Source organism: Bos indicus x Bos taurus, chromosome 16 (genome assembly GCF_003369695.1).
Source record: "Bos indicus x Bos taurus breed Angus x Brahman F1 hybrid chromosome 16, Bos_hybrid_MaternalHap_v2.0, whole genome shotgun sequence".
Taxonomy (NCBI): domain Eukaryota; kingdom Metazoa; phylum Chordata; class Mammalia; order Artiodactyla; family Bovidae; genus Bos; species Bos indicus x Bos taurus.
The window spans coordinates 51,615,562-51,759,740 of NC_040091.1; the positions used below are offsets into that span (position 1 = coordinate 51,615,562).

At 48.0% G+C, this 144,179-nt stretch overlaps 2 protein-coding genes across 5 annotated transcripts in view; both read right to left on the reverse strand.

Moving 5' to 3' along the window:
- Positions 1-666: 666 nt before the first annotated feature.
- TMEM51 (transmembrane protein 51) lies at positions 667-59,835 on the reverse strand. The gene is made up of 4 exons (XM_027565339.1): positions 59,624-59,835; positions 10,417-10,480; positions 4,925-5,447; positions 667-1,810 (listed from the first exon to the last, which is right to left on the reverse strand). The coding sequence occupies exons 3-4, from the start codon at positions 5,260-5,262 to the stop codon at positions 1,402-1,404; spliced, it is 747 nt and encodes a 248-aa protein (XP_027421140.1). The 5' UTR covers positions 5,263-5,447; positions 10,417-10,480; positions 59,624-59,835; the 3' UTR covers positions 667-1,401.
- Positions 59,836-102,756: 42,921 nt separating this feature from the next.
- Positions 102,757-144,179, reverse strand: part of KAZN (kazrin, periplakin interacting protein) — a 1,334,539-nt gene continuing 1,293,116 nt past the window's right edge. For all 4 annotated transcript variants that reach the window (XM_027565341.1, XM_027565343.1, XM_027565342.1 and 1 more), the window contains 7 exons: positions 130,906-131,111; positions 130,412-130,530; positions 119,964-120,195; positions 118,442-118,543; positions 117,766-117,932; positions 108,094-108,208; positions 102,757-106,268 (listed from right to left, as the gene is read on the reverse strand). In XM_027565341.1, the coding sequence (XP_027421142.1) occupies positions 106,104-106,268; positions 108,094-108,208; positions 117,766-117,932; positions 118,442-118,543; positions 119,964-120,195; positions 130,412-130,530; positions 130,906-131,111 (1,106 nt within the window). In that variant the 3' untranslated portion in view covers positions 102,757-106,103. The remainder of the gene's footprint in view (positions 106,269-108,093; positions 108,209-117,765; positions 117,933-118,441; positions 118,544-119,963; positions 120,196-130,411; positions 130,531-130,905; positions 131,112-144,179) is intronic.

Sequence of the window (144,179 nt, forward strand, 5' to 3'; positions counted from 1 at the left end):
GACTTAACCACGTCCCAGAAAGGGAACTTTGGACTTGCTGTCTAAATATCCAGAATTTTCTGTTGGGCATGTCGGTTGACAGGGACACTCTCAGCACTTGGGACACACAAGTCCTCATTTAAAGTCTGAAAGAGCCCTTTCCACTGAGTGGCACAGTAGACTGTGGAAGAACTAAGGCCCTGGGGCCTAGGTTCAAATCCCAGCTCTGCCACTTATTAGTGGTGTGACATGGGGCCCCTTAATTAACCTGATTCTCCATGAACTAACCCACAGTAGGAATACCTGGCTTGTGTGGGTGTGTGCTCTGTTGTGTTCGGCCCCATGGATTGTACCCTGCCAGACTCCTCTTTCCATGAAAGTTTCCAGTCAAGAATATTGGAATAGGTTGCCATTTCCTACTCCAGGGGATCTTCTCGACCCAGAGACTGAAGAATCTCTTGCGTCTCCTGCAGTGGCAGGCAGATTCTTTACCACTAGCACCACCTGGGAAGCCCAATACCTGGCCTGGGCACAGCTGAACAGGGATAAATATGTGAAGTGCTTAGCATAGCACCTGGCAGATACTAAGTGTTCAGGATATATTAGCTAGCATTGTTCTCATTGGTGAGATTTCTCCCTAAGCAAGTCAGTGTTGGAAGAGCTGTTAAGGTAATCTAGCACCAAATGTACGACATATAAAATATTTTATTACAAAAAGCTCATTTTAGAAGGAACAGAACATCTCAGATGGCTTTCTTTTTTTTTTTTTTTTTTGCCAATACATAGGAGAGACTAGGAAAAGTCTACCAATGAGACTAGGATCTTATGCATCCTCAGGTCTTGAGGCCTCAAAACAACCGATGGCATCAGGGTTCTGAGAACCCCACCTGGGTCTCACCCCCATGTAATCATCCAGCCTCTTGTTCAGCTTAATTCATGATATGGGTGTGTCCTTTCTGTAGAGCCGGTCATCTTTCCTACCCACAGTGCAGGACTCCAGGGAGAAAGTGAAGACATAACTTATTTTCTTTGGGAAACAAAACAGTCCTAGTGGAAGCAAAACAAAGCCATGATCTAAGCCAGTTGCTACGTATCCTTTCCTAATCAGAAGGAGGAGTATTGTCCCCAGCAATTCAATGTCAAGGAAGGACAAAGGGGAAGATGCCGGCACTGCTTCCCTGGATGGGGTCACAGCTTCTCAAGATCCGGGGCAGCAGCTCTTTCCAATGTACCTGCGACCGGAGGTCCTGGGGACCCCAGAGTCACTCCCCAGTCCTAGAACGCCCTCAGCTCCTGGCCCCATCCAAATAGCTAAGTACACACCTGGCCCCTCCGCTTCTCAACTGTGGCTGAAGTGGCTTCATTTGGGGTCTGTTGGTGCAGAGGACGAGAAACAGGAGGGAATCCGCCCAGAAGGGGCCATCAGTCAGGGGGCCGGGCATCAGGGGCCTTCTCCTGGACCTCATCGTACTGTGGGGGGGGTGTCAAAGGCTCGATGGAGGGAGGAGGCACGTTTTTGTCTGGCAGGTTGATCCTAAAGTCTTTGAGGTGAAGCTTTTCGGATTTTATCCTTCTCACTTTCAGCGGCTTCAGGCGTTTGGACAACTTGGAGTTCTGCCTGTCGGGGGGGTTCCCTGGGCTGGTCTCCACGTCGGCCCTGGTTGTGGTGGGGCTCGTCTCATCCAGCCCTGTCAAAGACTCGTAGGAGGGGAGAGAGATGCTCATCCGGGGGTTCTGGTCCTCGTCCCTCCCTTCTGCGTAGTTTGTGTTCATCACTTCCTCGTAGCTGGGGACGTAGTACCGTGAGGAGGCCTCCTCCTCCTCCTCCTGGCTGCAAGATAGCAACACAGACATGGGATGGTTAGCATGTGCTCGAGTCACTTACGATCACAAAGAGATGGATCCCAGACCACATGTTGCCACTGGGACCCTGGATACCAGCCTTGTTAATAACAGGTGTATCCAAGGAGGAATAAGAGCTATCACTTCACCTATTGGCTACAAGCCAGACACTGTTCTAAGTACATATAAACTAATGTCATCTTCCTAAAGACACTATGAGTTAGGTTCTATTGGGTTGGCCAGAAAGTTTGTTTGGGCTTTTCCCCTGGATAATATGGAAAACCCAAATGAACTTTTTGGCCAGCCCAATATTGGTATACCCATTTTATGGATGGGAAATTACAGAATAATTTGAGATACATGTAAATTTTATATTCCAGATATTCTTTCTCTACCCAGGAACAACCATTTTGCTTCAAATTGGCACCTGTTTCATGTATGTTTATGTTGTCTATGGTCAAAGGACGCCCATCTGGGCATCAGAATAGCCCACCTGGTATGCTGTTACATTTGGGCTAAAAAGCAGGGGAGGTTAACACTTTTCATTTTATGGATGGGAAAACAGATACATTGAGGTCAAGGGACTTGGTCATACCTTTAATGATGGGTGACTAGTTTTCCTTCTTTGCTCTTTTTTGTATTTCCCAAGTTTTCTAGAATATGCCTGATTATCTTTTACTTTCAGAAAATTTGTTTAATTTTTCCAAAATAAAAACATCTCCCATTCCACTAGAAAGATAAGACATTCTTACTGAAAATTCAAACACTACAGAAAAATTTAATAAAGAATATAAAAATACTTAGATTGCCAGGAGAAATATCAACAACCTCAGATATGCAGATGATACCTAAAGGCAGAAAGTGAAGAGGGACTAATGAGCCTCTTGATGAGAGTGAAAAAGGATAGTGAAAAAGCTGGCTTAAAACTCAACATTCAAAAAACTAAGATCATAGTATCTGGTCCTATCACTTCATGGCAAATAGATGGAGAAAAAGTGGAAACAGTGACAGGTTTTATTTTCTTGGACTCCAAAATCACTGTGGATGATGATTGCAGCCACAAAATTAAGATACTTGCTCCTTGAAAGAAAAGCTATGACAAACCTAGACAGCATATTAAGAAGCAGAGACATCACTTTGCCAACAAAGGTCCATATAGTCAAAGCTATGATCTTTCCATTAGTCATGTATGGATGTGAGAGTTGGACCATAAAGAAGGCTGAGCACTGAAGAATTGATGCTTCTGAGTTGTGGTATTGAAGAAGACTCTTGAGAATCCCTTGGACTGCAAAGAAATCAAACCAGTCAATCCTATAGGAAATCAGTCCTGAATATTCATTGGAAGGACTGATGTTGAAGCTGAAGCTTCAATACTTTGGCCACCTGATGGGAAGAGCCAACTCATTGGAAAAGACCCTGATGCTGGGAAAGAATGAAGGCAGGAGAAGGGGGTAACAGAAGACGAGATGGTTGGTGGCATTACTGACTCAATGGACTTGAGTTTAAGCAAGTTCTGGGAGATAGTGAAGGACAGGGAAGCCTGGTGTGCTTCAGTTCACGGGATTGCAAAGAGTTGGATACAATTTAGTGGCTGAACAATAACAACATTCTGCTATACACCTTTCCAGATCCTTCTCTAGTCCCATAGCCACAATGTCTGATGTGATGAAGACCTTAACATGCTGTGTTATAAACCTTTTCTCAGAGATACAGATTCACATTAACAAATATAGTTTGGCAGTGGCTGCAGAGAATTCTAGTGAATGGGCATGTTATAATTTAGCTCGACTGATGGATATTTAGTAGTCACATCTGTCTATGCTATTTTCAGCAATGCTCTGATAAATCTATGAGTACAGACCCCTTTGCACTTGTGTGACTGTGTCCCAAAGATAAGCTCTTAGGAAGGTAACTGATAGGCGCACACATCTTTAAAACGCCCGTTACAGTGAATTCCCCTTCAGTAAGGCTATGTCAACCAGCCCCTCATTAGCAACCCACTTCCTGACAAATCTTAACCCGGAGTACAGTCTATGTTGGCCAGCAGATAGGCAAAGAATTACAATGCCTTTTGTTGGTTGTTTGTATTTCCTGACTAATGAGACTGAACAACTATCATTTGAATGTCTGTGAAATGCTTGTTCGTGTTCTTGGTCCATTTTCCAACCGTGTGTTCTTTAACATTCATTTGTAAGGCATCTTAAAAAAAATTTTTTTTATTGTGATAAAAATCACATAATATAAAGCATACTATTTTAACCGTATTTTAACTGTGTATTTCAGTGGCACTAGTCCATTCACAGTGTTGTGCATGTCTCACCATCATCCATTTCCCAAATTTTTCACCTCTCTAAACTGAAACTCTCCCCATTAAACACTAAGTCTCCATTCCCCATCCCTACCCCTACCCGCTACCTCCCCAACCTCTGGGCCCTGGCATCTATCAATGTACTTTCTAACTCTATGAATGTGAGGTACTACTCTAGGTGCCTTGTATAAGTGGAATCAAACAGTATTTGCATCTGTTGTATATTGGAATGCATTTTTAAGGTTAACTTAATATCTGTCCTACAAACAGACTGTGCCTTCTTCCCCCCACCCCACCCCATGCTATACAGTAGGTTCTCATCAGTTATCTATTTTATACAAGTAGTGCTCTTTTTACACTTGGGGTATCAACTTTTATCTTATGCCCCCAATTCAGCACTTGCTTTTTAAATGTGTCTGTAGCATTTTTTTTTTGTCAAATAGAACCTTGCTTCCCAACCTTTCAACTCAAAGCATAAACATCCAGGACACTGGGGGTAAATGGACTAGCTTCCAGGGGACAGGCTCTGGCCACCCCAGCTGCCATGCAGATCCCCTGGAGGGTGTGTCAGAATCTTGACACAACTGTAATCATTCATTCAAACCATATTATTTGGGAAACTCTGGGATCAAAAGATAAAGTCATTTGTAAAACGATAAACTGTTTCACAGAAGCGGTCATGGGAGACAGCCCCTTAGATTAAAATGTTCTCACCATTGTTGAGTCCTGAGCCTGTGGGTATGCATGTGGGTGTGCGTGTCCATCCCCAGTCCGGGTCCGGTCGGCCATCCTCACCTGTCCTCCTCATGGGCGTGCGGTTCGACCCCTGGGTGCTGGATGTGTGCCAGCTCCTCGCCCTGCCGCTGCTTCCTCTTGTCCCGGATGCTCAGGCAGATTGAGAGCAGGAGCAGCATCACGCCGGCCCCAACCAGCACGTAGGCCACAGAGAAGGTCTTGCTCTTAAGGATGCCACTTCCTACCTCCGTCTTGTTCCCCTGAGCAGCCGGCTTTTCTGCGTTGCTGAACCCAGGGACCAGGTTCCACATGGCCATGATGATCCCAAGGACCAGCATCCCCAGGCCGATGGCAGTCAGCGCATAGTGCGAGCCGTTGGCTTTGGACTGGGCCATCATGCCAGCAGGAGCGGGGCAAGGTCCAGGTTCAAAGAGAGAAAATAAATAAATAAAAAGCAGCAGCTGCAACAAAACGTCCTGAACGAAAGCCCTAGGGCCACACTAAAAAAACGGCGGCTGGACTCTCGAGGGATGGTTGCAAGCCAACACAAGGCATTCTGTGTAGACGGCTGCGTCCGGGAGGTCTGCGAGGAAAGCAGAGAGGAGAGAGCAAAGTCATTTCTGATTCAAGGCGCTCTGCTGAATGCGGTGGCTGTGCTCCTGACTAGGGACGGGGTCGGGGCGGGGTTGAGGGGTAGGGGGAGGCAGGACTGAGTCATGGCCAGGGCTGGGCTTGCCTCTGATGCGTTCCAGACGTCTTACGTGCCCTGCTCCTTCTGTGATCTGCCTCCCCAACCTGAAAAGGAGAAGCCAGACCTTTCCCTGCGGGAAGCCAGAAAGGTCAGAGCTGCTGGTCATCCAGATAGTTTGTGGGATTTAGTGAAGTGCAGTACAATCTCAGCCTCTCACCAGCTACGGCGAGAGTGAACCATGGCTTCCTGAGCCATGTCAATATTGCCTGGCTAACCGGCATCAGTCATGATGTGACCCAGTGGAAGTAGCTTCCCACTGTCTGCAGCACAAAATCCAGGCTCCTTGGAATCCTGCTCATGGCGGGCTCAACCTGACCCTGCCTCTCCCACTCATCTTGCACTTCACTCCCCATCGCAAACTCCCTCCAGGGTTTCTGCCCTTCTTTGATCAGCCCTGCTCAGCTGCCCTTCTGTGTCTCCCACAAGCCCCCAGGATCTTCTGTGGCAAATCTCTTTCTTTCTGTGACCACTTCTTTTCCACTTTGCTCCTGGAACATAGCAGCACCCTCCCTCCCCCAATGCCTGCTGAATCAAATGAATGAAATAGCCAGATGAAGCTGTCCTGCAAGGCATGCTTCTTTTCAGCCACATGGAGTTTTACCTTTTTTTTTTCCTTCTCTCTTAAAGGGTGCTTTTCCATTTATTTTTGGCTGGCACGGCATGTGTGGCATGCGGGATCTTAGTTCCCCAACCAAGGAATGGAATCTGTGCCCCCTGTATGCGGAGCAGGGAGTCTTAACCACTGCACTGCCAGGGAAGTTCTGAGTTTTGCTTTTCTTAAAGGGGCAGAAACCTGCACATCCATCATCTTAGCTGTTGTGCCCAGCTGGATGAAAAACCCTATCTTGTGAAGCAGCTCCGAGACCTTGTGCTCATGGGATCAATCAGCTGGGAGTCTGTAACAATTTGCTGGCAGGGAAAGGGAGCCTGATAAGCCAGTGACTTGAAGGTTTGAGATTGGAACACTTTCAGGGGGCTGGAGGACCAGCGAGTAAGGCTCCTGGCTAATTACTCCTCAATACATTATCCCTGCCACAGCAATCTTTGCAGAACAGTAAAACTTTACAGCTGTTTAGATGGGCAAGGCCCTATTTGCCATTCCACATTCTTTCCGCTCCTTGCAAAAAGATGGCTAACCAGGCCATGTGAAATCTGATGCTGCCGAGATATTTTCTCATCAAGCACTGGGCTCCGTCTGAAACTGGCCACTTTGTTCAAAAATACTCTAAAAATAATTGGGATAACATCTTCTACTGGCTTGAAGTCCATTCCTTCTTTTTTTTTCTCCCACTCAACAAATATTTCACATGTACCTGCTAAGCAGTGTTCAGTACTAGAGAAATACTGATGAACAAATTAAGGATTAGCGGGGAGGTTTCAGGCCAGCAGGAGAACAGTCCACAGGGAATAACAATAAAGTAGGGGGAGAGAGAGAGAAAAAATAAGGCATAATCTGTTTTTAGGACATATATTAAGTTAAATATAACTTAATGCCTTCTTAAGAAGGCATTCCAATTACATTGGGTGCTAAGTTGTTTCAGTCATGTCCGAGTCTTTGGGACCCCATGGACTATAGCCCACCAAGCTCCTCTGTCCATGGGATTCTCCAGGCAAGAATACTAGAGTGCGTTGCCATGCCCTCCTCCAGGGGATCAAACCCACATCTCTTACATCTCTGCGTTGGCAGGCAGATTCTTTACCACTAGCGCCACCTGACTCCACTTATATAAGGTACCTACAATAGTCAAATTTATAGAGTCAGAAAGTACATTGGTAGATGCCAGGGGCCAAGGGGTGGAGGTGGAGAGGGGGAATGGGGACTTAAGTGTTTAATGGGGACAGGGTTTCAGTTTTGGAAGATGAAAAATTCGGGAGATGGATGATGGTGCTGATGGTGAGAGTTGCACAACAATGTGAATGTACTTAGTGCCACTGAACTGCATAGTTAAATATGGTTACAATAGTATGCGTTATGTGATTTTTATCACAATAAAAATATTAAAAAGGGCTTCCCTGGTGGCTCAGTGGTCAAGAATCCGCCTGCCAATGCCAGAGACCTTGGTTCAAGCCCTGATCCAGGAAGATCCCACATGTCACGGGGCAACTAAACCCGTGGGCCACAAGTCCTGAGCCTGTGCTCTAGAGCCCAGGAGCCACAACTACTGAGCCCATGTGCCCTACAGCCTGGCTCTGCAACAAGAGAAGCTACTGCAGTGAGAAGCCTGCCACATTAACTAGAGTAGCCCCCTCTCACTGCAACTGAAGTCCCCGCGGCAACGAAGACCCACAAAATAAAACCAATGAAGACCCACAGCCAAAAATAAAGTAATAAAATTTTTAAAAATTAAAAAAATAATGAGAAGAAAGTACAGGAACTGTGGCACTAGGCAGCCGGGGGTCCTAACTCAGGCTGGAGGGCATATGGAGAATCTTGTGAAAGAAGCCCCACTTCACATATGAGGGTCTGCCTCCTGAATGTGCTATACTATATGGGTGGGTACAAGTGTGTACATACATGCACACGCATGCCCGTGTGCTGGTATATGACCATGCTCGTGTGTGCATGCAGAACACTGAACAAAAATCCTGTCGGAGACACTTGCAGTGAGGCCAGCTGCTAATCGCCTACTGTATACACAAGGCGGTGTGCTTCTCACATCACTCATGGCCAGCGAAGGGAAGGATGAGGGGTTTCGCAGCCCTAGCAATGCCTCGGTTCTGCCAAATGGATTGGAGACAAAGGTCAGAACTAGGGGGCTCAGTGGTAGAGAGATGCAGCCTGAGCCTTGTGCTGGAAGCAGGAGAGAAGAAGAAACTATTCACTGAGCACCTGCTCAGGGCTGGACAGCCAGGCCTCTTACCGGGGAGGCTGACAACCTGTTTATTAACTCAGTGATGTGGCCACATTACCCTAACTGGCTCCTCGCTCTCATTCATTCTCAATTCAAGTTTTGCTTTGTGGTGTCACATGAGTAAAACAGGCCCCTGATGAGGGACATGGGCAGAGATGAAAAAGTCAGAACGAACACATTCTTGGCCTGTTGTCAATGACTGAAAACCGGCAGTAATACTCAGTGTGGGTGAGGGTGTTGGGATGGGCAATTTCATACAGTTTTTCTGGGTGGCAAGTTTTGGCATTTAGGGATCAAAAGTTTCAAAAATGTTTATACCCTCAAGCTCTGTCATTCCAACTTCTAAGAATTATGTACAGGGCAAGGATATTCATCCTAACTTGATAGCAGTGGGAAACTAGAAACTACTTCAACAGCCACTAGTCTGGATCTGGTTAAATAAAATACGCACTTACTGAATTATGGTCTCAAAGCAGCTGATGATAGATTTTAAAATCAAATAAGAGTATGTTCAGTGTGATCCTAATTTTTATAAAGCTCTGTACATGGGCATGTATTATTCATATGAATATATAGGGGAAAAGGCTGAATGATTTTACTTATGTTAAAATAAAGAGGCAATATATTTCATATATGTAAACATATATGTAAAATCCCAGATGAGAGACACATTCCAAACTTGTGCCAAAGATTGTTTCTGGGGATGAAGGGGGCTTAGGAAGTGTAACTTTTACTCTATTTCTGTATTTTTTAGAGACAAAAGACCTACATACTCTATTTCTGTAGTCTGAGTTTTTTACAGTTAGAATGTATTGTCTTAAGGCAACACAGCTTGGTGGTTAAGTGTGAGCTGTGGAACCAGGCTGCCTGGGCTCTCTGCACCTTCCCAGCTGAGTGACCTTGGACAAATGACTTAACCTCCCTGTGCCTCAGTTTCTACAACTGTTAAGATGCAGATAAAAGCTCTCTAGGACTCAACCTCATAGGAAAGGTATGATAAGTCAACAAGTAAATGTACATAAAGTACCCAGAACAGTATGTGACCAGCACACAGTGAGTTCCTACAGGAAGGTTTGTTATTTAGTATTATTTAAAGCCTGCATTCTCCATGGGGTGAGCTCACCCACAAGGGGGGAAAATTGGCTCTTGGGGATGGTGTAAAATAATCTTAATTGTTACAAAGTTTGTGGCCCTCCATGGTACATAGATACTCAGCCTATCTGGTATTAAAGTTTTATGGAGTGGCGGGGTGGGGGAGCACTAGAAAAAGAACATCTAAAAAGAAAGAAGGATAGTGGGGAATAAAGGCTTGGGAGAGACACCACTGAATGTGTTACATTAAATTTCAAAACACTCAAATGATACAAGCCACAACGTTTATAGTTATTTTCTCTGGGTGTTGGGATCAGAATGGTTTTTATTTTCGTTTTCTCCTTGGGAGGGTAATAACTAGAAAACACAGAAATGTGTTGTTTTTCAAATAAGAAAACAAAATGAAGGCACTTGTTTTTTGGGTTTGCGGCAGGGTTTTGTGTCCAACGGTAGCTTCAGACCCTTTGCTGGTTCCTCCCACCCTCTGGAAACCAAGACCTCGAAGGTTCACTGTGGGGCATGGAGACCCAGCTCCCCAACGTGCAGCTGGTGGCTATTTATCTTGTTTCTGGCTTGTTGACCCACGTTATATTTAGCATGTTGTTCTTTCCCTTTCAAAAATAATGGAAAGAAGCTAATTTTGTGCTTAGAGGATTTGGGTCACATAGTTTCCAAGATGTCCTTAAAACAGAGCAGCCTTGGTGAGCAGCCTGAGGTCCCAGCTGGCCCAGACTCACCTTGGGACCCAGGAATTGGGTCCATCACAACTCAGGTTCGAGGCAGCCCTAAGAGATGAACGAATGATCCTGTATTTAGGTTTTCAAGAAAGCTGTGAACCAGTTAAGAGAGGCACCTACCTGTGGTTAGCTGGGGAGGCAGTTGACAACTCTTCATGCTAAAAATCTTGTGTTAAGGACCCACCTGTAAAAAACCAGAAAAGCAGCTTTCTAAGTACGCTGTGACCATGTCAAGTTGAGGTACTCATGCGGGAGGCATGTGTTTTCTTTGTTTTCTTTGCTTTTGGGGGAGAAGGCACATGCAAGAAAAGTTATATCAAAAGAAGCCAAGACTCTAACAAGAACAGGGCTGCAAAAGGATGATGACATGGCAGTCACACTGATGAAATCTTTCCATGGGTTTCTCCAACCTATACAAGTGCTCTGGAGAGTACAAGGAGAAACACTCCCCAGGTCACTTTATAGGGAATGTGCAATCTTGACCCCAAAAGCAACAAGGCAGGAAAGGAAAATGACAGGTGAAGCTGATCTGCCAGTGCAGAAACAAAAATCCTAAACAAAATATCAGCAAATGGAATCCAACCACATTTTTCAAAAAGGTTTATCCCAATAATGCATAGTTGATTCAACATTAGAAAATCGAATAATGTCATGTCCCAGGAGAAAAGATAAACCCTGACAGTAGCTGACTATGCAGTTATGGTCCACTGGAGTATGATGCAGCAGAGAAAAGGAATAAACCGCAGCTCCATGCACCAGCACAGACCATTCTGACAACATGTGAGGCTGAACAGGAAAGCATATTGCAGAAGAACACACGTAGCATGATTCTATTTATATGCAGTTCAAAACCAGGCAATGTATTGCTTTATCTCTGTAATTATTAGGAAGAAAGGCAAAATTATTAATTAAAATTGAGGACAACAGGTATCTCCCTGGAGGAGTGAGAAATGGTGTCGAGGAGGAATAGTGAAGGGTTGCCTGGGTGTTCATTAAATTATTCATTAAACATATATATATATACCTATATATACTCTTTTGATTGGCTGGAATATTTTACAGTAGGAGATTCTGAGAGTTGATACCTTTCCATTGTTCTTAGCATAAAATTCGAACTCCTTTGCTGTGGCCTTCAAATCCCACCAGATTGGACTGGGCTCTTGCCTCTTATCTCTTGACTCACCAACCCTCAGGGGGCTTCCTGTCTGTTTCTAGTCGCATTAAGCACATCCTGCTGCAGGGCCTTTGCACTTACTGTTCCCAATGCCTGAAACTCTTCTGTCTTTTTTTTTCTGGATTTGAGCATGATGTATTTATTTTTCTAGTCTTCCTTTTATAAACTTCCTCCCCCACCCTTTTTTAAAATCTCTTAAAAATTTTTTTTTATTGCAAGATATTTGTTTTATAATATTGTGCTGCTTTCTGCCATACATCAACATGAATCAGCCACAGGTATACATATGTCTCCTCCCTCTTGAACCTCCCTCCCATCTACCTGTCTTTTTTGTTTATCCATTTCCTTACCGCTTCTGTCTTTTAGCTCAAATGCCACCTCCTCAGCGAGGATTTCTTTGATCACACTACACTATCCTCTCCCTTACCCAGCTACTCTCAAGCCCCATGCTTTGGTACTTATGACATTCCTTCCTATGGATGGATGATGTTACCTCAGTCTACAACAGCCTTGCTTTGCTTTCCTATTGTCTCCCCACTGGAGTGTAAACGCCTTGACAGAAAAGTCCCATTCGCCTTGTTCATTTCTGTATACCCAGCACTCAGCACCTTGTGTCAAGACTGTAGCACAGTCTTGCTATTAACAGACTTAGTTATTAACTCTTAGTTAACAGGTGCTTAATAACTATTGTAGAATGAATGAACGACTATCTAGCAAGTTAAAAAGTTTAACTGATATCCTGTATCCATTAGGGAAAATGCCTAGTCCAAGGTTGGCATCGAGGGGGACAGGATTAGATAGAGCTAATTTTCAGGATATCCAAGTCTCATGTCCTTATGCAAATGATTTCCCAACAACACGGGAAAGTCACCCAGGCTAAATGCGACTTCCATTCTGACCCAAGACATTGACTCTGTCAGTATTTCCTGGTGGGGTTTGAGGTTTCACCTGGCCCCTGGTCTTCCTAGCAGGTAGGTGAGCACCCTGAGCTTTGCTCCTCCAACCTGGGCATCTGCTGTCTTTATTCCCACACACATCCTTGGCTAACCAGCTACAGCCAGGTCAAGGGATTTCTCTGGAGAGTTGAGGGGAAGAGAGGGCTGAGCCCCACCACGGCTCTAACATCTGAGTGCTCACCTGGCTGAGACCCAAGTTGTGGAGGGGGGTGGATACTTATCACCAGTTCACACTTAGGATCTCTTTCTATACAGACGCGGGCTTCCCTGGTGGCTCAGCTGGTAAAGAATCTGCCTGCAATGTGGGAGACCTGAGTTTGATCCCTAGTTTGGGAAGATCCCCTGGAGAAGGAAAATGCTACCCACTCCAGTATTCTGGCCTGGAGAATTCCATGGACTGTATAGTTCATGGGGTCGCAAAAAGCCGGACAGGACTGAGCGACTTTCACTTTCACTTTTCAGTATATAGACAGAGACTGTATGTGGTGGTGCTGTAGCTGCTAAGTCGTGTCTGACTCTTGTGAACCCGTGGACCTGCCAGACTCCTGCATCCATGGGATTTTCCCAGGCAAGAATACTGGAGTGGGTTGCCATTTTCCTTCTCCAGGGAATCTTCCTGACCTAGGGATTGAACCTGGGTCTCCTGATTGCAAGAGGTCTGCTGCATTCTTTACCAGCTGAGCCACCAGGGAAGCCCTAGAGACAGTATAGAGATAACAATTTAAATAAAATCGAACAACAGAAGACAGCACTGCTCTGGCTGAAACAGCACAGTGTCCCAAGTGTTGATGGGCAAGCCTTCCCTTGCCCCTCTCCCGCTGAATCCCAGCAATTCTCTGGAACACAGTTTAGAAACCTAGGCTGTGCTCTGGACCCTCATGTGGCCTCTGAGTTCTGTTCTCTGGCCCTGGAAGGCACAGTTCCAGAAGTGTCCAGCCCACCCGGGGGAGGAGATCTCAGCAGTCGGAGGTGTCTGGCAGCATAACCAGCCCCCATGACAAAGAGGCTCCTTGACCATTCTCCCTGCGCCCCAACCTCTCTCTGCCAAGCTGCATAATTGGGAAAGGGATCCCCGGCTCCATTCGCAGGGACCAGGCTGTGCTACATTTCCGTCACAAAGGAGGAATTCAGTGAGGCCCTTTCTGCCAAGTTTCAGCTCACAATCACTTTTGTCACCGAGCTCCAGTCCCCTGCCGTGGGGAGGGGGTGCGGGCTGGAAGAAAGGCTCTGAGCAACCTCTGCCGCAGCCCCGTCCCTCCTGGGAGTTTCAGGCCATCTCCCCTGAGGTCAGAGAGTGTCAGGTTCCTGTTCTTTTAGGACAGGTTCTTGTAGACTGTGCACTCGGGAAAAAATGAAGAGCACTGTGCAAATGAGTCATAAAGTCAGAGGAGCGGGGAGGGCTGCCTGAGCCAGAGAGCTGATAGGATAATGAAAAAGAAAGGGTACTGAGTGAATTGAGAGACAGAGTAAGGATAATAATAGGAACAGTTCAAGAAGGAGACAAGTACCCTTTCTAAAGGTATCCAAGCCTCAGAGGTGCCCTTCAAAGAGGATTAGCCCCAGGACCTCTGAGTCTCAGAGAGGTTAAGCATTTTGCCCTGGGCCACACAGCTGAAAGCTGCAGAGTCAAGATGCACAATCAAATCTGACTCTGAAGACCACTTCTTTCCCCTTATATAACATCAGTTCCCACAAGGCCTAGTCCCTGTGGGCCACTCCCAGCGAGGGGGGAGGGGGCGCACATAGGCCGGAAATGGGCGATGTACGGATGACCGCTGGAGATGCTTCATCACCAAAGCATCAGGGGTAACAAGTGTGCGTTTCTTTTAAACTGGCTTTTTAAAGAATCTAGCCCCAACAACTCATGGGTCCCTACTGTGCGCCTGGGGCTTTGGAGGATGCACAGATGGGTGAGACTACTTTCACAGTCCAGCAGAAAGACGGGTTACTCTTCTTCTTAGAAGGGAAGTCAGCACCAGGTGAGAGATGTTGAATGTCATGTGTTGAATGCCGACTCTGTGCTAGGCCCTCTGTTGAGATCTTTCCGTGCCCAATCATTTAATAGTTATTAGTTCCATTTACGGAGAAGGCAATGGCACCCGACTCCAGTACTCTTGCCTGGAAAATCCCATGGACGGAGGAGCCTGGAAGGCTGCAGTCCATGGGGTCGCCGAGGGTCAGACATGACTGACTTCATTTTCACTTTCCACTTTCATGCATTGGAGAAGGAAATGGCAACTCACTCCAGTGTTCTTGCCTGGAGAATCCCAGGGACGGGGCATCCTGGTGGGCTGCTATCTATGGGGTCGCACAGAGTCGGACACTACTGAAGTGACTCAGCAGCAGCAGCAGTTCCATTTAGGACAGTCAAGTTCAGAGAGGGAACATAACTGGTCAGACGCCACACAGCTAGTACAAGGCAGGAGTAGGTTATGTCTGATTCTAAAGCCCATGCTTTTCATCACTACCCAGCACTGCTAAAACAGGGCGTATCCAAAGAGCCTGTAGAAAGAGCAACCAATTCACTTTGAAGGGGGCTGGAAGGAGGAGGATAAAGCAGCAGCTCTGCAGGGCCTGGAGGCATCTGTAAACTTCACTGGGGCAAAGTCTGGGGACAGGAGGAGATAAAGTGTCCTGTGGGAAGGGCTGAGTCTGGAAAACTGCACAGAGATGGGGGAGGAGATGGGCTTTCCTGGTGGCTCAGATGGTAAAGAATCCACCTGCAATGCAGGAGACCGGAGTTCAATCCCTGGGTCAGGAAGATCCCCTAGGGAAGAGAATGGCTACTCACTCCCATATTCTTGCCTGGAGAATCCCATGGAGGAGGAGCTTGGCAGGCTACAGTTCATGGGGTCACAAAGAGTTGGTCATGAATGAGCAACAAAGCATACATATATATGGGAGCAGATATATATAAAGGGGAGCAGACACCTCCCAGGATGCACCACTTCTTGAAGAGAAAAGAGGCAGCTTCCCCTCACCCACATAAGACATCAGTAATTTTTATAAGGTCTGATGTCCTCAGTCTCGTTGCTAATCCACTAAGTGTTGCTGAAATTAAGGAAGACTAACTTACTCTGAAGACTCCGGGAGCCATAAACAGAAGGAGCAAGTTAACAAACCGGGTATCTTTTCTTCAGGACCTTGACTCAGTGTCAAGAAACTAAGTTTTTGTCTAAGTTTCTCAAGAAACTTAGAGAAACTAAGCAGGCAGCTGGAATGTGACCCTACTTACAGGGCTGGCACCAGGACCTGATATCCAGGGCTCCCGCCACACTCAATATTTCTCGGGAAATGTGACATCTCTGTGTGTTTCCCTGCCAGGATGGAGTCTGAGAGCTCTTGTCACCATCAAAGTGAGCCTGACTCTTTCTCCAGGCTCTGGGAATGCACCAACAATGGCCTCCTGCTCTGGCAAGCAGGGCTGAACACAGGCACTGACCACCCTACCTGGCCTCCCCGACTTCAGCCCCAGCCCACCATCAGCAACTATGAAATACCTGCTGCTGCTTCCTGGACACTGACTGCATGCCAGGCTCACACTAAGCGTTCTGCACAAGTGAGCTCATTTATCCTGCCCCATGACTAGACAAGGTGGTCCCCATCTTTGTCCACATCATCACTGAATACACTGAGGCACAGAGAGGTTGAGGAACTTGTCCCAGGCCTCACAGCTTACAGGTGGTGGCCCTGAGCCCAGCTGTTTGTTCAGGTCTTCCTCATCTGTGGGGTGATGGAAAAGCAGCCTTTCAGCCAAGCCCGATGAGCTCCTCTCAAGGCAGGGCAGCAGCTATTATTAAGGGCTGGGTCTATGGTCCCACCACTGAGGCTATCCTCTGGGCACGAGGAGCAAATGAAGTGAGACATCACAGCTGACCTTCTGGGGACCAGAAGTGCAGGCATCTGACGTGCAGCTCCGAGTCTGGGAAGGCGGGAGGACTAGGGGGATAGACGAGAGCCTGGAGCACATCTCACCTCACTGTCCCCCACCCCCAGCTGCCAGACAGGCTCGTGTGAACCTGGGCACAGTCTGGACACACTGTTTGTCCTTGAGTAGCAGGCTGTTTTGGACACCAGCTTGAGTCCTTTGGTTCTTCCTTCTCAAGAGTCATTTTGCAGCACATAGTAGAGGAGGGCAGAGGTGACAACTTCTAAAATCAGGGACTATGGACGGCGACTGCAAGGGTCAACTCCACCCTCCACATGGTGGGATTCCCAGAGTGGGTTCCGGGCCAAAGATGCATTTGCATCTCAGCTCTGCTACTGAATCATTACCTAGAAAGGTGAATTCTCACCCCTCTCCTCCTGTTGCCTCATCTGTCAGAGGGGACGGGTGGCTCAGAAGTAAGGTATCCCCTTGTAATGCAGGAACCTGCAATGCAGTATATGCAGTTTCGATCCCTGGGTCAGGAAGATCCCCTGAAGAAAGAATGGCAGCCCACTGCAGTATTCTTGCCTGGAAAATCCTATGGACAGAGGAGCCTGACGGGCCACAGTCCATGGGGTTGCAAGAGTCAGACACGACTTAGCGACCGAACTACCAACACCACCACCCCGCTGGGATCTACCTCCCTGGGCTGTTACAGTGGGAAAGACAAGGACTGGGATTCTCCCCCGAGCCTCCAGAAGCAACTAGCCCCTCTGACTTTAGCCCATGAACCTGACTGCAAGAGAATAAATCTGCGTTGTTTTCCATCCCCAAGTTTGAGGTGGTAGTTCCTTATAGCAGCCACAGGAAATGAATACAAGCAGCATTCGTGTTCTGTGGCACCTGCCAACACTCAGGCTGTTTACTTACCTAACAGTTGGTTTAATCAGGTACAGTTCCTTACTCTTGACCAAACCAATCACTTGGTGAATTTTGCACCCATTCCTTCTGGGACTGGGCTGGAGGGAGGCTGGGCATCCTGGCACTCTTTGACCTGGTTTACAGGTTAACCCACGATTCTGCTCGTGAGCCAAGTCAGCACCTGTTCTAACTTTGCTTGGACAGAAAGTGTGATAAAAGGCAAACACTCTCAGGCTTGTATCAGCAGGCTCTCCTGGTGGCTCAAAGCTAAAGTTCCTAAACTGTGAGGCCAAAGCAAGGCAGATGTTTATTTTATGTAGTCTTTCTATGAGGGGGTTTTAACAACCAAACAGAGGTGTGTGGAGGAGACAGACCTCTGAGGGCCGATGAATCCTGTAGATCCAAACCCTCCCTGTTCCCAGGCCTTTATCAGACTGGCTCTGATTCTGGAGATTAGGACACAGTTTGAGAAAGTTTATCCTGCCCATATCTGGACATTTTCTTTTTTAGCTACAGCAATGTTGCCTCCATAGAAGTGGTTCCCAAACCTTCTGCCAAGAGCCCTTTGGGAACACAGTTGAGCCGCCCAACCCCCTCCCTACTCCCTCCTCTCCACTTTCCACCAGTGATTCCCACTGGAAGCATTTTAGCCAGAGCTGCCATCTCCAGCTCCCTCTCTCTACCTGCTTCTGATTTTTTAGGAAATCACCTGACATATTCAATTCTTTCTCCAGCAGTTACATTTTGGAATTGTAGCAACACCCTTAAATATTTCCTAAGCACTTACCAAGTGCCCAGTAGCTCAGCTGGTAAGAATCTGCCTGCAATGAAGACGACCCTGGTTCAATTCCTGGGTCGGGAAGATCCCCTGGAGAAGGGATAGGCTGCTGCTGCTGCTGCTAAGTCACTTCAGTCGTGTCCGACTCTGTGCGACCCCATAGACGGCAGCCCACCAGGCTCCCCCATCCCTGGGATTCTCTAGGCAAGAACACTGGAGTGGGTTGCCATTTCCTTCTCCAATGCATGAAAATGAAAAGTGAAAGTGAAGTCGCTCAGTTGTGTCCGACTCTTTGCGACCCCACGGACTGCAGCCTATCAGGCTCCTCTGTCCATGGGATTTTCCAGGCAAGAGTACTGGAGTGGGCTACCACCCCACTATTCTTGGGCTTCCCTGGTGGCTCAGACAGTAAAGAATCCACTCGCAATGTGAGAGACCTGGGTTCAATCCCTGGGTTTGGAAGTTCCCCTGGAGGCGGGCATGGCAACCCAGTGCAGTACTGAAAGGTTGTTGCTGACCCAGGAAAAGATGCCGGGATTCTTGGCCTCCAGAAGAGAAGAATGTAATCCGGGGCCAGTGACGAGGCTTGATCGCTCAGAGGTTTTGTGGAATAAGGTTTTATTAAAATATAAAAGGGATAGAGAAAGCTTCTGACATAGACATCAGAAGGGGGCAGAAAGAGTACCCCCTTGCTAGTGTTAGCAATGGAGTTATATACCTTTTAATTAGTTATTACAGTGAATCAAAAGAATGTCTCAAGTTTGTGAAAATTTTACCAGACCTACTCCAGCAATTTACATTTTAGGATAACAAAATTAGAATTTAACAATAGAAAGATCCTCCAGACCCACTCCTGTAATATACATTCTAAGATATCAGAATTAGAAGGTTTTCAGGAAGGAGAAACTGTCCTCCAGCCAGATACATTGTTGTTGTATCATCCCTAGTACAGAGTTTAAACTGAGTTGTGTAATTGACTAAGACTAAGGAATGCAGCACTGACTCGATGGACGTGAGTCTCAGTGAACTCCGGGAGTTGGTGATGGACAGGGAGGCCTGGCATGCTGCGATTCATGGGGTCGCAAAGAGTCGGACACAACTGAGCCACTGATCTGATCTGAAGGAATGCAGAGGAAAAAAATGTTTGTCCTTTTCTCCTCCTTAAGAATTTCAGACCCCCAATCTCCATTTCAAGAGCCCCAGACCCCTTTCTCCTCCTTGGGGACCCTGAACTTCTTATCAATCTGCCTAGGAATCGACTCCTCAGTATTCTTGCCTGGAAAATCCCATGGACAGAGGAGCCTGGCAGGCTACAGTTCATGGGGTCGCAGAGTCAGATAGGACTGAGCGACCAGCATGCACACACACACCAAGCGCCAGACACTGTGCCGGCTGCTCTCCGTGCATTTATTACTACTATGATTAATTCCATGTTGGGCTTCCCTGGTGGCTCAGTGGTAAAGAATCAACCTGCAATGCAGGAGACGCAGTTTCGATCCCTGGGTTGGGAAGATCCCCTGGAGAAGGAAGTGGCAACCCACTCCAGCCTTCTTGCCTGAGAAATCCCATGGACAGAGGAGCCTGGCGGGCTACAGTCCATGGAGTCGCAAAAGAGTCAGACATGTCTTAGTGACTCAACAGCAACAACAAATTAATTTCGTGTAATATTTTATTTATAAAATTTAGAATATTTTACATTAATATTGATAATTTATCATTGCTATTTAATATAACTACATTTTAATTTATTATTTACTATCTTGCTTTTTCCCCCCAAACTCTAATGAGAAAGTATCTAGAATAATCTCCATTTCACAGATGAAGAAACTGAAGTTCAGAGAAGTTAAGGTACCTACTCTAAGACACACAGCGAATGGCACAGTAATGATTCAGACTGGTTATGTCTGACTCCAGAGCTAGCATGCCCCACTACCCATCGTCTCTCAGTCCCCACACTCCAACAGAGAGCCCCGTCCCTATACCCCATCCACCGGAAGCCCTGCCTAGGCCGACCTCAGCCTCTGCAGTCAGGAAGTAGAATTTCTTGTTTTCCTTCCTCTCATTTCCCCTCCATAAGAACTAACTTCCCCCGTGTGAGTCACTCAGTCCCCTGGAACCCTGATACTCATCTGGACAGACTGTAAATAATTGACACCGATGTTTAATCATAAAACTGGAATAGAGGTTAAAACAGGGCAGCCTGCAGGAGAGGGGAAGGACAAAAACTGCCTGGGGAAGGGGGCTTGCTTTGAGGGCCTTGACACCTCTTCCACGATGGGAGACAAAACAAGAACTACCCCTGGCCTAGAGCTTAGTACCTTCACGACATAGCTCATTCATGCTTTCCAATGTCTTCTCCCTGTGAGGGCTGGGCTGCTTCCCTGACTCTGCAGAGAGGTCAAGGCATAATCAGTGCAAGGGTCAGAGTGAGAGCCGTCTCTTTCTAGAGGTGATCAGAACAGACAGAATTAACCTCACGGGGTTGAGGAGTGACCGTCTCATTCATGTTAAGTGTACTATGCTGGGTACACAGTAAGTGTCAAGACATGGTGCAGAGAGGGAGGGATGACATTTGGATTTCCCCAGCCTGTTACTAGCCCACACTCACCGCCACCCACTCCCCCAGGCTTTTTATTTCTTTCTGGCTGTGCTGGGCCTTCATGGCTGAGCAGGCTTTCTCTAGTTGCTGTGAGCGGGGGCTACTCTTTGCTGCCGTGTGCAGGCTTCTCACTGGAGTGGCTTCTCTCATTGTGGAGCATGGGCTCTAGGGTACACGGGCTTCAGTAGGTGTGGCGCGTGCGCTCAGTAGTTGAGGCTTCAGGGCTCTAGAGCACAGGCTTCATAGTTGTGGCACACGGGCTTCGTTGCTTGGCGGCATGTGGGATCCTCCTGGATCAGGGATCGAACCTGTGTCTCCTGCATTTGGCAGGTGGATTCTTTACCACTGAGCCACCAGGAAAGCCCCTGCCCCGCCCCAGGTTTTAAAGTCTCCTAGGAACTGAAAAGATCATCCCAGGAACTGAAAAAGACTCATCTGCTTCTTCTGCAGTCAACAGGTGATCCTGCAGAGGCCCAGTCATCTACTGTAGAGGGCTCCTCATCTACAGAGAAGCCCCAGTGAAACTGCTGAGATGCAAAACGATTTCTTGGGGGCCTCAGAGTGTGCAGCTCAGCTGTCTTTCCTCTCTGCCCTCTGATCTGTAAGTGCCAATCAGGACCCAGCTCAGGGTGGGAAAAGGGGCCGGGCTTTTCAGGGATGCGCCAGACTCAGATGGCTGAGGTGAGATGTCACCCGTAGGGCATAGCTCACCTCTAAGCATAGGTCACCTCCTGAGAGCAGGTGACAACTCACCAGCCTGATACTCAGTAGGACGGTTTTGTTTTGCCTGCTCATGGCTCCCAATATCCACTCTTCCCTTCCTCCACTGTTAAGAAAACTCCCGATGGTCAGTTTCCCATGCTTTCCCAGAGTAAAGACAGCATTATCCGGCCTCTTGGCAGCTAGCTGTGCCATATGACCAAGGTCTGGCCAGTGGGTTATAACATCAGTGCCATGGCTCCTGCTGCTGGAATCGGAGCCCGTTTCTCTGTCCAGACAGGCAGCAGCATCTTGGAGATGAGGCCCCGAGCCAGTGTCAGCTGCTACTGAGGACCGGGGGAGGCATGCTCTGTGGGCACCTGTAATGGCTGTGACTGAGGAACCCCTGGGGCTTCCCCAGTGGCTCAGGTGGTAAAAGAATCTTTATGCAATGAGGCAGACCTGGGTTGGGAAGATTCCCCTGGAGAAGGGAATGGCTACCTACTCTAGTATCATTGCCTAGAGAATTCTATGGGCAGGGGAACCTGGCGGGCTACAGACCATGGGGTCTCAAAGAGTTGGGCATGACTGAGGCACTAACACATTCTATGGGGCTTCTCAGAGGCCTTTCCAGAGATTAAATCAGTGATGAAAAATATACCTGCATTTCAGATATGCTCATGAGATCATGGACGCCCAAGGATGGGGTGAGGAGGCTGCAGTAACACCCAGCAGGGGGCTCCCAGAGCAAGGTGAGATGCTGGGGACCAGTGACTGTTCATCACCTGACTGTCAACATAGTCTGAAAAGCTGATAAACACCTATGTGCTAACCCACCACACCCCAACCCTGAGAAGGGCTATTCATCTCCTGTTGCTGCTATAATAAATTACCATAAATATAGTGGCTTAAAAGCAACACAAATTCATTCTCTTACAGTTCTGGAGGTCAGAAGTCTAAAATCAAGGTGTCAGCAGGGTTTTTATTGCTTCTGGAGGGTTCAGGAGAGAATCTGTCCCTTGCCTGCTCAGCTTCTAGAGGCCGCCAGCATTCCTTGGCTCCTGGTCCCTCCTCCCATCTTCCAACCGTTGTCACATCTCTTTCTCACTCTGGCCGTCCTGCTTCCCACTCACAAGGATTCTTGTGACTACATCATGACCATCTGGATAAGGTGAATACGCAGAGGCCCTATAACCATATAAGGCAACACACTCACAGGCTCTGGAATTAGCAAGTGGACATCTTTAGGATCACTGTTCACTCATATTTTCATTATTCAGCATACCATAAGGGCACCTAGGCACTCTCCTATACAATTTCAGGGGTTCACTGGCCTTTCACCAATGCTTTGCCAGAAAAAGCATCCTGAGTCAGGTATCAGGAGCACCTGAATATAGACAAGGTGTGTCATTACAAATGGGGGGAGGTTTTACACGTTTTACAAGAAGGCCTTTTGATTCAGAAGCTTGCATCTTTCCATCATGATAAGAACAGCTAACATGCATTGAACGTTTACTCTGACCCTGGATTATCTCATTTAATCTTCCTAAACACGCTGCCATCATCCCTGCATTACAGATGCCCAGAGAGGTTACGTGATTTGCCCAAAGCCTCACGTTAATAAGTAGCAGAGCAAGGCTGTGAATCAGACAGTCTGAGTCCAGAGTCCCCCTAAAATCCTTCCTCTCACCTGCTCTCAAGCCATGCTCTAAAGAGTGAGTTTTTAAACGTCTACATGCTGCTTCCATGAATATAGCAGTCCTTTGTCCAACATCAGAATCAGAGATTTGATGGACAGTTGGGATGGGCGTGTCCAGGACGACTCAGTGACAGACGCAAGTCAGTGTCTTAAGTAACCTGCCTAGAAGCTAAGGGTCCAGGCTGACTGCTGACCCTGCACCCCTCCCCACCTTGCTCAGCCCCTGGGACTCAGGGCTCATGGGCAGCTTGAAGCCATGTCTCACGTGCAAGGATTCTGTCCCTCTCTGACCTGCCACAGCACCGTGTTAAGGGTTGTGACCCAACATCCACGCTCAGTCTCTTTCCTGGGTCCGGGGAACTGAACTGGACACTGTCACATATCATCTTTGTAACCCAAATCACCAGCATGCTCCATGGCTGCTCTCTCATTCCTCACTGTAAGAGGAGGGAAGAGGGCCGAGCGTGGTGGCCAATCAGAGAGTCTGGCTCTGGGGTTTCAGGGATTGCCCTGGTGGTCCAGTGGTTAAGACTCTGAGTTCCCAATGCAGGGGGCCCAGGTTTGATCCCTGGTCAGGGAACTAGATCCCACATGCTGCAATTAAGACTGAAAATTAATCCCAGGTGCCTCAACTAAGAGGCACCAAATTAAAAACAAAACAAAACTGGGTTTCAGAGATTCTGGCTCTGACCAGATCCAAACCTGGATCATCCACCCAGCAGCCTCACAGTGGGTGTCACAGTCTCCAGCACATCTGTGGGTGTTCCAGTCATGTCCCCTTTCCCCTTAGGCCAGGGGCTATGACATGTTGTCCCTGCCTCACAAGGGGCCTGGACACCACAGGGGTTTATTAAGTATCTGCCAGGTCTAGCCCTTTGACCACCCTGTAGGGTGTTTAGATCTGAGGATCAGCTAAGGAATCGTGACGCCATGCATTCTGGCACAAAACGTTATCCCTGAAGCAAAGGTAGGCAGAGCAGGTGAGGGTGATCAAGACTGCTGTCTGAGATGCACGGGCACACACTGCTGTATTTAAAATGGATAACCGACAAGGACCTTCTTACAGCACAGGGAACGCTGTTCAGTGTAATGTGGCAGCCTGGATGGGAGGGGAGTTTGGAGGAGAACAGATACACATAGATGTATGGCTGAGTCCCTTTGTTGTTCATCTGAAACTATCACAACATTGTTCATTGGCTACACCCCAATAGAAAATAAAGTGTTTTTTTTAAAACAAAACAAAATAAAAGATTGCTCCCAGAGTTGGGAGATACTTCTAGGCTGAACAAAAACAATGGCCATGCAGTCACAGAGACATTAATTTGCCGACAAAGGTCCGTCTAGTCAAAGTTAAGGTTTTTCCAGTAGTCATGCATGGATGTGAGAGTTGACTATAAAGAAAGCTGAGCACAGAAGAATTTATGCTTTTGAATTGTAGTGCCGGGGAAGACTCTTGAGAGTCCCTTGAACTGCAAGGAGATCAAACCAGTCAATCCTAAAGGAAATCAGTATTGAATGTTCATTGGAAGGACTGGTGCTGAAGCCAAAGCTCCAATACTTTGGCCACCAGATGTGAAGAACTGGCACATGGAAAAGACCCTGATGCTGGGAAAGACTGAAGGAAGGAGGAGAACGGGACGGCAGAGGATGAGATGGTTGGATGGTATTACTGACTTGATGGACATGAGTTTGAGCAACTTCCGGGAGCTGGTGATGGACAGGGAAGCCTGGTGTGCTGTAGTCCATGGGGTCGCAAAGAGTCGGATATGACTGAGTGACTGAACTGATGCAGTCACAAGAGTAACCACCACCACCAATAATTATAATGATGATAAAATAGCTGAGTGGCTCTGAAAGCTGGGCAGGGATGGAGGGATGGTGCTGCCCGGTGAGGGTGGGCCCTGAGGGGCAGGAGCAAGGCCTGTGGTCCCCCTCCAGCCACTGATTCTGCAAACACTAACTGCACACCCAGAGCCCACCCGGCAGTAGTCCAGGTGCATGGGGACACGGCAACAGGCATACCAGAGAAACCAGCCAGTGACAGGCATCGCACAGGGATGCCCTGTCTTTATAAAACTCCAGTATCAATTAGGAAAATCCTAAACAGGTAACATGAGTGGTGCCTATTATTCCAGAAGTCTCTACAGGGACCCTTCGAATAGTGATCCAGAGCCTGTTGCATTGGTCACTCCCAAAGAGGGTCATTGGAGGTCCAGAGGAAGGACCACACTGGACTGGGGGAACCAGGCTGCCCAGTAACACCTGCTGCTGCTGCTGCTAAGTCACTTTAGTCGTATCCAACTCTGTGTGACCCCGTAGACAGCAGCCCACCAGGCTCCCCCATCCCTGGGATCCTCCAGGCAATAACACTGGAATGGGTTGCCATTTCCTAGAGGGGTGCACAATGCTGAGTGTCCAACCCCCTTCTCCTGGCTCTAAGAATAGGTGTGACCAGGTCTGGCCAATCAGATCTTCCTATTTGCCAATGGGTGGGGCCTCAACCCAGATAGAACCAATAAGACTCAGATCTCCGCTGTTCAGGAACTACTGGTTGGGGGAGTCCTGTCCTCTCCTGAGGGGCCCTCCCCTGTCGGGTATGCTGGAAGGACAAGGTGTAGCTTCCTTGTTGGTGGCCATCTGGTCCTCCTAGGGGAGAGGTTGCTCAAGGAGGGGCCCAGCATGGAGGAAAGGAGACCTGTGACGCAGAGTGAGCAAGACTTGAACCCATGAATCCCTTCCTTATCTAGGACCGAGTACCACCCACTCCTCTTCTTCCTCCTTTTCAGTTTCCACTGCCCTTCCAGGGTGAGCCCTCATACCTCCCTACCAATGTTTCTGCTACATGAACCAATGCATACCCTTTTCACCTGATAAAAAAAATTTTTTTAAAATAAATACTGACTAAAAAATAAAATTAGCGAGTGGCCCCCAACCTTTCCGTTTTCCCAGGCAAGCTGGTGCTGACAGAGCCACCCACCCCTTGGCATCCCCCACCCACATCCCCCCAGACAGCAGTGTCAGGCCACAAGTGCGAGTTCTGGAGCTTGCAGGGAGAGACAAGGCCTGATTCCAGGGTTACTGGGTCTGTTTCCTTGGCTGGAATGTTTTGATGATGCTTGTCAGAGTCAGTCTCTAAGAGAGGCCTGTGACTGTGGGTGTGACCAAGGAAGGACACCATCACAGGGGTGAAAAGTTGACAAATCTGTCCCTGGGACACAGCCGTAGAACATGCTACCGGGTAGATACTGTCATAAATCACTGGGCTGGGAATGCCTCTAGGTAGTCAGCAGGAAATAGAGGGCAGGAAAACCAAGCCTGCCTTGAAAATGTCACTGCCAAGGTTATAAGGTCCATCTTGCAAACAGATAAACACACGGGAGAAAAGGAAGGAGGAAGGGAATGCACTGCGAGGCCATGTGGGGACAGGGAACAGGCCGCCATGCCCGAGGGGACACCATTTGTGCCCTGTGTGCCAGGCACACAGCACTGTGCTGGGCACTGAGATAGCCATCAGCAGCAAGAGGAGGCAAAAGAGAAGAAAAACTAGGAGAGCTGACACCCTGGGGAGGGAGACAGGAAGGAACAAAGAGGCATTAATAATCCAAAGGGAGAGAAGTGAGCAAAAATGACTGTGCACACCGTGAAAGCACAGGAAGAGAGAGACGAGAGAGGAGAGGCAGCAGAAATGTAGATCGGGTCCCCAGTGAAACAAGTGGCGGGGAGACTGCTGGGGGCTGAGGCAGGATGGGGAGCTGGGAGGTGGGCCGGGGGGAAGTTCTTTGGAAGGAAAGTTAGATCTGGTGCTGGGCCCCATGTTCCCACGAGGCAGCTGCTGCCTCTCTGGTCAAACAGCCAGGCCTCTGCTGTCCTGGCAACTGTCGCAGGGGCCGGCCCAGGGCGTGGTTTGTGTGCACAGACACGGTGACCGAGAGCCCTAGAGTGGGGTCGCCGGGACCCATGCCTGCCACCCTCCATTCATCACGCTGGTTGCCTGTGCACAAAGGGGACAGAAAGCAAGCTGGGTCCTGGGGTGGGGGTGGCCATGTTCCAGGAGGGCCCATCACCTCCCGCTTGGCCCAGGCCGACCTCACACCTCACCTGACAACTGGCCACAGAGGCTTCCTGCACAGTCTCCCTGCCGCCCAGCCTGCCCTCTCTCCATTGCTCTCAGGGGCTGGTTCCCAAAGGCAAATATGATCATATCACTGGCTGTCAAGAGCCTTCCATGGACCCCCATGGCCCTGCTCACAGCTCCCTGGCACCTGTCTGCTGCTCCCCTGCGGCCTGGGTGGTTTCCAGGCACAGTTTCACTGCATACCCGTCTCCCCGCCCCCCGCCCGACTCCATGACCCGATCTCTGCAGATGATGTTACTGGGCTGGGAGAGGCTCTGTGACCTCTGCGGTCTCCCCCACTGGCAAACCCACCATCTTCCCCATCAGCGTTGGAAACCCTGTTCATCCAGGACTAGGGCTCTCCCTCATCCCGGCCTGAGTTCCACCCTCTCCTCTGCTTCCTCCTTTTCGGCTTCCACTGCTGCCACTCCAGAGGCAGCTCTCACACTGGCCTGTGCCCACCTGGCTTCCTGTCCCAACCCCGCTTCCAATCAAATTCCTGGAATTGGCTGCTGCCATTTTGAGCTCCAGGAAACAGCCTTTTTTATTCTGTTTCTCGCCTGCTCAGAAGCTTCAGGGGCTCCCCAGTGCCAAAGAGTCTAAGCCAAACCCCTTAGCTTGGAGTTCAGGCTCCTCTCCACCTGAGGGATCTGGGAAAACAGGTATGGAGGATGCCCAGGGAGTCTTCTTAATGAGGCCCCTCCTCACTAAGGTTCCCATCTCTCTCACTAGCCAGTTGCTGTTCAGTTGCTCAGTCATGTCCAACTCTGTGACCCCATGGACCGCAGCACACCAGACGCCTCTGTCCTCCACTATCTCCCGGAGTTTACTCTAATTCATGCCCACTGAGTCGGTGATGCCATCCAACCATCTCATCCTCTGCTGCCCCTTCTCCTTTTGCCTTCCATCTTTCCCAGCATCAGTCTTTTCCAATGAGTCAGCTCTTCCCATCAGGTGGCCAAAGTACTGGAGCATCAGCTTCAGCAACAGTCCTTCCAATGAATATTCAGGTTAATTTCATTTAGGATTGACTGCTTTGACCTCCTTACTGTCCAAAAGACTCTCAAGAGTCTTCTCTAGCACCACACTTTGAAAGCATCAATTCTTCAGTGCTCAGCCTTCTTTATGGTTGAACTCTCACATCCAGGCTTTCCTCACAACTCAGTTGGTAAAGAATCTGCCTGCAATGCGGGAGATCTGGGTTCCATCCCTGGGTTGGGAAGATCCTCTGGAGAATGGAAAGGCTACCCACTCCAGTATTCGGGCCTGGAGAATTTCATGGACTATATAGTTAATGGGGTTGCAAAGAGATGGACACGACTGAGCGACTTTCACTTCACTTCTCACAGCCACATACGACTACTGGAAAGACCGCAGCTTTGACTATATGGATCTGTGTCAGCAAAGTGATGTCTCTGCTTTTTAATACACTGTCTAGGCGTGTCATCACTTTTCTTGCAAGGAGTCAGCCAGGCAGGGGCTCACGTCCTTTGGGGAGGGGGGCGGGAGAGGGCTGGGTGATGGAGACCACAGTGGATTCCAGGCGCGGGTGCCCCCTCTGCTGCCAGAGCTGGCCTCCGAGGTCCTCGCTTGGAGCCCTGCATGGGCGGGGATCATGCTTTCCACTTAGGGGCTCCTTGCAGCCTCGTAAAGGACAGGAGCTTGGTTATGGGAGGATGACCCCTGGGGGGAACACGCCATACCTGAGACTGCATTAAAACCGACCTCCCCAAAGTTGTGAGGCTCCTCAGTGGGTGTTGGAAAATGACAGCAAGCCCTGCCCTCAATTCAGCCAGTAAAGGGATTAAACCAGTACTTCCTAGACCTTGGGAGTTCACAGACCAGTAAAATCCCTCCTGCTCTTTCAAGAAGACTGCCATTGGTTTGCAACCTTTCTTTTCCACCTTTTAAGGGCACCGAAACCAAACAAATCTGAACAGAAAAACTCCTCTCCTTTGCTATGGCCATCCTTTAAAAGCAGAGAGGGACTTTCCTGGTGATCCAGCAGTAAAGAATCCACGCTCCTGATACTGGAGGCATGGGTATGAACCCTGGCTGGGGAGCTAATACCTTGCATGCCACATGGCACAGTCAAAAAAAAAAAAGGTAGGAGATAATTTTGGAGTATAGGACACACTCAAAAATAAATCTGATTTCAGGGAAATTTAATACACTGTTGTTCAGTCACTAAGTTTGTGTCCAACTCTTTGTAACCCCATGGACTGTGGCATGCCAGGCTCCTCTATCCTTCACTGTCTCCCAGAACTTGCTCAAATTCATGTCCATTGAGTTGGTGATGCCATCCAACCATTTCATCCCCTGCTGCCCCCTTCTCTTTTTGTCTTCAGTCTTTCCCAGCATTAGGGTCTTTTCCAACGAGTTGGCTCTTTGAATCAGGAGGCCAAAGCCATTGAAGCTTCAGCTTCAGCATCAGTTCTTCCAATAAATATTCAGGGTTGATTTCCTTTAGGACTGCCTAGTTCGATCTCTTTGTCAGAACTTCTCACTGTGGCCCATCCATCTTGGGTGGCCCTGCACCGCATGGCTCATAGCTTCACTGAGTTATGCAAGCCCCTTTGCCATGACAAGGCTGTGATCCATGAAGGGGACACTGTCCTTAGCTTTCCAAGTTTGCTAAACTACATCCCCTTTGTCAGCCACTGTAACCAACCTCACATACGGACATTTCCAAGAAAAAACATCAGGAACATAAGCTATCACTGTGCATTACAGTGGAAGCCTGAAATTAAAGTCCCAGTAAATGAAGCAGAGACTGATAAGAGGATTTTTCTATTTACAAAAAGTCCTGGGCCTCAGTTTTCCCATCTGTGAAATAAGAAGTTGGGTGGGACTAGATTATTTCAGCGTGTCATTCTGTGCTGAAATCCTGGACTTTATGAGTTAGTCCCAGTTAAAGAGGTTGCCTGCATTACAACGTGCAGTTTTCAGAGTGCTCTTTGGAGAAAAGAAAGAGTATCACAGTTTATAAAGGTATAGCCGCTAAGTCACTTCAGTCGTGTCCGACTCTGTGCGACCCCACAGACAGCAGCCCACCAGTCTCTGCTGTCCCTGGGATTCTCCAGGCAAGAACACTGGAGTGGGTTGCCATTTCCTTCTCCAATGCATGAAAGTGAAAAGTGAAAGTAAAGTTGCTCAGTCATGTCTGACTCTTAGCGACCCCATGGACTGAAGCCTACCAGGCTCCTCCTTCCATGGGATTTTCCAGGCAAGAGTACTGGAGTGGGTTGCCATTGCCTTCTCCTATAGAGGTATAAGGCTTTAGGAATTCCAGCTGAGCTATTTCAAATCCTAAAAGATGATGCTGTGAAAGTGCTGCACTCAATATGCCAGCAAATCTGGAAAACTCAGCAGTGGGCACAGGACTGGAAAAGGTCAGTTTTCATCCCAATCCCAAAGAAAGGCAATGCCAAAGAACGCTCAAACTACTGCACAATTGCACTCATCTCACACGCTAGCAAAGTAATGCTCAAAATTCTCCAAGCCAGGCTTCAACAATACGTGAACTGTGAACTTCCAGATGTCCAATCTGGTTTTAGAAAAGACAGAGGAACCAGAGATCAAATTGCCAACATCCGTTGGACCATAGAAAAGGCAAGAGAATTCCAGAAAAATATCTGTTTCTGCTTTATTGACTATGCCAAAGCCTTTGACTGTGTGGGTCACAACAAACTATGGAAAATTCTTCAAGAGATAGGAATCCCAGACCACATGACCTGCCTCCCGAGAAATCTGTATGGAGGTCAAGAAGCAACAGTTAGAATTGGACATGGGACAACAGACTGGTTCCAAATCAGGAAAGGAGTACATCAAGGCTGTATACTGTCACCCTGCTTATTTAACTTATATGCAGAGCACATCATGAGAAATGCTGGACTGGATGAAGCACAAGCTGGAATCAAGATTGCTGGGAGAAATATCAATAACCTCAGATATGCAAATGACACCACCCTTACGGCAGAAAGTAAAGAGGAACTAAAGAGCCTCTTGATGAAAGTGAAAGAGGAGAGTGAAAAAGTTGGCTTAAAACTCAACATTCAGAAAACTAAGATCATGGCATCTGGTCCCATCACTTCATGGCAAATAGATGGGGAAGCAGTGGAAACAGTGACAGACTTTATTTTGGAGGGCTCCAAAATCACTGCAGATGGTGACTGCAGCCATGAAATTAAAAGACGCTTGCTCCTTAGAGGAAAAGCCATGACCAACTTAGCAGATTAAAAAGCAGAGACATTACTTTGCCAACAAAGATCCGTGTAGTCAAAGCTATGGTTTTTCCAGTAGTCATGTATGGATGTGAGAGTTGGATTATAAAGAAAGCTGAGCACCAAAGAATTGATGCTTTTGAACTGTGGTGTTGGAGAAAACTGTTGAGAGTCCCTTGGGCAGCAAGGAGATCCAACCAGTCCATCCTAAAGGAAATCAGTCCTGAATATTCATTGGAAGGACTGATGCTGAAGCTGAAACTCCAATACTTTGGCCACCTGATTGAAGAACTGACTCACTGGAAAAAACCCTGATACTGGGAAAGATTGAAGGCGGGAGAAGGGAACGACAGAGGATGAGATGGTTGGATGGCATCACTGACTTAATGGACATGAGTTTGAGTAAACTGGGAGTTGGTGATGGACAGGGAGGCCTGGCGTGCTGCAGTCCACGGGGTTGCAGAGAGTTGGACACGATTGAGCGACTGAACTGACTGACTGACTAAGGCTTTCGTTCACTTCCCCACCCCTCCCCTGGCTGGTGTGACCTTCGGTGTGTGAGAACAGAATAGATTTAGCAAAACAAACAGACGCCATCCTCCGTGCCCATCTCAGCGCCCTTGGGTTCTAAGCATTTCCCCAGCATCCCTTCTGGGGTGAGACCATTTACAGGAACTCTGGGTACTGTGTATGCACAGAATACTGCCTGGGCAGTTGTGCAGCAAACTGGTACCAGTGGTTCTCTTTGGGGTGCGGGGCTGGGGTGAGAGAAGGGGGCTGTGCACGTCTGATTTTGTATGCCTTTACATTAGGGTTTCCCCCTCAGCACCATCGACATGTTGGATCCAATAATTCTTTGCCGGGGTGCTGTCCTGTGCATCGTAGGCTATTTAGCAGCATCTCTGGTCTCCACCCACTAGATAGCAGGAGCATCTTTTTAAAAAAATATTTATCTTTATTTATTTACTTGGCTGCACCAGGTCTTACTTGTGGCACGAGGGATCTTTAGTTGCAGCGTGCAGGCTTTTAAGTTGCGGCACGTGGTACGGGATCTAGTTCCTTGACCATGGATCGAACCCGACCCCCTGCTTTGGGAGCCTTAACTGCTGGACTGCCAAGGAAGTCCTGCAAAAAGCACCTGATCCCAGCTGGGACATTGCCAAATGTTCCTTGATTAGGGGTGGGGGGAGGGTGGCAGAACACCCTTGGCTGAGAACCACTGCTCTAGACTACTGATGTAAAATATTTAAAAATGAAGCACAGATGAATAATATTTATTAAGATTATTAAGGAAAAAAAGATTATTAAGGATATCTATACTCAACACTGAATATAGAATGAATATCTGTATTCATTCAAGTGTTGTCAGTCTACTTGTCCAAAGTACTCAAATAAACCTACTTCCTGCCTCTTCTGATGCAGCCTGAGAGTGACTGTATCACCTCCTGCCGGGTCTCCCTGCCACCCTGACTGCAGCAAGTCTTCTCCACACAGCAGCCAAAATGAGCTTCTGGAAGTGTCCTTCAGCCATGTCACTCTCCTGCCCGCCTTCCTACTGTCTTCGGGAATGAAATCCAAGCTCCCCACTGGCCTTCCGGGTGCTCTGCCACCTGGATCCTGGCTCCCTCTGTCTTGCGGTCCTGGCCACAGTGTGGTCCATGGACCGGCAGTCTTGGAGGCCCTGTAGTTGGTTAGCGAAGCTGAACCTCAGGTCCGTCTGGGCCCGCTGGAGCAGCACCTGCATGTCTACAGGTGGTGCAAGGTGCATCTCAAGTCTGTGAAGAGCTGCTCCAGGCTGCCCCTTGCCCCCACCCCATGTTCCAACCACCCTGCCCCTCAACCCTGGCTCCTTCTCATCTGTCACTTAAACATCGCTATCACCCCAAGGTGTTCAAAGTCGAATGTGTGCAAGTCGTCGCCCTACGTGATCCTGCCTCTTAGCTTCCTGCTGGTGTGGGAAATAGCTATGATGGCAACCTGAATTCACCTTGTTTGTTTAGGTTATGTTTTGCCTGACTTTTCCCTCCACCTGAACCATATCCCACACCCTAGAATAAGCTCCACGAGGCCAGACACAGGGCAGAGAGCACCAGGCACATAGAAGATGCTCTGTAAATATTTTTGGAATTAGTAATAGCCAGAAGTATTGTGCCCCTACTATGTGGCATTAACTTTTCTTCACATGGGTTATCTGGTTTATTTCTCCTGAAACTGATGAGGTGAAATAGGTATTATTTATGATAATCCCCACCTTGCAGATGAGGAAGCAGATGTACATGACACATGGTCTCATGGGTGGTAACAGGCAGCGTAGGGGTTCCACCTGGGGAATCTGACCCTGTGACTATACCTGCTACCACTGCACAATCCTGCCCTCTTATTCATAAATCAAACCACGTTTTACATGCACGAGAGGCGCTTGACATGGAGAAGAGTTTCCTTGAGTGCTTCTATAGAGAATTCTGCTTTTGGGGAATCCTAATCCCTTCATGTGCTTTTTGGGTAAATGACATCTTTGTATTCAGAATCCATGTAAGCAAGTTCTGTCTATCCATATGTTCCCAAAGACTGCTGCTATAAAACATTTTACTTCTAGACATGAGTCCAGAAACAAGCCCAACACAGAAGACCCAGTGGCCACACAAGCTAAGGAGTGGTGGCTATTTCTGTGCCCGCTGTCGTCTGGCACTCCTTTGCCCCTCACCACCACCTGGTAAGTAACTGATGTTCATCCCTGGAGATTAGTGTTTTTCTCAGGCCCTTTGCGGTGGCCTCTCCCTCACTCTAAGAAGCACCAACCAAGTTCCTTCTCACTTGGGGCTGGACCAGGCACCCCAGCATCACTGGGGGATGCTTATGACTTTGTTCATAAGTCAAGGCCATGTACCCCCAGCTCGCATGGTAAGCACAATCACTTGAATATCCTAAGGACAGTGCCAGGCTGCCTCTAGGAGTTATCTTCCTTAATTTAGTCCTCAGGACAAGCTTTTACACAGGTATCATGGGGTCTCACTTTTGCTAAGAATCTGAAGTTCAGAGAGGTGAAGTAATTAGCCCAAGGTCACACAGCCAGTTGGTGAGATATCCAGAACTTGAACAGTTCAACCCAGAGTGGCGCTGGCAAATCGATAATCCCTTTGGCTCATGCTTGTTGAGTCTGTACTATGTGCCAGGCACTGTGCTAAGACCTTGACAGCCTGATCTCACAGCAGCCCCAGGACGTGGGTGCCACAACTGTACCCATTTAATAGATGAGGAAACTGAGGCTCTGAGAGGCAGACTGGCTCCTCCTCAGGCCAGGAAGAGCACAGGGGTTAGAATTCAGAAGTGACACACCACGCTGTGTGGCCCCTCTGCTCTCAGCTTAGTGAGGTCACACATTTTTTAATATAAACCAGTCCTCTCGGAGTCTCGCGCAGGCATCAGGATGTTCCGGTTTGATGGTCTGCCTTTTATTTTGTTTTCAACCCAAAGGAAACAGAACAGCTTAAGAAACCCACACTGTGGTTCCCAGATGCAGGCAAAAAAAAAAAAAAATCCACAAAGTCAATGAACAAAAGGGTTGTCTGTTCACCTTGAGCTCAGTCCTGTCCAGCACCTGCTACCACCCAATCCCCCAATCTGAGAACCAGCGTCAGTGAGGCGAGAAGCCTGTCACCATCCATTTAGATGTGACGGTGACTGTCAGCCCTGAATCTCTTCCAGTGGAGTAAACATGATGGTTAGGACCCTGGGACAAGGCTGGGAACAAGGCTTTGAGTATTTAAAATGAGAGAATCCACGAGAGGGTTCAACCACAGAACCTCAGATTCCCTGCACGTGGCTCAAAAGGCTTTTGACTCCTCCTGTTGCCACAGGCCGCCCTGGAGAGATGTGCGTGCTCTCACAGGGGCGGTAAATAAAGCTGACAGGCTGACCATGTGCAGGGTGCCATTCTGGGTGACACACACAACTGACTCATTCCATCCTCACAGCAGCCTTTTAAGGCCAGGATTAGCACTCCCATTCTAGAGACGAGGAAACCGAGGCGGTTAAGCAGCCTGCCCAGCATTCCACAGCTGCTCGAGCCACGATGTGAACCCCCTTTCAGAACCAGTACACACAGCCTTCCTGAAGGAGGACACATCTCTTGTTTAACCAGTGATGGATTCTCATTCCAGGATGGGGGAGTGGGGATGCTTCTGCACCGATCCCCACAAGTCTGATGGCAGACTGACTTGAGCTCTCTAAGCCTCAGTTTTGGCTTTGTAAAATGGGCATACGAATAGCACCTATAACCACAGGTTATTATAAGCATTAAGTTAGGTAATAATAGTTGTAACAGTCAACATTTACTGTGCTGCCCTGCCCAAGGCACCATGAAGCACTGCCATCTTCTTCATTTCACAGATGAGGAGCAGAGAAGAGTTAAGTCACTTGCACAAAGACATAGGTAACTGTGGAGATGTGGGACCTAAGCCCACATCTGAGCTGAGGCACCTAAGAAACATCCTAAGAGCATCCTCTTACAAAATTCAACGAGTACACGAACAGTATAACACAACAGCTCCTCAACACACAGCCAAAGTCATGATTTTTCCCGCAGGCAGGGAGACAGAACCCAGAGAGGGCCTGTCTAGTTCTGCCTGCTGTCCAGCACCAGGCAGACGTCTGCAGCCCTGTGCAGGAGTCCTGCCCTCTTGCCCCCACATGGCAGACCCTGTGATGCCTGGCACACAGCCACGATCAGTCCGGCGACTGAGGGTGCTTTGTGCATGGCTTAGAGCAGGTCTTGCCAACTATCAGGAGTCTGTCCCAGGACCAGACTTTGACCCAAGTTAGGTTTATGCTTACAAACAGACCAACAGTAAAATGCTAAACATCTTCTAAGACTCAACTGTCCTGGCCGGAAGAGACTTCAGCAATGAGAGTCCAGGGTGCCCACCCAGGGCTGAGGCTGTCTGTGGCAGGTACCCCAGACCCCACCCAAGACTGCTGACTCTGAGTTGCCAGAGCCGGGGTGGAGGCATCTGCTCATTTACTTGATTACTTAAAGTGTAACTTGCATCTCGTAGATGGCATAGGTCTTAGTGTACAGTTTGATAAGTTTTAACAACATCTGTCCATGTAACTACCACTGGGATCAAGACACAAGCCATTCCCAGAAAGTTCCCTGTGTGCGCTTTCCTCCAGTCAACCCCTGGCCCAGGTAATCACTGATTTGCATTCTGTCACTACAGGTTAGTTCTGCCTGCATGAGAAATGTACATAAATGAACCAAGAGAGTGTGTGCTCTGTCTGCTGCTCTTGTTCATCCACAGTGTTGTCCCTGTCTGTAGTTCATTTGGTTCCTTTGTTTGGCTCAGAAGTCCATCGTGCGGTTGCTGTTGTTTAGTTGCTAAGTCGTGTCCAGCTTTTTTACGACCCCATGGACTGTAGCCGGCCAGGCTCCTCTGTCCATAGGATTTCCCAGGCAAGAGTCCTGGCAAGGGTTGCCATTTCCTTCTCCAGGGGATCTTTCTGACCCAGGGATTGAACCCGGGGCTCCTGCATTGCAGGCAGATTCTTTACTGTCTGAGCCACCAGGGAAGCTCAAAGTCATAAAAGGGGAATAATGAAAAGTGTGTCTGTCTACTGGAGCTGCCAGAGGAAGTCATGAGCTCAAGTGTGTAGGGCTTTTACCACCATCAGTTGGTACTGATGCAGCACTAGGACTTCATCTTGCTTCTGTCTTAGGTTCAGGGATGCAGTGGGCGGCTGCTGACAGCTGAGAACTACTCCCCAGCGCACAGAACGTGGGCACAGAACACAAGGCTGTCTTGTGCACCTGGCTGTTCCTTCCAAGTATTTTCTCCCTCCACTGGATCTCAGCTTGAATCCACCTTGTCCACAATGCTCCTAATAATCCATGTGCTTAGCTCTCTAGAGCTAAACAGTGAGGTCTCCTGAGAGTCAGGGGTTCTGCAACCCAGGGAGGGAGGGGAGCAAGCTACTTAACTGAGTCTCAGTTTACTCATCTGTGAAGTGGGCATCATCATAGAACAAGCCTTAGTGTATTGTCGTGGGACTTAAGTATCCACTCAGTTCAGTTCAGTTGCTCAGTCGTGTCCAATTCTTTGTGAACCCATAGACTGCAGCACACCAGGCTTCCCTGCCCACAACAGGAACAACTCCCAGAGCTTCCTCAAGCTCATGTCCATCAAGGGGGTGATGCCATCCAACCATCTCATCCTCTGTTGTCCCCTTCTCCTCCTGCCTTCAATCCTTCCCGGCATCAGGGTCTTTTCCAATGAGTCAGTTCCTCATATCTGGTGGCCAAAGTATCAGAGCCTCAGCTTCAGCATCAGTCCTTTCAATGAATATTCAGGACTGATTTCCTTTAGGATTGACTGGTTTGATCTCCTTCGAGAGTCTTCTCCAACAAAAGTTGGAGAAGTTCAAAAGTATCCACTACCTTCTGCCATTTTCCAGGCAACTTCACAATTCCATCTTTCCAAAGCTTTCTTTTTGAACAAAGAACTGTTCCAGGTGCCTTTTACAGTCTTCCAAGGAATTAAAATTTTTTTCCAGTAAGAGAATTTTGTAAAGACCACAATAAATGGAAATCCGAAAGTGCAATGTCTGGTGAATTTCAGTGTGATGAATCAGAACTTCCCAGTCAAGCTGTAAGTGTTCGCCTGGTTATCAAAGAAACATGTGGTTTTGCGTTATCCTGGTGGAGGATTATATGTTTTCTGTTGACTAATTCCAGATGCTTTTCATTAAGTTCTGCTTTCAGTTGGTCTAATTGGAAGCAGTACTTGTTTGAATTAAACATTTGGTTTCCTGGAAGGAGCTCATAATAGAGGACTCCCAGTCCCACCTATATACAAGATCATCTCCTCTGGAAGAAGACCGACCTTTGGTGTGGATGGGGGTTCATATCACTTACCCCTCGATCTCTTCCTTTCCACATTATTGTACAGTATCCACTTTTCATTGCCTGTCAAAATTCGTCTGAAAATGGAACATCTTTGGTACATTATTAATAAGTAGAGAACTGCATGTGGAAATATGGTCAAAAAGGGTTTTTTCATTTAACTTACGTGGAACTCAAACATCAAATTGATTAATATAACTAAGCTTGGTGCAAATGATTTTCAAGGCTTGCTTTGGACATTTTGAGTATTTCAGCTATTTCCTATGTGGTGTAACATTGATTGTTCTCAGTTAATGTCTCAATTTGATTGCCATCAACTTCATCTGGTCTATCCAACCATGGAACATCATCTAGTGAGAAATCGCCAACATGAAACTTCACAAACCACTTTTGACGTGTTCAATCCGTCACAGCAACTTCTCCATACATTGCACAAAAACTTTCTTTGCTTTTCAGTTTTGTTTTGACCTTTTCTGAAATAATAAAGCAAAGTATGCCAAAAATGTTGCTACCCCTGCCCATTTTCAATATTAAAACAACTAAGCAAACAGTCACCAGTTTTGATAAGTTTTTTTTTAATGCACGCTGACATGAGAGTGGTCACAATGCAATCTAACAATCGTTTCGAATGAAGTCAAAGACAACTAAACGCTGCTAGAGCCATGTTCCAGAAAAAAAGCAAACGAACCTTTTGGCCAACTCAGTAAGTACTCAATAAATGTTACCACAAACGCTGTCGTCTGGTGATAGTCCTCAGTAGCCTGTGGCACCTTCCATCCTGCCAGAGGCTAGAAGCTGCATGAAGACAGGGCCCTTGTCACACAAAACTACCCAGAATTGGTGTCCACAGCCTCAGGATGTTCTCCGGCTGCCCTGAACCAGGAGGAGGCCACTCACTGCTCCTCAGGACCCCTCCCGGGGGGCTGAGTCCCCAGCAGTGAAGGGAGTTTCTTCCGGATGTTGAGGGTGTGCCATGGCTCTAGGTGGCAGCCCCAGTGGGGGAGGAGGGAATTCATGAGGCCCAGACAGGATGAAGGGAACCAGGAAGGACCCTGTGTGCACCCCATGCGAGCCCCTTATTCCAGGAGAGGATGCTGGGGTCCCGGGGAATGAGGGTTGCCAGAAAACAACTATTTTAGTACTCTATGTGGGACCTGGGGAGGGAGCTGGGGACACCTCCTCCCAACCCATCAAGGCCAGTACTATCATCCCCATGGGACGGAGATCCCCGAAAGGAGGGCCCCTGGAGAGACTCCCCCCAAGGTACTGGACAGCCAGGGGCTGAGCCAGGATTTGAACCTGTGTCTCAAAGGCTGTAACACAGCAAGCATTCTTAGGTTTACCTCGTTGTTGTTTAGTCGCTAAGTCGTGTCCAACTCTTTTTGCAACCCCATGGACTGTAGCCCGCTAGGCTCCTCTGCCCGTGGGATTTCCCTGGCAAGAATACTGGATTGAGTTGCCATTTCCTTCTCCAGGGGATCTTCCCCACCCAGGGATCAAACTCACATTTTCTGTATTGGGAAGCGGATTCTTTACCACTGAGCCACCCAGGAAGCCTCCTTTGACTCCTGGTGCTGCTGCTAAATCACTTCAGTCATGTCCGACTCTGTGCGACCCCATAGACGGCAGCCCGCCAGGCTCCCCCGTCCCTGGGATTCTCCAGGCAAGAATGCTGGAGTGGGTTGCCATTTCCTTCTCCAATGCATGAAAATGAAAAGTGAAAGTGAAGTCGCTCAGTTGTGTCCGACCCTCAGTGACCCCATGGACTGAGGAGCCTGGAAGGCTGCAGTCCATGGGATTTTCCGGGCAAGAGTACTGAAGTGGGGTGCCATCGCCTTCTCCGCCTTTGACTCCTAACAGGGTGCAAATCATAAACAAACCTTCTTCCAAATCCAAAATAGAATGATCCCCTTATAGAAGGTCCCAGAGAGACCACTGTCATATCCATCACCAAATAACCACACTCACAGGCCCTCCCTCCAGTCTCTAACCAACAACCTGGGCAATCCAGCTATTTCCACAGAAAAACTCCTTTTGCCAACCTGAGTCCTCCTGTGTCATTTGACGTCCACAGCACTTCACCATCATCTTGAAAACGTTGGCCTCAGACTGGTATTTGAACCCATGTGGCCCGGACTTGAATCCAGCCAAAACCCATGATCTTTCAACTAGGATCACAGACCTGGTTTCAGGATCCAATGAAGCTCAATTCTTGATGTCTCCTTGCAGAAAGTATTCAGTGAGAGACAAAATGATAGGCAAGAAGTGGATTTATTTGGAGAGAAACACACTTCACAGACAAGAGTGTAGGCCGTCCCAGAGAGTGAGTGCAGCCTTGAAATGTGGTGTGGTCAGCTTTTATGTGCTGGGTAATTTCACAGGCTAATGAGTGGAAGGATTATTCCAACTGTTTGGGGGAAGGAGTGAAGATTTCCAGGAATTGGGCCACCACCCACTTTTTGGTCTTTGATGGTCTTAGAACTGTAATGGTGCCTCTGGGTGTGTGATTTAGTTGCTGATGTGTTATTATTGTTGTTCAGTCACTAAGTCGTGTTCCACTCTTGGTGACACCATGACTGTAACATGCTAGGATTCCCGGTCCTTCACCATCTCCTGGAGTTTGCTCAAACTCGTGTCTATTGAGTCTATGATGTCATCCAATCATCTCATCCTCTGTCATTCCCTTCACCTCCTGCCTTCAATCTTTTCCAGCATCAGGGTCTTTTCCAATAAGTTGGTCCTTTGCATGAGATAGCCAAAGTATTGGAGCTTCAGCATCAGTCCTTCCAATGAATATCTAGGGTTGATTTCTTTAGGATTGACCAATTTGATCTCCCTGCAGTACAAAGGACTCTCAAGAGTCTTCTCCAGCAGCACAGTTCCAAAGTATCAATTCTGAGGCACTCAGCCTTCTTTATGGTCCAAATTTCATATCTATACATGACTACTGGAAAAACCATAGCTTTGACTATACGGACCTTTGTAGGCAAAGTGATGTCTCTGCTTTTTAATATGCTGTCTAGATTTATCATAGCTTTTCTTCCAAGGAGCAAATGTCTTCTAATTTCATGGCAGCAGTCACCATCAGCAGTAATTCTGGAGCTCAAGAAAATAAAGTCTGTCATTGTTTCCATTGTTTTCCCATCTATTTGCCATGAAGTGATGGGACCAGATGCCATGATCTTAGCTTTCTGAATGTTGAGTTTTAAACCAGCTTTTTCACTCTCCTCTTTCACCTTCATCAACAGGCTCTTTAGTTCCTCTTCGCTTTCTGCCATTAGAGTGGTATCATCTGCATATATGAGGTGATTGATATTTCTCCTGGCAATCTTGATTCCAGGTTGTGATTCACCCAGCATTTCTTATGATGTACTCTGCATATAAGTTAAATAAGCAGGGTGACAATACATAACCTTGACTTATTCCTTTCTCAATTTTTGAACCAGTCCATTTTTCCATGTCCAGTTCTAACAGTTGCTTCTTGACCTGCATACAATTTCTCAGGAGGCAGGTCAGATGGTCCGGTATTCCCACCTCTTTAAGAATTTTCCACAGTTTGTTGTGACCCGCACAAAGGCTTTAGCGTAGTCAAAGAAGCAGAAGTTTTTTCTGGAATTCTTTTGCTTTTCTTATGATCTAACAGATGTTGGCAGTTTGATCTCTGGTTCTTATGCCTTTTCTAAATCCAGCTTGAACATCTGGAAGTTCTTAATTCACATACTGTTGAAGCCTAGCTTGGAGGATTTTGAGCATTACTTTGCTAGCATGTGAAAAGAGTGCAATTGCACAGTAGTTTGAACATTCTTTGTTTGGGATTGGTATAAGACTGGCCTTTTCCAGTCCTTCAGCAGTGGCTACTGCTGAGTTTTCCAAATTTGCTGGCATGCTAAGTGCAGCACTTTAACAGCACCATCTTTAGGATTTGAAATAGCTCAGCTGAAAATTCCATCACCTCCACCACCTTTGTTCACAGTAATGCGCCCTAAGGCCTACTTGACTTCATACTCCAGAATGTCTTGGTCTAGGTGAGTGACCACAATATCATGGTTATCTGGGTCATGAAGATTTTTTTGTACAGTTCTTCTGTGTATTCTTGCCACGTCTTCTTAATCTCTTCTGCTTCTGTGAGGTTCTTATTGTTTCTGCCCTTTATTGTGCCATCTTTGCATGAAATGTTCCCTCAGTATCTCTAATTTTCTTGAAGAGATGTCTAGTCTTTCCCATTCTGTTGTTTTCCTCTATTTCTCTGCATTGTTCACTTAAGAAGGCTTTCTTATTTCTCCCTGCTATTCTCTGGAACTCCGCATTTGGTTGGGTATAACCTTCCCTTTTTCCTTTGCTTTTCGCTTCTCTTCTTTCTCAGCTATTTGTAAGGCCTCCTCAGACAGCAGTGTTGCCTTTTCGCATTTCTTTTTCTTGGGGATGGTTTCGGTCACCATCTCCTGTGTAATGTTATGAACCTCTCATAGTTCTTCGAGCACTCCATCAGATCTAATCCCTTGAATCTATCTGTTGCTTCCACTGTATAATCTTAAGAGATTTGATTTAGGTCATACCTGAACGGCCAAGTGGTTTTCCCTGGGCTGTGCTTAGTCATTCAGTCGTGTCCGACTCTTTGCGACCCCATGGACTATAGTCTGCCAGGCTCCTCTGACTATGGGGATTCTCTAGGCAAGAATACTGGAGTGGGTTGCCATGCCCCCTTCCAGGGATCTTCCTGACCCAGGAACTGAACTAGGCCTGCACTGCACATGGATTCTTAACCAGCTGAGCTACCAGGGAAGCCCATTTTCTATACTTAAAGTCTGAATTTTGCAATAAGGTTTTCATGATCTGAGCCACAGTCAGCTCCTGGTCTTGCTTTTCCTGACTACATAGTGCTTCTCCATCTTTGGTTGCAGAGAATAGACTCTATCTGATTTTGATATTGACCATCTAGTGATGTCCACATGTAGACTTGTCTCTCATGTTGTTGGAAGAGGGTGTTTGCTATGACCAGTGCATTCTTTGGCTGAACTCTGTTAGCCTTCGCTTTGCTTCATTTTGGTCTCCAAGGTCAAATTTGCCTGTTACTCCAGGTATCTCTTGACTTCCTACTTTTGCATTCTAGTCCCCTGTGATGAAAAGGACATCTTTATTTGGTGTTAGTTCTAGAAGTCTTGTAGGTCTTCATGCTACTGCTAAGTCACTTCAGTCGTGTCCGACTCTGTGCGACCCCATAGATGGCAGTCCACTAGGCTCCTCTGTCCCTGGGATTCTCCAGGCAAGAATACTGGAGTGGGTTGCCATTTCCTTCTCCAGTGCATGAAAGTGAAAAGTGAACGTGAAGTTGCTCAGTCATGTCCAACTCTTAGCGACCCCATGGACTGCAGCCAACCAGACTCCTCCATCCATGGGATTTTCCAGGCAAGAGTACTGGAGTGGGGTGCCATTGCCTTCTCCGTGTAGGTCTTCATAGAACTGTTCAATTTCAGCTTCTTGTGGCACAGACTTGGATTACTATGATGTTGAATGGTTTGCCTTGGAAACAAATTGAGACTGCACCCAAGTATTGCATTTTTTACTCTTTTGTTGACTATGAAGTCTACTCCATTCCTTCTAAGAGATTCTTGCTCACAATAGTAGATATAATGGTTATCTGGATTACATTTGCCCATTCCTGTCCATTTCAGTTCACTGATTCTTAAAACGTCAATGTTCACTTAGCCATCTCCTGTTTGACCACATCCAATTTACCTTGATTCAATTCTTTTTTTTTTTTTGCAACCCCATGGACTGCAGCCTACCAGGCTCTTCCGTCCATGGGATTTTCCAGGCAAGACTACTGGGTGCCATTGCCTTCTCCTTGATTCCACTCTTTACAGCATTGGACTTTACTTTTACCACCAGACACATCCTCAACTGGGCATCGTTTCTGCTTTGGCTCAGCCTCTTCATTCCTTCTGGAATTTCTCAGCTCTTCCCCAGTAGCACATTGGACACCTACCAACCTGGGGGGCTCATCTTCCAGTGTCATATCTTTTCGCCTTTTCATGGAGAGAAACACACTTCACAGACAAGAGTGAGGGCTGTCCCAGAGAGTGAATGCAGCCTCAAAATGTGGTGAAGTTAGCTTCTATGGGTTGGGTAATTTCATAAGCTAATGAACGGGAGGATTATTCCAACTGTTTTGGGGAAGGGGGCAGAGATTTCCAGGAATTGGGCCACTGTTCACTTTTTGGTCTTTGATGGTTGGTCTTAGAACTGTCATGGTGCCTCTGGGTATGTCATTTAGCTTGCTGATGCGTTACGGTGAGTGTATCCTGAGGAGTTGACTTGTCTGCCATCATGGACCCATTCAATTCTAATCAGTTTATGCTGCATCCTCGGCCTATGTCATTCTTTCAAAGGTTGTACCCTGACTGCTTCCCTCCTGTTTCAGTCCTTCCCCACAGACTTCACCTCCAGACTTCCTAATTATAGTGTGAAAGGCCACCATTCTCCCAGTGACTTGGGCTGGAAATTTCAGTGTCCTTGAGCCTTCTCTCCCCTCCTCACCCCATTCCCAACCCACACACATACCCAGGTCTCAAACTGGCTACCTGGGGGGTTGGAGGGGGCTATATCTGCCCCACCGATATGTCTTATTTGGCCCGTGAAGTTTTATTTATTTTATATATTATAGAGTAGCTGTCAATATTGAGAACATGGTGATCTCATAAAACTTGAAAACCTGGCAACCCTGGGCCTGATTTGCACATGTAACAGGCAGCTGGTGCTGAGTTGCAACTGTCTCCTATGCAAGAGGCCTGCCTTGTGCTTTGCCGCAATCCCCACCACTCCCTGCCGCCTTATCTCTGGCCTGACACTCTCAAGGCCCGCTGTTATATCCTTTCAGACAAGTGTATTTGTAGCCGCTGCCCACTTCCACATTCCGTTGGTCCCCAAACTTGTTTCTTTTTTCTTCTCAAAGCCTCTCTTTGCAGTGATTCTTCCTGCCCCACCCACCTCCCCCTCCTATTTCTCAAGGCTGGTTGATTACTAAAACCCTGCTTCTCTAAGGCTTTCTCAGCCTATAAGTGCAGCCACACAGCCCTCCAGCCATTGTGTAGGTCAAAACATCAAAGGAGTCCCTCACAGCCTACAGGACAAAGTCCAAACTCCTGGGAGGGTGTGGACTGCCCCATGCTTTCTCAACCTTACTCCCGGTGTTCCTGAATGAACGAGCCTTGGGTGCAGGGCTCTGTACCAGGCACCAGTGGTACCAGCATGGATTAAAAACCTGCTCTCTAGCAGGAGCAAGATCGGTGCAACGTCAGGGACACATCCAAGGGAGACAGTCCTGATGTCGGCCTTCAGGTCACATGGGTCTGTCTCCCAGCCTCTGCACACTGAGACTCTGGGCCTTGGCTTCCTCCCCTCCCTCCAGCTAACCAGGAAGGCCATGCCTCTTTCCCACATCCAGCTGATTCCCTCCCCTACAGCCAGCAGGAAGCAGCTCTCCTCTGAGCCATTGATGGCAGGCACTGGTCTCAGCCAAATGCAACTGGCCACTCACACATGTCTTGAGGAAGTCATTTTCACCCCTACTTTCTGTCTTTTTTTGTTCAGTTGAGTTCAGTTCAGTCACTCAGTAAAGGGGGAACATGGTGCTTCAGGCAAGGTGATGTAGGAAGATCTCTCAGAAACAGGGACATTTCAGCTGAGACTGTTATGGCGGCAACCCAGCACGATGGGGAGTCCTGGGGAGCCCTGAATGACTTGGTGGATCTTAAGTCGGCCACCCAACACATTAGGTCCTGACCTACTAAGTTTCTTAAGCTGGTGAGATGTGGGGTTGTTTGCACAGTAGCTGGCATACTCCGACCTCAGTTTCCCCATGTTGTAGAACTATTATGAGGATCAAGGAGTTAGGGGTTAGTACATACAAAATGCTTACAAGAGTGTCTGGCGCAATTGCTACAAACATTTAAACTAATATTAGAAATACCTTGTAAGGTCAGACCTTCTGGCCAGTCAGCCTGCCAACCCAAAATGGGGGTGATGTAAAACTTGGTTACCCTCCCTACCATCCTCCACCCCACAACTCCATCAAGGATATTGACCCCATGAAGGATATTTCCCCAAACATTTGGGACTTTCATGACCCGCTGGATATGGCTCTGCCTCCCAGGAATTGTCCTAAACTCATTTTGAATTATTTTTCAGCCTGAAACTCTCTGTTAGGAAGCAAGTTGTCTTGCTCCTGTCCGTGAGAATTTCCCAGTGGACAACTTTATTCCAGTTCTGAGTAACTGGGCAAGAGCATACAAGTGTTCTAAAGCCTCAGACATTAACTTCCCCACATGCGATGAGTTAGCAGTAACACCCAGGGCTGAAGAACTCCACTAATTTCATCCCTGGTGGCTCAGCCAGGCACACTTCCCTGTTCAACCTATGGCTCCATCAGCTTCCAATCACAAAGTTAATCATCAATGATCCATAAATTCAGAACTTGTATCCCCCATTATTTTCTGTTTATCTGTAAAAGGTTGTTTCTCTTATACCACTGGCCATGCTTCTCCCCACTCCCCTATTTTGGTACACAGACCCCTTTAAAAAATCTTATGGAAGCTACTGACCTTCCACAAAAAATGCAGAGATGGAAGATCTGACAGGAAATCTCAGGTGGTTAGTGGGTCCTTAACCCTCTTCTGAGGATCATGATATGAGTTATTAGAAGTCTAACATTATCCAACAATTTCAAAATGATCCAGACAACTATAATGTTTTATTGTTTGATTTCCAGGAGAATATCCAAAAACTGCCTTTATAAGCATCATTATATGCATAGAAAATTTCTGGAACCATATATAAGAAATTATGAACCATGGTTTTTTTTGGGAAAAGGGATCAGGGGTCTGGGATGAGAGGGAGATTTACATTTTTTCATTGGCTATGGTTCTATACTGTTCAATTTTTTTTATCATGTATAAAAGTATTTTCTAATTAATTGCTAATTAAAAAGTTAGTAAAAAGTTATTTAAGTTAGGAACTATATACATAAGCCATCGTTACTTCCTCTTTTGTGACACAGGGAAGGGGGAAGTGGTCAGCAGGGAAAAGTCAACTTACTTCCTGGCAGAGTTGAATCCATATCAGTTGGGGGAAAATGCAAAATATCGGTCAAGGAGAAATGGCAAATTGTTTCTACTGGGTATTCAACCAGGTCATTGATGTTCCACGTTGCAGAGGAGGGTGCTATTAATATTTCATTAGGTGTCAGCAGATTTGATGTCTGCTGAGGCCCCACTTCCTGGCTTGTGGATGGCAGCCTTCTCACTGTGTCCTCATATGGCCTTTCCAGGAGATCTCTCTCTTTCTCTTCATGTAAGGGCACTAATCCCAGGAAGACAGTCTCACTCATGGCCTAATCAAAACCTAATCATCTCCCATAAGCCCTGTTTTCTAATACCATCACATTGGGGGTTAAGGCTTCAACATGTGAATTTTGGGGGAACACAGACATTCAGCCTCGAATAGACAGCCTTCATACTGACAGATGAGTGAGCTGCTGTGGTTCCCGCCTAACTCCTATCTCAGCTTCCTAAGCCTCCCGCACAATTGCACTCATCTCGCACACTAGCAAAGTAATGCTCAAAATTCTCCAACCCAGGCCTCAACAGTATGTGAACCATGAACTTCCAGATGTTCAAGCTGGTTTTAGAAAAGGCAGAGGAACCAGAGATCAAATTGCCAACATCTGCTGGATCATCGAAAAAGCGAGAGAGTTCCAGAAAAACATCTATTTCTGCTTTATTGACTACACCAAAGCCTTTGACTGTGTGGATCACAACAAACCGTGGAAAATTCTGAAAGAGATGGGAATACCACACCACCTTACCTGCCTCTTGAGAAATCTGTATGCAGGTCAAGAAGCAACAAGTAGAACTGGACATGGAACAACAGACTGGTTCCAAATTGGGAAAGGAGTACGTTAAGGCTGTATATTGTCACCCTGCTTATTTAACTTATATGCAGAATACATCATGCAAAATGCCAGGCTGGATGAAGCACAAGCTGGAATCAAGATTCCGGGAGAAATATTAATAACCTCAGATATGCAGATGATACCACACTTATGGCAGAAAGCGAAGAAGAACTAAAGAGGTTATTGATGAAAGTGAAAGAGGAGAGTGAAAAAGCTGGCTTAAAACTCAACATTAAAAAAACTAAGATCATGGCATCTGGTCCTATCACTTCATGGCAAGTAGATGGGGAAAGAATGGAAACAGTGAGAGACTTCAGTCATGTATGGATGTGAGAATTGGATTATAAAGAAAGCTGAGTGCCAAAGAATTGATGCTTTGAACTGTGGTGTTGGAGAAGACTCTTGAGAGTCCCTTGGATTGCAAGGAAATCAAACCAGTAAATCCTAAAGGAAATCAGTCCTGAATATTCACTGGAAGGATTAATGCTGAAGCTGAAACTTCAATACTTTGGCCACCTGATGTGGAGAACTGACTCATTGAAAAAGACCCTGATGCTGGGAAAGATTGAAGGCAGGAGGAGATGGTTGGATGGCATTACCAACTTGATGGACATGAGTTTGAGCAAGCTCTGGGAGTTAGTGATGGACAAGGAAGGCTGGCATGCTTCAGTCCATGGGGTCACAAAGAGTTGGACACAACTGAGTGGCTGAACCGAACTAAACTGAAGCCTAGGAAAGGAGACCCAGACGTTCAAAGTTAAAAACAGGAAAAGAATCACCTGGAATAATGGCTAATATTTGCAAATCCTCCTTGTGGCTCAGCTGGTAAAGAACCTGCCTACAATGTGGGAGACCTAGGTTGGATCCCTGGGTTGGGAAGATCCCCTGGAGAAGGGAAAGGCTACCCACTCCAGTATTCTGGCCTGGAGAATCCCACGGACTGTATAGTCCATTGGGTCACAAAGAGTCAGATATGACTGAGCGACTTTCACTTTCACTTTCTATGGCTCACAAAGTACTTTACCTAGGAGTGACCTTCAGGGGATCTGCAAAAACCCTATAAGACCTGTAAAAGTAAAATATTTTCTCTTGTCATAAAACACTGCTTGTTTATTAAACAAAAATGAATAAATCTAGATTAGCACAAAGAAAATTAAAATCATCCATTGAGTAATGGATGTTATTCTGTTAATTACTGATACTATCTATGATGGTGCTGGACTTTGAGTTATTTGCAAATAGACTTATTTCTTTTACAAAAATGAGATCTTAATGCAATATGCTTTTGTGACCTTGAAAATTTTTTTGATATATAATGAACAATTTTTGCACATCTTCAGTATTCATCTAAACTGTAATTTTTTGTGGCTGAGGACTATTCCAGGACATGGCAGACCCCTAATTTATTTAACCAATTCTCTACTGCCAGACATACAGTTGGTTTCTAATTTTATTGTTATTATTAAAAAAAAAATAACTGTTGAAACTAACTTCTTATACAATCATGTTTCCTCTAGATAAATTCCTGGTATTGAAACTGCTATGTATCTTCAAGCTTTGATATGTGTTTTCAGAATGTCCTCCAATTTATATTCCCTCATCAGCTCCTGAAAGCACCGCCTCCCCATATTAGCATTCCCTTTTTAGTTTAAAATTTTTTAATTTTAAAAACATGTAAAAATTTCACATGTGAAAGATGGCATTGTGTTAGTTAGCAATTTTCTTTCTTTTTCAAAAAAAATTTTGGCTGTGCTGGGTTTTCGCTGCAGTGAGTGGGCGTCTCTAGTTGTGGCGCACAGGCTTAGTTGCCCTGTGGCATATGAGATTTTAGTTCCCCAACCAGGGATGGAACCTGCATACCCTGTATTGGAAGGTAGATTCTTAATCACTGGGCCACCAGGGAAGTCCCAGCCTTTTCTTAATATGATGAGGTTGAATGTGTTTTTTTCTTTTTCCTCCTATGTGCTTATGGGCAATGGCAATTCTTCTTTATTCCATTTCTTGACTAGGGCATTTAGCCTTTCCTTATGTTGGATGTGCTCAGCCACTCAGTCGTGTCCAACTCTTTGAGGCCTATTGGCTGGTGGCCCATCAGGCTCCTATGTCCATGGAATTTTCCAGGCAAGACTACTAGAGTGGGTTGCCATTTGCTACTCCTGGGGATCTTTCTGACCCAGGGATCGAACCTGCATCTCCTGCATTTCAGGTGGATGCTTTATCACTGAGCCACCGGGGAAGCCCTGAGTCTCTTCTTTCTGAGTAGAAAAGATCCTGTCTGTGTCCAGAAAACAGCCTCTTGTCTGGTTGTGTTGCAAATATTGCTGTAGTTTAATATTTACTGTATCAAAGTTTTTTAATTTTAGGAGCCAAATCTATCAATCACTTTCTAGAATTCCTTTTATAATTTGAACTTTCACTACAATGCTTTAAAAGCCTTTTCCTAAAAGGGGCCTGAGTAACTTTATAGTGGAGAAATCTTGTATGCATCACTTTGACCAAATGATCATGGTTAACATTTCCCAGAAGTCATGCTGATACCATGGAAATCCTGACATGATGTCATGAGAACACTTCACCTCTGCAGGAATCTTTCTGCAAACCTCAAACCCCAGTCTAATCACAAAAAAATATCAGACAAATCCAAAGTGAGAGACATCCTACAAAGCACTGATCAGCACTCCTCAAAGCTTTTAAGGTCATGAAATTTAAGGAAAGACTGAGAAATGGTCACAGATCAGTACAGATGAAGGGGATGTGAGAACTGAGTACAAGGTGGTATCATGGATAAGATCCCGATGCAGAAATATGACAGTGGGGACACTGGTGAGATCCAAATAAAGTCTGTCATTTAGTCAGTAGCAACGTGAATTTCTTAGTCTTGAAATGTGCACTTGGGTTATGTACAATGCCCCCCACCTGCTAGATTTTCTTTTAGCTTTGACTGGGACAGAGAGCAGTCCAGGCAAAAAAGCCACCGAAGTCTGGGCTATGGGCGGCTGTGGAGGAGGAAAGTGAGTTAGGCAGTGGTTCCTGGTTCCTTCTGACCAAAGCACTGGGGCTGTGGAGTCTTCAGAGCTTGGACAGTGAAGGGGCCTAGCCCAGACTTGATCTTGCAGACAGTAAAGTGAAAGTGAAAGTGTTAGTCGCTCAGTCTCTTCTCACTCTCCAAGACCCTATGGACAGTAGCCCACCAGGCTCCTCTGTCCATGGGATTCTTCAGGCAAAAATACTGGAGTGGGTAACCATTTCCTCCTCCAGAGGATTTTCCCAACCCAGGGATCGAAACCAGGTCTCCTGCATTGCAGATGGATTCTTTACCATCTGAGCCAACAGGGAAGACCAGACAGTAGCAAAGTGGCAAAGATTTTAGTTCCCTGCCTGGTGTGATTATTGGTTTATTTCATTTGTCTGTTTCCTAACTTACTGACCCCTCTCCCCTACCCCCCCAATAAAGTGTAAGCTCCAGGAGAGCAGGGAGTGAGTCTCACTTATGGAACACTTCACCCCAAAACCCTGAACACGTGGCTGGTAGAGAAAACTCAGTGAATACTGGTTGAATGAAAGAAATCAAGTAAATGGTTTTCCCCACCCCTCCCCATTCACTAGATGTGAATTTAGTGCCAGCCCATGTGAATTATGCCATAACTGTTTTATGCCACGAGCCTTTGCACAGGCTGTGCCTCCACCAGGCACAGTCACTGACCTTCTGTTCCCCCTCTAGGCTTCGGCTTAGACTTGGTCTTTTCTGAAAATCGTTCCTTGACTCTCCCAGTGGGTTAAACTACCTCCTTTAAGCTCTTGGGTTTCCTCGTCACTGGATAGCTGTATTGTCATGGTGACTCCTGGAAGACTGGCCTACCTATGGGGGCAGAGCTGGCCTCTTTGGTTTTCCACCAGCTCTGTGATCAAGACACAGCACTCAGTTCAGTTCAGTTCAGTCGCTCAGTCGTGTCCGACTTTTTTCGACCCCATGGACTGCAGCACGCCAGGCCTCCCTGTCCATCACCAACTCCTGGAATTTACTCAAACTCACGTCCATTGAGTTGATGATGCCATCCAACCATCTCATCCTCTGTCGTCTCCTTCTCCTCCCACTTTTAACCTTTCCCTGCATCAGGGTCTTTTCAAATGAGTCAGTTCTTCACGTCAGGTAGCCAAAGTATTGGGGTTTCAGTTTCAGCATCAGTCCTTCCAATGAATATTCAGGACTGATTTCCTGTCGGATGGACTGGTTGGATCTCCTTGCAGTCCCAGGCACTCTCAAGAGTCTTCTCCAACACCACAGGTCTAAAGCATCAATTCTTCAGTGCTCAGGCTTTCTTTATAGTCCAACTCTCACATCCATACATGACTACTGGAAAAACCATAGCTTTGAGAAGACACAGTACTAACAGTACATTTATTTACATGACAGGCTGTGGCAGCCAAAGACAACTTCCTCCCCACCCTCCACAGTATAATTTGCATCTGTCAGTGTTTGAAAACAATCACCCAAGGACAACTCCCACACATATCTCTACCCAGCACACTGCAGCTAATGAAGCTGAATATTTGGAGTTGAGGTGTGTTTTGTTTTTTTATCATATTCCCCCCATTCCCAAGTTTCAAGAAACCATGCCCACACCCTAACCAACACAAGCCCGGCTGTGCGGGGGGAAAACGTGGACCAAGAGTAAGGTAAGTAAACTCTGTCTCTTCCAGACCAGCTGTGAAAAAGAAAAAGTGGCAAAGACACAAAATCCACCAAGCATTAGAGCCACGTGGTTCTAGGTCTTGAATAGAAGAAAGAGTAGAACCTTCTGGAGACATCCAGAACAATACATCACATAAGTTGTTTAGTTGCTAAGTTGTATCCTCTTTTGTGACCCCATGGACAATAGCCCACCAGGTACCTCTGTTCATGGGATTTCCCAGGCAAGAATACTGGAGTGGGGTAATGGTGAACTCCTCCAAAAGGACTTATGCCAGCATGCCATGCCTCCCAGGACTGCCACAGTCAGTGTCCCTGACCCCAGGGCACCCCATGACCACCCCTGTTGACCCACGCCTTTAAAAAGAATCTGCTGCTAAGTCGCTTCAGTCGTGTCCGACTCTGTGCGACCCCATAGACGGCAGCCCACCAGGCTCCCCCATCCCTGGGATTCTCTAGGCAAGAACACTGGAGTGGGTTGCCATTTCCTTCTCCAATGCATGAAAGTGAAAAGTGAAAGTGAAGTCGCTCAGTCGTGTCGGACTCTGTGCGACCCCATGGACTGCAGCCTACCAGGCTCCTCCATCCATGCGACTTTCCAGGCAAGAGTACTGGAGTGGGGTGCCAAAGGACCTCACTCACTCAGTGAATTCTCATCCTGGTTCTGCCAAGATTTGCTGGGTGACCTTGGGCCCACTGCCTATAGGATGTTCCCATTAGGGAAGCTCTGGGGACATCAAAAAAAGAAATGCCAAAAGGCTTAATGAATCCTTGTTGTTTAGTCACTAAGTTGTGTCTGACTCTGCAATCCCACAGACTGCAGCACGCCAAGCTTCCCTGTCTTCACTATCTCCCAGAGGTTACCCAAATTCATGTCTGGTAATGCTATCTAACCAACCCTGTGATGTGTTTTAAATGCTGGCATTGAACAGGTGCCTGTTTTGTGCACTGTGACAATTTAAGCTAGACCGTTGGCCTGACAGTTACAGGCTTTATGATAAACATGAGTTCCTAGTGAACATACCAGTGTGGCTCAGAGGAGACTCAGGCTGCAGGGCCAACCTGTGTCTTCAGCCAGGAGCTCTGACTTCACTGACTTTCGCACCTCATCTGGAGACCCTTGTCAAGTGAGCCTGAGAGCCCACCTGCCCCGCAAAGGCCACTCTGTTTTCTGGCCTCAGTTTCTTCTTCTAAGAATCGAGGCAGCTTGAACAGCAGCAATTTTCTTTATTTAAAGTTGCAGAATCTCTTTAAAGAGATTTTTGCACCGTGACATCTGGAATATTTGTAAGCACGGTTTCTTTCCAGCTGGCCCTCCATAAACCCCTGAGTTGCTTCTGGGACCCGTCTAAGGAATCCCAAGTTTTCCAGGATCACAGAATAAAAACTGGTGAGCCAGAGCAGTGCTGCCCAAGGCTCTTACCCCGCTGCCTAGCTGCCTACGAATAACTGAGATGAAAGTTTCACTGAAGAATACTTCTCAGGGCAGGAGATGCATTGCTTACTAGTTTACTTTCTTCTATTTCACTTCAAAAGAGACAGTGGAAAACCGTTTCACTGATTTTCAAACCCACGGATAAGTCGCTGCCCATAGTCTTTAAGCATAGCCTAAGGAACTTCTGAGATAGTATTGATGATCTCCAGTATTGAGGTCCAGAGAAGGCGATGGCACCCCACTCCAGTACTCTTGCCTGGAAAATCCCATGGACGGAGGAGCCTGATGGGCTACAGTCCATGGGGTGGCGAAGAGTCGGACATGACTGGGCGACTTCACTTTCACTTTTCACTTTCATGCATTGGAGAAGGAAATGGCAACCCACTCCAGTGTTCTTGCCTGGAGAATCCCAGGGACGGGGGAGCCTGGTGGGCTGCCGTCTATGGGGTCGCACAGAGTCGGACACGACTGAAGCGACTTAGCAGCAGCAGTATTGAGATCACTTCTAGTATTGGCATTAGTAAAGCTCTTAGACTTCCCTGGTGGCTAAGTGGTAAAGTGTCAGTGCAGGAGATGTGGGTTCGATCCCTGGATTGGTAAAATTCTGAGGAGTAGGAAATGGCAACCCATTCCAGTATTCTTGCCTGGAAAATTCCATGAACAGAGGACCTTGGTGGGCTACAGTCTGTGGGGTCACAAAGAATCAGATATGACTGAACAACTGAGCATGTACGCAGGCGCAGTAAAGCTGTACTCCTATTAGAGGATGAGAGATGCCAGGAAATCCTGTCCGCAGGGTGGAGTGCCAGACCTTATCACCTGAGTTGGTGGTAACGCATTTTCTGCACATCTTTGCCACTGAAATACCTACTCTCCAAGACGCAGGGCCTGGAGACAAGCAAACCAAATACTGACTTTTCTAGGGACCCGCACTTGCCACCCTGGTGCCTAGTCCTGGGAAAATCTGGGGAAGGGGTGATGACAACAGGGTGGGAGCTAGGTTGAAACCAACACAGCAAAGGATTGGAAGAAACAAAGCTCTCTCCCTCCCTCCTATAATCTGTGGATCACATCCACCCTACTCCACCCTGATAACTGATGTCCTCCATTTTTAAGAGGCTTGCTGACAATCAATGTTTGCTTTAGATCTGGTAAACATGACCCTTTCCCCAACACCCACGGTGATGCAGAGAAATGGCCCCTGGAAGTCCTACAGTGGTGAGTAATTTGCATGGGGTTACAAAATTTGGGCTCAGTGGTAAAGAATGTGCCTGCAATGCAGGCAATGCAGGAGACATGGGTTCGATCCCTGGGTTGGGAAGATCCCCTAGAGGAAGGCATAGCAACCTACTCCGGTATTCTTGCCTAGAGAATCCCATGGACAGAAGACTCTGGCAGGCTACAGTCCTTAGTGTAGCAAAGAGTTGGCCACAACTCAGCAACTGAGCATGCATGTGTGCATAGGATTCAGGGTACTGGAGTGTTCTGTCAGAGCCAACTCAAAATTCTGGCCTCCTAAGTACCTTCCAGCCATCAGATAGTAGGACCACATGAGACTGGCAGGTTAGAACCAGTGTGAAAAAGTTGTCACAAGGAAAGTACACATTAGAATTATGAGTTGAAAAACTAGAGTATGAAATAGCAGAGCAAGCAAGCTAAAAAAAAGTCTGAATAAGACACCACGGTATGGACAGTGGGTGTCAGCACCTCGTGATATATTCCTTCCAAGTTTTCTACAATAAGCATGTACTTCCTTTGTAATCTGGGGGCAAAAATAACTTTAAGAGCCTGTCTCTCCAGGGGCACATGATAAAGTATGGTTCAGGGAGCAGCAAGTTTAATCACTAGCTTAGTCCCTGGTGTGAATGTCAGTTTGAAGAGATAGGTCCTGAAAATGTCAAGATACATGTATTCCTTGTTTTGGGGGGGCCTTAGCATTTACTCCTTCTGGACACGTGACTGTGGTCTCCCCCTAAATTCCTGGCAGTGTGGAATATACAGAGAGAGGGGTTCTTGGAGGGGGTGTGTGCTCTGATTTCTTTTTTTTTCCTTCAAGAACCATCCTTAAAATCATTCAAGACAAAATCAGGAAACTTGAGTTCTTGCCCTAGCTCTGATCTCAGGCCTGTCTCTTCCTTTCCTTGGGCCTCAATTTCCCCATTTGTAAGTTCCCTTTTGGCTCTAATATTCTAAGAGCTAAAGGAAGCAGCACTCAGATTTAAGGGTTGCTAAGCCTGATGAATCTAGGGCAAGAGAGAATAAGGGAACTTTCGGCTGCTCAGCCTGAGTAAACAACTGACACAGGGCTTGGGGCCGAGAGGAGGGAGGAGTTGAGAATCAGCCCAAGGCTCTCAGCAAACCCCCCACCCCCAGAGCATGGCCTCTGGTCAGTGTCTTAGGGCTGTCTCCAAAGGGTAGGGCAGTCTGGCCTGGAGCAGGCAAAGCCAAACAAGTGACCCGTTTATTTGTGGAGCCGGAGCTCCCAGCAAGGGCGGCCGGCGCACCAAAGGCTCAATCCAGAAGGGAGGAAAAAGCATCGCAAGGCTAAACAGGGCCACCTGTCCAAACTGGGGAGGAGCGAGACAGATGTTGAGACATCCTCCTCCCTGGACTAACCCAGGGCCTGGAACAAGCCTTTGACCTGACTGTGGCCAATCTCCTGGGTGACAGGTTCCACTGCTGACTCCCTGTGTGCCCTTGGGTGAGTTCCTTCCCCTCTCCTCAAATGAGAGGACACACCCAGGTCCTCCTGTGGCGGGTGAAAGACCGTGCATGGTCCACTTCCGAGTAAAGGAGACTTAGTATCAGAAGAAGGATACTCTTATAGCTGTCAACTAGAAAAATAACTCTAAGATTCAGAGCAGACAACAAAAGTGAAAGCAAAAGCCAGCGGCCAGAAGCGGACCCTTCACCTCGTCCCCAGTCAGAAGGCATCTGAAGTTCCGGAACTTCCCCAGCACTTAGGGAGAAGTCTTCTCAGTGCCTCAAATGAAAAGCCCAGAGTCAAAGGTCCTGGAGCTCCAATCTTCTCCAGCCCCAGGGCTCGGAGGGCTTTACTACCAGCCCCACAGAAGGAGGGAAGAACGTTTACCAGAACCATGACTCAGGAGTCCCCCAAAGGGGCAGGCTGTCCAGTGTAAATGCCAACAGCAGATGGCCTGCTGGCTCGGCTTTCAGCATTGCCATTCCTTGCACAGACACAGAAACTCCTGGGCCCCATGACTTCTAGAGATGGAGAGCTGGAAAGCCACAACTGGACCAGCCTGGACCCTGCCAAGATCCCACCACCTCACTCTGGCAGGAGACAGGCTGGTAGTCTGAGCTTCACCCTACATCCACAAATCTCACCCTTGAGCGTGATCACATGTTAAGAGCACATGTTAATCTCTGCCTCCTGTATGGGGCTCCAGGTCATTCCCTCTGCCCCCCACCAACCTGCAGGCCAGCCTCCTTCCTCTCTCCTATCAACCTTCTCCAAACTCCCACCTAACTCCTACGCAACTAGGTTTATCTTCCGAACGCATCAACAGGACCGAATCGCTCTTCTGCTTAAAGAACTTGAACGGAATTTGCATCTTTCTTTGTCTTTCTTGTCCAGTGATGTATGCTGAGTACCCAGGACACTGCTTGGCACACACAGGCATGCAGTCGACATCTGTGGTTCCAAGATGTCTACTGAATAAAGTCCCACCTGTGATGACCTGGCCCTGCCTCTCCAGTCCAGTTCATCCCAGATCCTCCACTCCCTTTGCTTCCCCCCATCTTCCCATAAACCTGCCATGACCTGAGCACCTCCTAGTATATCCCGTGCACCTTCATACCTTCATGCCTTTGCTGGTGCTGTTCCATCTGCCCAGACACCCTTCCTATCCCGTCCCTCCAGGAGACTCCACTTCACTATTTAATATCCCAACATTCTTTTCTTAGCAGCATCTCCTGGCATGCCTCGCCACAGTACTTGCCATGTGCTAGGCATGAATGTCCCACACCCTAGGTTTTCATTCCCATTATACAGGTAAAGAAACTGAGGCTCACAGAGGCTGTGACAGCCCACTGTGGGTCACACAGCCAGGAAATGGTGGGGTCTGACTATATTGCCACCTCTTTAATGCACTTGCCATTTACTATTCACTAGACTGGGAGCTCTCTGAGGCCCCTTGGCCTTGTACCCTCGGGACAGGCCTGGGCCTTTGTCATGCTCAAGAGGCCCTAACCATTGAAACACTCAGTTCAGGACACCTAAGGAACAGATCACAGTCAGCCCCCTCCCCTTCTTCTGTCTTCCGTGTTTTCTCCCGGTCTGGGCGGTACTTCTGGCAAGTTGGGAAGAGACACATTTGGAGGGAAAGGGGCTCCCTGCCAACTGCATTTGGCCCCATCGATCTAGGTCAAGATCCCCGTGTGACGTCTGCAAAGTGCGAAGGCCTTTCACAGTCCCAGAGCCGACTAGGAAAGCCATTCTCAAGTGATCCCTTCAAAACGAAAGCCAGAAGCCAGCAATCTCAGACGCCAATCCCTCTCCTGCGGCCCAACAGGCTGGCTCCGATCCCGCCCACCGCGCTCTGGCCACGCCTCGGGTCCGCGCTTCTGGACCACCGGCAAAGACAGGAGGGACCCGACCCGGGACCACACAGGCTTCTCTGGGCGCAGCACAGGTGCCCGGGGCCTCTACCCACCTGGAAAGTCCCGGGCGGGACCGGGGAAACCGCAGGGACGTGCAGGTTTCCTGCACCCTCGTCCTTCGGCTAGGAAAGCTTTCTATATGAAAGTGACTATCCTTGTTAATCAGACCCGGCGTTCGGGTCTTCATTTGTAGATGAAGAAACCTGGTTACACCTACTCTGCTCACACCCCATTCGTCACCCTTTGCCTCTAGTACCTAAAACACACACTCACGAACCTAAATCCTTTAAAAGTCTCCATTTCCAAAAAGGATTAAGGGATGGGGGAAAGGGCCTCGTTCGGGCAGCGCCAGAGTAGTTTCCTGGGACCTAGTGAGAAGTTCCGCCCTAAGAACCGGGGGAAGATGCCTCTTTGGCTACGGGTTCGGAACTGACAGGCGGATGGCACCTGTCCCCCCCACCCCCAACAGGGAGCCCGGAGGCCGGCTCTCTCCTCTCAGCCGAAGCCAGCTGGCCCCAGCGCGATGCTCGGGAGCTGGGTGTTCCAGAGAATGAGAGTACGGAGTTCCTCTGCCGCAGACCCTGGGCAGGAAGCTCTAAGACGATCCTACAGACAGACCCGGACAGCCGTCGACTGCCTCCGGGGCCCCGTGGGGAACAGTCCCTCCGCCGGGCGCGGCGGGGCGGAAGGCGCAGACTCACCGGGGCGGCGGCGGTTCCAGCTTGGTCTCCGTCGGGCGGCCGGGGGCTGGGGGCTCCAGGACCCCGGCCCCCTCCCCTAGGCTGCCTCCTTAGGGTGCCGCGATCCCGGGGCTGGGGGATCAGGGGAGGCTCGGTCGAAGGAGCACGGTGGCGGAGAGCGAGCCGCCAGCTCGGACTGGGATGGGGACGCAGGAAGCGCGGCCCCTTGAGCGCCGGCGTGCGGGAGGGAGGGACCGAGAGAGGCGGAGGGCGGTGCCCGCCCCGAGTGGCCTCCGGCCCCGGGAGGCCCCGCCCACCAGTCGACCTTCCCCCTCGGCCCTCGGGGCCACCTGGAGCCCCAGGGCACCGAGCCCCAGCTGCGAAGAGAAGACACCCACTCCCCGGAACTGCTGGCGGAGTGCGGGCCGGGGGCGTTGGATCGCAAGAAGTTGGCTAACCCGGGATGGGGGGGAGAGAGCAGCCTGCCCCTGCCCCCCGGGGCAGCTTTCGGGTGGCGCCGGGTGGGAAGGGCGTGTTGGCCGGGAGTCCGGGTTTTAAGTGTTAAGGAGACCAGAGAGTCCCTACCAGACCCAGTGAGAGTGCAGAGGTTCAGCTCCGCCGGGCCGCCCGCCGCGCCTTTCCAGGTGGGGCGCTCACCTGGCGAGCCGGTGCGCCGGCCTCCCCGCCTCCTCTCCTCCTCCGCCCCGTCCTGGGGAGGCTGCCCTTCCCTCTTCACCCTCAGGCAGGGTCTGGGCGCTGGGCCCCTCCCGCACCTCCCAGGGCTGGTCCCTGCAAGGTGACTGATGGGCGGAGGTAGTAAAGGAGGAAGCGAGTTTTTGAAAAGCGAGTCATCTCGGGCCCTCGACCTGCCCCCATCCCCTACCCCGGGTCCCCTGAGCGCCCTCCGGGTCGCACTCTTGAGCCTTGGTCGGGGTGGAGCCCATTCCAGGAGCCTGCGCCCGTGCCCGGGATGGGGACGCCCTGGCTCGTGCCTTCCCAGCTGGCGTCTTGTCTCCAGCTTTGCTGAGAACTTGCGCATGGAAGCTCTGGTTGGTGTCCTGCCGACCAGGTGGCAGGCGGGTGGACCTCCTCTGCTTAGATCTTCAGAGCTGCTGCCCGAGGCCTGGTTCTGGGCAGGGTGAACCACAGCTCGGAGGGCACCTCTGCCCCCTACCTGGAGGTGCGCCCTAGACCTGCGCTTCTGGGACCCAGCCCGATTCTAAACACGCAGGTAGCCATCCTCCTCCTCCTTCAATCTTAGACTGTTTTGCTTTGAAGTTCAAATCCTGAGAAAAGCTGATAGGCCAGGTGTCAGAGAATCTAGCTGAGGACAGAAGGCGCCTCCTACTGGGAATCTGCCCTGTCCAGGATGGAAAACAGATACCCTGGTGGAAATTGCAATCAGGTTCACTTTCAAACTGCCAGCTTCATAGGTACACATGATTCTCATGTGTGTATACCTACAGAGTGGTTACACGTGGGTATTTTTTTCCCATTGCTGCTTCTTCACATGCATGTGTGTGTGTGTTAGTCCTTTAGTCGTGTCCGACTCTTTGCAACCCCAGGGACCGTAGCCCACCCGGCTCCTCTGTCCATGGAATTCTCCAGGCAAGAATGCTGGAGTGGGTTGCAGTTCCCTTCTCCAGGTCTTAACATGGATGATAATAGTTCGATAGGACCTTAGTGTCTACGAAGAGGTCAGTCTGGGGCTGTCTTGTGATTTTAAGGAGGGAAAGGCATTTAGGGAAACAGTAATTAGTCTCCCTAAGTATATCAATAACTGGTATTCTTCATTTCCTTACTGTGGACCAAGAACCCAGTTACCACCCACTTCCCTTGCACCATCTTATTTAATCCTTAAAACAACCCTGCAGATGCTTACTTTATAGAACAGAAAGCTGAAGCTTAAGGGGATGAGGTCATCTGCCCAAAGTCACACTTTAGGCAAATGAGGAGTATCGGGAGCTTGACCCAAATTCGTCCCCTCCAGAACCTCTTCTCTCCCTACTATAGAAAAATCCCCCATCATGCTCTGGGCCCTAAGACAAGTTCCCCTGCGTCTCCAATCTGTCACTCAGGAAGAAGACACCATTGTCACACTCTGCATAGTGATGTAATTCTTTACAAGTCAGTCTCCTCTTCCGAGGACAGGGACTGCTGTGCTCCCAACAGTCTTTGCTTGACTCCCTGCAGGTGCTTAATAAATATTTACTGGATGAGTGAAAACTCCAAATAATATTATTTTAGCAAATGGGGAGAACATATGTGGAGAAGGGACCTGTACAACAGGCTCCCAGTTGAAAGCTGTGTGTATCCATTGCAGAGTTTAGACAATGAATTTGGGAACCTTCCAGGCTCCAAAGAAGTGATGGGAAACAGTCACATAGTCCTCAGATAAGACCAGGGATCTGGTTTTCATTTCACTCTGCAAGGCTAACTTTGGAAAGGCCTGGGCTCAGGGTGATCATTTCAGACAGCTGCTTTAGCTCCTACCCAGAGGCAAATGGCCTCAGTACTTTTCCATGCCAGGATCAGACTCTGGGTCCGCCCTGCTCTACTGCACACCCAACTGGGCAGGTCTTATTTATCTGAGAATATCATCTTCAGAGTGTTCCTTTTAGTCAGGCTCAGCCTGGTTAATCTAGGGAGAGGCTGGAGAAACTCTCAAAGCTGAACCACAGGCAAAAGCCAGAAGCTGGCAAAGGAAGCGTATTTCTCCTTGCCACCCTCCCCTCCAGGCATTTTCCCTCTAGGTGGTGAGTGTCTCTGAATCTTCCCAGGTTCTCTGTATCCCACTGAGGAGCCTGACAATGGAACCACCACCGTATCCCCCTGTCAGCTGACAAGGGCCTGAGAAATGTCTTTGGGGAAAGAGCCAGAAAAATAAATCTCAAAAGGTGGAGTTTCTGTTACTGTTACCATAATAGGCAGAGGGGACGATGACAGCAGTTACACCATCTACTGAGCCCTATGTTTTAAGTGCTCTACAAGCACTGTGTTATTCAATCGCTACAACAGCCTTAGAAGGAGAATTCTATTACTCCTGTTTTTTCAGGTATGGCTAAGACTCAGAGAAGTTATGTACCTGGATCCATTAGCAAGTAGTTGAGCCAAGAATTGAACCAAGGTATGTATTTGCTCTTAACCACTATGCTAAGAACCCTGTGTGGCAGGCAGAGTAATGACTGCCCAAAGATGTTATAGCCTGATCTCCAGAACTGTGAATATGTTACCTTACATGGCAAAAGAGACCTCGCATATGTGATTGAGTTAAGGATCCTGAGATGGGGAGACTGTCCTGAATTATCCTGGTGGACCTCACGCGATCACAAGGGTTATTTGTTTATTTATGGCTGCACTGGGTCATCACTGTAGCTCTTGGGCTTTCTCTAGTTGCAGTGAGCGGGGGCTTCTCCTTGCGGGGGCTTCTCTTGTTATAGAGCAAGGGCTCTAGGGCACATGGGCTTTAGTAGTTGTGGCACACTGGCTTAGTTGACCTGCAGCATGTGGAAGCTTCCCCAGTCAGGGACTGAACCATGTCCCCTACATTGGTGGGTGGATTCTTAACCACTGGACCACCAGGGAAGTCCACAAGGGTTCTTATAAGGGAGGCAAGAGGGTCAGAGAAGATGTGATGCTGAAAGCATACTACTACTACTACTAAGTTGCTTCAGTCATGTCCGACTCTGTGCGACCCCATAGATGGCAGCCCACCAGGCTCCCCCATCCCTGGGATTTTCCAGGGAAGAATACTGGAGTGGGTTGCCATTTCCTTCTCTAATGCATGAAAGTGAAAAGTGAAAGTGAAGTCGCTCAGTTGTGTCAGACTCTTAGCGACCCCATGGACTGCAGCCTACCAGGCTCCTCCATCCATGGGATTTTCCAGGCAAGAGTACTGGAGTGGGGTGCCATTGCCTTCTCTGGCTGAAAGCATAAGTCAGAGTAATGCAATGCTCCCCTCATGCTGGAGGGGACCATGAGCTAAGGCATGTGGGAAGTCTCTAGAAGCTGAGAAGGGTCAGGAATGGATTCTCCCCTAGACCTCCAAGCAGAAGCACAGCTCTGCTGACACCTAAATTTTAGCCTAGTGAGACCAATTTTGGACTTCTGACCTCTAGAACTGCCAGATAATAACCTCATGTTCAGAGATCAAATCGCCAACATCTGTTGGATCATAGAAAAAGCAAGAAATTTCCAGAAAAACATCTGCTTCATTGACTATGCTAAAGCCTTTGACTGTGTGGATCACAACAAACTATGGAAAATTCTTAAAGAGATGGGAATACCAGACCACCTTACCTGCCTCCTGAGAAATCTGTATGCAGGTCAAGAAGCAACAGTGAGAAACGGACATGGAACAATGGACTGGTTCCAGATTGGGAAAGAAGTACATCAGGGCTGTATATTGTCACCTGGCTTATTTAACTTATATGCAGAGTACATCATGCGAAATGCTGGGCTGGATGAAGCACAAGCTGGAATCAAGATTGCCGGGAGAAATATCAATCACCTCATATATGCAGATGACACCACCCTTATGGTAGAAAGCAAAGAGAAGCTGAAGAGCCTCTTGATGAAAGTGAAAGAGGAGAGTGAAAAAGCTGGCTTAAAACTCAACATTCAAAAAACGAAGATCATGGCATCTGGTCCCATCACTTCATGGCAAGTAAATGGGGAAACAATGGAAACAGTGACAGACTTTATTTTCTTGGGCTCCAAAATCACTGCAGTTGGTGACTGCAGCCATGAAATTAAAAGACACTTGCTCCTTGGAAGAAAAGCTATGACCAACCTAGACAGCATATTAAAAAGCAGAGACATTACTTTGCCAACAAAGGTCTGCCTAGTCAAAGGTGTGGTTTTTCCAGTAATCATGTATGGATGTAAGAATGGGACCATAAAGAAAGCTGAGTGCCGAAGCATTGATGCTTTTGAACTGTGGTATTGGAGAAGACTCTTGAGAGTCTCTTGGACTGCAAGAAGATCAAACCAGTCAATCGTAAAGGAAATCAGTCCTGAATATTCATTGGAAGGACTGATGCTGAAGCTGAAATTCCAATACTTTGGCCACCTGATGTGAAGAGCTGACTCATTGGAAAAGACCCTGATGCTGGGAAAGATTTAGGACAGGAGGAGAAGGGGACAACAGAGGATGAGATGGTTAGATGACATCACCGACTCAATGGACATGAGTTTGAGCACTGGGAGTTGGTGATAGACAGGGAAGCCTGGCATGCTGCAGTCCACGGGGTCACAAAGAATTGGACATGACTAAGTGACTGAACTGAACTGAACCTCATGTTGTCCTATGCCATAACATTTATGGTAATCTATTACAGTAGCAGTAGGAATCTAATAATCCTAATAATCTAATAATAAACTCATCCAGGTAGGTAGATGCTTATTTCAAACATCTCTTCAACTAACTATTCACTGTAAAGCTCTTCTCATACGAGGCACTGTGATACAACCTGTATCATGAATTTAGAAAGAAGGCAGGATTACATCAAACCTCTCTGGTTTCTGAATCCTCTATCACTTATGACCTTGGGCAAATGTCTCATTCTCTCTGAGCCTCAGTTTCTTCATCTATAAACAGAGTGATGCCAATAATACCTACTTTTCAGAACCAATATGAGGATCAGGTGAACCAAAATGTGGAAAAATGCCTTATGAATGGTCCAGTGGTGTCTGAACATGAGTCATTTGGAGCATTAGCCTGTCCAGCTCTGAAAGTCTGGATTCTAGGAGGGTTGCATACTGTTCTGAGCATTCCTGGCATTCGTTTTGACTTGCCCTGCCTGAATGAACAAGTAACTAATTTAAAGTATTAGACTATCTCTAATTGGTGACTAGATCTCAGTCTATTATAAAGTAAGCTGAAAAATCCACCTAGAGGAAGCAATCATCTTGTGGAAAACTCACACATGTGCTTATGAAGGTGTGTTCAAAGATTTTCATTCATGGTTATTTATAATGATGAAAAATTGTTATCAACCTAAATGCCACCAAAAGGAGATATGCTAAATTAGTTACAGCCCAGGCTCATACTGGAATACTATGCAGTCATGAAGAGAGAAGGAGCTAGAGTTACCTCACGGAGATGAATATCTAAGATGTATCATTAACTGAGAAAAGCAAGAGACCAAGCATTTTGATGCCACACAAATGGCTTTTGAAAGAGATGGAGAGGGCTTCCCTGGTGGTCCAGTGGTTAAGAATCTGCCTTGCAATGCAAGGGACACCGGTTCAATCGCTGGTCCAGGAAGATTCCATATGCCACGGGGCAATTAAGCCCATGCACCACAATTACTGAGCCCTTGCTCTAGAGCCCAAAGTGTGCAGCTACTGAGCCTATGTACTGCAGGTGCTGAAGCTCTTATGCCTAGAGCCTGTGCTCTGCAACAAGAGAAGCCACTGCAATAAGAAGCCCACACACTGCAATGAAGAGGAGCCCCTGCTTGCTCCCACTTGCTGCAACTAGAGAAAGCCCACATGTAGCAACAAAGGCCCATCACAGTAAAAAATAAGATAAGATAGATAAATAAATAAACCTTTTTTAAAAATAAGAGAGATGGAGACACATATATTTGATTGAGCGTAAAAAGTGTTCAGGAGGGATCAACCCAAAGCAAAACATAATCATCCTTAGAAATTTAGGAGAGGGGTGTGTGTGTGTGTGTGTGCTGGGGAGGTAATTATTATTTTTTCAGTAACAACATATTTAATAATAAAACTTAGAAAAATAGAGGGTCCAGGAACCACCTGTATGGTTCACCAAGAACACACCCTCCTTAGCCTGCCCCTGTGTCTTCTCTTTCTTGCCATGGTCTTTCCCCACCTGCCATTCTTCCCTTGCCCAGCTCTAAGCATGTGACCCCCTCTCCTCACCTTTACTCATTTATAAACTCTGAGAATCTGAGCAATGTGTTCACCTTGGGACTCTTACCAAGGTCAGCAGTAAATCACATAGCGGTGCTTGTAATCTGGCCTTCACCTGGAGTGGCTCACACCCACCAGGAAAGGATGTGTCTTGTGTGCATATATCATCCATGATATACCAGCCCAACCTCTCTGAAGGCTGAATCAGGTCTGTGTAGTGAGGAACTGTGCTCATATAGTACAAAGTGAAATTGGATCCTTGGACCATTTGTTAAAATAAAACCGTTTCATCACATTTCCTGAAATTTTTTCATTCAAGAAATACACATGTCCCTGAGTTACCAGTTTAATGGGGTCTGTGTAGACAGGTCAGATGGCCCAGAATGGAGCTGTTGAAGATATGGCTTGGAGTGCAGGTTCTTGGGACCCCTGAGTGCAGAGAACCAGCAATTCTTTCTCCTCTTCAACCCATATTCTTCTGTGCCCCAACCCTGCAGAAAAGCTTTCTCCAGATCTTATAACCAGTCAGTTCATCCAGCTACTTCCTAACTGGGGTCCTGTTCCCAAGCTCTCCCCTTGGATCCTTTCTCCCTGTTGAAGGGTCAGCAGTGCGAAACACAGATAGGGGCAGTGGTTCCCCTCTGCAGTTGGCATTAAGTCCAGGCTCCTCGACAAGGACTCACAGGGACTTCATAATCGTGCGGGCCCTTCTGATGTGCTCAGGCTTGTTACTCACGCTGCCTCAGGCTCCCTGCTCCGTCACTGTCTCTTCCGGTGGGTCCCTTTCCCATCAATGATGAAACCTTTCCCAGAAGCTCCCAGCAAACTTCCTTGATCACTCCCTTCCTGGAGCTGGGTCACATGCATGCGTGCACGTGTGGTAAGTCACTTCAGTTGTGTCCAACTCTTTGTGGCCCTATGGACTGTAGCCCACCGGGCTCTTCTGTTCATGGGATTCTCCAGGCAAGTATACTGGAGTGAGTTGCTATGCCCTCCTCCAGGGGATCTTGCCAACCCAGGGATCAAACCCTTGTCTCTTAAGTCTCCTGCCTTGGTAGGCAGGTTCTTTACCACTAGTACCACCTGGGAAGCCCAGATGAGTCACATGTCTGCTCCTAAATCCATCACAGTGAGGACCCTCCAGACTGGAGTAGATGTTCAGAATGTACCTGGAGTCAGTTGGGGCTGGTGGAGACACCTGAACCAAATGAAGGCTCTGCCAACAGGAGGGAGTCAGTGGTGGTTGGTAGCCCTCAGCAGGCACTATAGCGGCCACCGTCGGTACAGGAAGACCTCTGTGTTGGGCTGGTACTTGCCAAAGCAGAAAAACCCTCTGCAGAGAGAGTGGGGGAGAGATGCTTCCGGAATTCCTGCCAGCCTTCTAGTTCTTAAGGCTGAGCAGTATTCCTGTTTTACCAAGCTTCCTTTTTGCTTAAATTAGTCTGATGAGTTTCCGTTTCACAACAAAAGGAGCCTAAGAGAATCCTTTTGAAGCTTTTGCAAGCAGCCTGAAAGAGGGCTAGAGACCAAGCACAAATGTCCTAATCCTATTCCTGTTAACTAACTGCTTTGAAACCATGAGCAGCAAACACAAGGGCCCTGTGGGACTTGGATTTCAAGGAAAAACATTCACTTCTAGGATAAGTAAGTAACAATAGCAGCCACAGAGCACTGACTATATGCCAGGCACTATTCTACCCAATTTACAAGTACTGTCTCATTTCAGTTCAGTTCAGTTCAGTTGTTCAGTCGTGTCTGACTCTTTGCAACCCCATGGACTGCAGCATGCCAGGCTTCCCTGTCCATCACCAACTCCCAGAGCTTGCTCAAACTCATGTCCATCAAGTCAGTGATGCCATCCAACCATCTCATCCTCTGTTGTCCCCTTCTCCCGCCTTCAATCTTTCCCAGCATCAGGGTCTTTTCCAATGAGTCAGCTCTTTGCATCAGGTGCCAAAGTATTGGAATTTCAGCTTCAACATCAGTTATTCCAATGAATATTCAGGACTGATTTCCTTTACGATTGACTCTCAAGAGTCTTTTCCAACACCATAGTTCAAAAGCATTAATTCTTCGGCACTCAGCTTTCTTTATGATCCAATTCTCACATCCATACATGACTTTCTTTATGATCCAATTCTCACATCCATACATGACCATAGCTTTGACTAGACGGACCTTTGTTGGCAAAGTAATGTCTCTGCTTTTTAATATGCTGTCTAGGTTGGTCATAGCTTTTCTTCCAAGGAACAAGTGTCTTTTAACTTCATGGCTGCAGTCACCAACTGCAGTGATTTTGGAGCCCAAGAAAATAAAGTCTGTCACTGTTTCCATTGTTTCCCCATCTATTTGCCATGAAGTGATGGGACCAGATGCCATGATCTTCGTTTTATGAATGTTGAGTTTTAAGCCAGCTTTTTCACTCTCCTCTTTCACTTTCATCAAGGGGCTCTTCAGTTTCTCTGCTTTCTGCCGTAAGGGTGGTGTCATCTGCATATATGAGGTGATTGACATTTCTCCTGGCAATCTTGATTCCAGCTTGTGCTTCATCCAGCCCAGCATTTCGCATGATGTACTCTGCATATAAGTTAATAGGGTGACAATATACAGCCTTGAAGTATTCCTTTCCCAGTTTGGAACTGCCTCGTTTAATCATGCTCATAACTACATAAGGAAGATACTATAGTTCCCCTATTTCACAGATGAGGAAACTGAGATGCAGAGAAGTTAAATGACCTGATCAAGCTCACTCAGCTGGTAAGTGGTAGGGTCTGCCTATGACCCCAACATAACTGGAGCCCATGCTCTCACCTACTTCTCTACCCTGGCTCTCATGTAAGTGGTGTTTATGATACCCTGAGGGACTCCTTGATTCAGGTTTAGAAGATGAAAGATGAACCTGGGGACAGAGATGCAGCTTCCCTAGAGGAGAGGGGCCCCCAGGAGGAGCACAGCCAAGTCTCCCACACCTGCCAGGGTTCTGGTGGCCCATTCATCTCGCCCAGGCTGCTGCAGTGGGCTAATACTTAGTGACATTGGTTTCTCTCCCTTTTGCTCGTTCCAGATCTTGGTGCCTTTTACTTTGGTAAAAGCTTAGTTCAGCAGAAACACTTGTGAATTTCGAGAATCAGGAGTTTGAGTTGCAAGAATGTGGACTTTGAGTTTCTAAAACGGAAGTCCTGGAGGCCCCTGGGAATAATATTTATGTTTTTAACAAAAGGTTTGGATACTGAGACCCCAGAGCCATTTCCCCCAACCCAGATAAGATCAAGGGTCTGTGGGCTGGGGGCTCAGGTAGCGGGACAGAGCTCTATCTGGGTCTCCAGAGAAGTGAGCAGTGGCTGAAACAGTGACCCTGTGCTGTCTGGATGAGAGAGTGTGGGTTGGGGGCGAGCCTGGGAGAATGTCTCCGCTTACCCTATATGGCAAAGGAGCAGCAGGATGGTCACATGGAGTGATTGGCAGAGGGGCCAAGACAGCCTTGCAGGGGGTTGCCAGGCCCTGCCAATGCCTCTAGTGTGCCCAAGAGGGCAGAAGAAGCAGAGAGAAGAGAGAGAAGCTGGGCCCAGACAGGGCTTCCAGGAGGCCTAGGAGGGGACAACTGTCTTCTGTGAGACAGAAACAAGGCCACTTCAGCAGGTGCCAGAGAAGATGAGATCGCTGCTGCCGGCTGCCCAGGCCTGGTCCTTCGTGAGAGCTGCTGTTCCTCAAAGGGCTATATGGTTGAGCTCTGCCCTCTTGTATATTTCTATGTGAAGGAGGGTAACAAGGGTCTTCAGGAGACATAGAGGAGGCAGAGCATGGAGCAGAGAAATAATACTCCTGCCCTTTCTATATTCTCTTTTTTATTTATTTATTTTTGACTGCGCTGGGTATTCATTGTTACTCACAGGCTTTCTCTAGTTCAGTGAGCACAGGGTACTCTCTAGCTGCAGTTCGAAGGCTTCTCATTGTGGTGGTTTCTCTTACTGAAGAGCATGTGCTCTGGTGCTCAGGTTTCATTGTGGCACCAGGCTTAGTTGCCCCACAGCACGTGGGATGTCCCCAGACCAGGGATAGAACACTTGTCCCTGCATTGGAGGGCAGATTCTTAACCACTGGACCACCAGGGAAGCCCATCTTTTTAAAAAATGTATGTATTTAATTTATTTATTTATTTGGCTGTGCTGGGTCTTAGTTGCAGCACACGGAATCTTTAATTGTGGCATGTGAACTCTTAGTTGTGGCATGCGAGGTCTAGTTCTCTGACCAGGGATTGAACCCAGGCCCCTGCATTAGGACTGTGGAGTCTTAGCCACTGGACCACCAGGGACGTCCTTCTGCATCCTCTTTTAGGCAGCCCACCTAGCAGTCTCTGTCTTTCACCATTTCAGCTCTCACTGCACCCTCGTTTCCTGCAGAAAAGCGTCCTAGTACTGAGATAGTGGAGGTGATGGTTCTTGTAGCTACTTCGTAAGGCATCCCCCCATCACCCTCCAACCTGCTCTAACCATGCTTGTCAAGTACATAATTGTGTCTGCTTGGGTGGAAATTCAATATGACACTGTTGCCTGGGTGACCGTTATCTTTGTCCATGACTCTTATGGCTCTTTAGATCAGAGTTTTGCGCTGTCCTGGGCATTGTAGGATGTTTAGCTGCCTCCCTGAGACTCTATCCACTAGATGCCAGTAGCTACCCTCTCTCAAGCTGTGACAACCAAAAATGACTCCAGTGTCAAATGTCCCTGCAGGTAGATCAACCCCAGTTAAGAACCGCTGTTTAGAACATTACATACAAGATTTCCAGCATGTGCTTTTTGCCCTGAAATTGATGTCTGATAACAGAGAAATATAATCACAAAAGCAGTGGCCCAGAAATCAGAAGACCTGGGTTCAAGTCCAGTTCTGACATTTCTTACCTGTGTGACCGTGAACAGATCACAGTTTTCATCTATGTGTAGTGGGAATAATATATAAGGAGAGGGGTTTTAACTGGTTTCATTCACTACTGTAACTCCAATATCTAGAATGATGCATGGTACATAGTAAGTGTTCAAGAAAACTGTGTCTATTGAATGAATCTCTGCCCTGCCTTCCTCCTAGGGCTTCCAATGAAAGTCTGTGCAAAATTCTATGACTAAGGGGCCAGAGAAAACATTGTACCCTGTCCAAACTCAGAACACAGTTGCCCTGGCTGACATTTCCTAAACTAGCTTTAAATTCATTAAGGATCCATAGTAACCCCAAACTGGAGACAATCTAAATGTTTTTCAATAGGGTAATGGTTAAACTGTAGTATATCTATACCATGGAGTACCATGCAGCAATCAAAATGAACAAATTGTCAATATATGCAACAATTTGGACAGAACTGAAGGAATCATGTTGAGTAGAAACAGCCAGTCTCAAAAGGTTACATACTATACAATTTCATTGATATAATATTCTTAAAATAACTAAATTACAGATGAAAATCATTGGCAGGGGATAAGAGAGAGGAGAAGGGGGAGAAGGGGACAACAGAGGATGAGACGGTTGGATGGCATCACCAACTCGATTGACATGAATTTGAGCAAGCTCTAGGAGTTGGTGATGGACAGGGAAGACTGGCGTGCTACAGTCCATGAGGTCACAAAGAGTCAGACACGACTGAGAGACTGAACTAAACTGAGCGGAGAGGATGAGGGAATGGTTGTGTAAAGGAGCTTCTGGTGATGAAAGACTTCTAGATCTTGATTGATCCCATGAGATCATATTTATTTACACGTGTGATAAAACTGTATAGAATCACACACACACAAATACATGTAAAACATGAAATCTGAGTAAGCTCTATGAATTGTACCAATGTCACCTTCCTGATTATGCTGCTGCTGCGGCTGCTGCTAAGTCTCTTCAGTTGTGTCCGACTCTGTGCAACGCCACAGACGGCAGCCCACTAGGCTCCCCCCTCCCTGGGATTCTCCAGGCAAGAACACTGGAGTGGGTTGCCATTTCCTTCTCTAATGCATGAAAGTAAAAAGTGAAAATGAAGTCACTCAGTCATGTCCGACTCCTAGAGACCCCATGGACTGCAGCCTACCAGGCTCCTCTGTCCATGGGATTTTCCAGGCAAGAGTACTGGAGTGGGGTGCCATTGCCTTCTCCCCTTCCTATGCTATTATACCATAATTATGCAAAAGGTTACCATTGGGGAAAGCTGGGTGAAGAACACACAAGATCTTCCTGTACATAAAACACACACACACACACACAAACTTTCTGAGACTTCCCTGGCAGCCCAGTGGCTAAGACTCCATGCTCCTAATGCAAGGGGCCCAGGATCAATCCCTGGTCCGGGAACTAGATCCCACATGTTGTAACTAAAAATCCCACATGCCACAACTAAGACCCAGAGCAGCCAAATAAATAAATAATTAAATACAAATATTTTTTTAAAATTTCCTGTGAATCTAGTTATTTTGAAATAAAGATTTTAGCCCAAATAATATATAAGTAAAATAAATTAATATATATAGACATAAGGAAGAAAAGAATTCTCAAAAAAACCCCACAAACAGTATAGTATTCATATTAGTTGGTCAGTAGTGTCTGACTTTATGCAACCCCATGGACTGTAGCCCACCAGGCTCCTCTGTCCATGGGATTCTCTAGGCAAAAATACTGGAGGGGGTTGCCATTTCCTCCTCCAGGGGACCTTCCCAAATGTACATAAAGGAAACTTCATTAATGTGCATTAGAGCATGCCCCAGGTTAACCTGTTATAGAAAACTGTGTCTTGAGTCTTTAAATTCTATACCAATCTATACCTCTGGTTGGCCAATCCAAATCACCAGAGGAGATGAGACTCAGACCGCAAACTGGAGCTGGCAGGAAATGTAACTATTTTTCCATGACTCAGTCTAATTTATTTTACAAGCCCCTGTTCTGCCAGGTGCAGACATGTTCACCTCCCCTCTTTGTTGGGGTTGCTTCTAAGTTCTGAGAGCCTTGTGTAGCGCTGCCCCACTTGCCCCACTCTAGGAGCATATTGGGGGCCAATGCCTCCCACCTAGACTGGCTGCTGGATGTTGGTCCCTGCAAACCCCCACTGAGCCATTCCTCATCCCAACTCCCACCCCATGCTGGGCCCAGGAAAAACCTGGCAGGGAGACCAGCCCCTACCTGGCATCTTCTGATTCATATGTAGTCCACAGATAGGTTTGATTTGGCCTATATAGTATTTTTTAAAAAATTTATTTCCTTGTGTCTATGTGAGATGATGGATGTTCCTTAAACTTACTGTGGGCATCATTTCATGATTATGTAAGTTAAATCATTATGCTCTACACCTTAAACTTATCCATTGCTGTATGTCAATGGTATATTTTTAAAAAATTTTTCTTAAAGTTTTTTGTTTTTTTGATATGGATCATTTAAAAAATCTTTATTGAATTTGTTACAATATTGCTTCTGCTTTCTTTTGGTGTTTTGGCCCCAAGTCATGTGGGATCTTAGCTCCCACGCTCCTTACATTAGAAGGCAAAGTCTTAGCCCCTGGACAGCCAGGGAAGTCCCTGTCAATTGTATCTCAATACAAGTAAAAGGGAAAAAAAAGAAAGAAAGAAATAGCACATTTTCAAAAATGTTTTTACAAAAAAATTAGTTGCCAGTCTTTGAAAATTTAGGAGTTTTCACATAAGGATCTAGCTATCTGGAGCTGAGGCTTCTGAGCACTGGTCCCAATACAGCAACAATCTTGGAACTGTGTCACGGCTGCCCCTTTAGACCGGGCGTGTGATTCACTGCAGATTTCCTATTATGCATCCAGTCTGGATTCACTCATTTATAAAAACTGCTGGTCCGTGTAAACACTTGAGATGGCAACCCGCACTCTTCCATAGTTCTGCCAATTTTGGGTCCCCCGGGACGACTTTTCTCCTGCCCTTTCTGGTACAGAGAAACATTATGGAACTCAGATATACCTGCCAGATAAAACCTACTATTCTAAGGTTCTACTGCCCTCCCTGGCTCCACAGGGTCTTTCCCTGTGGGACACCATGGGACACAGCCCCAGGGCCCTTATTCTCGGTTTGTCTTGCTTGCTTTCAGACTCGCCTTCCTCCTGCTCTGGGAAGCTTTATTTTTGTCTTAAGAGGCAGGAAGCCTTGCTAGTCCAGCCTTTGAGTTGTCCCCCCTGCCCCTCCCCTCAAGCTATTCTGCTGTCTGCACACTCTTGTCCATTCTGTTTCCCTGACTTCCTAGGCTTTCAAAATTCAAAAGCAAGGACTGTTTTAGCTCTCTTTTTTCACTGTGTCATCGCTTCCTGCAGACCTATGATAACAGATGCCTGAATATTATGGGTGGAGAGGATCTTGAAACAATAAGAAAAACTGGGACTGAAGAATACCATCCGTTAAAACGTAACCCTTCATCATCTTTGTATAGGCCAGGTGCTGTGCTAAACACTTTACATGCATTATCTCATTTCAACCTCAAATTGGAAATGGAGCGTTTGTCCAAAGTCAACAGCTAGTGGGGGGCAGAGCTGGAACTTGAAGCCAGAGCCTATCCTCTTAGCCACTCAGTTATCACAAAGGTATGCCTTTATTTCACCAACACCTTTCCTGCTTACTGCACCCCGTGTCCCTGCCCTTCTGCACAGGGTCACGGCCAGTCACAAGCTCACCTGGGCCAAAGTGAAAGGCCATTGGTCGAACTTTTCCAAGGCCCGCCTATCCCCTAGACAATTGGCAGAATGTCTGTGACTGACAGGAGGCCGTTATTGACATAGAGAAGTATATTGACCCTCCTCGCGCCGCTTTAACTGCAGTGAGAGTCCAGACAACAGAGGCAGCTCAACTCCCTGGAGAAGAGCAGGGATAAAAATGGAAGGCTGAAACAAGAGACCGAGTCTGAGAGTTGGCAGATCCAGTTACAGGGAAGAGTAAATGGTGGCTGAGGTCAGTTTGTAAATCAGCAGCTTGAAAAGTTGGACAAAGCCATTTCTTGGAAAATCCAATTATAATGCAGAGCCTAGAAGGTGCCCTGGGTTTCTGCTCAGCTCTCTGCAGAGCTTCACCCCATGTCCCTTGGCTGTCACCTGTCAAAGGGCCCTGAGCAATCCAAGAGCTTGCTAGTTACTGGGGCTCAGAGGGCAGCTGTTTTCTCTAAGCGCTTGGGCAGGAAGGCATTCATTCCTTCCTCATCTCTGATGCACAGGAGCACCTGATAAACCATCTGTACCTCCAGCCCTCCACTCAGCCAGGGGCTCTGCTCTGAGGTTTTCTGCAGCCAGTGGGCTGGGGACAATGAGTCCATGCAACCCTGGGAAAAGACAGACCTACCCCATAGCTTTGGATTTTCCCAGAGGTTGCATTCTGCTAGCTTGGCATGTGGACCTGGTTTGGACAGCACCATCAGGCTAACTGGTCCTCTGGCCAGAAAGGGAGAAAGTGGTTTTCTCTACACAATTCAATGTAATTCAGAGTTTCAAATTTTCTTTTAATTGGGATCATGATCTTTTCCTGTTAGAAATGTACCCATTTCTTTCACCTTATATTGTTGTTTAGTCACTAAATCATGTCTGACACTTTTGAGACCCTATGGACTGTAGCCTGCCAGACTCCTCTGTCCATGAGTTTCCCAGCACTTATATTTGGACTCATGCCTGTGTGAGGTAGTCTAGCTTGGTGCTGGGCACATGGCCCTGTAGTTGAGCTGCCTGAGTTCAAGTCCTGGCTCTACAGTTACTGACTGCAGTTCCTTGGGTGAGCCATCTATCCTTTTGGAGTCTTAACTTCCTCATCTGTAAAATGGGGTCAGTAACAATCCTGACAAGATGACATCTGTGAAATGAAGCAGCAAGCAATGAAAAGTTGCTGTGTACAAAGAGGCTCTTATTGTTATTGGAGAGAAATTCCCAACGTGAATGAAACCATTGTGGGTCAGAAAGGGGGTGAGTTGATGGGGTCTCTGCCCTGAGGCAGGAGTCACTGGTCCCAGCAGACCTCTGATTTGAGTACCAAAGACCTCGTCCTGGTAGTTGAATTCAACTCTCCAGTCTTATTTTTTCATTTAATTGGCTGTGTTGGGTCTTAGTGGTGGACCAGATCTTTGGGACGTTATGCAGGAACTTTTGTTGTGGCACACAAACTCTAATTATAGTGGTGGACTCCAGAATATGTGGGCTTCAGTAGTTTGGGTACATGGGCTTAGCTGCCCGCTGGCATTGCAAGGGGGATTCTTAACTACTGGACCAGCAGGGAAGTCCCTCTCAAGTGTCTTGGTTGGTACTGGAGAACCAACTGTAGATGCTCTGGAGAATTCACCCAGAGACCCACAAAGTCCGGGAGGGGAGTGCCAGGCTGGGTTTTTCTCTCCATCTCATCCAGGATTATGGAATACTGTGAGGGGTGGTGGAGAGGAGGGAAACCAGCAAAAGATGGAAGAAGGGGCCTCTCTAAGGCTTAGGCCCTCAAGAAGGAGGGTGGGGGATGGGAAAGAGTAGGAGTGTAGTGGGTGAGTGACGCAGCCTAGACCCAGAAGCAGCTGTCTCCTATGCCCTCTTGGCTTCTGGGGACCAGGCTTCTCAGAAGGGGGAAGCAGTGACCAGATATGCTGAGTTCTGAGTCAGTGACCCTATGAACTGACAAGGGTGGTGGAAATTGCCACCCAATCTGCGGAAATCCCCTACAGATGGGTGGCCAAGAATCTCCTTGTTCTGGAACCCTCCTTTGTTCCAGGCTTTTTACTTATATTTATTTCTTCTTGGGCTTCCCTGATAGCTCAGTTGGTAAAGAATCTGCCTGCAATGCAGGAGACTCCAGTTCAATTCCTGGGTTGGGAAGATCTGCTGGAGAAAGGGTAGGCTACCCACTCCAGTGTTCTTGGGCTTTGCTTGTGGCTCAGCTGGTAAAGAATCCACCTGCAATGCAAGAGACCTGGGTTTGATCCCTGATATGGGTTGCTTATATTTATTTCTTCTTTTTTTACTGAAGCATAATTTATATTAAGTGGGGGTGTAAAACTCTTAAATTTTTAAGTAAAACTCAGAGATTTTACTTAAGTTCATGTCCATTGACCAACAACCCAGATCAAAATCGAGAGCAGTTCCAGAACCCAAGAAGGCTACCTTTTTACCCTGTCCCAGTCCAAACAGCCCCAAACAACTTTAATTCTAACCTTCATCACTGTAAATAAATTTTGCCTGTTTTTGAACTTCAAATAAACAGAATTACACAGTATGTCCTCTTTTTTGCCTGACTTCTTTTATTCAATATTGTGTCTGGGAGATCCAGGTAAGGTTTTTGTAGGGGTGTACTTTATTTCTTTTTCATTGCTATATAGTGTTCCATGGTCTGATTATACTATAATTGATATTTCATTCTTCTGTTGATAGACTTTAGGTTTTTTCTAACTTGGGGCAATTAAGAATAAAACAGCTATGATCCATTTTGTACCTATTTTTTGGTGCATAGAAGCTCTCATTTCTGTCAGGCATATACTCTGGAGTGATTCCAGGCCTTATAGACATTCTGTTTGAAAATGCTTCAAAATAAGGGAAAGGGCACTACTGTGCTTCCCTCCCACTCCCTCCCCTGACATAGGTACTCTGGGGTTGCAGGTGTGAGGGTCTGAGAAGCAGAAAGGAGAGAGAGAGGGCACCCCACCACAGCAATCCCATTAAGAAGATTTGAAAAGATGTTGGTTACTTGCCAACAGCATTTCCCCTTTCAAAATCTCATCTGGTCTTTCCTGGCAATGTGCATGAGAGATTCTCTGAATCTTGGAAGAAAGTATCCCCCTTCCCCTCCTGATGGTGCCTGTTGAAGTGTTGACTGTCCAGTAGTCTTCAGAGATGATCAAATCCCTCCTTCCTATTTTATAGGTAGGGAAACTGATGCCCAGGGCAGTGACCTGATGAAAACCTCACAACTGGTAAATTAAAGGCCCAGAACATGACTTCTGGCCTCTAGGGGCCTCATCTATAAATTGAGAGAAAGGGATTATATTCAGGACTGCAAGGAGATCAAACCAGTCAATTCTAAAGGAAATCAACCCTGAATATTCATTGGAAAGACTGATGCTGAAGCTCCAATACTTTGGCCACCAGATGCAAAGAGCTGACTCACTGGAAAAGACTCTGATGCTGGGAAAGATTGAGGGCAGGAGAAGAAGGGGATGACAGAGGATAAGATGGTCACCGACTCAATGAACATGAGTTTGAGCAAACTCCAGGAGACACTGAAGGACAGAGGAGCCTGGTGTGCTGCAGTCCATGAGGTTGCAAACATCTATATTCTTCTGCGTGGAGAATATGGATGAAAACAAGGACAGAAGCAGGGAGACACCATTTAGGAGGCTATGAGGATAGTTCAGTGACAGATGATGGGGCTTGGCCAGGCAGGGACAGTGGAGGGAGACGGGTCCTGGTAATGTTTTGATGTCACACCAACAGGACTTCCAGCAGGTGAGCGTTGGTCCTCGCAAGAGACCTTTGCACCTTAAATGCAAAGCATATGCACTTTGCGCAGAAGGCTACTACTGAGTTTCAGGTACAAGGTCTTTCTCATTCTTCTAGATCCTTTTTTCAGTTTCCCTTTCCTATAGTCAGCAAGGAAAGTCTTACTGTGTCTCCTTCCAACATGGGATGGAGCCTTTCAGCCAAGTAAATGTCAGTGTGTGTGTGTGTGTGTGTGTGTGTGTGTGTTTGGGGTGGAGAACTCACTTGAACAACAAGTCAAGTGACTTGTTGACTATCAATTCCTCAAGTACCAAGCTCAGGATCTAGAGGGCAGATTAGCAGGAAAATGTAGCAGAGCCTCTGGGACAGCCTGAGTGACCTCTCTTCCTGGTATCCACCGCCCTTGGGCCATTTCCTGGACACAAGAGAGGGCTGACCCTGTGTGACCGACAGTGGGGGCATGGTGGAGGTAACAGCATGTGCCTTCCCTGCCGAATACATGTATATGTATATTTAAAGCAGGGGTCCCCAACCCCTGGACTATGTTCCCAGTCCACGGCCTGTAATGAACTGGGCATGGCAGGAGATGAGCGGCTGGCAAAATTGAAACCATCCCCTCCTTCCACCCTGGTCTGTGTGTATGTACATACATGCATACACACATTTTGTAACATATTTGTTACATATTGTATATATAATCTCTTACTGGTTCAGCTTCTCTGAATCCTGACTGGTACATAGGCCATCAAGGATATGGGTCTTAATGCCAAACTATCTGGGTTCAAAGCCCAGGTCTACCAGTTACCAGTTACCTACTCTGGGACTGTGGATACTTTTTTAGATTTTTTTGCCTTGGTTGCCTCATTATAAAATGGGAATCACACCTACCCCCATTTTGTTGTGTGTATTAAATGAATTAATTTAAAAGGCAGCTAGAAGAGTGCCTGGCACATGGAAACACTTTGTGAGTGTTAGCTGCAGCTTTTGGAACTTAGCATATAATAGGTGCTCAATAAACATTCTTCAAACTCATGGCTATCTGATGAATGAGAGGGGCCACCAGTCCTTGGAGCTTCTGAGGTGGACCTAGTGGTTAAAGAACCCACCTGCCAGTGCAGGAGAATAAGAGACCTGGGATCGATCCCTGGATTGGGAAGATCCCCTGGAGGAGGAAATGGCAACCCACTCCAGTATTCTTGCCTGGAGAATCCCATGGACAGAAGAGCCTGGAGGGTTACAGTTCATAGGGCCACAAAGAATTGAACATGACTGAAGTGACTTAGCATGCACGCATCAGTCCTTATATGCCACGCTCCTTCCCAGGGTTGCTTCAGAGTTCCAAGCCTTTATGTGTAGGTAGGCTTAAAGGCTATTTCTTCCCCCTTCTTTCCTTCCTCCCTCCCTCCTCTCCTTCCTTCCTCTCTGTCTCTTTCATACATACACTAAAAAAAATTATTCATTGTTTATCTGAAATTAAAATTTAACTGGGTCCTAAGTTTTCCTCTGTTTTATCTGGCAACCCTAAACATGCCACACCTTCTCAGAGGCTTAGTGAAGTCACTTCTGTGTGTCAACCTGGCCAGGTTCTACCCCCAGTTATTCAATCAAATGCTAATATAGGTGCTGCTGCAGGCATGTTTATAGATGTTATCAAAGTTCACAATGATTGACTTTAAATAAAAGTGTGTTAGTCGCTCAGTCATGTCTAACCGCTTGTGACCTCAGGCTCCTCTGTCCATGGGATTTCCCAGGCAAGAATACTGGAGTGGGTTGCCATTTCCTTCTCCAGGGGATCTTCCTGACCCAGGGATTGAACCTATGTCTCCTGCATTACAGGCAGATTCTTTACTGTATGAGCCACCAGCAAGGCCCCTGAAGTAAAAGAGATTATCCTAAATAGTTTGGGTGGGTCTGATTCAATCAGTTGAAGAGAATATAAGCAGAGCTGAGGCTTCTCTGATGGAGCAAAATTCTATCCATGGAACCTGCGGACAGCAGCTTCTGCAATTGATTTCCTACTTTATTGTTGTCTTTTCCATTAGACTGTAAGCTCCAGGGACTTTTAGATTCAGTGAAATATCCCCAGTGTCTAACACAGTGCCTAGCATGGAGCAAGTGCTCAGTTAAATGTTTGCTGAATGAGTATACAATAGTCAGGCCTGAAGGGGAGGCTGACTCCAGGATAATGGCTGACAGATTCAATCTTCATGAGGTAAGTCTCGGGGTTTCCTCTCCTGTAAAATCAAGACAATACCAATACCTACCTCCTGAAGTTACTGTGAGGATTAAATAAGTCAATATCATGCAAGTATTTAGCATAAGACCTGGCATATAGGAAGCACCGTAAAATTATTGCTAACTGGGAAAACAGATAATCAATTTTTGTTTTGAGCAGGAGTTATCAGCTACCGTCATTATTTAAGGTTCACAGCATACCAGATACTGTACTAAAACCTTCAAAAAAATTTTTATTATTGGAGTATAGTTGATTTACAATGCTGTGTTTGTTAGTTTCAAACAATTTTCAAACACTTTGCTGTTAGTATACAGCAAAGTGAACCATTGTACATATACATATATCCACTCATTTTTAGATTTTTGTCCCATACAGGCCATTACGGATTATTGAATAGAGTTCCCTGTGCTGTATAGTAGGTCCTTATTAGTTATCTACTTGAGATATAGTATTGTGTGTTTGTCAAACCCAGTCTTCCAATTTATCTCTCCCCCGCTTACTCCTCAGTAACAAGTTGCTTTCTATATCTTTAACTCTATGTGATATCTCTTATATGTGAGATATCTTAAAAGGATACAAATGAACTTATCTACAAAACAGAAATAGAGTTACAGATGTGCTAAAATATCTATATACATGATCTTGTTATTTTTAACACCTTACATTTCCCAACCAAAAATAGATTGCCTTGTGAGGAAGTGAGTTTCCCCTCAGTGGGAAGGATGCATTTGTGTGCTATTTGTATCAGGCTTGCTGTCTTAGAGGTGGCTGTGTCAGGGTTCGGTGGGTGTTGGGGGTGCAGGCTGGCAGGATGAAAGGTCTGGTAGAATTTTTCTTCCCCCTGTGGGGGCAGCCCCAGCTGTGTTGGCAGCTGTTAGAGCTCAACACCCAGTGGCCCCAGCAGTTTCTGTCCAATACAAATTAGGTGGCCAACCCTCCTTGATTTGTCTGGGACTTCCCCAGTTTTAGCACTTCAAGTCCTGTATCCTGGGACCCTTCCTTAGTGCTGGGCAGATTGGAACAATTGATCATCATAATTCAAGATGACCCAGAGGTGTCCTGACATGTGAGCTGAGCACAGCAATGGAGAAAAAGTGTAGCTTGGCAGGTAGTTAGCATCTGAGATGCTGGTAATCATGTAGAAATGCTTTATTCACCAGTAGGAGGCTCAGGGGCAGAAGCTCCCTTCCAGGCTGATACCAGTCTGGGAATGGTCCAGTAAGTGAGCTGGGATGTTAGGTAATGCAATAGGATATCTATGTCATTTCAAGTCTTAGAAAACCAATCACAAATTGACTTAAACAGAAAATGAAATGTAAAGTCTGTGACTATAACCTGCTTCCGGTATGGCTGGATCCAGGGCATAAATGACATCATCTAGATAAGGTCTCCGTCTCTTAGCTCTCTTGCTTTCTGTGTTGCCTTTCTCTCTCTTTCATCATGGTGTCCCTGGTTGCTCTAGGGCTGACATCTTCCCAGGTACAAGGGGGAGAAAGAGAGATTCTCTTGGCCAACAGTATCAATATAAATCTTTTTCGCTCTGATTGGGCCAGATGCTCATTGCTGAACCAGTCACTGGGAGTGGATGGGGGGAGTGCAGGTAGGAGAATGGAACAATACTCTGATTGGCTTAGCCTAGCTCCCATGTTCCATCCAAACCACAGGGTCATGGCACCTGGGATATGGGGCCAGGTGGGTTGAACTTGCAGCTATGACCAAACAATGATGATAACAATAGCAGCCAACATTTAGAGTACTTAGTCTGGTCTCAGTGGCAAGAAAGAGGCAGGATGTCTGGGAACTTGGCTACATATACCTGTGAAGGCGTCTTAGGAAACTCTTACATTGAGAGGGAGTTTGGATTGAAAAATCAATGGTGTCCAACTCTGACTGGATGTTTTGATCATCTTTTAAAGAGTAACTATGGGCCCCACTGCAGACCAATTGAGAATCTGTGAGTTTGGGACCCTAATATTAGGGTTAAAATAAAAACCTCTCCAGGTGTTTCTCCTGCACCTAGCCTCCAGGACTAAGAACCACTCGGTTACTTCAGTGTGTCTCAAGTTAGGCATCTGCAGGTCTCACAACCAGCCAGAAGTTTCCTATGTTTATTTTGGCTTGAGGGCCCCCTGCTTTCCATCATAGCTTGGCACCCTGGGGTCGACAGAGAAGGCTGCTTGCTCCTGGGCAGAGGCGAGCAGCTGGGTACACCTGCTGGCCACCTGAAGGCTGTGTGGATGAATATCCCAGACACTCTTTTACCATTCTGCAGTGCGAACCAGATCCAAGCTCTCTTTTTTGCATCTGTGAATCTTTAAAATTGCCGTACCCCCTGAAGAAGGACCCCGGTTTAATTATTTGATAGTCTTACGTTCCTATGAAACTAACAGCGTCTTCCCTGGAAGGTTTTAAATTAGACTTTGCCTCTGCGTTGACTTGAGAATTATTTCTCCTCTCCCAGATGTGGACCTTCTTTAACAGAATGGCTACCTGGGGGAGGAAAAGTTATTCTGTCCTTATTCACCCAATGATACTAGTCACAACTGTACACTGAATTCTCTTGATTGTAATATCCAAGAAAGTTTTATGGGAGCTAGTTCTATTCCAAAGACTCCTTGATAGGTGGGTGACTGGGAATCACATTTATTTTCTTACAGCGACCGTATTATTAAAACCAAGGTGATTTTCTAAGCTAGCTCACAAAGATCTATTCAAGTCCTATGAATAACTGTAGAAAGTGCTGAAATGGAATAATAGGAATCACTTATCACTTACATAACTCATCTAACATTTTAGGTAGGAAAAAAAAATACTGATTCAGAGTTAATAGAATCTGTGTCATTAGAAAAATATCTACATCTCTTTTCTAATCCATAAGTTTGGGGCATATAATGCGTTTATCTTTTTTGCTTTTCCATGTTCTGTCTTCCGCGTCCATTTTATTTCCCAAACTAGGATAATATTAGAACAGCAAATGAGTTGTGTGTGACAAGCATATTTATCAGGTGGCAGGGAGGGGTACCATCCTGATAATGACCGTCCCTCGTGGCTGACATGCATAATGGGGCCCACAGTCTGCAGCCCAACTGTTCACCCTCAGCTGAGCCCAAGGTGGCAATCACATGCAGGTCATTTCTGCCCACTCCTGACTGTGCTAAGTAACCTGGCAGCCCCACGTGCTGTGTGTCATAAACATTAATTACAGGGCCACTGCTTCTCAAGAAGAGCTACAAGGCGATGTTGGGGATGAGCTTGTGCAGGGTGGAGGACACCTCTGGGACAAAGGCAGAGAGCTGAGGGAGGGGCTGCCCCTTACCCCCACCACCACTGTCTCCCTAAGGAATGCAGTCCAGCTGAGCCATCGAGTCCAGGGCCTGTTTGGCCAAGCGTCCTAATTGTAACATCACCACCTTTTCTTGAATCCCCATAGTTGGCGCTGGAAGGGCTGCATTGTCCAGATGCTCTCATTTCTGGGTGAGAAGCTGAGGCCAGCAAAGGCTGCAGCTCCTGTGCTCAGGGTCACCCAGAAGATCAGAGGCGGTGCTGGAATTGAACTTACCTGCTCTGACCACTAGTACATGGCCCTTTCTACTCGGCCCTGACACCCCTCTCCTCTTGCCTGTATGTTTCTCAAATTCTGGTTAAAGAAAACAGCTGTTCTGTCGCCCCAGACATGCATATGAGGCACACTGGCGAGCCCCAGAAAGCCAGGGCATCTCTTTTTTTGTCCTTTTCTGAGCCTTGGGACCCTAGGAGAGTGCCCATTACTCTCCAGGGAATTGATTTGCCCACAGGTCTTTTTCTGGTAGAACATAAACTCCTTGAGCAGGGAGGGACTGCATCCCATGGGTTTCCTTATCGCCCATGACAAGCTTGAGATCCCACCCAGAGAAGGACATCTGATAAGCATTTGATGAATGGATGTGTGTGTCATAGTATGTGTGTGTGTGTGCATGCTCAGTCATGTCTGACTCTTTGTGACCCCATGGACTGTAGCTTCTCTGTCTGTGGGATTTCCCAAGCAAGAATACTGGAGTGGGTTGTCATTTCCTCCTCCAGGGGATATTCCTGACCCAGGGATCAAACCCACGTATCCTGCATTGGCAGGTGGATTCTGTATCACGGAGCCACCCGGGAAGCCCTCATCACAGCGTGATCTACTTTCATTCCAAATAGAATTCCAAACTATTTCTCTGCCTCCATCTGCTCCCTTCCCAGCTAGAACCACTCCCCACTCTGAACTCTAGTGCATGGTTGGGTACATGGTGAACTCAGCTGTGATTATTTTATGCTGGGATTTAAAGGCTTTGCTGCTCATAATTCTCCTTTAGGTGAGCTCATCCCCCCACAACCCAGGGAGAGAAAGATACGACTGTTCTTAAGTGCCTTCCAGATGAGGCAACTGAGCTTGGGTTCTCCTCTACGTCAAGGCCATGCAGGAGGTAAGGGGTGAAGGCAGGTTGGGTGCTGAATCCCATCCCCTTTCAGCTGTCACTGAGCCTCCATGGACTGTCTAAAAGTACCTCCTGGTCGGGTGAGTTGTGGATTGCATGTTCCTAGCTGTGCTTGTGGGTTTCCTCAGAGCCCTCTGGGGTTCTGTGGAGCACAGTGTGACCGCCACTGCTTTAGGGATTTCTTCCTTAGGTGATGATTGTAGAGCTGTTCTCTCTGCCAGGACTAAGAAGAGTAAGGACCAAAGTTTTAATCCTAGTCCTGGCTTTTTTTTTTTTAATACCTGGCTTTGATTCTTGCAAGCTGTGTGAACTTGGCCAAGCCATGTCTCCTCTGTGGACCTCAATCCCCTCACCTGTGATGTCAGCTCGTCAGACCACATGCCCCACTGTCCATGAGAAAGGCAGGGGCCCCACCAGCCAGCTCCCACGTCCCGGGGCTGGCCCAGACAAGAGACAAAGAGCTGGTCCCAGGACCCTCTGCTGCTTCGGCTGGTGAGGGGTCTTCCTGTGTTGGATGATTCTGGAAGATTCCTGAAGAGCATTGGTTCTATGCCTGCAGTGGCTCCCTGACAAGGCCACTTCGGCTGAGGGGCTCTGAGGCTCAGGGCGCAGCTGGAGAGGAGCCAGGAGCACAGATGTGCTGAAGACAGGGCAGGAGGCCTAGGCGAGGAGTGTTGGCAGGGCCACCCCAGGGCCGCCTCCCAGGCCCTGCTCCTCCCAGTCGACCTGCATCCCACCTTCTCTCATCACAGTCCTTCCTGAGGAGCTCAGAGAATAGCATCTTGTTTTCACCTTGCTCCAGCTCTTTGGCCTCAGCCTGGAGATGACCCCCACAGCCCCAGAGGCAGGAATCTCCCAGCTGGTTACAAGGGCTCACTCGGACAACAGTACAAGGGTGAGAAGAAAAATTACAAGATCTGTAACTGATAGACCCTAACAACCACCTGGGGGAGACCATGTCCCAGGGCCTATGGCTCCCTTACCATTTCATCCTCATGACAACCCAGGAAGGAAGGGTTATTGCCACCCCATTTTACAGATGAGCAGACTGAGGCCCAGAGAGGTAACATACATGTCCAGGGTCTCGCAGTTCATAAGAGGCTGCACGGATATTTGAAGGCAGGCAGGCAGGCTCATGGGCAGGGTCTTAGTTGCCACCAATCCTCTAAGGAGAGGCTCATTTCCCTCAGAATCAGACCTACAACCAGAAGTTGCAATTCAGAGGATGAGCTCCAGCGGCTGCATATGCCCGGCTGGGGCAGGGAAAATGATCTCTGTGCCTGCATAGCCTTGGGACCCGTCATTGCTAACTGCGTTCCCGACCATCATTTGCAAGTGGTTCATGGGGCAAGAGTTCGGGGCAGAAATCAAGAAAAGAATGAAAAATATTTTTTCCTTTTTGAAAGGTGGAGTTCAAACCTGCTGGGTTGTGCCTTGGTGACATTTATCCCAAATGTCATTTGGATGAATTGGGAGATTAGGAGTGACTTAGACACATGACTATATAGAAAACATAACTATAAAATAGATAACTAATAAGGACCTACTGTAGAGCACAGGGAACTCTACCCAACACTCTGTAATGAGCTACATGGGCAGAGATTCTAAAAAAGAGTGCGGTATGTGTGTATGCACAGCTGAGTCACTGTACACCTGAAGCTAATACAACATTGTAAACTAACTATACTCCAATACAAATTTTTTTAAAATAATAAATTTGAAAGCTTGAGGAAGATTAAAACCTTTGGTACCTGTTCCCTCCATTGTCAGCTCCATGAGGGCAGCAGCCAGGTCACTCTTATTCTCTCGATGAAAGGCCAGTGCCCATCACAGTGCCTGGCATGACGGAGGTGACTGACAGATGTTGGCCAGTCTTTCCGGAGGGAGGAGGATGCCTCTTTAACATTAAACACAGGGCATGCAGCATGGTGTGTGGGTTTTCTTGGGTTGGGTGCTGAGATGTCAGCCTGGAGCTCTGCGACCTGCCCCAGGCTCCCTCGAATGTCCCTGTGTTTCAAGCCTGGGGTGTTTGTGTCCCCAGCCTTGTGCTGTGAGGGTGGGTGGCCTCTGTCCTGGGCAACATTTTCCCACAGGGACACCAGCTCACTTGTGGCCGGAAACCCCAGGCTCCGTGTGATGCCATGTCTCAGACTCTGCCCTGTCAGGAACAAGGCGGGGCCCAGAGAAGGATGGGTGCCCCCAGGACAAGGGGCAGAGCTGGAGCCACAGCCTGGCAGGCACAGACTTGCTGTGCAATACTGTGGTTTATCTTAAACAGATTCATGCAACTTTTACAGTCTTCTCAATTAGACACTCACATTTGAGTGTAGAAAATATCGAGACTTCCTGATGGTCTTGTGGCTAAGACTCTGCGCTCCCAGTGCAGGGGGCCTAAGTTTGAGCACTGGTCAGGGGAATTAGACTCCCATAGGCCGCAACTAAGACCCAGCACAGCCAAATAAATGAATTAATTTAAAAAAATCAGATGTATTGATGGATTGGTACAAGCATAAGAGATAGATATGTGATAGAGAAAGTATAGAAAAAAGGTAAGTAGTACAATCCAGATGACAAGTATACCTATGCTTGTTATCGAATTCTTTCACAATGTCTGTTTTAACATTTTCACAATAATGATCTGAATGGCAATGCACTCACATTTGCTTTAATATATACAGTACAACCTAACTTTTCCATGCCTCAGTTTCTTCATCTGTAAAGTGTGATACTAAGAATACTTGCTTGTGGTTATGAGGACTGAGTGAATTTTGTTCTATTTAAAGAACTTAGAAAAGTGCCTGGCACCTAGTAAGCACTGTGTAAGATGAGCTATTATTGGTTTAATTCCTGTTAAATGATACAAATGGACTTACCTACAAAACAGAAAGACTCACAGACTTGGAAAACAAACTCACGGCTGCCTGGGAAAAGCGAGAGTTGAGGACTTTGGGAAGGTCATGTACACACTGCTCTATTTACGATGGATAACCAACAAAAACCTACTGTACAGCACACGGAACTCTGCTCAATGTTATGTGCCAGTCTGGATGGGCGGGGTGGTTGGGGGAGAATGGAGACATGCATATGTATGGCAGAGTCCCTTCACTGATCACCTGAAATGCTCACAACATTGTTAATTGGCTACACTTCAATACAAAATGTTTTTGGTGTTAAATAATAATAATACATTTCTGCTAGCTACCAGTTGGAGTAGGAAATGGCAACCTGCTCCAGTATTCTTGCCTGGAAAATTCCAAGGAGAGTGGAGCCTGGCAAGCTACAGTCCACGGGGCTGCAAAGAGTCAGACACGACTGAGTGACTGAGCACCTACACACACACACACACCAATTAGATGTCATTTATCAGTTTTATCAAACTTTTAAGTACATTTTGGAAAGGAAGTGCTGTGTTCCTGTAAATCATTATTCCCTTGGTGTATTAGTTATCTACTGCTGTGCAACAAAGTTTCTCCAAACTTGGTGGTTCTGGGAAAAACAGCAGTCACTATCTCACAGTTTCTAAGGGTCAGGATCCAGGTGTGGCTTAGCTGGGGGACACCGGCTCAAGGTCACTGACAGGCTGCAATGAAGGTGCCAGCTGAGGCTGCTCCAGCTCAGGTCTCCATGAGGCAAGAGCCGTCTCCAGGCTCATTCACTGGTAGGATTCAGGTCCCTGCTGGCTGTTGGTCTGAGACCGACCTCAGTTCCTTGCCATATGAGTCTGTCCGTAGCTCAGCTTACAACTTGGCAGGTGGCATCGTCGATGAGAGCAAAGAAGGGACAGAGAATGAGAAGAGAGGTGGAGAGTGAGTGAGTTCAGTCTTTTATAACCTAGCCTCAGGAGTGACATCCCATCCTTTTTGCTGGATAAAATGGTTAGATAGCATCACCAACTCAATGGACGTGAATTTGAGCAAACTCTGGGAGTTAGTGAAGGACAGAGGAGCCTGGTGTGCTACAGTCCATGGGGTCGCAAAGAGTTGGACATGACTGAGTGACTGAACAACAACAATATTCTTAGAATCAAGGCACACTCCTGGGAAGGGGATTTGATCAGAGCATGAACACCAGGAAGTGGGGCCATTGGAGCCATTATAGGAGCTGCCTGCTGCACCTGGGCATCGATTTGAGATCGGGTGCATTAGAAAGAACACAGGCTTGGAGTGAGGCAGAAACAGTTTGATGCCAGCTTTTCCTCTTTATCTGTGATGTAAAACTAGCACATTTCTCAAGCTCACTGAGCCTCATCTGTAAAATGGAGGCCGTTTCACCTGCCTCACTGGGCTGAAATGTGAATCAACTGTGATCCACTGTGGTATGCTGCCTTGCTCAGTGTACTAGATACCTAGGGCTGGTGTATCAGTTCCCAAATTTAGCGGTTTAAACAACTAAAATGCATTATTTTAGAGTTCTTCTCTGGTGGCTCAGTCAATAAAGAATCTGCCTGCAATGTGGGACACGCAGGTTCAATCCCTGAGTCGGGAAGATCCCTGGAAAAGGGAATGGCAACCCACTCCAGTATTCTTGCCTGGAGAACTTCATGGACAGAGGAGCCTGGTGGGCTCCAGTCCACGGGGTCACAAAGAGTTGGACACGACTGAGTGACTAACACACTCAGAGTTCTGCAGGGCAGCAGTCTGACATGGGTCTTTGTTGTTGTTCAGTCGCTAAGTTGTGTCTGACTCTTCGCAACCCCAAGAACTGTAGCACACCAGGCTTCCCTGTCTTTCACTATCTCCCGGAGTTTGCTCAAATCCATGTCCGTTGAGTCAGTGATGCCATCAACCATCTCATCCTCTGTTGCCCCTTCTCTAGCCCTCAGTCTTTCCCAGTATCAGGGTCTTTTCCAATGCGTCAGCTCTCCTTTTCTGTCTCGCTCATCATCTTTCTCATCATCTTTTAAGGCCCCATAGGATTACAGTGGGTCCACCCAGACAATCCTAAAATAGGATAATCTCCCTATTTTAAGGTTTCCTGATTAGCAATCAGTTCCTTGATTCCTTATTTGTCACATAAGGTAACATAGTCACATGTTCTAGGGATTAGGAGGTTTGGGGGCCATAAATTCTCTTATAGTCCTTCCACATTCCTGTCTTCATTTGTCCCGAGGTGTCTCCCTCCCCACACCCCACACCCTGTACACAGCTGCCTGATTGTCCCTGTGGCATCCTGGCACCCAAGAGGGAGAGGTCCTCCTTGGCACACCCAGAGACCAGAAGGAAGGCCTATTCATTCTGCAGGAACATGAGGAGGAGGCAGGTGCTGGACAAGGTGAAGTTTATGGACATTCCTCAGGCGCCACAGCTGTGTGTCTGATTCCCTCCGGGCTGCTCACACAGTCGCCAGAGGCTGTTTTTATCCCTCTCACCCTGGGAACAATGGATGGCTGCTCCCCACCTGTTCACCACGGTGTCCTGCTCCTGGAGGCCACCCACCTGGGACTTTCTCGGAGAAGGGAAACAGCTGGTGCCTCCTGTTGAAGTTGCGTCACAGAGGCAGGCCTCCTCGTTGGCATTGGCCCCTTACTGCAGCTGGACTTCTGCTGGGGAGGGTAGGGGGAAGGGTGGTGGTGGTCTCCTGGGTGGGAGGGAATCTGGGTGGGTCAACAGGTGGCAAATTGTTCCTGAGGCCAGCTTCCAAATTTTGCTTGTCCCACTGAAGATGTGTTCCTTGTCTTCTGTGTGGAAAGAAGAGCCGCCCTTTTCGGGCTGCAGGAGAGGGCAAGGATCCCCCTGCAGCTGGCTTGTTGGGCCTGGATTGCTGGGCAGTCTGTGCTGGTTTGCTCTTTCCTGGGTTGGGCGGGGCTGTGGTGAGGAGTGTATCATCGTGCCATCTAGTGGCGAGTTATGGGACTGCAGGTCGTAATGGCCCAAACACGATCTCTGGCTCAGTCGACTCTTTACGGCACCACGGACTGTATGTAGCCTGCCAGGCTCCTTTTGCATGGGATTCTCCAGGCAATACTGGAATGGATTGCCATTTCCTCCTCCAGGGGATCTTTCTGACCCAGAAATCGAGCCTGTGTCTCCTGCATTGGCAGGTAAATTCTTTACCAATGTACCACCAGGGAGGCCTGGCGTGCTGCGATTCATGGGGTCGCAAAGAGTAGGACACGACTGAGCGACTGAACCGAACAGAACCGAACCGAACCAGGGAAGCCCAGCATCTACCCTGGCTTTTAACCCAGGGCAGTGGTCCCAACCTCTGGTGGTGCCACAGAATCACACAAAGAGGTTTTGAAAAATACATCTGCACGAGCCCCACTCCACACCTCCATCAGAAAACTTGCCATTTAGCTTTAGAGTATAGATCCCCAAGCCCTACCTCTAAATTCTAAATTACTAGGTTTGGAATAAGTCCTTGGAATCTGAATTCTTAACCAGACTTCTCCAATAACTCCAAGGGCAACTTGACTTGAACACCACTGATTCAGCAGCTCATAAGATAAGTGAGCCAACTGTGGGATGTGGACTTTAAAAAAAGAAAAAAAAAAACAACCAATGTTCTATTCAGTCATATTGTTAGAAACATACCATCTAGATTAAACAAGGATATAATATAGTAGTTAAAAGCATCTAGGTTCGTGTCCTACTTTTGCTGTTGCTGCTTTTGTGACCTTAGGCCAATGTATTGTCTGTTGGGTTTGTTGGAAGACTTGATGCAATAAATAATGTACAGAGCCCTTAGCACAGGGCCTGTGTATGTGCTAAGTCACTTCAGTGGTGTCTGATTCTATGCGACCCTATGGACTAGAGACCTACAGGCTCTCTGCATGGGATTCTCCAGGCAAGAACACTGGAGTGGGTTGCCATGCCCTGCTCCAGGGGATCTTTCCAACTCAGGCATCCAACTTGTGTCTCTTAAGTCTCCTGCATTGGCAGGCAGGTTCTTTACCATTGGTGCCACCTGGCCCTTAGGAAATGGGCCCTGTGTTAACAGTCTACTGGACAGATGGCTTAGATCTGTTGGGAGTTTCATTTCAGTGACATATTTATGAAAGGGATGTCCAGAAGAGGAGGAGATGGAAGTAAGAGGAGAGGAGACCTTGAGGAAGAACCAAGGGGAAGGCTTGGGGGTCTGTATCTGGGAGGCAGAGGTCTTGGGGAGCAAGGTGGGGGTGTGCATAATAATCACCAGGTTGCTGTCACGGAAATCTTCAGTCGCTGAGTGAGAACTCTTGTGCAGTAGAACATGAGTGGTTCCCAGTGCCCCACCTGTACCCCTCATGGAGTGTGATCTGACCATGGGGGACACACAGATAAACATTTGTTGTGACAGCCATTTACATAGTTATGGCAGCTTGTTACATATAGGAACGTATACGTTGTATGTACATGTGTACATGTATGTATGTTGATATATTAGAAAAAATAAAGTCAGCATCCCAGGGCAGGACTTCCCTGCTGGTTCAGTGGTTAAGACTTTGTCTTCCAATGCAGGGAGTGTGGGTTCAATCCCTGGTCGTGGAGATAAGATCCCAAATACCTCAAGGCCAAAAAACCAAAACATAAAACAGAAGCGATATTGTAACAAATTCAATAAAGTCTTTATAAATGATCTAAATGAAAAAAATCTTAAAAAAAAAATCCCAGGGCTGTGGTTTCACAGAGATAAGTAGCAATGTGGGGCCTGAGCCATATTTAAAATACATATATATATGTTACAGACTGAATGTTTGCACCCCCAGCCTAATTCCAGTGTCTTGGTATTTGGCAGTGGGGCCTTTGGGAGATGATTAGGTCATGGGGGTGGAGCCTTCATGAATGGGATTAGTGCCCTCATTATAAAAGGGACCCCAGACAGCTCCCTTGTCCCTTCTGCCTGACAAGGACTCAATGAGAAGACACCTGTCTTCCACCTGGAAGAGGGCTCACACCAGAGCCTGGCTGCATCACCACCCTGATCTTACATTTCTAGCCTTCAGAACTCTGAGAAACATATTTCTGTTGTTTTGAAGCCCTCCTCACCCCTGTCTGGGGCACTTGGTTATCACAGTCCAAATGGACTAAGATGTGACATCACTAATGTAGAGCTGGTCTGAGGGTGTGGCAGGCACAGTCCGAGTGGTGTTGGGTAACCTGGCCTCAGAGGAGCTGTCCACTCGGGTTTGGAGGTGGACCTCGGTGATGCTCCTGGCTGCTTTCCCATGAATGTACACTGCACCCCGTGATTCCACATACCCAAGGGGCTGCATCTGTGAAAGGGGGACCATCTTTAGCAAGTCAGCCTGGTGCTGCCGACCACCTCAATGCTGGAGTTCGTTCAGTTAAGTGCCTGCAAAACCATGACCCTGGACAGTTCCAGAGAACGAAGGTGCCAATGAACCTGCCTGCTTGGCCCCCTGCCCATCTAGCGGGCATCTCGTGCAGGTTTCTCCCCCTCCTGGATTGTTTGTTTTCCTCACAGACTCTGCTTTCATGTTGTTTCTTTTATGTCCACGTTTTTAAACATTATTTTTTAAGAATATTTACTTATTTGGCTGTCCCAGGTCTTAGCTGTGGCATGTGGGATCTTCAGTCTTCCTTGCAGCATGTGGGATCTTTTTTAGCTTTGGCATGTGGATCCTTAGTTGTGATGTGTGGGCTCTAATTCCCTGGCCAGGGATGGAACCTGTGTCCCCTGCATTGGTAGCTCTGAGTTTTAGCCACTGGACCACCTGGGAAGTTCCTTTTTGTCCATTTTTTGAGGTCAGAGACCTTATTGGGTCCACCATCTACTTCAGACGATGCCATCTGCCTGGAGCGCGAGGCTCCAGGGGATCTCAGGCTCAGTGTTGCCAGGGTGACGCTAGCTCTGCCCTCTTGGCTCCAGACTGACCTCTGTGCTGATCCAGAGCTGAGTGGTTCTGGAGAAGACCCTGCTGAACAGAGCAGCATTGAGACCCATCAAGAAGTGGAAAGTGGGGTGACATCCCTTGGCGTGTCCAGACAGTGGGTGGCAACAAGGAGACACAGAACAACAAAGGCATATCCTCCACAAATGCAGTTCGGCCTCTGACTTTGCAACATCACAAGCTCAAGGGAGGGCATCTCTAGCTAGGAAGAGTGGGTCAGTTAAAAAAAAAAAAAGAATTTAAAGATTATTTCATCTTTCCATTATTCTGTGTAATGCAGACAGAATGCTTGAAATGCAGGGGGAGGTTGTGTGTCTGCATGCATGTGAGCATATGTGTGTAGGTGTCTGGAAAGTAGCGGGTGGGAAAAAGGACAGGGATTGCTTTGGGGTGAAGCCCGGTGGGTGGAGGGGTATCTTTTAGGGTCTAGAGATTGAAACCCAATTCCAGTCGATTTAAGCAGGTGGCAGTGGGCCTGTATGGGAGTGTCATAGACTAAATTGTGTGCCCCCCAAATTCATATGTTGAAATCCTAAACCCCGTACCTCAGGATGTGACTGTATTTGGAAATGGGAGTCTTTTTTTTTAATTGAAGGATAATTGCTTTACAGAATTTTGTTGTTTTCTGTCAAACCTCAACATTAATCAGCCATGCTGCTGCTGCTGCTAAGTCGCTTCAGTCGTGTCCGACTCTGTTCGACCCCATAGACGGCAGCCCAGGAGGCTCCCCCGTCCCTGGGATTCTCCAGGCAAGAACACTGGAGTGGGTTGCCATTTCCTTCTCCAATGCATGAAAGTGAAAAGTGAAAGTGAAGTCGCTCAGTAAGTGTCTGACTTTTAGCGACCCCATGGACTGCAGCCTACCAGGCTCCTCCGTCCATGGGATTTTCCAGCCAAGAAGGTATACATATATCCCCTCCCTTTTGAACCTCCCTCCCATCTCGAGATGGGAGTCTTTTAAAGGGTGATTAAGTTTACATGAGATCATTAAGTTTACATGAGATCAGGGTGGACCCTGATCCATGTGACTGGTGTCCTTATAAGAAGAGATTAGGACACCCACATGCAGAGGGGCTACACAGGGAGAAGATGACTGTCTACAAACGAAAGAGAGCCTCAGAGAAAACCCACCCTGCCAACACCTCGGTCTTGGATTTCTAGACTTGGATTTCTAGAACTGTGCGACATTAAATTTCTGGGTTTCCAAAAGCCCTGATGTTAGGATGACCCTAGCCAACTAATATCGGGAAGGCGTGAGGGAGGGGGGAGGGTCATTTAACCAACCCCCCAGGAAGCAGGGGTGGACTTGGCTTCAGGGACAGTGGGATCCAGGGAATATAACAGTCCAGCCTGCTCCCTCCTCCATCTTACATGGGGCTGTGGTTTGGCCTCCTTCTCTTGGGTATCTCCTTGTGGGAGGGACATGGCAGCCCGCACTCTGGGGCAATTTCATAGCTCAAGATCCAAAAGGAAAGCAAGAGCTAACCTTCCACTCATGATCTGAAACCATCCAGGAAGGGATTCTGACGTTCCCTTCTCAGGTCTCAGGGCCCACTCCTGGGGCCATCGCAATGGCTGGGGGGAGAGGGGTGCAGGGCTGGGTTAGGGTTCCAGCCTGGATCATTTGCTCTCCCCGAAGGCGGGGTGCGGGGCTGGTGGTGGAGGCCGCAGGGCAAGAGGGCACGTGATCAGCAATCCACAAGGCCAACAGAAGAGGGGAACGTGAGATCCTGAGGCCCAACAGGGAAAGGAAGTGGCCCAGGTCACACGGCCTGTGTCTGTGGCGGAGCTAGCAGGGAGGAAAGCGGGGGGAGTGGAGGGAGGCAGGGGGCATTAGTCCCTGCCAGGTCTACAGCTCCCAGTGTGGTTGAAAGAGAAGGCAAACTGGCACATCAGCTGCTGTCAGACTCCATCACTGATTTTCTTGTTTCCTGTTTTGTTTGTTTTTTTAATAAAACGGGGAGGAGGATGAGCCATTATAAGTACTCACTCAACCAGACCATTCTGATCCCTAAATTGTTACCTTGTTTGAAGTCAGGAGCTCAGGAGCTGACTTTGCCCTTTAAACCCGTAATTTACAGAGCAATTTTCTGCTAGGCAGAGGGAGTGGATCTCGCCTTCCGGTAATGCCCCCACTTAGTCTTGGGAAGTCTCTTCAGCCCTGCAAACATCTGGCTTGAGGAATTTCTTAACTGTAAACAGCTGGGTGTGGCCGGCCAGCCTCAGGGCAGTGGGTACCAGTGCAGAGTCTGCAGAGAGCCTGTCTGCAGTGCTAAGATTTCAGCTCCCACGGGCCAGTTCGGGACTCTGGGAATCTATGTAATGTCTCTGTACCTCAGTTTCCCTATTTGTCAGATGAGAAAAGTCAGTGTTAGTCACTCAGTTGTGTCCGACTCTGCGACCCTGTGGACTGTAGCCCGCCAGGCTCCTCTGTCCATGGGATTTCCCAGGCAAGAATACTGGAGTAGGTTGCCATTTCCTTCTCCAGTGGATCTTCTTGACCCAGGGATTGAACCCTAGTCTCCTGCATTGCAGGCAGATTCTATACCATCTGAGCCACCAGGGAAGCCCAGATGAGAAAAACAATGTTTATCAGAAAGGGGTTCTGGGAGGAGTAAATGGGCAAAACCACATACAGATGTGACTCTCAATTGCAAATGATTTTGCCTCCATGGCGGGTATCTGGCAATGTCTGGAGAAACTTGGGGCTGTCATGTCTAGAGGGGGTTACGCTCTTGTCTTCTAGTGAGTGGGGGCAAGGGGTGCTGCTAAACATCCCTCGATGCACAGGACAGCACTCCAACCCCCGAAGTGCCTCCAGGGTGTCAGCAGGGCAGAGGTCGAAAAACCCTGCCGTGAAGGACAAGTGTCTGGTCAGTGTTGGCTATTAGACTCGATCTCTGAATTCTCACTTCTGTTTCTGGTGCTGTCAGGCACCTGGACTCAAGGTTCTTTTTCCTCTCTGAATATCAGGGGCTCCTCTTCCCTGGTGAGCCCTGCCCCACTGCAAGGAAGAGGAAGCATCTTGCAGGAAAGATGAATCTCCCACCTCTGTCCCCTCAGGCCACATGAAAGGATCCCACACCACAAAGTCCCCTGAAAGTCCCAGGGCACTGGGTTCTTCAGTCAGTGCATGTGGGGTCCCCTCAGGACGTGACACTCTGGGCTGATCCCACCCCTGGTGGGCTTGTGACCCTAACCTACTCAGCCCATGGGCTTCCACCCTGAGACTTTACTAGAACTACTGGGTGAGAGCCTCTCTTATGTATGGGTAGCTAAGCTGGGAGTCTGTGTGTCTTGTGGCAGTTTTGCCTGGAAATGAACCTGTCTGGAAATGAATCTGACATAGAAAGGCAAAGCCAAGGGATGAGGAAAGATGAAGATCCTGAAAATATCACTCGACACTCTGGATCCAGAGCTAGTTGTCTTTCACTATTCTTTGTTTTTTAAACTCATTTATTCATGGCTGCGCTGGGTCTTCGTTGCCGTCCATGGGCTTTCTCTGGTTGCTGTGGGCGGGGCTGCTTCCTCGCTGTGGTGCTCGGGCCTCTTGCAGTGACTTCTCCTGTGATGGAGCATGGGGCATCAGTAGCTGTGGCACGCAGGCTCTAGAGCGTGCGGGCTTCAGTAGTAGCTCACAGGCTTTGTTGCCCCAGCAATCTTAGTTCCTGGACTAGGGATCGAACCCATGTATCCTGCACTGGCAGGCAGATTCTTAACCACTGGACTGCCCGGGAAGTTGCATCCGGCACTATTCTTTAGAGATGCTGATCAATCCTTTCTGTTCTTAAGCTAGTTTTTGAATTAGGTCACTGGCTAACGCAGAAATACCACTTGTCCTAGAATTTTTCTTCCCCCAGTTAAGTTTTTCTAGAGCCTTGCCTACCCTCTCCCCACCCGTTCATTAAATCATAAGCTTCTTGAAGGCAGGGCTTGTATAGAAAACTAAATTCTCTCTGGGTTCTATGTGGCAATAGCACTTTCTGCCACGATGAGAATGTTCCCTATGTCACAGGCAGCTATGAGGTGCTTGAAATGTGCTGGTGCTACTGAGAAATGGAATTTTAAATTTTACTTAATTTTAATTGATTGGTAATTTAAGTTTAAAGTGGCTTGGCTGCCAGATCAAACAGTATAGCAGGGTAGCATCTTGCCGTGGTGGTGGTGGTGGTGGTGGTGGTGCTCAGTCGATTTTTATTGATTGATGGATTGATCTGTTCATTTGCTTAATGAACAGGGAGAGGATGACGATGCTGTATTGGTGGATATAGTACGTGGGCAGTCACGGCCCCACAGGTCCCACGCAGATAAATGTAATGCAAAGTTGAGAATGCAGAATGTTTCAGAGGAGGCCCGGATGAGATTCTTTGGAAGTTCAGGGAGATCCATTGTGGTCCAGAGGGAGGCTGGGGGTTGGATCAAACAATGTTCTCAAGGGGATCAATCAAATATGGGATCGATGAATCTGTGTGTTGCTGAGGGGTTGTTCTGGGAGGCAGGCCTACATCTGCAGTGCACGTGGAGGGGTGGGGCCAGGCAGGATGGTGCACGTGGATGGGGTCTGGTTCTCAGCTCTGAAGCCTGGGAGAAGCCCCTTCACTCGCCATGCCTGTTTTCTCATCAGTAAAACGGAGCGAGTAACAGTATGCCTGCCTCCTCTGTCCGTGGGATTTTTCCAGGCAAGAACACTAGAGTGGGTTGCCATTTCCTTCTCCAGGGGATCTTCCTGGCCCAGGATCGAACCTGCATCTCCCATGTCTCAGGAGAATCGCAGGCAGATTCTTTGCCACTGGGAAAGCCCCTCATGGACAGAACAAACACAGGAAGTCTTAGCTACTACTGAATATGCAAACTGGGTCCCCACCTCTGGGGGGCGTGGTGAAACTTAGGACCCTCCCAGACACCCAGCCCCTCACCTCAGCCCTGCAGTGGGCTCCACCCCTCCATCCAGCAGTGCATGCATGCTAAGTTGCTTCTGTCATGTCTGACTCTTTGTGACCCCATGGTCTGTAGCCCACCAGGCTCCTCTTCCATGGGATTTTCCAGGCAAGAATACTGGAGAGGGTTGCCATTTCCTTCTCCAGGGGATCTTCCCAACCCAGGGATCAAACCCACATCTCTTATGTCTCCTGCATTGGCAGGCAGGTTCTTTACCACTAGTACCACCTGGGAAGCCATCCATCAGTACACCCCCTAAATGCTAGGGTTGCCTGGGCTATGGGAAGTCAACCCCAGGAAGACACTCTTCTGGGTACAGATGAATAGAGAGGAGCTGGGCATTTCATTCAGGTTCGATCAAGTTTCATTCGAGGTTCCTTCCTTACTCTTGGAAACCAGCAGCACATCTGGCAACCACTATGGCCTAAAATAGACATCTTGGGTTTCCACTTGGGCTGATAGAAGAGGTACTTGGCATCTCTGTTGCCTCCAAGTCATCTGTGCCCTGGGAACCCTAGTGCCCATGGGGCGATTGTATCATTCTGCAACCAGGGAACCTAATTTAGCCAAGAACCACAGCAAAGGGAAAGAAGGACCCATTTTGCAGAAGGTTGGGGCTTGTGTCTGATTGTGCCACTAGGGAACATTCCTAATTGCATCAAGGATGACACAGATGGGCAGGAGCCAGCTCAAGTGCCCTGGGAGTGGACAGAGACCCAGCAGAGGCTCTGCTGCTGCCTGATGCCCCTTGAGCCCCTCAGGAGATGAGCCTCTCACTCCCTCACTCCCTTCACTCCAGCCATGTGGGCCTTTAAAAAAAAAAACAAAACTATTTATAACATTTGGCAGGCCAGGTCTTAGTTGTAACATGTGTGATCTAGTTCCCTGACCAGGGAACGAACCTGGGGCCCCTGCATTAGGAGTGGGAGGTCTTAGCCATTGGACCATCAGGGAAGTCCACACATGGGCCTTTTTTTCAGCCCTATTTACTGTGCTCCTCCCACAGGACCTTTGCACATGCTGACCTGCTGTCTGGAATCCTCTACCCTTTCCTCGTCACCTGCTGAACTCCCTTCAGCCCAGGCCTCACTTCCTCTCGACTATGTCAAATCCTCATAAGATAAGCTCTCTGACTACCAGCTACCTTGGCTCTCTTGGTCAAGGTTACAATTTCACACTGCCCCGGAGTATTTGATTTATGCCTCTCTTCCTTCAGTTCAGTCACTTAGTCATGTCTGTCTCTTTGCGACTCCATGGACTGCAGCACCCCAGGCTTCCCTGTCCATCATCAACTCCCGGAGCATGCTCAAACTCATGTCCATCGAGTTGGTGATGTCATCCAACAATCTCATCCTCTGTCATACCCTTTTGCCTTCGATCTTTCCCAGCATCAGGGTCTTTTCAAATGAGTCAGTTCTTCACATTAGGTGGCCAAAGTATTGGAGCTTCAGCTTCAGCATCAGAACGTCCAATGAATATTCAGGACTGATTTCCTTTAGGATGGACTGGTTGTATCTCCCTGCAGTCCAAGGGACTCTCAAGAGTCTTCTCTAATACCACAGTTCTAAAACATCATTCTTTGGTGCTCAGCTTTCTTTATGGTCCAACTCTCACATCCATACATGACTACTGAAAAAACTACTCTCTTACCTGCTGGACAGTAATTTCTATGTGGAGAGAGGCTGGGCAGAAGTTCATTCACATTGTCTCCATCCAGAAGGGGGTGACAGAGGGTGAGATGGTTGGATGACATCACTCAACTCAAAGGACGTGACTTTGAGCAAACTCCGGGACACAGTGAAGGACAGGGAAGCCTGGTGTGCTGCAGTCCACGGGGTCGCAAAGAGTCGACACGACTGAGGGACTGAACAACTGCCTGCCTGGATGTTCTTCCCCCAGATCTTTGCAGGGCTGGCTCCTGCTCAAAACTTATATCTCAGCTCAAAAGTCCTCTGGGACCTCCACCCCTCCATCACACCTATCACTTTTCACATCCGACATCAGTCACCCCGGTCATGGATGAGGTCCTTGTCTTCCTTCACTATATTATATGAGTTCTACTCGTGTATCCCTAGCACCAAGAACAGGCCATGGCACCCAAGAGGATTCAGTAAATACTGTGCACGTGGTCGGCCTGCTGAAGCTGGCTGTGCCCAGGCCCATCTCACAGTGTCTTCTAACTCTTCCAAACCCTCCCTGTTCAATGCACATTTCCTGAGTGTCCACCCTCTGCCTAAACTTAGCAATGAGCTGGGGAGTCAGGCTGGACTCCTGTCCTGGGACAAGCGAACAGTTGGGTTCACTAGGTTGGAGCTCCATCAGGGTCAGTTGGACCCCTGGGTGGAACCCTCAGACCAGCCCCCACCTCCTGTGATCTGGGCTTTGCCAGAAGGGCCTAGCTGTCAGCCAGGATCTTAATACTCAGAGTGTGTCTCTGAACCAAAAGTACAACCTGGAAGTATATTAGAAATGTGAACCCCAGGCCCCACTGCAGACCTCCCGAGTCAGCATCTGCATTCCAGAAACACCTGTCCCTCCCAGGTGTACACTGAAGCCTGTGTGTTCCACCACTGCTCCAGACTGAATGTCTGCATCCTCCCAGAATTTATATATTGATAAGCCCTGGAATTAAGAGGTGGGCCTTCCTGGAGGTGATCAGGTCATGAAGGTGGGGTCCTCATGTTGGGATTAGTGAGTGCCCTTGTAAGATGAGACATCCGGGAGTTTGCATCCTCTCTCTCCGCTCTGGTCCGTGAGGGCACAATGAGAAGGCCACCATCTGCCAAGCAGGAAGAGAGTGCTCACCACAGGCTGAATTGGCTGGCACCTGGATCTTGAACTTCCCAGCCTCTAGAACCCTGAGGGATGAATGTTGGTTGTTTAAGACCTCTAGGCACTGGTATTATGTTGTAGCAGCCTGAGCCACTGAAACGACCACAAAAAAAGTCTATTCTGATCATCTGGAAATATGAATTCCCTGGAGGAGGGACACAGCAAAGCAAATAATACCAAGGGTGTGGTGCCTTGTTTCCCCCTGACAGTGGGGTCCCAGGATATAAGGCAGCACTCTGACAGGCGGCACCAGACTTTCCCAGTAGGACAGAATGCATCAGAATGCATCCATTTTTAATCCTACCGCCTGGTAAGGTAAGTCCTATGCTGGAAGGTGGGGGTAGGGGTACTCAGTGGGGAGGAACAAGTCCAGGATTTGGAGGCGGGTGACTGAGTTTGAGTCCTACTCTGTAATGTCTTAGCTTTTTGGAGCTGGACAAGCTTCTCAACCTTAGCCTCAGTTTCTCCATCTATGAAATGGGTTAATAACCCCCCATCAAAGAGACTGTTGAGAAAACTGATGAGAACACACAGAGGAAAAGGCCAGCTCATCAGTGAAGTGCTGTGAAGTAGTATTTATTGTTACAGTGTTAAAATTCACTCTTGGGAAGACATTCGGGGCCATGACCAGCAATTAAATGTCAGGAACATCATCCTAGTTCATGGACAGCTTGTTTCCTTTGCAGCTAAAAACTCCTGGGGGTGTTAGGGCTCAGGAAATTCTTCTCATCAGCCAACTGCTGGGAAGGATGTTAGTGTCAGAAGATGCTGTTTTGCACAGGGCTTCTTTTTCTTGCCACTCAACTGCCAGGAGCCCACTGGAACCCTGAAGGGCAGAGCAGAAGCGATGGTGTCCAGAACATAAGGGCTGTGATGGGAAGGGGGAGAGCAAGGCTTGGAACATCTTGCCAAATCATCCCATTCTGCTGGACCCAGACCTGTTCAGTGACCTCAAGATTTGGGGTCACTGCTCTGAGGCCCCTCCATGCCTCCATGGAGGTCCCTCCATGCTGGCTGGGCTGTGGGGAGAGCCCTTCCCCTCAACTTCATCTGGTCCAGGTACTCTTGTGGTGTCTCCCTGCCTCCTTCACCCTGGGGTCCAGTGATGAGACAGATGGATTTCTGGGAGAAAGGCCTTGCTCCGCCAAGGACAAGGGAGCCTTTCAGGGGTGCACAGGGTTGGAAAGCTGAGCCTTCTTATGGCTGCAGCCCCCAGCTACTAGGAGGAATATGGGGTGTCTCTGCCTACCCTGATTCTCCCCAACCTCTGGCAGCAACTGTCTCTTTGGAAAGGGCCAGCACCCGTGGATACAGGTGACATCACTTCTCAGAGAAGAACATGCATACGGTTCCCAGGTCCAGGTGTCATGTCACCACCCTTTAAGGACCAAGACCATGACCCAGGCTGTTTGGACAGGATGTGGCCAGTCAATGTTCCACGGGTGGCCACACTGCCAGCCTTTGCTAACCAGCTACCAGAACCTCTCTGCCGAGTCCACATGCCCTGCTCTTCTTGCCTGCACTTGTAGCAGAGTTGACATTTAGGATTTTTCCAACAGACAGAGCTTTTCTTGGTTTAACTTTGTGTGGAGCTTGTTCATTTATCGGCCAACCCATCCTCATGTTGAAAAGTCAGTTCCAAATGCTCACCTGACTTCCAGGGACACAGAGAATTGGGCAAGTGAGAATGAACTTAGAGCATCATTTGGACAAAAAGGCGCATCCGAGGTTGCCCCTGTTGCCCCAGCCTGTGAGCTGAATGCTGAGAATGTTTCGGGCAATGCCATTCCTTCCAGTGACCCCCCAATTGTCCACTTGCCCATCTTGTCCCCAGTGGGACTGAGTTGGGGAACAATGCATTGGTTTCATATAATCAGACCCACATTCAGGCACCTCCCTGTCTGCCATTCCTGCTCACCTTGTGAGAAACACTGCCTTTCAGGTTTGCTGCTTCCTGAGAGGCAGATCCTGGCGCCCTCAGTCACCCAGCCTGGATGTTGGCCTGGGAGTGACCTGCGGCATCAGGTTAGAGGGAGGTTTTACTCCCTTCTCTGGGCTGTGAGCACTGCAGCCTCAAACCCCATGTATGTGGCTGAATGTCATAAAGATAGTGGGTTTGGAGCCTCAGCAAAGCCAAGTCAGGTTCCAGAGCCTCACTCCTCGGGCCCAGGAATCAGACATGTGTCCCTAAGAGGTCAAACATTCAGACCAGAGGGGGCATCGCCTGTCTAAAAAGCTGTGCTTAAGTTTAGACTATAATGGTCTTCGGCCTCAGGGAGGAGGAATTTTTAAGCTCACTGGGCCTAGGTTTGTGCTTTTCCCTTGAGGGGAAATCATTCATTGGGTTGAAGACCAGGTGCTTTGATGGTTCTTGGAGGCCGACCCCTGCTTCCAGTCCTGGAAATTCAAACCTTTTATAGACTGGCGGTGCCAAAGGCCTCATTGGAAGTCGAGCACTGTGGTTCCAAATGAATCATGTGCTTTGATAACCGAAGTGTAAGTGGAACCCCAATACTGTCTGTCCATCCCTAATCATTTCTCAGTAATGAGGTCAATGAATTCAAGTCTGAACACAGGAATCAAACTGGTTTTCAAGGGCTGTGGGATTTTCCTCTTTTGGGGGTCCAGTCCCGTGGGGGCCCTAGAGAGCTTGCACATTAAACATGCCTTGCCCTCCTTGTGCACATTGCTCCAACCAAAACAGTTGGAGAGAACAAGTACAGTATCAATTCTGTGTTGTAAATGGGAAATGAGACACCCATCCCAGATCCCATAACTTCCCACCTGTCTCCTGAGAGGGTATAGAAAGTAACAGACGTTAGCAAGTGTTAATCCTCACAACATCCCCAGGAGGGAACCAGAAGTATTGTAGATGAAGATGCTGAGGCACAGAGAGGTGAGGCCACTGGGAATAAGCCACACAGCACAGCAGCAGCAGAGTCAAGAGGAAGGCTGGGGGTCCCCTCCATCATCTTAGCGCCTGGTGAGACTCAGCTCCGTTAGGGCACTGGGGAGCACGCCTGCGTGCCAGGTGACGACAAGGTCTGTCGCGTAAACAACGAGAGGCATTTCCCTGCTACCGTCACACTTGGGACAAGTTGTCCTGACTCAGTCATTCCCGGTCTTGTTGACACGATGTCCTTCATCCAGATGGGGTATCCACACTTTCTAGGAAGGCTGCTGCTCAGCCCCACCTCTACAGGGATCATCGCCCTCCTTCACGCAGTGGAGCCCCTCCCCAGGGGAGGGGCCAGGTAGCCCTTCAATACATCCACGCTGACATGACACAAGGCTTTTAAGATTTGAATGACCTTCCTGTTTTGCATTCTCCCAAGGGAGATTCAATGACCCCCCCCAAGTCAGAAGCTAAGTTCTCGGTCATGGAGGGCATGTATGTGGGAGCTGAGACCACCACCAGGCTGGCTGGAAGGGTCCACATGAGGATGGTGAGCCCCCAGCTTTGCAAGCTCCTGGCATTGCCACCACTGGGCTCTGTGTATCTTGCTAGAGTCCTACCTGCTCCTCTTGGGATGGTATCTTGGGGAACTCTGTGCTTCATTACACCCAGGAGGCTTAGTTCAAGGCTCCCAGGATCACTTGGACTGCTCAGTGGCTGAGTCACTCAGTGGCAGAGCCTTGATAATGGAGGTGCTGGGCACCCTGATTTGTCCTTTGGGCTAGTCTTCCTCCAGGAAGCAGGGAAGTCCTCAGTCCACTCCAGGAAGGCAGTCTGGTGCCCCCTCATTCCGTGGGGATCCCATTCAAAGTCACGGCAGTCTGCGAGATTTCTGGGGACCAGAGGAGCATCCTCAGGCCGAACTGACTATGTACAGTGGTGACGGTCCCGGGATGGCCTTCCTCCCCGGGCCTCTCCGCGTTGGGTCTGGTGGAACATCTGTTCCTTACACATTGGTGACCTCCAGGCCATTATAGCCCTCCAGACGGCACTGCTCCGGCCTGCCCTGGGAGTCCTCGTCTCCGCAATCTTCATTTTGAAGAGAGCCATAGTCATCGTGGAAATCGGGATCTTTGTTGCTGAAGCCCCTTCCTATCTTTCCCAAGGGCAGCTGAGAAGAGAGGAAGGAGAACAAAGGACAGGAAGAAGAGAAAAAAAGAATTGAGTGTTCTTGGATCTGGGAAATGTGGTACCTCCAACAGCTGTGTGTCCTTGAGTAACTTACCTAACCACTCTGTGGTTCTATGAGTAATAATACTCCCTTGCTCAGGGAGACTGAGAGGAGGATTTTTGTGAGTTAACCTTATGTTGTGTCCCCAACCTGAAGGAAGCAGTTGGTTGCCGAGAGTGAGGACAAGTATAGTCTTTCTGATTATCCATCAAAGTTTCTCTCTTCCTCCTCAGCAGGAAGAGAGGTGAGAATGTGCGGGTGTGAGGTCTGACTGCATTCCCAGGTCAAGAAGAAATATTCTAGATGTGGCAGAAAAAGTGTGGGTTTTGGTGACTCAGAAACTGGGGTTTGGATCCCTGCTCTGCCACTTCCCAGCTGTGTGACCTTAGACAAGTCACCTGCCTTCTCTAAGCTTCGGTTTTCTCAGCTACAAAATAGAACTAGTAATTCCTTTCTCTCAGAGTTTTTGCAAAAAGTAGAAATCCCATCTTGGAAGCACACAGCAAGGTGCTGGCCATGCCATGTACGCAAGCTCAGTCATGTCCAACTCTTTGTAACCCTATGAACTGCAGCCCGCCAGGATCCTCTGTCCATGGGATTCTCCAGGCACGAAGACTGGAGTGGGTTGCCATTTCCTCTCCCAGGGGATCTTCCTGACCCAGGGATCCAGCCTGTGTCTCCTGCATTGACAGGCGGATTCTTTACCACTGAGCCACATGGGAAGCCTCACGGCACTGGCAGAGAGTAGCTATTGTTATCAGACATGCTGGACCCGCAATAAATATTTCTCTCTTATTTTGAACAGATGTCTATTGGAGTAGTTGTGACAGCACTGTGTAATTATTTATTTATTGGACTGCCTTTCTTTCCAGACCAGTGTTTCTTAACCTTTTTTTCCATTGTCGTCCCCCTTAAAAAGATGACCTTTTACTTATTTTTTCCCTAATCACACCCCCACCATGAAATTTTCATACCACAGGGACTCTGTGCATGTGTTTATGGGCCATGTGTATATCTGTGCTTTACACATAAAAAGAGTAAGACTTTCTGTATCCTCCACACTGAGAACCAATTCTGACCACCTTGGGGGTGATAGGACCCCCAAGCGGGAATGTACATTCTAGACTGAAAGCATCTTAATGGTGAGGATGGTCATTTATCCATGCTTATCACCCATGCTCAGGACATGTCTGGGATGTACTTAGTACCCAAAACTGTCATCTGAACGAATGGAAGAATTTTGAATTACCTACTTCTGCTGTCTATGTCTATACACCTCCGTTTAAGAGTCTGTGTTGTCTCTGAGGCCCAAAAGCTTATGGTCTCATGCACCACAGGCTCATCCGCTGCTCTTGGTCAGGCCACTGGAGTTCCAAATCTAAGGCAGTGGCCCTTAGAGTTTGGGTTGCATTGGAACCCTCTGGGCAGGCTGGCAGCATGCAGGTCCCCTTCATCCCAGAGGCTCTAGCGTCGGGAGGCCCAGGTGGGTCCTGGAGTCTGCACGTTAAGCAGCCGCCTAGGTGAGTCTTATGCAGGCAGGTGAGACCTGCACTTTGAGATACAGTGTCAAAAGCCCCACAAGCCTGAGTGTGTCTTAATAACCATCATGAGGGTCCCTGAAGGTGGCGTCCAGGGCCCTCCTCCCAGCTGTGCGTGTGACCTGGTCCATCAACACCGCTCCACCAGGGGAGCTGGGAAAGGGTAACATGGGCCCAGACAACACAAAGGCTGGGGGACCCCCAGGGAAGCACATGGAGTGACCTACCCGGCCAGCCTTGTACTTGATCCCACCGCTGTTCTCCTCCTTCCCTGCCCGGGTGACGCTGGAGGCCCTCCCGGGGGGCGTTCCAAATCGCTCTGCTTCCCGGATGCCTGTGCAGCTGGGGAGACACCCATTGCAAGTCAGTGTGGGCAAGGTGGGGGGCTGTCAGCTACTGCCACCCAGAGACACAGTCACTCAGTCACTCACACTGGTCACAATGACCACAGCTGTGGTTCACTTAGTACCTCCTATGTGCCACCAATGTGCTAAGCTAAGCACTTTACAAACATAATCCTCACAGCACACCTAGAGGTCCAGCTTCCATCTCTGCTGGAGAAAAGGGGGCACAGAGAGGTTAAGCAATCTGCCCAGGATCACACAGCTTGGAGTGTGTGAGCCAATCTTGCAGAGCCAAGATTTGAACTTTGGGGTCTCAGAGACTTTGGGGTCTAAAACCCCAAAGTCTCTCTTTAGCCCCCAGGACCCTGCAAAGCCTATCAGGAGAGGCAAGACATGATAGGAGAAGCCCCACATTCCAGCTCATTAGGTGTAGCTTGAGAAGCATCAGGAAAGTTTCCCCCACTTTGCATTTGAAATCTGTGTCCCCCACTGACTTGTTGTCTGAAGTTACCCCCATCACCCCCTTCCCTGTATAAAAGCATCAAAGGCTTGTTAGACTAGGACTTGGTGAACTACAGCCAGTGGCCGAATGCGGCCAGTGGACTGATTTTGTAAATAAAGTTTTACTGAAACCTAGTCCATTTGTTTGCACGTTGACTACAGTTGCTTTTTGCTATCAAATCTGTTTTGACCCAGACCATATGGCTCCCGAGTGCTAACATCTTCACCGCCTGGCCTTTCATGGGAGAAGTTTGCTGCTGCTGCTAAGTCGCTTCAGTCGTGTCCGACTGTGAATCTCAGGGCTAGTGTGTATGGGGTACGGAGTTGGGGCAAAAAATTGGTTCAGAGCCAGGAGTTTGGAACTTAGTCTCCCATTTGCCTTCCTTCTCTTTTAGATTCTGGGTGAACATCAGTGTCCCTGGGGCTCCTGTCCTTTCTTTGCCTGCAGGGTTCTCTCCAGCTAGGGCATAGCCTTCCACACCTCTCCTGCCAACCTCGCCAATCCCAAGACACTAATGTCCAGTTATCTTCCTTGAAGTTTTAGCTGCACTGAAATCCTGGCTTTCCTCTTTACTGGCTGTGTGGCCTTGAGCTCATCACTTTGTCTCTCAAAAGCTGGGTTTCTCCAGTTTTGACTCTTCCAGCTGCCAGGTACAGAAGGTATTAGAGCCGACTTCATCAAGTGATTGGAAGGTTAGTTAAAAAGTACTTTGGAGCTGAGCTGAACATCTAGTGAATGGCTACAATGATAATAATTCAAATTAACAGTTATCACTTTAATGTCAGAGGAATTGGCTCTGGCTGACGGGCAGTCAGGAATTGGCTTCACGGGAGCAGCAAGGCTTGGCTCGGGCCACCATGGAAGTAGACACACGAAGAGAAATGAACCTTCTAACACCTGCCTCAGAGATGTTCTGCTTCTTGTGGTGTAACTTCTGCTGAGAAAGTTCAAGGGAGGGGAGGGTGCTGGGCAGGGACCCACACTGGCTGCTGGATGGCAGATGAAGTTGAGTTCTCAGGTCCCCAGGCACCAAGGCATCCCCAGCACAGGGAGGTTCTGGCTCTGTGGTGGGTCAGGGACCAACATGTTCACTGACACCCATCCTCTCTCCTCCTCCTGGGGATGGAATGCCCTGGGTCTAGCAGGAAGCTGTTCAAACTGCAGAAGCCATGACAATCTAAACTCGTGCAGCCAAATCTGTTTGCTGGCTGGTGGGAAGGACATTAACCCCCCATTCCCAGTTTATGGAATATTAGTCATTCCATGAGCTTGGGAGGACTCCAGAGCCCCTTCTTTGGGTTTCACTGAAAAAGAGATGGGAGTTCAGAGGGGATGTATGTCTCATCCAAGGATACATAAGACACACAGTGGCAGGGATGGAACTTGAACTTCTAGGAACAAGATCTAGACCTTTTTTTCTTCCCACCTTGGGGGATCAATGTGAGACTGTGGACTCTACATCAGGGGCCTGGCCCCACCCCCTTAGCAGTCATGTCCCCTGAGCTGAGTACTCTGTGAAGTGGGGTTAATAACAACATTTCTCTTATAAGGTCACTGGAGGATTAAATGAGAGGACACACATAAAATGCTGAGAAGGGCTGCATATCACGAGTAATTGCTGTGACCAACACAGGCATTGAGGGGTACAGACCTAGCTTGAATCCCCACTCAAGGCATTGCACATCCCCTAGCTGTGGCCTTGTGTGAGTTGATTCCCTGGCTGGGTCTCAATTTCCTCATCTGTACAATGGAGCCCAGTACTCAGTTCTGGTCTTAACAGACCATACCCTGTGCAGAAAGTGGCGTCTTTGTGGTGTAGACAGAGGAACACAGGGCAGCTGCTGCCCCCACTATGCTAAAACACCTTTCTTCTTGCTTTTCCACAGTGGGTAAAATCCTACCCTGTTCCTCCTGCGGATTAAAACACAGATGCTGCAGGGACTAGGTCAAGTGCAAGGCTATGGCCCTTGGAGGCTTGAAATGGCTTACTGAGTATTCCTAGTCAATCCATCAAACCTTGAGGGAGTAGAATGCTGGAGGGATACACTTTAATGAAGGAAGTTTCTGGAAGACAGAGCATCTCCATGCAATTTCTTGAGTCAACACAGAGGGCGTCTGGGGCGCTGGAAAGGCATCCTGTGTAGGTAGGAGGTGGCGGGTGAGAGTCAGACTCTGCCAGCTGGGCGGCCTGAGAGCTGAGTCTCACCCAGTTAAACGAGGGTTTACGAGGCCCACGAGGTGCAAGATGCTTCGGTGGAGATGAGTAAAGTGGGGGAGAACAGAGTCTTAATTGGTCGCCTACTGTGTGCTGGGCATAACGCCAGGTCCTTCCCACGTGATAGCTCCTTGAACTCTCCCCAGGGTTCAGGAGAAGTGACTGTTCCCCTTTCAAGATGAGAGAACTGGAAAACCTCAGATGATGGAGGAGGAGCCAGAATTCAGGCCCCAAAGGTCCTGCCAGGCCCTCTCCTTACAGAGGGCCATGATTGCAGGCACTGACCACCCCAGGGCCTGGGCTCACAGTTCAGTGATCATTTGGGTTGGGGTGGGGCAGAATATTATAAACACCACCTTCCGTGGGTGCCCCCAAATCTCAGTGTGCCCCCTCCCACTCCAGCTCTGGCGATCTGCCAGGTGGCCCAGGACTATTCCCCTTTGCCTGCTGCTGGGATCTCTCAGACCTGGGCCATGTGCCAGCCCCAGAGGCAGAGCTGTGACAAGGCCTCTTACTCTCTGTGCTTGGGAGTTGCGTCTGTCTGAGTTCATAATGAAATCACTCTCCGCGGAAACGCTAATGAGAAAACTGGAGCAAAGTGACAGAAAGCGGAGCCCCATGTATCTAACTGCAGAGGAAACTGCTTCACTGAGACACTCTAGCGCTCCTGGGAGGTCAGGGCATGTGAACTGCCAGTTATCGTGAGGCATCTCTGCTTCAGGCACTGCGTTCACATTGCCTCACCAGTCACACTCAGGGATGGAGGCTCAATACAGCAGATCCACTTCATTATACACAACACAGTAAAGCGACTATCTCTTCAGTTGCTCAGTCGTGTCTGGCTCTTTGCGACCCCATGGACTGCAGCACGCCAGGCCTCCCTGTCCATCACCATCTCCATGAGCTTGCTCAAACTCATGTCCATTGAGTCAGTGATGCCACTCAACTATCTCATCCTCTGTCATCCCCTTCTCTTCCCGCCTTCAATCTTTCCCAGTATCAGGATCTCTTCTACTGAGTCAGCTCTTTGCATCAGGTGGCTGAAGTACTGGAGCTTCAGCTTCAGCATCAGTCCTTCCAATGAATATTCAGGACTGATTTCCTCTAGGATTGACTGGTTTGATTTCCTTGCAGTCCAAGGGACGCTCAAGAGTCTTCTCCAACACCATAGTTCAAATGCATCAGTTCTTCGGTGATCAGCCTTCTTTATGGTCCAATTCTCACATCCATATATGACTACTGGAAAAGCCATAGCATTGACTAGAGGGACCTTTGTTGGCAAAGTAATGTCTCTGCTTTTTAATGTGCTGTCTAGGTTGTTCATAGCTTTTCTTTCAAGGAGCAAGCATCTTTTAATTTCATGGCTGCAGTTACCATCTGCAGTAGTTTTGGAACCCAAGAAAATAAAGCCCCAGTTTAAAAAAAAATGGGGGAAAAAAAGGAAATACCCAATAATCAGAAAGAGACTTATTAACCCAGAATTTCTGGATCTAGCTACTCCACCTTGAATGTACCCAATTCCTGAGCCACTAGTAAACTTTTGTTTCAAATGAAGACTGATCTAAAAAAAAAGTTCCCTGGGAGGGCCCAGGGGCAATGAAACCACTGCCGGACAGGTCCTCTGTTGTTCTGACCACCCTTCCTACTCTTTAGGGAAGCAGCAAAGTGTGGTGCTTTGAATCCCAGCTCCTCAGCTTTTACCAGGCACGATGTGTAACCTTGCTACAGTGTCTCAGTTTCCTCATCTGTGAAATGGGCTCATGCACCCACCTCCAAAGGTGGTGACATTGTGCTAGGTTCTGAGCGTGGCCCATGGCAGAGCCCAGCCAACGGTTATGGTAGTTGGATAACCTCACCTTATAACTGCATCTGGAGGGGGAAGGAGGAGAGAAGGGAGGGAGATGTTGGCTGACTCTTGCATCCTTGGACATATAAAGGCACACTTTTTGGGGCCGTGGGTCATAAGACCACAGGATGGGAAGGGGTATTTACAAGAGAGATGCAAAGCTTGTCTGAGGCCTAAAGGCCACTCTTCTCAGGCCTAATATTCAGAGTCTGAATGAACTACAGGCTGAATCCCCCTTGGCTCTGACCTTGTGTTACTGACAGAATATACCATCCTTCAGGCAAGTGCTGGAGATGGTCATGCATCTTCATCAAGGCTTTTCTTCTGGCTCCTGTGATGCTCCAGTGAATGCCTTTGGAATAGCATGGCTACCTCCTGTATCTTTTTGGTCCACTGGTTTATTTCTCTCTCTTTTAAAAAAAATTTCTCTGTTTCTTTAACTTAAGCACAGAACTATGACAGAGTTGGTAGTGAACCAGTGTTCACCAAGAGAAATAAGAAGTCAGTGCATGTAAAGCAGATATCACGAGATGATGTGAGAACCTGCTCTGCCTTGATCCCTTTGGTTATATGGTGTCATAGCAATGAGAGGAGGCTGGAGAAGATGATGTCATATGGGAACCTATAAACTCTAGGTAAATGTAACTTTCTAGGAGGAGGATTGGGTGCTAATATTTCCTATCTCCCTGGTCATGGGACATTAACACACGGTGACTATACTCTCCCTAGATGCTTTGAGCTGACTACCCTCCTGTGACTACAGGCATCACATTGACTGGGTGATGTGGGGTCACAGATGTGATCAGGGGTCACATCTCCTGGGGAGCAGAATCAGGCAATCATTAGCCCCCCTCCAGGCTTCCTAGTGTGGTGGAGGGTCAAAGGTTGATAGATTACAGCATTGCGACGGACTCCTGTCTAGTCACGAGCAGGTCACAGCACCTCTCTGAAGCCTATTTCCCTATTCATCAAAAGAGGCTATGATTCCTTCTCACTCAGCTTCCTTCGTGAGGAGTAGGAGCGAGTGAAACAAGGGATGTGACAGCAATTTGTTGAAGATGACATATGATATTAATGTGAAGGGTTGTCGTGATGACCATCATCCTGGTCCACCCAGCCTGGGATTCAGTTGGGATTGTGTCCTGGGTTGGTCTGTAATCCTATTGCAATGGTTCAGGATGTTTTCTCAAACGGGAATCTTTCCACCCAATCTGATCATTCTGGGAAGACTCACCCCAAAAGACCAGCACCACCTGCCCTGCCCTTTCTCTGGAAAGCTGCCCTGCCCTTCTCTCAGCAACAGAGAAGGAAAAGGAGCAAGAAAGCAGAAGACAGGATGAGATGCTGAGACCATGAAAGACATGTCCTAGACAAAGCCCATAAGATCTTGGTTAATATAAACCCCTCAGACCTTCCCAAGTGTCTCACCACCTGCCTGGGGATCACTATTTCCCTGCTGTTTGGTTTAGCTGGGGACTCTTGTACCAACAGAATTGGGCTCTAAACTTCCTTAGAAATTCATGGAGTTTGTCTCCCCCCAGCCAACTGCAAGTCTGCTCCCCTGACCCACGGCAAGGTCTCAGCAAAGGGCCGCGAGGTTCCAAAATCCCACATGAAGACTTTGAGTCATCAGCCATGATGTCGACTCATGGAGAGAAGCAGCATCAAGGAAAGAGGTCCTAACAGGGAGACCAGCTTGAGGTCTGGTTCTTCTAGTTCCCTGCCTGAGCAGCCTCAGAGTCCTTAGAGGTAAAATGAGGAGCCTAAACCGAGTCAGTTTCCCTCTTCATCCTGATACCTGCCTTCATCTAGTTCTTGAAGGAGTCTCTGACCTCCCGACAAGGTAAGAACCCGCCCTATCTGTGCCCCCCTCCAGAATCCCCACTAGTGTTCATCCACTGATCTTAGATACCTCATGGGAGGGGGGTCAAGGGTTTAAGTAGAAATTCTGGGTTAATAAGTCTCTTTCTGATTATTGGGTATTTCCTTTTTTCCCCCCATTTTTTTAAACTGGGACTTTATTTTCTTGGGTTCCAAAACTACTGCAGATGGTGACTGCAGCTATGAAATTAGTCACATGGCTAATGTTTAGCTAGACCTACCCCTCCAGGGCTCAGAATATCTTAAGCTTGTTACAGATTACATGGCTCCAGAAGAAAGGTAGAGGAAAGTGGAAAATTCTGAGGAGAAAAACCTTTTTCCTCACCTATTGATTCATAGTTCATGGAATAGGGTGAAAGTGAAAGTTGCTCAGTTGTGTCCAACTCTTTGCAACCCCATGGACAATACAGTCCATGGAATTCTCCAGGCCAGAATCCTGGAGTGGGTAGCCTTTCCCTTCTCCAGGGGGTCTTCCACAGGGATTGAACTCAGGTCTCCCGCATTGCAGGCAGATTCTTTACTAGCTGAGGAGAGGGTGCTTGTCATAAAAAACCACCTAAGCGTGCTTAAAATGCTGAAAATGTAGATTCCTGCCAGCAGATCCTGGTCCTGCGGGTCTGAGTCAGGGATGCGGACATCTGCAGTTCACAAAAGCATGGATGATTCTGCTTGAAGGTCTATGAGAACCGCTTGGGTATGCGCCTGCTGTTGGGGGAGGGCGGCTCAGGGCACCTGGACCCTGTGACAGACGCATAATTTTGTTCTACCTGCATAACATGGGGTGTGACTCGGCTGCTCTCTGAGGCCCCATGTAGTTTGGGGATTAAGTGTTCAGGCCTGACACATAGAGCCTCAGTTTGAATCTGGTGTGCTAAGTTGCTTCACTCATGTCCAACCCTTTGTGACCCTATGGACAGTAGTCTGCCAGGCTCCTCTGTCCATGGGATTCAGGCAAGAATGCTGAAATGGGCTGCCATTTCCTTCCCCAGGGGATCTTCCTGCTCCAGGGATTGACCCTGTGTCTCCTGCACTGGCAGGCGGGTTCTTTACCACTAGCACCAGCTGGAAAGCCCTCAAATCTGGCATCTGTTAACAAAACAAACTAACCTTAGCTAGACTGACCAAGAGTTAAGAGTGATGACTCAAATTACTAGAACTAGGAATGAGAGAGGGGATGCATGCATGCTAAGTCGCTTCAGTCATGTTTGACTCTGTGCAACCCTATGGACTGTAGCCTGCCAGGCTCCTCTGTCCATAGCATTCTCCAGGAAAGAATACTAGAGTGGGTTGCCATGACTTCATCCAGGGGATCTTCCCGACCCAGGGATGGAACCCATGGCTCTTACGTCTCCTGCATTGGTTCTTTACCACTAGTGCCACCTGAGAAGCCTGAAAGAGGAGATAACTTAACGTAAATAAGAGGGATTACAAGAAAATGATCATATGATCAACTGTATATGCTAACAAATTAGCTAACCTAAATGAAACAAATTCAGACAGATATAAACTATACATACTACTATACAAAATAGATAACTAACAAGGACCTACTTTATAGCACAGGGAACTATACTCAATATTTTATAATAATCTATAAGGGAAAAGAATCTAAAAAGGAATATACTTATATATATGAATCACTATGGTGTACACCTGAAACTAATATACAATATTGTAAATCAACTGTATTTCAACTAAAAAAGATTTTAGGATCCTAAAAAATATATATATAAACTACCAAAACTGACTTCAGAAGAAACAGAAAATATAAACAGGTCTACAATGAATGAAGAGATTGGATTAGTAATAATTAAAAAAAAAAAACTTACCACAAAGAAAAGCCTAGGATCAGATGGCTTTATTAATGAGTTTTACCAAATGTTTAAAGAACAATGAACACCAATACTTTATAAACTCTTCCAAAACACAGAGGAGGAGGGAAAGCTTTCCAACTCATTCTATGAGGCCAGTATTACTCTGATATCAAAACTGGACAAAAATATCACAAGGAAATTACCGATCAATATCCCTTGTAAATATGAATACAAAATTCTTCCTCAAAATACTAGCAAACCTAATCCAGCAACATATAAAAAGATTATACACCATGACCACCACGACCAATTGGGATTTATCCTTGGAATGTAAGGTTGATTCAACGTCTGAACATCAATCAACATGATATACCATATTAATAGAATAAAGGACAAATCTGGGCTCTGCCATGTACTAGTTGTTTGACCTTAGGAAAGTACCTTGGGCCCTTTAAACAAGTTTCTCCATCTATAAAAGAGAGACTGTGAAACTGCTTAGTATTGTTATGAGGATGTAACTGAGCACACAGCATGTGCTCAATGAATGGTCATCTAACCCTGAGCGCGTCATCATAAGGAGAGAGACCACTGGGAGGGGCCTAGTTTATCTGCTCAGGTGTTTATTCCCTGATCGCTTTTCAGATGAAGAGACTGGGGTAGAAGGGCTGACATGGTCTGCTCACCTGGATGGTAAACACCATTAACACTCCTACCCCTGTCTCCAAACCTTTGTCCCCATGTCAGTCCTAACTGGAATGACCATGTAAACCTCTTAGGCCAGTGCAAATCCTCCTCAGCTCAAACCCACATGGTCTTCCTCATACATGCGACCTTTCTCCCTTCTCTAAATGGCCAGTTTGTGTGCGTGTGTGTGTACGTGTGAGCAATCAGTTGTGTCTGACTCTTTGCGACCCCATGGACTGTAGCCCACCAGGTTTCTATGTCCATGAAATTTTCCAGGCAAGAATTTTCCACTGGAGTGTCTTGCCATTTCCTACCCTGGGATCCATCCCTGGGTCTCTTGCCTCTCCTGCACTGGCAGGCAGATTCTTCACCCCTAGAGCCACCTGGGAAGCACCACACTTTATTCAAAAGCTGATTGGCTCCTCCTTTACCTCCTTCCAGTCTGTGACATTGAGGCTAAAGCACTTCACTTCTCTGAGCGTGGATCCGTAAAAGGAGAATGCTGTGTCGCAAAGGAACAAGTGGGACCCAGGAAGGGCGCGGCCAGGACCAACCGGAAGTCAGAGCCATCTGCTTCCAAAGCCGGAAGCCGCTGCCGGCAGCTCACACTCACTTGGCCGGGTGGAAGATGGCGCTCATCTCCTCCGCCAGGTGCCTCCGGAGGATGTGCTTCCCACTGGGGATGCCCAGGGCGGTGGCCATGGCCTCAGCGTTGAACGTGGGTTCCAGCACCAGCACGGCGCCGTGGACGCCACTGTTGGTCAGGTTGTCTGCGTACTCCTGAGGGCAAGGCACGGGGCTGGTGAGCCTGGGGGGCCGCCCTGCTGGCCTGAGGGCGGGGATACCCCAGGGGGAACATGTCCTTAAGAGCAAGGGCTTGACCCCACCCCCCGGGGACTAGTGTATTTAATCCTCAGGGGGAACCCCACCCTCACTCTTTTTAGGGTCTTTAGAATAGTGACTGGGCTATTTTGTCACTGATAGACCCCAGACCTAGGCAGGTGGCCCATAAATGCTTGTTGAGGGAGAAGATGGCTGTGGATTCAACACCCCCACTGAATTCAGAGAGCGAGGATGGCTCAGCATCCGCACCCTCATTATGGGATGGGAAGGGTGGGCAGGGGAAGTAGTTCTGGCCTCTTGAGTGACAGGGGGGCAGGCTGTTCTTGCCAGCCTGGGAAATGATGCCCAGCCCACACAAAGATGGATACTGAATTTGCACACAGACTGGCATGGGATTTGCATATGCCCAAGAGTCACCACCCCCCACGCCCGCCATCACCCCTCACCTTCAAGTCAATGTCTCGCACCCACTTGAGCACCCGCTGGTTGGTCCAGACCACGGGGTCTATGTTCTGTGTCTCACAGCGGGCCCGGCGCTCCTGGAGAGCCTGTGGGGAGCGAGAGTGGGTCAGCTGGGGGTTCAAGGGGACATGCCGAGATCACACAGAGAGTGAGGGTCCGTGGTGCTGGCAGGGACCTCCGCATGCTGATGTGAGGGGTCCTGGCCAGATCATTCACGGCTGCTCTAGCCATGTCAGTCCTTTCCTTCTGGGAAATGGGGAGAAGCCCGCTTCCAGGGATGGAGGAGCCTAGAGGCAGAGCCACCTGCATGCAGAGTGTGGGGCCAGGTGGGACCCACTGCAGCTGCCTAGTTTGTATAACCCAGCCCCCACCTGCCTAGTTTGTATAGCCCACCCCTGCTCACCTGAGTAGGGGCTCAGTGCATGTCTCTTGAGGGATGTCCCAAATGAGGCTGCCTATTTCCACACTTCACCGTCATGTTCTTCCCACACATCACCTCCTATACCTGACTGGGGCTCACAGGGGGCCAGGGCCTGTGTCCTCGTCACTTCCTGTGCCCACGGCTCTGGCTTGGGTGTTTGAGAAGGCCAAAAAGCTCCCTCTTCTGTCCCTCTCCCCCTGACCCTGAACTATTTGTGCTCTGACAGTGCTCTGAGAAGAGTAAACCCTTTGCACTCAGCCCTGGCAGCCCAGGCCCCTCCCGAGGGGGAGTAGCTGGGGAGATGTACTAGGTTTGGGGGAAGCTGAAGCAGACACCCTGTGCTCTCTGGCTTGGCAGCGATCAGAACAAGGGGCACTCAGAGTCTAAACTCTACAGTGTGCCCCACAGCCCCCTGGTTACCTGTCAGCATCCCTATTCACTCCTCCACCTCAAACCCAGCACAGAAACACACAGGACTCTCAGTTCTGCTGCCACAGATCTGTCTTCTGGGTCTTAGTCTATGCTATTCCCTTGCTAGATTGCTTTTCCCCTCATACCTTCTATTGACTGATACTCGGAATTCCTCCCTTCAGGTTTCAGTTTAGCTGTCACTATCGCTGGAAAGGCTTCTCTTGTCCCTCTAAAAGCTTTTCCTCTGGATTTTCATAAAACCCTGGGCTTCCCTCATTGGGACAACCTTCCATGATGTTGTGGCCACAAGCTTCTTTGTGGTTGCCCCTGATACACAGTGAGTTCCTGGAGAATGAGTGTTTCCCTTTTCCCCTGAATTGAGCACAGGGTCTGGTCCATCCCTAATAAGCAGTTGTTGAAAGGAGGGAAGGGGAAAGAAAGGGATGGATGTGTGGATTGATGGAAAGGTGGATGGATGGATGGATGGATGGATGGATGGAGAGATGCATGGATGGAGCAATACATGGATGGGCAGAGAGTGGATGCATGGAATGACGGACAGGTGGATGGATGGATGGAGAGATGCGTGGATGGGCAGATGGTTGGATGGACAGATAGTGGATTCCAGAAGGGAAAGCAGGGCTGCAGAAGGTGCCCTGCACCCTGGTTCTCACCTCCCTGCTGAAGTTCACTTGGTACAGCAGCTCGATCCCCAGCAGGATGCTGACCTGGTGGAACTTCTTGGACACATTCAGGTGCTTCTCCAGGTCCCGCTTCATCAGGGAGTTCAGCATCCGCCCGTCAACCAGGTGGTTTTGGAAGGCCTGGGAGTACTGGGACAGGCCGATGTCGTTGAGCCAGGCCTTGGCCACCCAGTGATGGTCCAGGTCAGCGGCTTTGGACAGGCTGGTGAGGAGAGACACAGCCGGAGAGAGGGATGGGTGGGGAAAGGTGGCAGAAACAGAGAAACAGAAATGGGGCAGAGATGACCAGAGAGAGAAGCAAAATAACAGGGTGAGGGGGACCAAGAAAGTCACAGAGATAGATAGGAACAGTGATGGAGTGGAGAGACAGAAAGACAGGGCAGCAAGGGGGCGAGGCAGACGCAGGGGAGAGAGAGGAGGAGACAGGGAGAGACATGGGGAGAGAGGGACAGACGCATAGGAGACAGACAGAGACACAGAGGGGAGAGAAAGACAGGGGAGGCAGAGGCAGAGGGAGAGAAAGACGCAGGGCGTGAGCCCCAAAGAATGACAAAGAATCAACAGACAGAGGGTACAGGAAGAGGAAAGACCACATTCAGACACACTGATAATGGGAAAGGACAGTGACAGAGCCGCAGGAATGAATGCAGCAGTAAGCAGCACCTCTGGGCACCGGGTACCTCCCAAGCCCCGCCCCGCCCCACCCCCATCCCAGAGGCCACTGCAGAGTCCCCGAGGCCCATAGAACCTTGTCTGGGGCCAGTCTCTCCTTGGACTTCACCCAGAGTCACAGTGGCACGTCTTGGAATCAGATTTAAGCCCCAAGTTTTGCTTATTCCAACTCCTCTGCTCACTACCATATCTTAGATTTTCTGCATCCCACACTGAACTTTGCCCAGTGCCAAATGTGTGCGTGTGTAGTAGGCGCACAAGGAATACTTCCCAAGTGGACAGGAGGATGGTCTCCTCAGCTGTTATTCCCCTGTTCACCACAGGGTGGCAGCCTCGAAGAAGGAATGAGGACAGTGCCTCCCACCCGCCGAAGGACTTTAAAAAAATGACCTCAGGTAATGCCAGGCTTCAACAGTACCTGAACCGTGAGCTTCCAGATGTTCAAGCTGGATTTATAAAAGGCAGAGGAACCAGAGATCAAATTGCCAACATCCGTTCGATTATCAAAAAAGCAAGAGAGTTCCAGAAAAACATCTATTTCCGCTTTACTGACTGTGCCAAAACCTTTGACTGTGTGGATCACAAAAACTATGGAAAATTCTTAAAGAGACGGGAATACCAGACCACCTGACCTGCCTCCTGAGAAATCTCTGTATGCAGGTCAAGAAGCAACGGTTAGACCTGGACATGGAACAACAGACTGTTTCCAAATAGGAAAAGGAGTACGTCAAGGCTGTATATTGTCACCCTGCTTATTTAACTTCTACACAGAGTACATGATGCGAAATGCTGGGCTGGAGAAGCACAAGCTGGAATCAAGATTGCCCTCTCACTGGTCTCCATGCCTCTGGAGCCCCTCTAGTCCCTTCCCCAGGGTGCAGCTGGTGGATCGTGCCGCTGCTCCTGATGGTGTCCTCCATGGCTCCTTGCTTCCTTCCTTCCAAGGATGTGTATTGAGCTCTGTATCTGGGTAGATGCTGCCTTATAATGGGCACATCTTCCCTCCTCACCCCTTCCTTTCTCCACCCCCACACTCTCCAGTCTCTGGCTGGCATCCATTTCTAGGGCTCCAGATCACATCTGTTAACAGACACTCCCAATTCATAACTCTCCTCCCTCTTCTGAGCCCGAGATCCTAATGGGCTGCCCTCTTGACATCTCCTGGCTGTCACAGGCATCTCAAACTTAACAAGCTCCAGATGAAATGCCCGTCCTGTCTCCCAGTTCCAGGCTCTCACTTGCCCTGCCTCTCCCCTCCCCAACCCTGTCCATCTATCAACCACTCTGGTCAGTGTGTCTGTCCCCTTGCCTCCTTTTCTGGGGTCAAGCCATGGCCACCTCTGGCATAGATTTCTGCAACTGCCTCCTGACTGCCCCCACCCCCTTGCTCCTTCTAATCCATTTCCCCTGTGGGTGCCAGATGGCCTTTTAAATATATCCATCAGGTCATGTCACCCCTCTACTTAAAACCCTCTCTCAGAGGAACCTTCAATGTGTACTACTAAGTGAAATAAGCCAACCTGAAAAGGCTACATACTGTATGATTCCAACAGTATGACATTCTGGAAGAGGCGAAACTATGGAGACAGCAAAAAGATCAGTGGTTTCAGGGTTTGAGGGAGAGGGAGGGATGAATAGGTGGAGCGCAGAGGATTTCTAGGGAGGTGAAACTATTCAGTGTTGTGTGGTAATGATGGATGCACTCTACTACCTGTTTGTCCAAATCCATAGAGTACACAGCACCGAGAGTGAACCCTAACGTAAACTACGGGCTTTGGGCAACAATGGCGTGTCAGTGTCAGTTCAGCTGAAGCAAATGTTCCATCTGGTGGGGGATGATGATAATGGGGGAGGCCATGCATGTGTGAGGGCAAGAGATTTACGCGAAATCTCTAACTTTCCCTCCGTTTTGCTGTGAAATGAAAACTGCTCTAAAAAATAAAGTCTTTAGAAATGAGGGAAGAAACAGACTTTTTTAAACAAGCAAAATTCAAAGAATTCATCATCAGAGGAATGAACTACAAGAAATGTAAAAGGCATTTCTTCAGGAGGAAAGAAAATATTAATAATAACCACATGGAAATTTGGACTACGCAAAAGAATAAAGAGAACTCCTAAACCTCAACAATACTCCAATACTTTGGCCACCTGATGTGAAGGGCTGATTCATTGGAAAAGACCCTGATGCTGGGAAAGCTTGAAAGCAGGAGGAGAAGGATAGAGTATGAGATGGCTGGATGGCACCACTGACTCAATGGACATGCTGCTGCTCCTGCTAAGTCGCATCAGTCATGTCTGACTCTATGTGACCCCACAGATGACAGCCCACTAGGGTCCCCTGTCCCTGGGATTCTTCAGGCTAGAACACTGGAGTGGGTTGCCATTTCCTTCTCCAGTGCATGACAGTGAAAAGTGAAAGTGAAGTTGCTCAGTCGTGTCCGACTCTTAGCGACCCCATGGATTGCAGCCTACCAGGCTCCTCCATCCATGGGGTTTTCCAGGCAAGAGTGCTGGAGTGGGGTGCCATCCACTTCTCCGGACATGAGTTTGGCTAACTCCAGGAGATGGGAAGGACAGGGAAGTCTGGAGTGCTGTAGCCCATGGATTCACAAAGAGATGGGCACGACTGAGTGACTGAGCAATAGAACTCAACAAAAACCCAAACAACCTGATTCAGAAATGGGTAAAGGACTTGAAGAGACATTTCTGCAAAGAAGATATAAAGATGGCCAGTAGGCTCATGGGAAATGCTCAGTATCACTGATCACTGTGTGTGTGTGTGTGTGTGTGTGTGTGAGTGTGTCTGTGCGTGTGTGTGTGTGTGTGTGCGTGTGTGTGCTTGCATGCTCAGTCATGTCCAACTCTGTGACCCCTTGGACTATAGCCTGCCAGGCTCCCCGTCCATGGAATTTTCCAGGTAAGAATATTTGAGAGGGTTGTCATTTCCTACTCCGGGGATAATCCTGACCCAGGGACAGAACCCGAGTTACCTCAGGTGTATTCTTTACCACTACGCCACCTAGGAAGCCCTTCACTAATCATTAGGGAAATGCAAACCAAAACTATGATAAAATACCACTTCATACTCATTAGGATGGCCACTATTGAAGAAAACAAGTGTTGGCAAGGATGTGGAGAAATTGGAACCCTTGTGCACTGTTTGTGAGGACGTACAGTGGTACAGTTGCGGGGGAAAACAGTATGATGATTCTGCAGAAAATTAAAAATAGAATTACCATGCTGCTGCTACTGCTGCTAAGTTGCTTCAGTCGTGTCCGACTCTGTGCGACCCCATAGGCGGCAGCCCATTAGGCTCCCCCGTCCCTGGGATTCTCCAGGCAAGAACACTGGAGTGGGTTGCCATTACCATATGTTTCGGCAATTCCGCTTTTGAGTGTATGTCCAAAAGGATTGAAATTTGGGCCTTGAAGAGATATATCAGCACACCCTGTGTTCATAGCAGCACTATTTACAAGAGCTAAAAGGTAGAAGCAACTCAAGTATCCATAGATGGATGAACAGATAAGCAAAATGGGCTGGTATTCAGCCCCAGTGGAGCAGTATTCAACCTTAAAAAGGCTGACACTACACACAGATGAATCTTGAGCACATTATGATAATGAAATAAGCCAGTCACAAAAAGACAAGTACTGTGTGACTCCACTTATGTGAGGAACTTGAGAGTAGTCAGATTCAGAAGTAGAGTGACGGCTGTTGGCTTACTTGGGGAAGAGGAGAATGGAGAGTTAGTGTTTAATGGGGAAAGAGTTTCAGTTTTATAAGATGAAAAGAGTTACTGGAATGGATGCTGGTGATGGCTGCACAACAATATGAGTGTACTTAACACCACTGAGTGAGTGAGTGAAAGCCCCTCAGTTGTGTCCGACTCTTTGTGACCCCATGGACTTAGTCCATGGAATTCCCCAGGCCACAGTACTAGAGTGGGTAGCCTTTCCCTTCTCCAGGGGATCTTCCCAACCCAGGGATTGAACCCAGGCCTCCCACATTGCAGGAGGATTCTTTACCAGCCAAGCCACAGGGAAGCCCAAGAATACTGGAGTCAGTAGCCTATCCTTTCTCCAGCGGATCTTCCTGACCCAGGAATCAAATCAGAGTCTCCTGCATTGCAGGTGGATTCTTTACCAGCTGAGCTACCAGGGAAGCTGGTAAAGTCACACTGCTGAATTGTACTCTAAAAAAAGATTAAGGTGGTACATTTTGTGGGTATTTTCCCACAATAAAACTTTTTTTTGAAGAAGATTAGAAATGGTAAATTATCTTGGTAAATATTTTCCTTATTTGCTAATCTTCAAAGATAATGGCCAGTTCAAAAAATAATAATAACAATGTATTATGGCACATATGTGCGTGTGAATGATAGCACAATGGCAGAAGGAAAAAAGCATGTTACACTACACACAACGTTGGATACTATTATTTGAAGATAGTGTTAAGTGAAGTGTGTGTATTGTAAACTATAGAGCAATAATGAAAAGAAGTATAGTTCAACACTCAATTAATGAAAAGTCAGTAGCAGAATTCCCTGGTGGTCCAGTAGTGAGGACTCTGTGCTTCCACCGCAGCATGTGCTCAACCCCTGGTCAGTGAACTAAGATCCCTATCCCACTCACACACACACACACAAAGATGGTCAAAAAATAAAAAGTCCATAAAAGAGCAAAAAAGAACAATAGATTTAAATAAAACAAAGAAACTCTCCCATGGCGCCCCGTTGCAGAGATAAAATCAGAAGTTCTCGGGGTGACCTCACAGGATGCAGGCTCCCCTCCCACTGGGCTGGAGCTGGGAGCACTTCCGGGATGCACTGAGTTTGTCCTCAGATGGTGGGGGTCTCTGCCTCCCAGGCACCCATTTTCTTCCAGTCCCGCCTGGGCCCTCTCCTCCCCTCCTAGGCGTCAGCTCCCATATTGCAGAGGCTGGCTGTGTGCTGTCTGAGCTTGCTGCCTGACCTGTTTGCTCTGCCTCTTAGGAATTCCCTTCAGAGTTCCATCATACATGGAACTTTACAAATGAATTATCTGAGCACAGGGACTGTGTTCTCCAGGCTGAGTCAGACTGATGCTGCATGCATAGCAGTAGACACTTCATCGGAAGATGGACTGAGAGCAAGAAGGTGGGCTCCTGGCTTTGCTCCCCTCCTCTTGCCCCTCAGCCTCCCAGAACCTCTGAATCTGCCCCCAAAGAGCCAGGACCTCCCCACCTCCAGGCCTCCCATCCCACCCTCCTCCCATGCTTAACTCCTGCGAGACTCTGCTGAGATGCGGTTCTCCCTAAAGCCTCAGGACCCCTGTGCTCGGTCAGGACCCTTCCTGGTGCCCAGAGTCTCTGTGGAGCCCTTGCACTGTCATGCTGGGTAATTGCTGCTCAGCAGGCCAGTGGCCCATTGGACCATCAGTTTCGGGAGGGCAGGACTGGGGGTGGTGCATGTGGCTCTCCACCTGGCTAATGCCCCAGAGCTTCTGACTGAGAGTCCAGTGGGCTTCCCAGGTGGCACTAGTGATAAAGAAGCCACCTGCCAACACAGGTTAGACATAAGAGATGCAGGTTCGATCCCTGGGTCAGGAAGATCCCCTGGAGGAGGGCACGGCAATCCACTCCAGTATTCTTGCCTGGAAAATCCCATGGACAGAGGAGCCTGGTGGGCTAGAGTCCACAGGGTCACACAGAGTCAGATATGACTGGCGCGGCGGCACGCACGTAAGCGTGCACGCAAGGAAGATAGCAAGGCCAGGCGAGGAGTGGGGGGCGGGGACAGCTCCAGTCTTCCAAGAGGCTCCCCGAAACCTAGCTCCCAAGCTGGCATCTTCTGGCCAAAACAAGCTCCCTTTGAAGATGGGAAGGTACTTGAGTGACCCGCTGCAGCCTCATCCCTTTAGAGGGACCCTTGCCAGGCCCAGCTGTTGTTGGTTTCTTGCCCAGGGAAGGGGCTGAAGTGCGTGGCCTCTGAATCATGTGCTGTTGGGGCTTTGATAGGGACTAGAAGACCTCTTTTCCCTCTGAAGGAAGGGTCTGCTCAGCAAATCAGTGGTGCATCGGGATGTGGTGCGCAGGGTTGGAGGAGGCACCTTGCTTAACCTATTTGAGAGGTCCATTTATAATCAGCAATATCCAGCTGCATGCTGATAATTAATGCACGCCTGCCCTTCCAAACAGTTCTCTTTTCATTAAAGTTGTCCCCATGGGGCCTCGGCTTGGCAACACTTGCCCAGCTGTTGGTATGAGCTACTGTAAGTGCCGAAGGTGAATAAAACAGGATGACTTTAAAAGTAATTCAAACATTTTATAAAATTTGACACTCATGCTCCCCAAACAGGAAACAGGTCAGATCTTGAAATGTGAGTCTGGGCACAGATTTTCGAAGTCATCTGAGTCATTATTCAGCATAAAAAATATGAGGCCTTTCTGGCTCCATCACCCTTAGATCTGAGACATTGCACCCCAATTTCCTCCTCTATAAAATGGGGCTACTCTTGCTTGCCTCCAGGACTAAAAGAGGTAAGAGAGGGTAAAGACCTTAGCACAGGGTCTAGGATGAATTCAGTGTTCCAGAAAGAATAGTGGCTGCTGCTGCTGCTGCTGCTGCTAAGTCGCTTCAATCGTGTCCTACTCTATGTGACCCCACAGACGGCGGCTCACCAGGCTCCTCTGTCCCTGGGATTCTCCCAGCAAGAATACTGGAGTGGGTTGCCATTTCCTTCTCCAATGCATGCATGCTAATAAGTCGCTTCAGTCGTGTCCGACTCCATGTGACCCTATGGACAGCAGCCCACCAGGCTCCTCTGTCCATGAGATTCTCTAGGCAAGAATACTGGAGTGGGTTGCCATTTCCTTCTCCAAAGAATAGTGGCAAGAGCTATTAATTCATCATTGATGTTTTTAACACAAAGGTGCCTTGGGAGAATGGAAAGGAAATTTACTTTGAAGTTGAATCTTCTGTAGTATGACTTTGTGCCCATTATTTCTCTGGCCTCATTTTCTCCATCTTTAAAAGGGGGCTAAGCATATCTATCCTGTCTTGATGTCGTGGTGATCAAATAAAATAATGTCCATAAAGCGATGAGTAATAGGTTGGCAGGGGTTGGTGGATTTTTTGTCATTAGTATTTTAGAGATAGGGTCTTCCCTGGTGGCTCAGTGGTAAAGAATCCGCCTGCCAATGCAGGAGACGTAGGTTCGATCCCTGGGTTGGAAGATTCCCCTCAAGAAGGAAATGGCAACCCACTCCAGTATTCGTACCAGGGAAATCTCATGGACAGAGGAGCCTGGCAGGCTACAGTCCATGCGGGCGCAAAGAGTCGGTCACAACTTAGCAACTAAACAACAACAATAAATTTTAGAGATAAGGGGAACCAGGCCCGGAGAGGGTAATGTCATGCCTAGAGTCACACAGGATGTGTTCTCAAAGATAACCTCACTGGAGTCCTTACCCTAGAGTTCACAGGCACCTTAAAGTTCCATGGATGGGTTAGAGAGTCCCAGAATGCAAAGCTGTGAAGTTTTTGTATTTCTTCTGGAGCAAGTTTCAGAAGTTTTCAGTAGATTCTCAAATAGGCCATGATTGCCCAAGGTTAAAGAGCCACTGTCCTCATTTAACCCCCTTCACTTCACAGGTGGAGAAACCAAGTTCCACAGAGCACAAGGTTACAGGGCAAGTTAGAGACAGGCCAGGATTCTGCAGAGAACAGAGCCATTAAATGAAGGCTCCTCCCTGCTCCAGAGGCCCTGGGTGTCCAGTGCCTAAGCCCTGGTTTTGGGAAACAGTCTTGCTTAGGGCTCTTGCTGCCTCGGCTGCTGCTAAGTCGCTTCAGTTGTGTCCGACTCTGTGCGACCCCATAGATGGCAGCCCACCAGGCTCTGCCATCCTTGGGATTCTCCAGGCAAGAACACTGGAGTGGGTTGCCATTTCCTTCTCCAACACATGAAAGTGAAAAGTGAAGGTGAAGTCGCTCAGTCGTGTCCGACTCTTCTCGACCCCATGGACTGCAGCCTACCAGGCTCCTCTGTCCATGGGATTTTTCCAGGCAAGAGTACTGGAGTGGGGTGCCATTGCCTTCTCCGCTTAGGGCTCTTAGAAATGTTTAAAATCTATTCACATCTGGCTGATGAGTTGACTCCAACCCTTTTCTGTCTCTGGGAGGCTCTCAGGGGTCAACTGGATTTGGGGGGAACTTGGGCAGCGATCCTGAATTTTGAGGGGTGAGGCAGGCAGCACCACCCTGCTCAAGTAACAGTGACTGTGTTGGGAATGGAAGGGGGTGGGGTGGGGGTGGGGTTTCCAGCTTGGGTGACCCAGAGTGGTAAGCTTTTGGGGAGTGGGGGCAGACACTGGGTAAGGGTCTGTGGTGGATGTGAGGTGCTTGTGGGACACTCAGGAGGGGAAGCTCAGCGGAACCGAAAGCTCTGCCCTGCTCTTCCCTCCTCCCCGCCCCCCAGTCTCCCCACTCCTCCACCACTCCCCACCATGTCCTTTAGGAAGGTCCAGACCTTCTGATAAGGGCCATGACCTTCTTACTTGGCTTTCCTGGGAATTACTGCCTGAGTTTCAGATCCCGTCTCATCTCTTTTTTCCTGCCACCTCGGAATCATTCTCCAGGACACCCAGCAATTTGCTTTTCTGGCTTTTAAACCAGCCTGCCTTCCTACCCCTAGCCCCTTCTTATTTTTAATCCACAAAGCTGCTTCTGCAAATAGCACACACCACCAGGTTAGATTAATTAACTGCACAAAAATGATGGGGAAACCAGTGAAGGAGATAATTATGCAAAACAGAAAGTGTCAGATTTACCAGCTAGTTTTCTTCCCCTTTTGCACGCTGAGGACTGGGTAGGGGGCTCCTTTCCTTTTCCCTGGAGCTGCTTGGTGAATGAGGGGCTCCCCAGTAAGTCCTGCTCACAAAGGTCAGGAGAGAGGCCGGCAGGAGCTGGGGGCGGGAGGGCGGCGGGACACACTTGATGGGCGGATGGTCAGCCCCTCCCAGGTGTGCTTACTGATGGACGCCCCTTCCCTCCGGGCCCTCAAACACCCCCTCGCACCTGGCCCCAAATCAGGTCCATTTCTTTTCGTCCTCGGAGAAGGCAATGGCACCCCACTGTGGTACTCTTCCCTGGAAAATCCCGTGGGCGGAGGAGCCTGGAAGGCTGCAGTCCATGGGGTCGATGGGAGTCGGACACGACTGAGCGACTTCACTTTTACTTTTCACTTTCATGCATTGGAGAAGGAAATGGCAACCCACTCCAGTGTTCTTGCCTGGAGAATCCCAGGGACGGGGGCGCCTGGTGGGCTGCCGTCTATGGGGTCGCAGAGTCGGACACGACTGAAGCGACTTAGCAGCAGCAGCCTGTAGGCTGTCTCTTAGTTGGAATGTTAAGAGCTGGGGTTTGAGGTGGGAGTAGGCAGAACAAACATCTTGGCCAAATTTCCCAGGTCCACCAGGACTGGCCTACCCTCGGAGTCTAGAGGAGTTCTGGGTTGCGCCTGAAGACTCCCGACTCCCGCACTGGAACGATCCTAGGGCTCTTGGAGCTGCACTGAGTTTGTTCTCCATCTTGCTACAGGGAGGGGCTCTACAGGGAAGGGCCCACCCAGAGCGCCGCCCAGTGGCGTCCCAGGACCTGGCACTCCTCACCTGGCCCCACCCACAGCGCCCGCCCCATCACCCTTGTGACCCTGAGGCGAGGTCTCTGGCGGCTCATCTCTCAATTCCCCGAGACCAGGGCGCCGGCTCACCTCCTGCCTGCCTCGGCGTCGCGGTAGTCCTCGATGGCCAGCCGGAGCTTGCGCCGGTGTAGCGAGCTACACACGCCTAGGCCAAGCTCCAGGTCTTCGTCGCTCAGGCTCAGCAGCACCTGCGCCCGGGAGGTGGGGATTGAGCGCCGAAGGGAGGCGTGGGAGCGGGGACCCAAGGAATCCCTCCCGGCGTTCCGGGCAGAGCAATGGGAAGAGCTCTGCAGGCGCCTCGCCAGAGGGCTGCTGCTACGGGAGGCGGTGGAATCCCCGAACGAACTGAAAAGGTGCTCAAGTCCAGCCCTGCCTCCCTCCAGCCAGGTAAGGGAAAATTAGTCCCATTTTAAAGATGAGGAGCTGAGGATCAGAAGAGCTATGAACCTTGTTGGAGAGACAGTGATTTACTGGAGTCACTGGAGCATGAATCCGGTTCAGCCAGCTCCTGTAACTCTGGTGTGTGGGGTGGGATGAGGGGAGAATCCCCACGGGGGTCCTACCTTCCCACTCTTGACGTTCTCCGCGCAGGCCTTGACGTACATGGGCATGGCCATGACTACCTCCAGCCAGGCCTGGACGGTACCCGCCTTCCAGTGGGACATGGGCGTGGTCCTGACCAGCTCCACCTGCTGCAGCCGGTCCATTTGCTCCTCGCCCTCCGACAGGCTGAGGCTCTGCCTCGTGGGGCTGCACTGGCTGTCGGAGTCTGCAACACACAAGCACACAGGGCCGTGCTGGGGAGTAGGGTGAGGGGCAGGCAGGGGGCAGGCTGCCCCCTCTGAGTACCCCCGCCCCATGTCTTCCCCACCCTATACGGTTCTTCTTTTCAGAATCAAAATGGCTTTTGTTTTGTTGTGCTGCCCCTCCCCCAATACACTAGTAACCTATGCCCTCTAAAAGGAAAAAAAGTTGAAGAATTAAAAATCCAAGAAAGAATAAAAATAAAACAGAGAATCACCCCCAAACCCACGCTACCCGGAGATAGCAGCTGCTGGTATTTAGTTAAATATTCTTTGAGATACACAGATGCCTACACTTCCTCCAATTAAAAAGTAAATAAATAAATAAAAAGTCTACAGGGCTTTTGCTTTGCTTTGAAAAGAACAAACTGGTATTATTAACCTGTGCTTAATCTGACTACATATCCTCATAAAAAATAAACAGCATTATAGCCACTGGGGGGAAAAAAAAAAGCAACACAAAAAATGCCCACTCTTACAAACACACACAGATGCCCATATTTACATGGTCCATCCCGTTTTGTAATATGCTGTTCTCATTTACACCATGGAGGACATGCCTCCTTCTCAGCAGTGACCTGTAATATCTTTTGACCACACAGGATTCGTGGAATGATGCTCCACAATCTATTTCACCTGCCTCCTGTCGGTGGGCCTGGTCATCCCTCATTTTTCTCTACTGTACACAACACAGAGACAGTCATTTTTGGGCGACTGGGTGATTCATATTTTTAGGATAAATGGAGCACCAGCTCTATTCCTGTACACACTGAAATGTGTTTCCGGAGTGGCCCTCACAGGCAAAAATGTCTTTCTACCAGCATTTTCCAGCCCCATTCCTCAATCCACAGTCAGCTGCATCAACACTTGATAAATATACCAAGTTCAGGTGGTGAGGAGTCAACAGAGAAGGGAAAAGAATCTTTTTTCAAAGCATGGTTAAATGAAAACCCAAATGGATAAACTCAATACTGTGAGAAATGACAAATATTAAAAAATAAGCCTGATTTGAAAGAGCCCTATATTGTATATTATACACCATTATAACAAGGTAAAAATTACATAGCCATCAAATCAGACAAATAGTAAAACAATCGGTGTGAAAAGCACAAAAGTGTTACAGTTACTGAGTTTGTATGACGTTATCTCCCTCCTGCCGTACCTCTAAGTATCATTAAAGTTCCATAATAAACATATATAAATTTATAATGAAAAAAATAGAAACATTTAAAAACTAGGAAGCAGTATAAATGGTTATGGATGAAAGTTTAATCTGAATGAATGATACTTCATTTGTATGTCGGCATATAGGCAGTTCATTGAAAAACCTGTCATGGGAATATATTTTATATGAGAAAATGTGCACAATCTATTGCAAAATGAAAAAGCACAGTACAAGATAGCAGGTACAACATAATCCCAACCACGCTAAAATATGTATGATAATATATATAATGTGCATATAATACATGTGTTAGTCGCTGAGTCGTGTCTGACTTTTTGCAGCCCCATGGATTGTAGCCTGCCAGGCTTCTCTGTCCATGGAATTCTCCAGGCAAGAATACTGGAGTGGGTTGCCATTCCCATCTCCAGGGGATCTTCTGTACACAGGGATTGAACCCAGGTTTCCTGCATGGCAGGCAGATTCTTTACCATCTGAACCACCAGGGAATCCTAATAATTGTATCTATATAATATATACATATATGTCATATATTACATTGTATTAGATGGTTAAATGCTGAAAGTCTTTATCTCTGGAAAGGGATGATATTTGTGTGTGAACATGTGTGTGTGTGTCATGAACTTGTGAGTGTGCCAGAATGTGTGTGCATATTTTTCTGTTTTCCAAGTTTTCTGCATTGGCTATATTATTTTTGAAATTGAAAAAAAAAAACAAAAAAAAACCCCCACAGACTAAAGACCTTACTTCTTCAAGTCACTGAGTTTGTATGAAGCCCTTTCCCCCAGTCACTTGCCTCCCTCCATTGAAACGCCTTGGACGACTCTTGGGGAACTGCAGCTTGGTGACCATACCCACCTCCCTCATCTCAGCTCCACCGAAACCTTTCTCCCCAACACCTAACTACCCAGCTAAGAGCCCTTCGGGGCCCACAGCCACCTGGCCTGAAAGATGCCGGGCTGGTCCAGCAGGGCGCCAGGCAGAACGACCTAACGCAGGGTGGGCAGAGATGGTGCCTCATGCCTCAGTGCCCATCTCTGCATGTTGTCGTGATACTGCTCTCTGCTGCCTGCCTCCACCCCTGGGCTGCTCTGCGGACTCAGTGACAGCGGGGCTGATGGGGCCTTTCTACACTGCATAGACAAGGGTGAGAGGTCATTGCCACATTACTATATTTCCTTTCTCAGGCAGACAGAAGGTGACCCTGCAACCCCCAGCCCCGAAAACAGCAGATGGTACAGACTCTGTGGGTCACCAATTTGAGCACTCTTGTTGCCATGGCGCCAGGGAATGCAGAAACAGCGGCTGCCTCTGCAGCCCTGCCTGGGAGGCTCCAAGTCCTTGCCTGGCTAGGGGCCTCAGCCTAGGTGTTCCCCTCCCTCCACTGCTAGAGCTGGGCCCCCAAGGACAGGCTTGACTGGCAGGGAAGCCTTTCTGGTTGGGTGTACAGCTGCTGACCACTGGCATCTGAACAGTGTGTCCGCCTGTTGGCTAGACTTGAGAACCTCTGCCTTATTCCTGTATTGGAGTCATGTCTCTGTTACATGTTTCTGGGGAGATGAGAGACCATATGTGGCTGAATCTGGTAATCCCAGATCCCAAGACACAACCCATGTTGTCTATTTGGACCAGCCCTGTGGGAAGAGACTGGGGCTTCCCCAGTGGCTCAGGGTAAAGAATCCACCTGCAATGCAGGAGACACAGGAGACGTGGGTTCAATCCCTGGGTCAAGAAGGTCCCCTGGAGGAGGGCATGACAACCCACTCCAGTATTGTTGCCTAGGAAATCCCATGGACTGAGGAGCCTGGAGGGCTGCAATCCACAGGGTCGCAATAAGTCAGACAAGACTGAAGTGACTGAGCATGTGGGAAGAGACTAGGCTTTGGAGTTGAACAGACTTTGGTTTTAAGCAAATTCCTTTACTTCTTGAAGCCTCAGTTTTCCCACCTATAAAATGAGAATAATAAGAATATCTACCTCTTAGGTTAACATGACTATTATATATTCTGAATATGAAGCCATAGTAGACACTCAGTCAAGGTGGCTATTATTGGTAATAAAGGGCCTCTACCCTGGGGCTTGGGCAATATTTTTGGCTATACCTAGAATTTGGCAGAGTTGCCTCCGTCCCCTTGTATTCCTGGGATGAAATGTGGTTTGAGTTCAGCTCAGGTGCTTAGGGAGGGAACCTAATTGAACTTCTTGCACCTGGGCAGAAGTTCATTGTCCTGGTTAGAGTCAAGCCTGGTCCAGGTGGGAGGGGCAGGGGTGTCTGTGATGGGAGGGGAGGATTTGTGGATTCTCTGCTGAGGTGGGCAGCTGGGGGTGTGTTTGTGTAGCTTGGCTATGTGTCCCCAAGTAGGGGAGATCAAAGGGCATGGGAAGGGGAAAGACAGGAGAGAGAACGGAAGAGAGACTCAAAGAGCAGAACTTCAGGGAAGAAATAGTGCCACGGAACACAAAGACAGCAAGATAAACAGGAAGAAGGAGAGACTGATAAGTGGACCAAAAAAATAAAAAAGCAAATTTCCGGTGTGTGTGTATGTGTGTGTGTGTGTGTATACACACTTGTGAGTGTGTGTTTTCCTGAGCTTGATGTGTTTTTGTGCGTGTGTGTGGGTGAGTCTGTAGCTAACAGGCCTCAGGCCTGTGCAGGGAGCTGGCTTTTCAATTCACATTATTTATGGAGTCCAGGCTCGAGGAATGCCAGAGGCCAAGCTGGGTTCATATAAGCAAAACCACACATTTTGGTTTCTGAAAAACCAGCTATTCACTAGCCCTCCTCTTTCACCCCCTCCCTGTTCCCATCCCCAGGACTGATCACCAGGGAGAAGATGCTACAGAAGGATGAAGGGTGGGGGGAGGGAACCTTTGTGGCCATAAACCATTAATTAAAGGCAATTTCCAAAATGTAGGCATTATGGTGCCAGATTTTATGTCTGGGATTCCATCAATCCTGGCCTTTATTTCCCCTCTGTCTCAGCCCTGAGAGTGGGAATAACTCATGTTTATAGCCAGGAACTCAGCAGAGGCTACAGAGTTAGAGGGGCTGGCCAAGCCCCTGGCAGAGTCTGAGGAGGTCCCACCAAAACATAGCCATTCTGGATCCTTCTGAACATTGGGAGGGCCATGGTGGTTCTGGAAAGAGAGGGTCTCATCCTTCCAAACACTCCCGATACATGCACACACCACAGAACATCAGCAATTAGTCGTTGAGGTCTCCCTGAACCTGGGCCTCCAGAGGCCCAGTTGTGTTAGCCTAGCACAGGGGTTGCAGACTACAGCCCAAAGGCCAGACCCTGCCCTCTACCTGCTTCCCTACATGAAATGCTATTGGGACAGAACCACGCTCATTTGTTTACACATTGTCTAAGGCTGTCCTATTGGGGCTTCCCAGGTAGCTCAATGGTAAAGAATCCACCTGCCGACGCAGGAGACACAGGTTCAATCCCTGGGTTGGGAAGATCCCCTGGAGGAGGAAATGGCAACTCATTCCAGTATTCTTGCCTGGATAATCCCATGAACAGAGGAGCCTGGGTGGGCTACAGTCCACCGGGTTGCAAAGAGTTGGACGTGATTGAGCACACATGCATGCTGTCTTGTTACCAGAGCAGAGCTGAATGGTTGTGACAGATTGGTCCCAAAAGGCTAAGATATTTACTATCTGGCCTGGGTGTTCATTGGAAGGACTGATGTTGAGGCTGAAACTCCAATACTTTGGCCACCTGATGCGAAGAGCAGACTCATTGGAAAAGACCCTGATGCTGGGAAAGATTGAGGGCAGAAGGAGAAGGAGACAACAGAGGATGAGATGGTTGGATGGCATCATTGACTCAATGGACATGGGTTTGGGTGGACTCTGGGAGTTGGTGATGGACAGGGAGGCCTGGCGTGCTGCGGTTCATGGGGTCACAAAGAGTTGGACACGACTGAGCAACTGAACTGAACTGAACTGAACTGTTACATAAAATCCTTTATAGAAACCCTGAGGTTCCGACGTGGGCAATCGACTATGAGAGACCTAGCTTTGAAGCCCAGCTCTGCTACTTGCCAGCCACATGATCCTGGGGAAATGTTTTAAGTTTTCTCAGCCTTGCTATTCCCGTCTGGGGTGATACTAACGCTAATCTCACAGGCCTATGTGGGGACGGAAGGAGATGATGTTTGACGTGGACAAAGTGCTCACCCTGTAGTCTGGCATATTGTGGGCACTCAGTGACTGTGTGGCCTCTGTCCTCTGCAGGCTCTCGTCCCTTACAGTCTAGACCCGCTCTGTCCAGGGCTGTAGCCACAAACCATGTGTGGCCGTTGGGTACCTGCAGGGTGGTCAGTCCACATTGAGAAGTGCTGATAGTGTAAAATACACCCTGAATTTTGAAGACTTTGTACCAAAAAAAAAAAAAATAAAGTGTCTCATTAATACTTTTAAAAATTGATCACATATTGAAATGATAATATTTGGGGTATATTGAGTTAAATAAAATACATTACTAAGACTCATTTCACCAGTTTCTTTTTACTTTTTTAACGTATCTACCTTATGGCAGAAAGTGAAGAGGAACTAAAAAGCCTCTTGATGAAAGTGAAAGAGGAGAGTGAAAAAGTTGGCTTAAAGCTCAACATTCAGAAAACTAAGATCATGGCATCTGGTCCCATCACTTCATGGCAAATAGATGGGGAAACAGTGGAAACAGTGTCAGACTTTATTTTTTTGGGCTCCAAAATCACTGCAGATGGTGACTGCAGCCATGAAATTAAAAGATGCTTACTCCTTGGAAGGAAAGTTATGACCAACCTAGATAGCATATTGAAAAGCAGAGACATTACTTTGCCAACAAAGGTCGGTCTAGTCAAGGCTGTGGTTTTTTCAGTGGTCATGTATGGATGTGAGAGTTGGACTGTGAAGAAAGCTGAGTGCTAAAGAATTGATGCTTTTGAACTGTGGTGTTGGAGAAGACTCTTGAGAGTCCCTTGGACTGCAAGGAGATCCAACCAGTCCATCCTAAAGGAGATCAGCCCTGGGTGTTCTTTCGAAGGACTGATGCTAAAGCTGAAACTCCAATACTTTGGCCACCTCATGCAAAGAGTTAACTCATTGGAAAAGACTCTGCTGCTGGGAGGGATTGGGGGCAGAAGGAGAAGGGGACGACAGAGGATGAGATGGCTGGATGGTATCACCAACTCGATGGACGTGAGTCTGAGTGAACTCTGGGAGTTGGTGATGGACAGGGAGGCCAGGCGTGCTGCGATTCATGGGGTCGCAAAGAGTCGGACACGACTGAGTGACTGAACTGAACTGAACCAGAAAAATCTAAAACCACATAATGTTAATGTGGTTGACATTATATTTTTACTGGGCAAAGCTGGTCTGGATGGAAAAGTTTTGTTTTCTCATTTCATTTTACACCCCTCTGTTGGTTTGGAAGTTAAGCACCCTATTTCCAAAACTACTGTTTTGGGTTCAGTCGTTCTTGAAGTGTGGTGCCTGGGCCAGTAGTGGCCGCAACACCTGGGAATTTGTTAGAAACGAAAATTCTAGAAACCCACCCCAGATCTCCTGGAACAGAAATTCTGAGGGTGGGAGCCAGTGATCCGTGTTTTAACAGGCCTCCAGGAGATTCTGATGTATATGGATGTTCTAGAACCTTCTAAAATACTGTGTATATTTAACTTAATAAAGCCTAGGATTGATCAATATCTTAATGCCTTCTCCTAAATAGTAAGAGTTATTAAAAATATATTAATTCTGATCATTCTTCCTGACTTACACTACCATGTCCAATATTTTAATTCCATTCTTAAAAACAAACAAACAACAACAACTCTAATTTAGACATTATGGGTTTCCCAGGTGGCACTAGTGGTAAAGAATCTGCCTGCCAGTGCAGGAGACCAAGAGGCTTGGGTTCAATCCCTGGGTCAGGAAGATCCCTTGGAGAAGGGAGTGGCACCCTACTCCAGAATTCTTGCCTGGAAAATCCCATGGACAAAGGTGCCTGGCAGGCTACAGTCCATGGGCTCTCAAAGAATCAGACATGACCGAGCACACACACACACACACTTTAGACGCTGTCATCATGATTAATTTGTATTGGTAATACTTGCTTAAAATAATTTACCTACATGCTTACCAGTTTCTTTGTTCATCATTCCTTCTTATGTCTCAGACCTCACTTCTAGGAAGAGGTATATTCATATTTATGAAGAGCATGTTTTAAAAGTTCCTCCATAAAGAGTTTTTTGTCGGTAAGCTCTTACGACTTTTGTTTATATGAAAAAAGTCTATATGTCGCCCTTGTTACTAAAGAGTTCTGCTGGGTATGCAGTTTTAGGTTGACAATTTTTTCCTTTGCACTTGGAAGACATTACTCGACTATCTGTCTCCTTTTTGCTAAAGAGAAGTCAGCTCCAGTTTGATTGTTCTTTTGTTAGCTACTCTTCAGATTTTCTCTTTGTCTTTTTTGTTCAGTTTCACTATGATGTGGCTAGATGTGGATTTCTTTTCATCCATCCTGATTTATATAAATTGTGTTTCCTGCATCAGTGGGTTCGTTTTTTAATATTCTCAACCATTATTTTTTATGATTTTTTTTATTGTAAAAAAGACCATTTTTAGAGTCTTTTTACAGACTATTACAGTTCTTTTTTAAAGACCGTTTTTAAAGTCTTTATTGAATTTGTTATAATATTGCTTCTGTTTTTTTTTTTGGCTGCAAGGCATGTGGGATCTTAGTTCCCCGACAAGGGATTGGACCTACACTACTGGTATTGGAAGGTGAAGTCTTAACCACTGGACCTCTAAGGAAATCCCTCAACCATTACTTCTTTCTCTTCTCCATTCTGTTTGCTCTTCTTCTGGGATTGGACTTTCTTCCCTATCTTACAACCTAGTCTGTCCAACAGAACTTTCTCTGATGATGGAAATGTTGCATATAGGCATATCTTGCCTTATTACACTTTACAAATATTACATTTTTTACAAATTGAAGGATTGTGGCAATCCTTTGTCAAGCAAGTCTATTGGCACCATTTTTCCAACATTTTATCACTTCATATCTCTGTCAAATTTTGGCAATTCCCTTGATATTTCGAACATTTTCATTATTACATTTGTTATGGTGATCTGTGCTCAGTGATCCTTGATGTTACTATTGCAAAAAGATTACCACTTGCTGAAGGCTCAGATGATGGTTAGCATTTTTTAGCAATAAAGTATTTATAAATTAAGGTATGTACACTGTTTTTTAGATAGAATGGTATTGCACAGTTAATAGGAAACAGTACAATGTAAGCATAACTTTTATATGCACTGGGAAACCAAAAAATTCATGTGACTTGCTTTATTGTGGTATTCACTTTACTGTGATGGTCTGGAACCCAATCCATCACATCTTTGAGGTCTGCCTGCAATATACATTGTCCAGTATGACAGCTGTTAACCACATGTGGCTATGAGCACTTAAAATGTGGCTAGTGCAACGGGGGAACTGACTTATAAGTTTAATTTTAATTGATTCAAATATAAGTTTACATGGCTGTATGTGGCTGGTGGCTATTGCTACAGACCAGATTTCTCCTTTATGGGTTTCATCAACTTCTTTCTCTGTATTGCACTTGGGTAATTTCCTTAGACTTATTTTCCATTTTTAATAGTCTCTCTTCAGCTATTTAGTTTGCTGTTTAGTCCATCCTTTTTTTTTTAAATGTTACCAACTGTATATATTTTTTAATTTCTAAAATTTCTATTTGGTTCTCTTTTAACTTTGCCTGGTCTTCCCATATAGTCTCATGTTGTTTGTTCAGGTCTATGATTTTTTAGATTTCCTTAAATACCCTAAAGTATTTAATCTTAAATATTGCCTGCACATTACCATGTATTTGGTGTGGATAATTACTGTGTCTGAAAGGGCTTAGAGGGTCCAGATTGCTGTTTATTAATCTTTCTGCTGACTCTCATGCATGAACTCATATTTGATCTTATGGGAATCTCCGGCTTCTAAATAGCAATGTTTTCCTCCAGAGAGGATAGACATTGCTTCTGCTGGGGTGGGGATGAGATAGGGAGTGGGGATGACACCTGGGAGCAGGGACCACTTCACTCCCTGTCAGAGGCCCTAGGAGGATAAGAGTTGCATATTCTGATGTTTCACTTTGCCACAACCCAAGAAAGAAGGGGGCCTCAGAGGACGAGATGGTTAGATAGCATCACTGACTCCATGGACATAAATTTGAGCAAATTCCAGGAGTTAGTGGAGGACAGAGGAGCTTGGCGTGCTGCAGTTCATGGGGTCACAAAGCACTGGACGTGACTTAGCGACTGAACAGCAACGAGGCTTTCTCCCCCGTCACTGGTCCTGATGTCAGCATCTGTCCTTAGGACAAGCCCCAGTGTTTGCATTTGGTTATCACTCACTGCTCTGGTCCTGGTATTAGATCACAGCCTTTTGTTTTCGGATGGAAGTGCCTTGGGAATTTTCCTTACTGTTGATGAGGCCAGTGATGTGTTACAAAGTATGTTTTGTTTCAGATTTAGGGGTTTTGTAGAGGGAGGTCCTTCAGAGTCCGCCTTCCTCCTCACTGCCCAAGTGGACATCCCTCCTGCGATGGGCACTGTCCACCCTGAACTCTTCATGTTCTGCTGGTGCCACGTGCATGGGTCTGTTCACCTGCCCTGCCCAAAGGAAATCCCTAAGTCAGCAGGCAAACCTATCCATCTCTTTATTGCCCAGGCCTGGTTCATGGTGATGCTTAATGCCATTAGCGGCGGTAAACCCCAAAGCTATAGGAAAGGAGGGAACAACATAATTTTGTTTTTAATTTGAATCTACCCAGGGATGTCTTCTGCTCAACACCCTTCACCAGCTGCCTGGATAAAACCTAAGTTCCTTACGTAACAGCGCTCTGTGTGGTCCGCCTTGCCAACTTGATCAGCTTCTCCTCGGTCTCTCACCCCTCCCTGGGCTTTTTAGGAATACTTCCTCAGTCCTCCTGCCTCTCCTAGCCCTCATCCCTAACTGGCTGTGCCTGCTGCCCTCTCTGCCCTAAAGGTGATCTGTTGTTGTCTAATCTGCCTGAACTCCTACAAAGCCGTCAGGGCCCTATTTAAATGTTACCTCTTCCAGGTCACCTAGCCGAGGCCAGTCACCCCCTGAAACACACACCCCCTCCATGGCCCCCGGCCCACACTTATGCTCACACAAGCTCTCATTATCCCAGACACGGAGCCTACACTTCTCAGAGCTGAAGTTCATTAACAGTTATGTAATTGTTTGAAGGAAATACAACCAGTCCATCCTAAAGGAGATCAGTCCTGGGTGTTCATTGGAAGGACTGATGCTGAAGCTGAAACTCCAATACTTTGGCCGCCTTATGCAAAGAGTTGACTCATTGGAAAAGACCCTGATGCTGGGAGGGATTGGGGGCAGGAGAAAAAGGGGACAACAGAGGATGAGATGGCTGGATGGCATCACCGACTCAATGGACGTGAGTTTGGGTAAACTCCGGGAGTTGGTGATGGACGGGGAGGCCTGGCATGCTGCAATTCATGGGGTTGCAAAGAGTCGGACATGACTGAGCTACTGAACTGAACTGAATTGTTTGAAGAGTGTCTGACTTCCCACTAGATATCAACTCCACAAGGACAGGAGCTGAGCCCCGTCTGCTCCCTGGGTATCCCTGGTTCCTAGTAAGGGCCCAAGTTAGTGTCGTGCTGGTAAATGTGTAACAAGCAGCTCTCATATTTTTAAAGAGCGCTTTGGTTTATAGCACGTGTTTGCCCATCTCTGTGATGTAAATATGCCCACTGTGGCCAATTTCAGTTGCCCACATGATGCCACTGGACGTGGGTTGGAAATCAGTTTTTGAAGCTCTGTGAGCTCAGCTGCCTGAAACGGAAGGAGCTCTGTACACGTTGGTTAAAAGAAGGCAGGAAGGGCGGGAGGTGAGGAGGGAGGGAGCAGGTCTCCCTTTCTGACTGACCTTCTGCCAGCCCCACCCCCTCGAGGCCACCTTAAGATGCTTGTAGTTCTTTAAATGTACACATGGTCTCAGGAACTCTCAACCTTGGCAGTATTTTAACAACATTTTTTTCTTTATTTTTAATTGAGGGATAATCACTTTATAATGTTGGACTGGTTTCTGCCATATATCAACAAGAATCAGCTGTAAGTATATATATATTCCCTCCCTCGTGAGCCTCCCTCCCACCCCTAGATCCACCCCTCTAGGTCATCACAGAGCACCAAGCTGAGATCCCTGTAGCAGCTTCCCACTAGCTTTCTATTTTACACAAGATGGCACCCCGCTCCAGTACTCTTGCCTGGAAAATCCATGGACAGAGGAACCTGGTAGGCTGCCGTCTATGGGGTCCCACAGAGTCGGACACGACTGAAGCGACTTAGCATAGCATAGTGTATATATGGGGCTTCCCAGGTGGCTCAGTGGTGAAAACAAAACAAAAACCTCGCCTGCCACGCAGGAGACGGTGATATGATCTCTAAGTCAGGAAGATCCCCTGGAGAAGGAAATGGCAACCCACACCCCCTATTCTTATCTGGGAAATCCCATGGACAGAGGAGCCTGATGGGCTACAGGGCGTGGGGTCACAAAGAGTCAGACATGACTTAGTGACTAAACAGTGGCAGCTGCAGCAGTATATATCCGACTCTGTGCGACCCCATAGACGGCAGCCCACCAGGCTCCCCCATCCCTGGAATTCTCTAGGCAAAAACACGAGTGGGTTGCCATTTCCTTCTCCAATGCATGAAAGTGAAAAGTGAAAGTGAAGTCGCTCAGTTGTGCCCGACTCTTAGAGACCCCATGGACTGGAGCCCACCAGGCTCCTCCGTCCATGGGATTTTCCAGGCAAGGGTCCTGGAGTGGGTGCCATTGCCTTCTCCGATGTGGCAACGCTACTGTCGATTTGTCCCAGCCTCTCCTTCCCCTGCTGTGTCCACACGTCTGTTTTCTCTATATCCGTGTTTCTATTCCTGCCCTGCAAATACGTTCATCAGCACCATTTGTCTAGATAACCTTGGCAGTATTAAATGACATTTGAGACTAGACAATTCTTTGTCATAGGGGCTGTCCTGTGTTCAGCACCGTCCCTGGCCTCCACCCACCAGAGGCCAGTGAGCACGTGGCGTGGCTGCTGCCAGCGCCCCCATCCTTCCACCCTGGGTCCCTCCCGTCCTTGGGCCAGCCCTGCTCAGACAGCTGACTCCAGTTAAAACTCCCTGCCCTTGGGCAGTAATGGGGGAGCCCCTGTCAGCACTTTTCAAGCCAAATGCTGAATTCTCTTTTTTAAACACTGTATTATAATGTGAAATACTGATGTTTTATGGCCTGATAACGGCCGCTGCATTGGATGGAGATGCTTTCCCCAAGCCCTCGGTCACAGCTCCTATGAAATAGTAGGTGCAATGGTCAGGCCTCCTGAGCCCGGGCTGCTAGGACCACACAGTGTGGTCTAAATGGCATCGAATCACTAACTGTGCAGCTGCTAGAATGATGGCAGGAGCCCGAGTGGGCCACCCCCAACACCCCAACCCCAGAGCCAAGCGGGCCTTTGGAGGCCCTGAGCTAAGAACTGATAGCCCTTTCCCCCCAAGTGTCCCTTCAAATACACTAACCCATGAGGCACCCTGAGAAATCCCAGAGCTCTGCTCTCACCCCTGACAACTACTTTCTGCTTAAAAAAAATCAAATACTTCCCTTCCCCCTCATTTGTGATGCTGCTGCCCAGCAAGGATGTAAGCTATGCTCACAGTGTCTCCAGCCCCACGAGTCCCCTGTCCCCAGCCTTGGAGGACACCCTCCTCCAGCCACGCTTCCTGCCAGCCCCTCCTCCCCA

Coding starts and splice junctions, on each gene's coding strand:
- TMEM51 (XM_027565339.1), bottom strand. CDS start 5,262: ATGATGGCCCAGTCCAAAGCCAACGGCTCGCACTATGCGCTGACTGCC. Junction 1,811..4,924: donor CACGCCCATGAGGAGGACAG/GTGAGGATGGCC, acceptor GCTATCTTGCAG/CCAGGAGGAGGAGGAGGAGG.